We start from the raw sequence: 144,179 nt of genomic DNA, 5'->3' as shown, positions 1-144,179 counted from the left end.
AATAGTGATTGATGTAACAGAAGGATTATACATACCCACAAGAAAGATAATACAGATGGTTGCGTTGCAGCTTCCACATAAGTCACCTCCCAGCTACCTTGTGCGGGGAAAAAACTGCCTCTAAATGCCTCCTCAATGCTGTTGTAATCATGTTAGTCACATTTAAAGTGCAGGTAAACACCAGACATTGTGGGTCTCCTGGTTCGTTACGGGCTAGAAACCAATATAAATGGTTACCTACCTACTGTACAAGGATACTGTGATGAATTTGTTAGATACGGTTTGTAAAGTACTAATGCATGTAAATATTAAAGATTGTTAGGGCTGGCTGAAAATCTTCCATCAAAACATTTTTAGTGGAAAATTGGATTTTAAGTAAATGAAAATTTCTAGGTACTATATTGCCAAAAATTAAAGCAAAAGCTATTTGCTTTCCCCCAACCCCTAAAAAAGTCAACTTTTCTGTTGACCACTCATTTTGTGATTAGTTTATTGGGTACTGACTGGAAGGGATCCACTTTTGCTGGCTACAGGCATTGCGAGGTTTGCCTGGCTAGTATTAGTACTCACCTACTAACCTTGCTGTATCATTAACAGATAGCTATGAGTTAGACCCGACTCTGCCTTCCTTCCTTTTCCACCCTTCTTCTCCATACAACACACCCTGCATCTACTGAGGTCATCAAGTGCTTTTCTTCATCCCACCCAGGACACTCCTCACTCATGACTACAAATATAGCTCCCCACTTCTTTTTGGAATATATAAGTCAATTTGTTCACGTGCTTGAATCTGAATGACAAAGTTACAATTTCTGGGTAACAGGTGCCAAGTGCAGGTTCTTGTCCCTGGTTACTCTAGGCTCCCAATGGCATTCAGTCTTACATACTCCTCAATTTGTGTATCTGATTAAAGCCCTTCACAGTTTTTCCCTTGCCAATTCTTAATGAGAGGTGCTACCCTTTGGCTGGGGGTCATAGCCACGAGCCCTCTTCTGGAGTCAGGCTGACACAGCTTCGGTGTCTTTCTTAACAAAACCTGAGAAGCAAGCAGTGATGGTTCATTCCCTTTGCCAGGGGTCCCATGGCTAATGTACTCACCCACAATCTGGGAGACTCAGCTTCAAATCTCCACTCTGTCTGGTGAGGAGCCCCATTTTGAAACCAGGTTCCCCATCCTACACAAATGCTCTATCTACTGAGTTTGAAGATTGCCTTGACTACTGTGTGCCTCATATTTGCTGTGAATAGGCTTCTTACCAGAGGAAGTCAGAATAAGAACCTGTGGCTGGAAGCTAAAGCCAAATTCATATTATAAACAACACACACTCTTGGTAACTAAGGTGATTTGCTACTGGAACAAACCATCAAGGCAAATGATGGCTTCTCTGTCTCTTTAAATCAAGACTGCATATCTTTTCTGGAAGACCTGTTTTAGTCATCCACAAGTTTCTGGGGTCCACAGAATGCAAGAGGGTGAGATTCTATGGACTGTGGTCCCTTCTGGCCTTGGAATCTCACCAGTAGTCTCCTTACCCTTACTGATTACTCCACACAATGTAACAGTCCTGTTAATTCTCTGCTGGATTCCCATCTTGATGTACTAATATAGGATGAGATCATCTAATGTGTTAGTCAGGTCTCAATGAAGAGAAGCTTGAAGAAGAGAAGTGTTTTATGTGGTTCAAAACAAGAAGATCCAAGAAGCCATGTGTGGAAGTGAAAAATCTTGTCTACCCCATGGTGTCTGCTACTGTTCTGGTAAATGATGCCTCTTGAAAAAGTTAATAAGTTTCAGTAAATCGTTGATCAGAGTGTACACACCTGGAACGGGCTGCGAGAATCGCCTTATGTGCTGGTCTTGGGTGGCCATCTAACAGCAGAATGATATCACAAAAGTCTATTCCAGCTCCTTCTAGATAAGCCTTCATATCCTGAATCAAAGATGTACCTGACAGATGCAACACAGTGAAATGATTTAAGAGACATTTCAGGTAAACAGCTGCTATAAAGTTAACAGGATAGTTGAGCCACATCTACACACAGTTTTGGTTTGTTTTTAATTGGTGATACACATCTCCTAGAACTGGAAGGGACCTTGGGAGGTCATCTAGTCCAGTCCCCTGCCCCCTTAACAGGACCAAGCACCATCCCTGACATCGATTTGCCTCAATCCCTAAATGGCCTCCTCAAAGACTGAACTCACAACCCCAGATTTAGCAGGCCAATGCTCAAACTAAGCTATCCCTCCCCGCTTTTTCCCATGGGCTCCAAGAAGCTATTAATATGTAGGCACTTCATCACATTCTCAGGGAGACAGGAGGCCCCTTCTTGTATGCCATGGATAAGGCCAGGCCATGATCCCTGGAAATTTGTTGTGTGTGTAAGGCTGATGCCGTTAGTGAGGTTCTACATCCTTACCTCTGGTACCCTTCCCTCAAACTACCTCTACACCCATCTCTGCCCATCTCGTACCAACTCCACTATCTCACACCAATCCCCCTCCCTTCTGTCGCTGGGTCTGCAATGCCCTTTGCATATCTATGAGGAGTTCAGCCAGCCCTTCGTATCTTGCTCCCTCTGCAGCTGCCTTCTCTTATTGAGGCCTGACCCTCCTTTCCTGACAACCAGCCTGTTGCAGAAGTACAGGGCTTCTCCTCTCCCTCTCCTTCTGTCCAGTGCCACCCTTCTCTCCTGAATACCGAATCTGACCTCTCTTTTCTCCCCTTGATATTGCTGTCACATAACATCTGTCTAGCTCCCCACAGCAGCACTCCTCTCTGACTTGGACACTTGCTCTCTCTCTCTTCCTCTCCTCACAATCTCCCACACTCAGTATCAGAGACTTCAACTTCCACGGTAACACAGCCAACCCTTGGCTGATCACTTCCTTGTCCTACCCTATTTATTTAATCTGCAGCCCTTGGGCATTTCTCCCATTCACCAAAAAGAATGCTGATGAAATTTGGTTTCACTAAGCACTGCTTTCTCTGACCTCTCTTGCTTTGTTCCCTCCTTTTCCACATCCCCCATTTCCTCTCTCTCTACTCCCTCATGCCCTGTAACTTGGCTTTTCCACAACTCCCAAGCCCCTTCCACCTCCCCTTCTAGACCCCACCCTCCAACCCTGAGTTTTATCAGCCTAGCTCCAGCCCAAACCCTGCACCCAACTCCACCTCCAGATCTTTTCAATATCTTCATCAACGATTTTGATATTGGGAAGGGAGCATGCCTTGTAAGTTTGCAGACTATACCAAGCAACCCAGAGGTTGCTTTGGCAGATAGGGTTATAATTCAAAATGATCTGGACAAACTGAAGAAATGGTCTGAGGTAAACAAAAGTTTAACAAAAAAAATGCAAAGGAAGGAAGGAATAATCAGTTACACACATACAGAATAGGAAGTGACTGTCTAGCAAAGAGTATTGCAGAAAGGGATCTAGAGGTCATAGTGGACCACAGCCTAAGTGCGACACTGCTGCAAAAAAAAGCAAACATAATTCTGGGATTACTTTATAGGAGTGTTGTGAGCAAGACACGAGTAGTCATTTTACCACTCTATTCTGTGTTGATGAGGCCTCAAATGGAATATTGTGTCCAGTTTTGGGAACCACTTTTCAAGAAAGATGTGAAGCAACTGGAGAAGTTCCAGAGAAGAGCAACAAAAATGATTAAAGGTCTAGAGAACATGAGGTATGAGAGAAAAACTGAAAGAACTGGGCCTGTTTAGCTTAGAAAAGAGAAGACTGAAAGGGGAAAGGATAGTGGTTTATATGTACCTAAAAGAGTGTTACAACAATGAGGAGGAAAAACAATTGTTCTCATTGGCCTCCAAGGATAAGACAAAAAGCAATGGGCTTAAACTGAGGCAAGGGAGATTTAGGTTGGACATTAAGAAAAAACTTCCTGTCAGGGTGCTTAAACATTGGAATGAATTGCATAGGGAAGTTGTGGAGTCTCCATCACTGGAGATATTTAAGAGCAGGTTAGACAGACTTATAGCAGGGATGGTCTAGACAGTAATTGGTTCTGCTGTGAGGGCAGGATCAGGACTCTACGACCTCTCCAGGTCCCTTCCACTTCTACTGTTCTATAGGAGGGGTGGACATCAAGTAAGGAGAGGGAAAAATAAACAGACCCCTCAGGTGTAGCCCCCAGCTGAGAAGCAGAAAAAAGAAAGAGAAGACATTCACTTCGCTAACCTCAAGCTCCACCCCAGAGCATAGAGGAGCCAGGGCTGGTAGATTTTGTGGGCCCCCTCTAGGCTCTAGTGTGCAGCCAAAAACAAGAGAGTCAGTGTATGAGAGGGGGTTGCTGAGGAATAGGCTGGGGTGGAGATGTAGGGTCTGGGTGGGAGGTAGAGTGTTGAAGTGAGCTTAGGGTGAGGGGTCTGGGTGGGAAGTAAAGTGCAGGAATGGGCTGGGGGTGAGGTTCCCCACCCTGAGACACAGTGACTAGAAATAAATAATCCCAAAATCACAAATGTGAATCACTTATCAGCTCTGTTTCTGATAGTTTCAGGATTGTTTCTCCTCTAAGTCAAAGTAAATATTAGCATGCCCTTGTATGCACCAAAGAGGCAGTATGGGTGCCATTAGACTGACTAAGCAATCAGTGTTCAGTAAATCACCTAATCTTGAGTGTAGACAAAACCCAAGTTCTATTAACATCTCAAGAAAACAAGCAGTGATTATTAGTTCAGGAAGGAAGATACATTACCAATGTCCAGAGGCTGATCGGAATGTGTTCGAACAGGAGGCTGCTGTTTTCTTCGTACTATCTCTACTATCAGAGATGAGGAAAGATGCTCAAATTCCTTCATCATTATTACCTGATTAAAATGTGACTCTTTAACCACAAAGTTCAGGCAGTGTTCCTTAAAAAGTGAAGAAGAGTTTCATCTGAGAAAACTCTACAATTTTGTACAGAACAGAAGAAAAAATATTACAAATCATCCATCCAAAATGCTACTGAAGGATTCTGATGGTATTAACCATAAGAAGAGAACAAGATGAGTTTTACCAGAACCTGAAAAACCAAGTATCATGTGATAGCGAGATCTGTTATTACTTCTGATATTAAATGCAAAAAGCCACTGTCAATGCAACATAAACATAAAATTAAACACTCAAAATGGAATGCTAAAGTTAAGATTGAATGCACAAACTGGCCTCTATCCATGTAAGCTTGTGTGTTACGACATACTACACACATTCACGTAACTGCTCAAATAATGGTATATTTGACAATACAACTTTTTTCTAAACCTTTAAATGAGATGAGTAGCATCTTGCAATGTTTTCATTCGTGTATAAAAAAATCAACTGACAGTAACTGAAGTTTTAAAGATCCACTATCCCTCTAGATTTCCCTTCTGGGATACATGCATTTCACGTGTACAGTAAATACACACAATTTCGACACATGCTTAACTTGCGCTAATGCAAGTTGAAACCCTGGAGTTCCCAGGGGCTGGCAGGAGCACATCTCCTTCCCCAGCTCCCCCAGCTGAGCAAAGCTGAGGAAAAGTCACTCTGCCACAGCTGTCTGCCTACCTGGCTTCCCTGGCTGGGGGAAGCAGGGTGGGCAGACAGCCACTCTGCTGCACCTTTTCCCTGGCTGCCCTTTTGGGAGCCGGGAAATTGACCAGCACTCCCAGCTCCTGCAAGCCCAGGGTAGCCAGGAAACCAATGAGCACTAGTTTCCAGTTCCCCCCCGACTTGCGCATAATTTGAGTTACTTGAGGTTGCCCAGGAACACAATGCTCATTTAACTGGGGTGGGGGGGGGGGGGCATCTATTGTAATCAGATACTTTTTGGCTAACAGTATCCACTGGGGATGTGTGTGAACCCTGAAGGTACTTAAGAGCATTGCATCCTGAAAGCAGGGGGAAAAAATATCTGGCTGGAGTCTGGCTCAGCTGGACTCACTGAAGTGAACCTCAGAGAAAGAGAGGTGGAGTTGTAGAAGCCAGGGCCCTGCCCGTGGAAAACAGCTGATGTCCAAGGGGGCCAGCACACTAAAGATTTACTCCCAGGAGACTTGTTAAAGGCTAAGAAACAGATCAAACCCTGGGAATCCATGGCAGTTACTTAAGCACTGTGGAGGGACTTCAGGTAAAGAGAGGTGTTTAGGGCAGCAGCTGTTACAGCTCCTGCATTAGAGCACGTCTATCCTACAAAATTAAACTTACATATTGCCATTGCAGTAATCACAGTGGTGCTTCGTAAGAGGTGTACCTCTTCAACAGGAGCACTTCCACCGACTCAACTCTGTGAAGAATTGGGGTGGGGGGCGGCAATGATACTTGAAATAGCCTCTCCCAACCCCCACTCCCTTGGGCTGACAGCCAACAGGCAATGTAAGTAACGCAGTATTTACATGGAAACTGCATCACCCTAACTACGCTGACCTACACATCTCACAGAGGTGAAGTTATCAGGTCACTGTAGTGGGTGGGAGCTACATTTTACATTGCTGGGAGCTACATTTTAGGGTAGATGCTTACAGAGCTAGGTTAACAGAAGTTGTCCTAAGTCAACCAAACTCTGCAATGTAGACCAGGCCTTAAAAGCAGAAGAAGAGGGAGGAAAGGAATCCAATTCAATGCTGATGCTGAGCCTCAGGTGAAAGTTTAACTTGCTGTCTCCAGTTTCAAATTCAACTCCAAAGCCTTAAAACTGACAAAACAATGTGATAATGTTTACTCCATGAGTCAATATCTACATTGACCATTCTGAGCTCCAATCCTTACTGGTAATCTGGATAGTGAAATTCAGTGTTTACCTTAAGTTGATCTAGCTGAAGCTTGTTAGCATTTTCACACACAACGAGTACATTTTGTAGGTCTACAGATGCTTCAATATATTGGAGGCAAAGCTGTTCCAGTCGTGAAAGCTTGAAATTCAGGGCTAGTTTGTACACATCCATGATAAGTAGTACATCTTGCACATGACCTATACATCACAAAGGGAAACCAAGTTATTCCAAGCTCTAGAAAGTTTGCCAATATGAGGGTCTTTAAAGATATTCCATAAGGTCAGAAATTTTCTTAACCAACTTCTGAAGCCATATGGAGCAATTAAAGTAGCAGAACCAAGAGAGATTAGCAGTGTGATGATCTTGTTTGATCTCCTGTTTACCACACATCACAGAGCTTTCCCAGAGTAGTTCCCAAAGCAGATTTTTAGAAAAACATGCTATCTTGATTTTAAAATGGGCAGTGATGAATGCTTAATTACTCTTATGGATAAAAATGTATGACTTATTCCTGCCTCAGTTTGTGTAGCTTGAAATTCCAGCCATTGCATTATGTTTTATCTTTCGCTAGTAGACTGAAGAGCACATTATTAAATATTTTCCCTCTGTGGAATAGATTGTAATCAAGTCGCTTCTCAACCTTCTTTTTTGAGATAAAGAGGATGAGTGCCTTGAGTCCTTGACTACAAAACAAGTTTTCTAATCCTTTAGTAATTCTTTGGACTCTTCTCTGAGCCCCCCCGCACCTGTGCTTTTTTCAACATCCTTCTTTAACTCAGGACATCAGAATTGGACACACAATTCCAGCAGCTGTCACACAAGTAGAAAGTATAAAGATTTACTCACTAACTACTACTATTAAAAATTCATTTTTTTAAAAAGTCCCTCTTCTGGGCCACGTTTGGCTAGCATACTGCCCTATTTCCACTGTGCTACCTTTGCACACCACCCTCCTCCTGCCATCCTACCTTTGCGTGGGTATTTTATTTTGTCCGTGTACAGGAACTGCATGAGCACCTCAAATGGCTGAGCTTCAGCTTCTCGGATCGGCACTTCCAGCAGGGGTTGCACAGAGCACAGCTTGACAATGCTACCAATCCCCTCCTTGTTGGGCAATGTTGGTCCCTCTTCTTCATTCTCCTGCTTAGATTTCTAAAGGGACAGAAAACAGTAAACAAAGAAGCAACACTGCATGGGTGTGTCCCTGGGACTACAGTTGGGAAAGGGTGGTTTGCCAGGAACAAAAATGTGTTTGAGAGTGCACATTTGTACAACTGTGATATATGCAGCTAAAGGGCTTTGAACTGCACTGCCTGGGCTTGCGCTGTGCAGTTACATCCCTTCGTGCCCTGAACTGGCTTTGTCTGTGCTGAGCGAAAACTGCTGTCTTGCAGGGGACACAGTCCCACAGCAGCTATTGCTGAGAGGATGGCAAAAGTGCAGGAATTGTCTCCCAATACCTTGTTCAATGCTAAGTATTCCGTCTGAGACAGCTGTAAGTAGCAATTGTGCAGACAGCACTCCTGAGTGCAACCCCCTAGCAACACACCTGGTCTAAGACACCTTTTCACCTTTCTTTAATTCTGAGTCACCTGGGGAACCACTTCAGCTCCACCCAAGTTAAAGCAGCCTCAGGGATGTTCCCACTTGCACCAGAAGAAAAGTGTGGTAGGAACCACTGGGCCAGTACAGGACGAGTAAAGTGTACCACACACATTAGCTCATTCCCCTCATTCCCACTGACTGCCTAAACACCGCCCCCAGTGCTCTTAGTTGAGGGAATCCTGACTGGCCTGGTTAAGGCCAGTCTCACTCTGCTTCATTGGCCCTACAGATCTATAGCAGAGATTGAAAACAATGAGACTTCCTATTTGTTGACTGAATAAATATTTAAGTACCAACTCACCATAAGACTATTTCTGTGAAATACTTGCCTGTTTCAATCTCTCCCTTGCCTGTATAATTTTCTTCCTTAGCCACTTAGAGCGGGCTGTGACAATGGCTGCATGCCCCCGGACTCGGTCTTCCTTCTGTCAGCAATGAGTGTAAAAGCGCATGTTTCAGTGGACTCACAGATAGCATCATGCTAGCAAACAGTGGCAGTAGGGGGTCCTTAACCACTTCCAGGATTGGGTCCAAGATAGGATGATTTTACCATAGCCATTAGAAAATATGGTGAGAGCAAACAGAGGGTATACTGGTGTACACTATACACATCATGGGCAAAATTCCACCTTCTCTTCCTCCAAAACACTTACTACAATTTGTTGTGATTCTTTCGTCATAAGCCTTGAAGGGAAGGCTGATAACTAAGTTCAGAGACCATGAGATCTGTCACCTGTAGTTACAAGTGATGTCCAAACTTTTTCTTTTCAAAAGAAAAGTAACAGTTGTTTGTGGCTGTTCTTAATATTTTATAGAAATGCAGGCCGTGGTCTTTTCAAAAGCATATAGCTTTCTGAAAAGGTTAGCCACTGAGCTCAAATTTTCTCATGCTTGTTCTCAGCCAGAAAATGAGTATTCTTTTCTTTAATGTTTGGTCTTTGTTTGAATTGGAGGAGAAGAATCAAAGTTACTTTTTCCATAAGTTAAAATATTGTCTAGATTTTATTTCAATAATTTAAACATGGCTTTTAAGAAACTTGAGGTATGATATTACAAATATTGACAACTATCTTTCAAAAGAGTTATTTACTTGCTTGGAAGACAGAGTTCTTAAATATCACTTTGCACAAATATAGCTACAGTTATAAATCCATCTTCAAGTTTCATGTTGCACTTTCTCTCTCAAAATGGCTTAATGCAGAGATTGGCAACCAAAATAGCAAGACGAGCCATTTTTTTCAATTTGGTTAAAAAAAATGCCACAATGCATGCAACTGAGACAGTCCTTAATAAATAACATCAAACCACACTTTTTATAACCCATATTTTAAGAACAGTTCACACACAACGATTTGTAATGTGATACATGTTTACTGCAGGACATTCACAAACTTTTTACATATTCTACGTCCTCACACTTTACATGCGTGTTTGTACTACTGTCTTCCTGATTTTCACTCCGGAGCCTTTTCTCTCTCTGGGGCATGCCAGGGAAGTTATCCAATGTCTCAAGATCACATATCATTTGCTATTTAGATATGAGTTGTTCATTTTTGGGCTTTTAAACTTTTGTTTGTTGAAAATAATCAGGAGGGGTTTTTTTGCGTTTGTTTTGTTTTCTTTGTTTTTTTAATTTTGCAATTATAGTGTCAAGAGGCACAAAGAAGTCCTTAAAGAGCCACAGGTTGCAGACCCCTGGCTCACTGGCATTCTTCAGATTCTAAGTCTCCAGGGTCTCTTCCCCTGGCAGTCTACAAAAATTACCTAGAATACTGTACACTTGTAGATAGTCCATCATGTCTGATGATGTCTTGAGCTTGCAGAGGCTCATCGGCTGTGGACTCGCATGTGGCTGAGGAGACCAAGCTTTGAAGGGCATGGACGCTCACAGTGGGGGCAAGAGAACTGTCCTGGCTCTGTTGGTGCGGCTGCTACTGCTTCCTTCCCCTCACGAGCATCAATGAGGCGTACACGTTGCTGGTCTTCAAAGTGTCATATGCATGTCGTACAAGAGCACGCCAGTCCGTTCGGTCTTTTGCATGCTGCTTTAGCTGATCTGATTTTAAACCAGCACGAGCAATGCTGGCCTTCACACAGTCTTTATCTCTCTTCCAAGGCCTACCTTGATTCCTTTTGCCCTGGGAGAGTTTACCATAGAGAAGTTGCTTAGGGATTCTTGATTCCTCCATTCGTAAGATGTGCCCTGTCCAATGAAGCTGGGGTTTCAGAATCATGGCTTTGATGCTCATGGTTCCTACTCTGTCGAGGACTTCCAGGTTCATAACTCTGTCGCCATCAAATGTGCAGTATTGACCTCAGACTGCATGTGTGGAAGCACTCCAGCAGTTTTATGTCTTCTGTACGAGGTCCAGGTTTCACAGCCATACAGGAGACTGGTGAGGACTACAGCCTTGTACAATTTCAGTTTAGTGGACTTAACTGCAGTAGCAAAACACATTCCTCTCCAATGCTGGTCACTGTGGCTGTCTATATTGCACACAAGCTTCTGGCAGTGCATAGCGTATACCTACCTACATGTTGCAGTGAAAAGCATACTCCATTCACTCTGAGGTGTGTAGCTACACATATCAGTGAAAGGCTCTAGCAGAGGCAAGGCAGAGGGGTAAGACAGCCTCTTCCAACTCCTGCTCCTCTGTTGTGGAAAGGAGTCAAGAGCTTGCTGGGCCAAGACTCGGAGGTCAGAAGCCCAAAACAAACTGGAAATCTAAAAGCCAAGTCAGAAACCAGACTCAGCCTGAGTTGGGTAGATCCGAGGCAGGAGACTAACTGGAGGATAGGAATCTTAAGTCAGATGCCAGGAATCAAACCAGGTCAGGATACCAGGAATTCAAACCAGAGAAGCAGTATGGGATATAGCAGGCAGCTGGAATGGGAAGCAAGGAAGCAAGCACAAGGCACACAATCCAGAACAAAATGGAGCCCAGTTCTTCAGACAGCTCTTTGTTCCTGCTTCTGGCATGAGTAGAATCAATCATCCACTCTGGGATGCCACTAATTAGACCTCAAGGACAGAGCTGTCACACTGTGGCTGAGCTTTATGAATTCCAGCCCCAGAGTCAAAGTAGAGAGTTTTTACATATTCATAGAAGGGCCACTGAGAAATAATCACAGAACAAATACAGAGATACTTGCATTCTTGCTAAATATGGGCTGACAGCTGGAATTAGTGTTTCACATGTTTTACAGTAAACAAGTAAATATACAGTGATTATGCAAAAGAGACACTATCAGGAAAATACAGTGATGGGCAAACCCAGTATTGCTTATACATCAATAAGTATAGAGCATCCTGGCATTTTGACATGTTGATATAACCATGTCAGTGTAAGGGCTGGTACACGTAACAAAGGAAATAATGTTGATCCTCTAACTTGCAACTGTATTTTAAAAGAACTGGATAATTGTAGTGATGTAACAAAACAGAGCTAATTATCCTAGTTCTTGCTTTTCCAGGTTTCAGGGAGATATCTGTCACACTGGCTAGCCTGATTCAAATATCCAGGTACTCTGACAAAATCTCTCTGCTGTTTCTTGAAAGTGTTACTGAAATAATTGTCTTAGTGTTTAGCTGTGGGAACACTTAAAGTGGAAGATGGTTCACCTTCATCTTTACTGCCAAAAATGACAAACTGCTTCTCTCAAACTCACATTATAATTTTCACTGGAATATACACCCACCTCTCCTAGAACAAACTCCAAGTCGCTGAACTGCCTATTTTCCCACAGTCTTCCATAATCTTCATGCAAAGTACATTTTGGATAACAAGAAAACTGAAATAAGAAAAGATTTAAAATCTGTTATTGTTTATTTCAGTTTATTGGGGGATAAACCAATAGCTCCATGGATAAGGTCACCACTGGATTTCTACACTGGCAACACCTTAACTGCAGCTCCAAAACAAAAGCACAGAATGTCCTGATCAAACAAAGCAGTGCGATCATATTGTGCTTAATATAGCTGGAACGGTATGGAGATTTTAACAAAGTTGGGCATGTGAAAACAGTAATCTTTAGAATTTTATAGCCCAGCCAAACAATCTCCCTGCCAAATTTAAAGTGCCTAAAGCGTGGGGATGTTAGAGTTCATAGACGAAACAGTTGTAAAAAATATTTAATATTAGAAAATTGTCTGAACTGCTTTTGCTGAAACTTAAAACAAAAAGTTCAGCCTGTGGAAGAGATTAAGCACAGAAAATTTCAGCCTGAACAACTGACATTTAGGAACAATTAAGCAAATGAAAAAAGGGGTTTATAATGGAAAATATTAGGCCACCTTACCTTTGGGCACTGCTGCCTGCTTCATAACCCCATGAATCAGGTTAACAAATTACCTGGAATCTGTACATTTCTCCACTTCTAATATTATTGTCCACTGTCCCACCAAAGATGTACATGGCATCTGAGATGACAGCTGCAGCATGGAAGAGTCTCCCACTTGGCAGCTGGGAAAACAAACACAAAAAAGTTGGGAACTATTTAAAAAGGTACATTTTCAAACCATAATTTGTCCGAAAAAACAAATATCAAGAAAAACAATACAGGCTAAATGAATTAGCAGCAAATTGCTGAACTAGCTGATTAAGGTTCTAGGAGTGTCTTGTTACTGCTACAGCCTCCCTTTCTGTCTCTTCTGACACCTCTGTAGTTAAAACTTTTAAATTATTAAAAATTATGTATTTTACATATGTGCAGTACACATAGGCTGTATCTCGTCTGTAGGTAAGATTGCTCTGCAGAATTCTCCTGTTGCCAACAAACTGTACCTCAGAGCTGAGTTTCATTTTTAAAAAGTACATTTCTAGGCCTTACCAACACAGACAGATCTTCCAAGTGTGAACAAAATATGAACTGTTGATTCTGAAAAGTGACAGCTTCAAATATAGAAATAAACTGAACCATTTATGTAATTCAGAGTTAACACCTGACACCTAAAAGCAACAATTGAAATTTAAACATTAACTCTTTCAAGTTGGGTCATTGCAGAAGAGGAAGTTACTCACCTTGTGCAGTAAGAAGGTTCTTTGAGACGTGTGTCCCTGTGGGTGCACCACTCTGAGCATCAGCGCATCCTTGCGCCGGCACTCAGAGATTCTTCTATAGCTGTGGCTTTCCAGTGCTGCACAATGCAGCAGTGCCTCCTCATGCTATCTGGCATGCGTACAGCACAGACTCCTCCATTCCTCCTCTATCCCACAAAGGGTGCAGGATGCTCCAAAGCAGGGGAAGGAGGGAGGGAAGTGAAGCACCCATGGGGAGGACACATCTCGAAGAACCATCGTTATTGCACAAGGTGAGTAACTTCCTCTTCTTCGAGTACTGTCCCCATGCATGCTCCGCTTTGGGTGACTGTAAAGCAGTAGTCAGAGTGTGGAGGTGGGTTTGGAGCTCAGTAACTACCACAGTGGATAACTCTTGCTTGTCCCAGTTGAATGGAGAAGGCAATGGAAGATGAGAGCATAGTGCTGTGCAAACATGCTGCTGGAAAACTACAAGGGCTGCCTTGCATATGCTCATAAGGGGTACATTCCTGAGGGAAGTGGTAGTGGAGGACTCAGCCCATGTGGCGTGTGTAGTGACAGTGCCTAGGAGTTCCCGTTGATGATGTGTGTAACGTGTGGATGAATGAGGAGAGTCACAGACAGCCGCTGGGCTGAGAAAGGCAGGCCTTAGGCCCGTTCTGCAAAGGACAGGAACAGCCTTGGCGATTTCCGCCAAAGTTCTGTGTGGACGATGTAAAAGGCCAAACACCCAACAGATGTCCAGGGTGTGCCATGCTGCACTTGTGGGATCGGAGTGCAGCTTTGGGGAAAAACGTCTATAAGTGAATAAGTTCGTTAAGCTGAAATAGAGAGGGAATCTTGGGAAGAAACTTAAGATGAGGACAAAGGTTGACCCTATCCTTGGTAAACACAGTATAAGGAGGTTTGGCAGGAGGGCAGCAAGCACCCCTATTCTCCTGGCTGACATGATGGTGACTAAAAAGGAGACCTTCATTGACAGATGAACATGTCACCAGGGGTTCAAACAGTGGTTTCATGAGGCACTTGAGAATGCTGTGAAGGTCCCAGATAGGGACCAGAGGGCATACTAATGGAAAGGTGTTTTCAGGCCTGTCAAAAAATGTTTGGCAATAGGATGGGTGAGGAAGGCAATGGCAAAGAGGGATGATCCTCAGAAGCCCTGGACGGTGCCGATAGTGCATGAGAGCAGGGTGATCATGCTTGCTACGATGACCACAGCGGTGCCATACAGTGGTGACAGAAATAATGATGCATGAACAATGGTGGAGGTAGTTGCAGGTATGCCACAGTGGGGGGCATGTCTTGCCAAGTTGAGTGCATGGGGCTGGAGCGTTGAGAGGTAAATACACTCTGACAGTCAGAACCGCCCCTTCCCAGGGTTCGAGGTCTGGTTCCTGAGAGTCCTGATCTCTGGGATAGGCATGGGGACACAGGTGGTACCCGGGAGACTCAGTGCAGAGAGCTGAGTGGTGCCAGACCTGGTGTTGGGTGTAATTTTGGCGGCACCTTGGTTCATCACCGTTTCAGCAATGTGCCGCACTCAGGCACCAGCGATTCTAATGGCGTGGTCTCTTGGGGCCATCTCGGTGTCATTTCCGATGCTGAACAGGCATGGGGTGATGTGTTGGCCCCGGTGCTACACGGTGCCATATCCAGGGACCGTTGTGAGCAGTGCAGCAACTTGGAGCAATGTTGCTTACACTCCAGGTCCAGCATGGAGGCTGGGGTCTTGGTTTTATAAAATCTCTTGTGCCCTGGGGTTGAGGTGGCCAAACCTGGCAGTGCTGACAGCATCGAAGGCACTGAGTGCTTACAGTTCGGTTCCAACAGTGCTCTCTTCGGTGGTGCCAGCAAACACAGTGCCAGGGAGGCCATGGCAAGTTTTTCTCATGGTATGGCCTGCGGAGATGGATCCATCACTGAAAGAGCGGTACCTATTGAGGCAGAAGGACGTTTCTAGTCCATACCTTTCATCTCCCAAGCTGAGTCTTTAGCAGACGGTTGCTCTGGGGCCACTGCTTAGAGGGACTTCTCGTACAAATACATTTTGAGCCTGTTGGCTCGGTCCTTTTCAGCCCTCACTGTGAGGCTGGAGCAGCAGGCACAGGACTTTAATGCAGGAAGCATGGCCATCAAAGGCCTGCATGCACCACTTCAAACCTGGGTAACCTGGCATGGCAGTGACGCAGCAAAAAAGCAAGAAGAAAGAATCCTATAGAACACTCTCTGAGCGCCAGCACAAGGACGCACCGATAACCAGAGTGGAGCACCCACAGGGACAATACTTGAAGAATCATTCTGCTTATGTGTCTACTAAGTAATCCTGGGCACAAAGATGGATACTATAACTAGGATACATTGGAATATCTGGTTGCTTTGAAGAAGAGGAATGGGAGAAATAGCTCACCTTCCCCCTTCTCCACAGTGTCCAGTTATCACTACGTCCAAGAGAATGTCTTTATCCCTCACTAATTGTTGGCCAAACCACATACTGCCAGGAGCCTGTGCTCCTGGGTGTTAACACCTGGCTGGCTCCTAGACTTCTACACTTCATAGACTTTAAGGCCAGAAGTGACCACTATGGTCATCTGGTGAGTCTGATCATCTGCATAGGAAAGGCTACAGAATTATATCCAGTAATTTTTGCATTAAACCCAGAACTTCTAGAATGTAGCACTGAGAAACAGGAATCTAAGTGCTGGAGAACTTACCATATCCCTCAGTAAACTGTTCCATTGTTAATTCCTCTCACTGTTCCGTATTTGCATCTTGTTTCCAGTTTGAATTAACCCAACTTCAGCTACTCCAAACTGGATCTTATGTCTCTGTTAGATTAAAAATTCCTCTGCCATCAGAAAACTCCTCTTCACGTACATATTGACATACTGATTAAATCATTTCTGAGCCTTTTCTTTATTTAAAAAAATCCTAAATAGATTGAATTTAACTCTCTCACTGTAGGCAGTTTTTCACATGTATTTCTGTGGCTCTTTTCTCATCCCTTTCCAATTTCTCAACTTTCTTTTTGAAGTGCATACACCAGAACTGAGTAACTGAATACCAAAAATAATTCTACCCATCTACTGCTCTTGCTGTCTCCTACGCACACAATGAAGAACTGAATGAGTCCTTTCGCCCCAGAACTGCCCTGAGCGCTCACGTTGAGCTGCTTATTCACCATGATACCTAAATTCTTTTCACAGTAATGGCTATGGAAGATATTGTCTCTTATCCTCTAATTGTGACTTAAATTTTTATTTCCTAAGTGTACGATCTTGAATTTAGATGTATTAAAAAAGCAAGATGATTGTTCATGGCCTGCTTATCAATTGTTCCAGATCACTCTGCACATATGACCTATCCTCAAAATTATTTAATCACTCCACTAAACTCTGTTTTCTGCAAACATTGCTTGCAGTAATTTTAAATTTTCTTTTGGCCCATGGATGAATATCAATAAAACACACAATAAAAATAGTTCAGTAGCACTGGTCAAAGTCAAATTTTTGTAGGATCCTACTTGAAATACTTTCAATTAAAAGGCAAGGATTCTCCATTAACAATTTTGAGAGCTATATACAGACCAACCCAGGAACAGGAAGGGGCTTCTAGGATTTAACACCATACAATAAAGAAATTCCCAACCAGGGTCATTCATCAGAGGTTGGTCAGAATAAATATTGACAGGCAACTCTGGAGATCTGGAAAAAGGGTGGAATAGTTATGGAAAAATCTTCCATATTAGGCAAGATTTAAACAACTGGGACATTTGGCTCAGAAAAAGACGACCAAAGATGGACAGGCTAAAAGTCCATAAAATCATGAATTGTGTGGGGAAATTAAAATATGCCTGTCTTATTTACCCCTTCACATACATGAGAACCAAGGGTCACCCAATAAAACTAATAGGCTGCAGATTTTTAAACAAACATAAGCACGTACTTCTTCACACAATTCACAATGATCCTGGGGAATTCACTTCAAGGGGAAGTTAGAAAGACCAAAATTATAATTGTGTTACCAAACAATTAGCTAAATTCAAGGAAGATAAGTCCATCAATGACTATACACCAAGATAAGGGATGCAAACCCTTTTTTTATGGGAAGAAGGATTCTTTTGAAGATGGGGTTTACTTTCAAAAGAGCAGGATCTACACTGCTTTTCTTCTTTCAAAAGAAGAGTATGCAAATGAGGTGCCAGATACGTAAATCTGCACCTCATTTGCATTTTCAATTTCCCTCATTTGCATGCCTCTTTCAAAAGAGGAATGCAAGTGTAGACACACCCTGGGTGTCCTTAAGTCTCCAAACCCTATAACCTTAGACTGGACAACGGACAAGAGATCCCACAATAAGTTGCCCTATTCTACTCATTCCTTCTGAAGCATTTGACACCAACCACTATCAGAAGACAGGACACTGGGCTACATGGCCCCATTCATCTGTCCCATTACTATCATTCTTATTTTCTAACTCAGAAATTCTGATTTTTATATTCGACTGTCTAGCAAGTAGTTCTCTCACTAGATGAGCCTGGGGACTCATCTAATTTGCCCAGTACTGACATTAGACTTACCAGTCTGTAATTGCCAGAATCACCCCTAGAGCCCTTTTTAAATATTGGCGTCACATTAGCTATCTTCTGGGCATTAGGTACAGAAGTTGATTTAAAGGACAAGTTACAAACCACAGTTAATAATTCTGCAATTTCAGATTTGATTTCTTCCTGAATTCTTGGGTGAATGCCATCTGATCCTGGTAACATGTTACTGTTAAGTTTATCAATTTGTTCCAAAACCTCCTCTAGTGCTGCCCCAATATGAGACAATTCTTCAGATTTCTCACCCTAAAAGAATGGCTCAGGTTTGGGAATCTCTCTAACATCCTCAGCCGTAATGAAAGAAGCAAAGAATTAATTTAGTTTCTCCACAATGGTCTTAATGTCTTTGAATGTTCCCTTAGCATTTTGATCATCCAGTGGCCCCACTGGTTGTTTAGCAGGCTTCCTACTTCTGATGCAGTTAAAACATTTTGCTATTACTTTCTGAGTCTTTGACTAGCTGTTCTTCAAATTACTTTTTGGCTTTTCTTATTATGTTTATACACATAGCTTGACAGAGTTTATGCTCCTTTCTATTTTCCTTACTGAGATTTGACTTCCACGTTTTAAATTAAGCCTTTTGCCTCTCGCTGTTTTTTTAATCTGGCTGTTAAACCACTTTTTTGGTATTTGTGTTTTTAAATATGAGGTATACATGTAAGTTGAGCCTCTATTACAGTGTCGTTGAAAAAAGATTCCATGAAGATTGCAGGGATTTTATTTCTGGTACTGTACCTTTTAATTTCTGTTTAACTAACCTCCTCATTTTTGTGTAGTTCCTCTTTCTGAAATTAAACACCACAGTATTGGACTACTGAGGTGTTTTCCCCATCACAGGGATGTTAAATTTTATTACACCGTGGTCTTTCTTTCCAAGCAGCCCGGTTATGTCTACCTCTTGGACCAGATCCTGTGCTCTACTGAGGACTAAATCAAGAACTGCCCTCTCCCTTTGTTGGCTCCAGAACCTGCTGTTCCAAGAAACAATCATTTCAGGTATCTAGAAATTTCATCTGTGCATCCCATCCTGAGGTGATGTGTACCCAGTCAATAGGGGGACAGCTGAATCCCCCATTATTATTGATTTTTTTTAATTTTTTTATTTTGATAGCTTCTCCAATCTCCCTTAGCATTTCACTTTCCTGGTCAGGTGATTGGTAATATATCCCTACACCTGTATTCTTATTATTAGGACATGGAATTACTATCCATAAGATCGTATGGAATATTTGGGTTCATTTACTTCATTTGATTCTACATTTTCTTTCACGTATAGTGCCATTCTCCCACCAGCACAACCTGTTCTGTCCTTCTGATATATTTTATGCCCTGGTATGACTGTGTCCCATTGATTGTCCTCTTTCCACCAAGTTTCTATGATGACTATTCTATGAATATCCTTCTTAAATATGAAGCACTCTACTTCACCCATCTTATTGTTTAGACTCCTAATGTTTGTATATAAGCACTTTAAAAATTTGTCACTATTCATCAGTCTGCCATTTCCTGATGTCAGACTTTCATGTGATTGTTTCTCATCTAATCTTACCCATATTTTATCATCTTTGCTCCTCTCCACCTTACTAGAATATAGAGAATCCTTACTAATAGACACTCCCTTATGAGATGCCTCCGTCTGATCCATGTATGCTCTGCACCCATCAGCTCTCCCCCAAACCCTGATGTTAAAAAGGTCATACAGACGTTTTTAAACGGCCACAGTCTGGTTCCATTTTGGTATAGGTGCAGCCCATCTTCCTGTATAGGCTCCCCCTTTCCAAAAAGTTTTACCAGTTCCTAATGAATCCAAACCCCTCCTCCCTACACCATCGTCTCATTGAGACTCTGAAGTTCTGCTTGCCTACCTGGCCTTTCACATGGACATGGAAGCATTTCAGAGACCGCTACCATAGAGGTCCTGGATTTCAATCTCTTTCCTTGCAGCCTATATTCAGCCTCAAGAACCTCTCTGCTCCCCTTCTCTAATGTCATTGGTACCTACGCTCACTATGACCACCAGATTCTCCCCAGCACTACACATAAGTCTACCTAGATGTCTCAAGAGATCTGCAACCTATGCCAGTAAGTCACCATACGTGTCTCCCGGTCATCACAAACCCAGCTGTCTACGTTTCTAATGACTGAATCTCCCCATGTTAACACCAAACTTTTCCTACTAAAACACTAGAGTTCCATCTCCTGGAGAGAAATACTCAGTCTGAGAGGATAACCTCTCCCACAGGAAGGAGGGTCCCAACTACGGGATGGTTTCCCTCTGCTACAGTTGAATGTTCTCTTTCCCTGAGTCTTTCACCCTCCTCAAAATACACAGGGACTGTCTGAATGGAGGTGTGATAGTTCTACAGCGTCCCAGAAGCTTCATCTGTGTACCTCTCTGCCTCCCTTAGCTCCTCCAATTCAGCGTTCCAGGTCTCCAAAGCATGTACCTGGTCTCTCAAGGCCAGGAGCTCCTTGCCTCAAATTTGTATATGTGCCACCCGTCCACAGGGCAGGTAATGATACATGTGGCATTGGGTGCAACAAACAGGATAACCCCTGCTCTGCTGCTGGACTTCTGCCAGCATTTCTTCCTACAGATAACAAGATTCTTAATCGGGTTTTTACTTAAATCAGGTAGTTTTGGTTCTAGTTTAAAAGAGGTTTTAATGAATACCAAGTGTATCTAGCCCCCTTCAAATTCCCCCTCTAACTCCCACACAAAACTCCCTATTAGCTACTCCTGTTCATTTAACTCCCTGGTTGCTTAGTAGCAGGCTTTATATAGGCCCAGTCTTCCAGATAGCCCCACACGCTACTTAAGGGTTGACCGATGAACAGAGGGTTATAGATTTCAACTCCTCGACATGAAGCTCACAGCTTCCAACTGACGGCCTCAACAAAAAGTCCTTCAAACGAACAGCTCAGCATGTGGATCTCAAGGGTCCCATAAGAGCTCCTCCTCCACCTGAAGAACTCCCACACAAAAACCACTGTTTGCTAAGCTCTTTAAAACTTTTAAGTTCGGGACTAACCGGGAGCACTGTGCTGACGTTATAACACATGGGGCAAAGCAATGCTACTGTGAAAACAGCTTCTATCAGCAAAACCTTCATGCCAGCATAGCTTATTCCAGAGCACTCCCTAAGCGAAATGGGCTACACATGGAACAGTGCAGTTGCACTGGTATAACTATCTACACTCTTGGCTTTTAAAAAGTGCAGACCTGTTAGGCAAGAATCACTCCTCTTCACATCCTGACCAATACAGCTAAGCCAGCAAAAGTTTGTGTTGCAGACTTGGTCTAAAAGATACTTTTGCTGCTTGTAAAATGGGGCTACTTCTGTATATGCAACCCACTACTTAGGGTGGTAGGTGTTCTCCTGAAGCAGTTAGTCCACAAAAGATGACCGCTGTCTCCTTTGACCACTTAATACCTTTAGCTCAGTAGTCACCCAACTTCTGAGAGTCATGTCTCCCCTTATCCTTGTCCATAACTCCTTCCCCTCCTGGGGGAAGGGAAGCAAAACAGAGGTAAAGGGGCCACAGCTGGAAATGGCTCTGAAGCCAGAAGTGAAGCGGCAGTGCCAAGGCTGGGGACAAGACCAGAGTTCCCTCTAAGTTGCACGGTTGTGCATCCACCTAGATTTTAGAATTCTCTACAGGAGATGGTTGGTGGAATCCTTGCTCCATCCTTTGAAGCAGTTTTCCTACTTTCCTAATCAGATCTGCAACAAAGAGCTCCTTTAGGTCTTGTTTGTGACTTTGCCTTTTTACCTCCAGGATGGATCACTGATCAACTATACTGCTATAGTGAACACCATTCACATAATTCAGCTATGTAAAATACAGCAACACTTATTTTTGGGTATGTCTTGTGAACAGAACAAATTCTACATGTGCTGTTCAAAGTACATTAATTACCAATTCTCTCCAAGATGCTGATCAAGGTATTGATTTGATGCAAAGCCCAACACTGACCTGAGTTCTGCTTACATCCAATACGGCCTCTCTCTCCATGAAGCATCCAAGCAGTTGAGATTACAGTCATGTTGCAAACATTTAAAAGATGTTATAATAACCAATGACAACAAATGTATAAAAAAGAAACAAAATAACTAAATTTGTCTCAACTAAAAGGTCAAGTTAATAACAAACAGACTTTTTAAAAATTATGCTTACAAAAAAATCAAAGAAGGTAGACCTAGAAGATAATGAGCAAATATTGGCATACAAGATATTAGGGATAACTGATGGACAAAATAATTAGGGAAGGGCAGGGTGGTATTTAAATTTTTGTGTGGAGAAAGTGTGCGGGGGGGGGGGAAGAAAAAGGAGGGATAGTGAGGTGACTGGAGCAAGGTTCACACCATGGCTGCCACCCTCATTCTCCCCCAGAACCTCAGGCCTTCACCTTCCTGAATGTGAACAGTGTCCTAACCAGAAGAGGCCACAGAGAGAGAGGGACCCAGCTGACATCATCATCCCTACTTACTGCAGCTAAATCCTGAATACCTTCTACAATGACTTTTACCAGCTTTGACTGTCAAATGGGGTGGCAGGTGGTGGTGGGAATTCCTTTAAAAACAGTCTCCAGCTATAGGGAAAGGGAACAGCAGATATTGTTTAAATACAAGCTTGACTTAATATATTTCAAAGGCTTTGCATTTTTTTCTGCTTTTCTATAATTTTAATAAAAGGTTAAAAAGATGCTTAATAGTGCGCTTGCCAGGGGACTGAGGAGGCTCAAGTCCTGTATGCCAAATCCCAGACTTTTGTTCAACACTAATGTTAGACTGTAATTGGGTTAATACCTTTGGCCTATTTATTTAGTCTAACTTAAGATAACAATCCCTACAGTGGAACTTGATGGGTTGAAAAGTAGAGCATGCATATGTGCTAAAATCAATGTAGCTCAACCTGTGTACATCTCCAGGCAGAGGCACTTAATTTAATTTAGACCTGGTTTATATAATTTATCTGAAGTGAATGACTTCCATAATTAAATTGAACCAATATAAACCAGGTTTAAATTCAACTGAGAGCATCCATGCAGAAGTTTACACTGGTTTCATTAAACTGATGTAAATCATCAGAGAAAGGCCCTTTATTAAGATCTTAAATTTATGGTTTAGAAATAAGAAGCAAAATGGATGGAGTTAGTTTTCAAGGAAAGGAGGAGGAAGCTGAAAAGAGAAAATGGAAAGGCCTAGAATCGGAGTTCTCTGTACTGCAGTGGAATTTAGTTTTCAGTATTTTATTTTTCATGTACATTCTAGTTACCTCAGAGTCTGCTGTGGGCTGTTTAACTGTTGTTATGCCGAAATCTAAACCAAATACATCTCGAGATTTTTTTAAACCACGTTCTTCTGAAGAGAAGGAAGGAATTTCTTCTGGGGCTGCTACTCTCTCAGCAACTTCTGGATGGGCCACCTGGTTACAAGATTTAAAAATAACAATGTGTAAAAGTATAGATGGAGATGAGAAGTTGGACAAAGACCAGGAGTCCCTAAAACACTGGGAGCTGACATATTAGCCTCATACATACAAACTTTTAAAAATCAGCTCATGGACAATGATACAGTCGTGTTCCAGCTCTCTTAGCTTTTTATTAACAAATTTATTCTTCATTTGCTCTCTGAGATGCCAAAGCTACCCCATGATTAGAATTTCAGACATTTAAGGCCAGATCCACCAAGTTTTTTAGGTTCCTTTATGCCTCTTTAGGCACCATTTAGGAAACACAGTCTCAAAACCACTGTGCAGTTGCCAAACACCAAGGTGTCTAAAGGCTCATCTCAATTAAGATCAATGTAAATGTCTTGCTCATGGGTTTGAAAAAGCCACTCTGACGAGTGATGTAAATTGCATTGACTTAAAGGGTGTCCACATCAGATTATGTCAGAGGGAGATGCTCTCCCGCCAATGTAGCTTCTTCTGCCATTGTTGAACTTGAGTAACTACAGTGACATGAGGGCTCTCCTATTGGTATAGCACATCTTCACCAGGCAAACTACAATGGCACAGCTACATTGACGAGCAGCATCAAGGTAGCATGACAGTAAAAAACAAGACTAAATTTCTGCCAGGCAGCAGAGAACTCCAGCTGAAGGCCTTGGGGCTTCAAAGTAGGAGTATCCAACTAAGCAGGGGAGTGGTCATTCCCACAGGTTCCTCTGAACACACCAACAACCAAAGAAAAAGACAATTGTGTGTAAGAGGCCAAGCATTTTTCAACAGATGCATGTTTGAGTGTGTCCCTGGTTGGTAAGGAGCTCTTGCAGGACCTGGGAGGCCCAAGTTCAAAACCCCCTTTGCCTCATTTGGAGCAGCTCTCCAACATCAGTCTCTAAACACCATGCTGCTGGACATTCTGGTACCTGTGTGTCTCACTCTCTCGTTAAAGCTGCTACACTTTCTGTACATAACTAAATATGCATTGGGACAAAGAGAGAAAGAGACTGAGTCTGGAGAAGGAGTCTTCTCTCTGTTTGGTTTATCCAACACCCAACCAGTGATGCTCTGGTCCATGAGCAGGACTACACAGGCATGACAGTAATGCTACTAAAAACAACACAACATAATGAATAGGGCGCTCACCAACCATGCCAGTGAGCCAAGTTCAACTCTCTACACTATACAAGTTGAACAGCTTCAGGAGGTGCGATTGAGACACACCTGCCCATACTAGCCAGTGGCCTGGTGATTGCAGCACTCATCAGCAATGTAGACAAACTCCTGACGCATAAGACAGCGCAGGGACTTGAACTGGATCTCCAGTTCCATGTGCCCTACTGAGCAGGCTGTTGGCTGATCAGGGTAAACCTTTGTATGCGCTTCAATCTTCTCCCACCACTGGAAGACAAAGAGCTGGGTCCTGGAGGTCAGGACATTGGCTGCCTTAGCAGCTGATCTGGAGTTAGGTACATAAACCAGGAGAGGATTCACAGGGTTGGGAAGGCCTGGATCCTCAGAGGTGTTTAAATGCCTTACTGCATTGTAGCGCAAAATTAAGCAAAAAAGGTTTACATTTCATGTGGTTGAGATTTAAGGCCTGAGATGACAAAAAAAGAACCTAACATAATAATCAAAATAAGATAACCATGGCAGAGAATGCTGATGACCTCAGTCTGTTCTAGACAGAGCGAAACTTGGGATGTCATTCCACCCCTTATGTAAAAAGGGAATGATGATATTACCTCCTTTGTAAAGTACTTTGGACTCTAATTATGAAACACGTCTATCACTGCTATGTATCACCAATACAGTGATGCCAAGGGGGATAGGAGGGAACACGAAAAGACCACAACTTTCTGTTCCACTAGATAGTGGAATTATTTCATGTAGCAATGAAACTGCCCTCATGTGGACTGTAGCAACCATACAGCAACTGATCATAAGTGTTCAGAACCAGAAGGGAAAAATCCTGTACCTCAAAGAAACAGACAAGTTAGTGCTCCTGCATTCTCTTGCCTCATTCACTAAAGATCTTATAGTCAGTAAGAAGACTGGCATGCTGCAGTTTTCCATATATATTACTTCTACAGATGGTAATCCAGATTCTTTTGCCCTGGACCAGATCCTTTGAAGCTGTCATCTGGCTAAAGTCAGCCATCTGAGAACTTTATTGTTGGGGCTGCTAGAATATGTAGCTTCTCAGCTTGGTGCAGGGGCATAGTGGGAGCAGGAGAAAGCATGTTGGAGGCAGTGGGGGAGGGAAGATGTGCTCCACCAATACTTAGCTGGCAGTTTCTTGGGGACCAAACAAGTTTGGCAAAAGCAGCCTCTAAATTTTCTGCATAATGTTGGTCATCAGTGATTGGCCCACAGAGTCAGGGAGCTGTAACTGACTCCTGATGCCCCATCAACTCACTCCTACATGGTCTTGAATTCAACATAAAAAGAATCTGATTAGCTCTGTCTGGCACACTAATGCTTAGTACAAACATAAGACAAATACGTAACTAACTTTCTTAAAAACTGCAATAAATGGTATTTGAGACATGGCATGCAATCCTGTGATGGGCCAGCTTAGGGAACAGCAGGACAAGGACAGAAAGCTATTCCTGGCCTCCAGCAGAAATCAGAGAAGTCTTACACTCAGAAATACCTCCCTTCCACAAGGATATTCCTCAGGGGATGTTTCTGCACCTTTTATATCAGCATCCCAGTGTAAAGTGCAACAACCTTTGCGTCTGCAGGAAATTTCAAACTTAACGGCTACTAAAACCCAGCCACTATGCTGTATTCATTGAGGAAAAAAATGAAGTTCATTCCCAGAAGTTTCCGAAGACAAAGATTTGAAAATGTTCCCAAGTAAAAGATGATGCAACATCAAACAAGGGCTCTAATGAATCTCTTGAAGTTTTAATTTCTGTTTGGCACAATTCAATGGAGTATACTCTATGGAGGAAAACTCATGAGGCCTGAGCATAGTATAAAGGCATGAATTAAAATCAGGCCCTGCTGAGATAAATCAAAGTTAGCAAGAGTCAAACGATACACAAAATTCAGGCCCTTTACAACACAGGGCCACTTGCAAGTTCACAGAACCTGACAGAAAAGAGTTGATATTGGAAATAGCCCCACTCTCCTAGGCACTAAACAGTCTTGTAAAACACCTTCCAGAAGATTAGAGCCAGAACATCCTGGTACTAAGATCTGGTATAAGGTGGTATTGGGAAAGAAGGCCCTTCTTAAAGATAAGGTCAAGACACAAGTGTGATGGACAGAAAAGTTTCAATCACATGACCCTATACAAGGTAAAGGGCCGTAATTAACCATGTCAAAATGGCACTATGTAATTTGATGGCAAATCAAAGACTAATACAGTTATTAGGGCACAAGCTTTTGTGACATACAACTCATTTCCTTAATTCGGCTCCTTTACAGCATTCTAAAACTATTAAAAAAGCTAAACTGACAAAAACATAAAACTAAGATCTGTGTAATAATAACCCAAAGAAAAAACAAAAAAATTAAGGTGCTTTTCATATAAAAAAAAAATTAAACAACACAAAGCCACCTACTGAAACTAGCAAACTCAATTACTAAAACAAAAATAAAACTATAACACATTGCACATCAGAACACTAGCAAATTACTGCATTGATGTTAAGGGACAAAAGAGTTAGTGGTGTCATGAACTTTGGTATTGTCTGACACAAACAGTATTGCAAAGGGTTGGCGAACTGAGGATTTTGGTTTTTTTTTCAAGCAGTGATGGGTAAGGGGGCTTGGCAAAGAACATTCAAACATTTATTTCAGTATTGGGAGATTACGGATAAAATGAAAACAAGAAATTATAACAAGCATTTAACGGAAACTGAAATTGAGCATTATGTGAAACAAATCATTAAATTTAAATTTTCCGAGGTTAAAATCCCCCTCTCTCTCAACAACAATTCTTTGATGGAAAGGAAAGAGTTAAATTAACTCTCAGTCCTGTAGTATGAAGGGTATTCATTTCTTCTATTTGTAACAGACAGACAAAGTGGAAAAGAGGCAGCATAAAAAGGTAGGGGAAAATGCAGTTTTTTTGTTTACAATTGTGGAGCAATGGACTGTAGCTGCTTTAGTCTGGCAAGTCAGTGCTTGACAGTTGTATGGCCCTGGTTCAGCAAATTTTAAGATCTGATGATGTGAATGAGACACACAACAGAAGTTAAGCCTCCCCTAAGCCAAACCGTGGTCCTGCACATGTTCCAGCTCCTGCGATGGCAGATGGGAGCTCAGCTCTGCTGCAAGTCAGAAGCAGACACTGAAGCAAGCTCAGCACTAGGGGCTGATGCTGAGTCTGGCCAGTGTCTCATCACTGGTGCTGGCTGATAACCCAGAGTGGTTTGACCAGGGCGCCTCCGGCTGAGGCTGATGCACAAACCTCCAGAGGACAGGGGTAGTTGTAAACCTTGGGCAAAAGGGCCAGGAAGGAAGGGGAAGGTAGGCAGTGTCGCTCATCCCCTCGTTATTTTGTTTACTGATTTAGGCCTGATATTCATTTTACCAGTTTTGGTCTGTTCAATTTTAGATTGCCATTTTAACACAATCCTTGCATTGTATTAGTGTGCATTTTGTTTAGATTAATTTAATCTCTAGTTTAACTTTCCTGTTACTATGAATTTACATAGTTCTTTTTCACTCCTGCTAAAGTCCTGGTCTTCACAACTTCCTCTGACAAGGAGTTCCACAGGTTGAGTACATGCTGTGTGAAGAAAATCTTCCTTTTGTTTTAAATCTGCTACCTATTATTTTCATTTGGTGACCCCTAGTTCTTGTGTTTTGGGAACAAATGAGTAACTTTTCTTTATTCACTTTTTCCATACCTGTCACGGCTGTACAGGCCTCCAGCATATCTCCTTTTAGTCTCCTCTTTTCCAAACTGAAAAATCCCAGTCTTAATCTCTCTTCATATGGCACCCATTCCAACTCCCTAATCATTTTTGTTGACTTTTTCTCAACCTTTTCCAATGCCCAGTTCTCTCTTTGGAGATGAGGCAACCACATCTGTACACAGCATTTAGGATGTGGGCACACCACTGATTTATACAGAAGCAGTAAAATATTCTGTCTTATGCTCCGTCTCTTTTTTAATGATTCCTAATACCCTATTTGCTCTTTTGATTGCTGTTGTATACTGGGTGGATATTTTCAGAGAATTATCCACAATGAATCCAAGATCTATCTGTTGAGTAGTAATAGCTAAATTAGTCCCCATCATTTTATATATATAGTTGGGATTATTTTTCCCCCATGTGCATTACTTTGCATTTATCAAGATTAAAATTCATTTGCCATTTTGTTGCCCAATTGCCTAGTTCCATTAAAGCCTTTTCAAGTTCTTCAGTCAGCTCTGAACTTAACTAAACTAAGAAGTTTAGTACCATCTGCAAATTTTGCCACTTCACTGTTTACCCTTTTTGCCAAATTATTTATACATAGGTTGAATAGGACTGGAGTACTGATCCTTGAGGGACACCACGAGTTGTTACCACTCTCTATCCTGAAAACCAACCATTTATTCCTACATTTTGTTTTCTGTCTTTTAACCAGTTATCAATCCATGAGAGGACTTACCCTTTTATCCCATGACAATTTACTTTACTTAACAACAAGAAGTCCTGTGGCACCTTATAGTCTAATAGATAGTTTGGAGCATAAGCTCTCGTGTGCAAAGACCCACTTTGTCGTGCTCCAAAATATCTGTTAGTCTATAACGTGTCACAGGACTACTTCTTGTTTTTGAAGACACAGACTAAGGCAGCTACCTCGGTTACGTTACTTAAAAGCCTTTGCTGAGGGATCTTGTCAAAAGCTTTCTGGAAATCTAAAGTACACTATTTCTACTGGATTCCCCCTTTGTCCACATGGTTGTTGACCTTCTCAAAGAATTCTGTTGGATTAGTAAGGCATGATTTCCCTTTACAGAAACCATGCTGACTTTTCCCCAACAAATTATGTTCATCTATGGCTATGTCTGTCTAGTAGTAGGCATCCTTCAGTCTGCATAGACTATGGATTGCGCCCTTTAAAGTTTCAATTGAGGACTTCATTTACAGCGTCTATTGTGACTATAAAGACCCACACGAGAGTGATAGCCCTTGCTGCATCTCTTGCAGATGTCGTGGGTGTCTGGCAAGTCCTTATTGTGCTTTCTGTGCGCTCGCTTCTCCTCTGCTAGCTGTCTGATCTTCAACTCGCCCTTCTGAAGGCCCTTGTGTAACCCCTGCCTCCATCTGCTGCGGTTGTCTGCTAGTTCTTCCCAACCGTCCAGCTCGATGTCTACCTCTCTGAGGTCTCTCTTGCAGACATCTTTGTAACGCAGCTGGGGGCATCTGAGAGGTCTTTTGCCAGAGGCTAGCTCACCATACAGGATGTCTTTTGGAATCCTTCCATCATTCATCCTGTGGACGTGGCCAAGCCAGCGGAGTCGACGCTGCCTGAGGAGGGTGTGCATGGTTGGGATTCCAGCTTGCTCGAGAACGGCGGTGTTGGTCACTCTCTCCTTCCATGATATTCCAAGGATGCGCCTGAGGCAGCGCATGTGGAAGATGTTCAGCCTCTTTTCCTGGCGGGCATACAGGGTCCAAGTCTCGCTGCCATAAAGGAGGGTGCTGAGGATGCAGGCTCTGTAGACTTGCATTTTGGTGTGAGTGTACAGCTTGTTGTTATTCCACACTCTCTTGCTGAGTCTGGACAGAGTTGTGGCCGCTTTTCTGATCCTCCTATTTAGCTCAGTGTCCAACGACAGGGTGTCAGTGATGGTGGACCCGAGGTAAACAAACTCGTGGGCGACCTCTAACGTATAGTTGTCAGTGCTGATTGATGGGGATTCAGCAACATCCTGACCGAGTACGTTCGTCTTCTTTAGGCTGATGGTAAGCCCAAAGTCCTTGCACGCTTTGGAGAACTGATCCAGCAGTTTTTGAAGCTGGTCTTCTGTGTGAGACACTACAGCAGCATCGTCTGCGAACAGCATGTCTCTGATGAGGACTTCTCGCACCTTAGACTTAGCTTTCAGCCTTGCAAGGTTAAACAGTTTCCCATCAGATCTTGTGTGCAGCAAGATGCCCTCTGTTGAAGATCCAAAGGCATGCTTCAGGAGGAGTGCGAAGAAGATCCCGAACAATGTCGGAGCAAGCACGCATCCTTGTTTGACGCCGCTCCTGATTCTGAAAGCATCCGATAATGCGCCGTCATATTGGATGGTTCCTCTCATGTCTTCGTGGAACGACTGGATCATCTTGAGTAACCGTGGAGGACAGCCTATCTTGTGGAGCAGTTTGAACAGACCATCCCTGCTGACCAAGTCAAAAGCCTTGGTCAAGTCGATGAAGGCTATGTAGAGTCGCTTTCTCTGCTCCCTGCACTTCTCCTGCAGTTGCCTTAGAGAGAAGACCATGTCAATGGTAGACCTCTCTGCGCGGAATCCGCACTGCGATTCCAGGTACACCCTCTCAGCAACCTTCTGGAGTCTGCCAAGGATGACACGAGCAAACAGTTTACCAGTGATGCTCAGGAGGGAGATTCCACGGTAGTTGTTGCAGTCGCTTCTGTCTCCTTTGTTCTAACATTGTAATGTCTGTCTATGCAGCAGAGTTTTTCAACATTACCTCTTTTGAAGTTCTAATGTCTAAATAAGTAATGTTGGAAAACTGCACTCACACAGCCACAATATTGCAAAAGGGAGTGTTCTCATTTACAACTACTGTTAACAGCCTCAACTTTGCAAAAAGGAGCCTTCACAAGAGCCGATAACAGTTGTGCTTTGTTAACACACATTCCTCTTTGACCTTGAAGGGAAGGGGGATCAGCAAAAGTCATTTGCAGAGCTGGAGTAATTCTTTCAAAGGAAAAGCCCTCATCTCAAATTATACTGCTTGGCTGTGTGAATGCTTTGGGGGGTTTTTTTTGAAAAAGGGTTTGGGTTTTTTTTCCAAAAAACAAGCCCCAGTGTAGACAAACCCTAAGTGTCTCATAATTTTAGTTGAAACTACAGTAACAAATAATTTGCCCAGTACTGACATTAGACTTAGTGGTCTGTAATTGCCAGGATCACCCAGAGCCATTTTTAATATTGGCATCACATTAGCTATCTGCCAGTCATTAGGTACAGAAGCTGATGTAAAGCATAAGTTACAAAACTACCCGTAATAATTCCACAACTTCACAACTCTTGGGTGAATGTCATCTGGTCCCAGTGACCCATTACTATTAAATTTATCACTTTGTTCCAAAACCTTCTCTAATGCCACCTCAATCTGGGATGATTCCTCAGGTTTGTCACCTAAAATGAATGGCTTAGGTTTGAGAATCTCCCTAACATCCTCAGCTGTGAAGACATCTATGATGTGTGTGATGTAGAACATCAGACTGGATGATCACTTTGGACACTTCTGGCCTTAGAATCTATGAAAATTGGTAATAACAAATATGGAAACTGGTGTCTTATATGGTAGATTTTGTTCCACTATTTGTTCACGTTGATAACTGTATGACTGCGTAAGTAAGGTGCTAAATAATATGAGTACTGCTCTAGGTCAGGGATGAGCAAATATTTTAGGTCATGCCCCCCCTTTTTGGCTGCCCCCCTCCAACCTGTGGGAGGGCCACAGGAAGGGCTGCAAGGGGGAGTGCTCAGAAAGAAGGTGGGATGCTCAGAAAGGCAGTGCCCTGAAGTGGAAGAGGTGCTTGCGGGGAGGACCCCAGGAGGGAACCTCATCAAGCTGGGAACTTGCCGGCTGCCTTATGGTCTCTGTGCACTCTGATTGGCCCAATGGTGAGGGGGGAGGGGAAGGCAGGGGTACAGGGGCTCTCTCTTGGCAACGCAGCGGTGGAGGACATGTGGCAGAAATCAGAGGGCTCTGGAGACAGCGGAAACTGTGAGGGGGAAGCCAATCACGTTGCATCCCCTTACAAAATATCACACCCCATACTTTGCACACCCCTGCTCTACACTAATATTTTTACAATGAAATTTAGTTATCAAATGACCTATCGTATACCTTTAAGTACTGCCACAATATAATTTGGCTCATTGTCTGCAAACATATCACCATTTAATTGATAAAACCAGTATGTATTAACAACACATACTAATCATACAATTCAAAATAAAAATTATGTGGAAATCTACAGGTTTAAAATATTAAATGAAATTTTGCAATTTTTTATATTGCATTCTACTACTGAACCCTTTCTGTTCTGTGATCAGCTTATACAAATACTACATAAATGATACTGCACCAACTGAAACATTACACATCATTCAAGGCAAAACCTACACAGAAAGATGAACTAACATGTGTAATGATACCACCAGGAAATAAATGAAACATAACATGATGGGAGATCACCGATATTTTCCGTATTCTGAGCACAAAATGATCAAGGGTCACTGAAACCTCAGCTAAAAAACACCATGTCATATACAATTTCTTGAAACCGTGCAATACAAGTTTGTCTTAGACACAGGTGTATCTAAGATTGCATTACATAATGAGAAATGATATATAATCATGTAATTATTGTACCATAATGCCTACAAACAAGAGGTAAGGTAACAAGAGGTAATTTGTTTTCAATCATTTTTATGTTTTCTGATTATTTAATTGGACACCTTTAAAATTCTAACGATGTTGCTTTTTGCCTGTGTACAGATAGCTCATAACAGTTCTTCACCAATGCTTTTATAAATCCACATTATTCAACGGTAACTACTCTTTCCAAGGTCCTCTATTATTCTCATATTTACAACCAGATCTTTTTTTGGGAGGGGAAGAAAGTACTGCACATAGGAACATAAACAAAGGAACTGCCTTCCAATAAACGCATAGGGCTTCTTAGAATCAGACTAGTCAGCCATCTAGTCCAGCATCTCAGCTGAGAAAGTCCTGCACCAGATGATTCAGATCATCATAAAAACAAACCCATTTGCTAATCATGGAATAACATCCCCACAGAGGATATTTCCAATCCTTGTCAGTTGATGGTTGGCTCATGCCTTGGAACATGAGTATTTATGATTTTAAATAGCAAGTCTTAGTTCCTATAAACTCCTTTTTTTAGGCTTTAAAAATAGTACCAATGAAGAAAATTTAAGTTTCACATGTATCAACAGTGAAAGTGCTTTCTAAGTAAATTTTGTTCACTCTGTACTAACAATATAATAATTTGTTGGGTAAGGCACTATAAAAGTATAAATAAAATTAATGTTAGTTTAAATAAAGATTCTCTGTTCTATATTATGGACGCAAAAGGTAAATTAAAAGGAAAAACAGGCGTAATCAAACATTGCACTTTTTACCTCACTATCCGGACTAGGCTGGATAACTTCCCAGGTCTGAGAATCCACATCATAGCAGTGAAGTTCATTTGGCAATGTGTTATCTGCAGCACCACCAAACACATAGAGGTGGCGATCAAAAGCAACCATGGTGTGACCATATCTTCGCTGCGGAGGAGGAGGGGAACCTCGAAGTAAGTGTTCAGTAGGAATTCGTGTCCAACTGAGACACAAAACATGAAACAAAGAATAAATCTTTTACAACTCCTTCCTTCAAAATGAATTCTGAAAATCAACTCTCTCAAAACCCCCAATGTACTCTATTAGAGATGGAAAATATACCCTAATTAAATCCTAAATAAATCATTTAAATAAAATTAGTGTTTTGGGAAGGGATCACAGTTTCTTAACATAGTATGTTAATTACTATTTTGAGCCATCAATTCAGCTGTTTATTACACTTGCAGTCAGCCAGATGTCTGGCAGACATCAGGACAAGACATATGATTTGCACACTTTATTTTATGCTGAATAATGACAGAAAGATAGACATGTTAAGTTGTTTTGATAGAATACAGACTAAGTATCTGATTTTCAAAAATGCCGAGCATCTACAGGTTGAAACTCTCTAAACCAGAACTCTTTTGCCCGGCAACATCCGTAATCCAGCATAATTTTAGTTAGCTGAATGACCACTTTTGGATGAGGTCACGTTTCCCATAGTCCCATGAAGTTTATTTAAAGCCACCAGTCCTTGCTCTCAGTGTTTTGTGCTGTTATTTAGCTGTAATTTACCCTTAAATGTCTTCTCTGAGCCCAGTAAGCAGAAGACATGCTAGTAACATTCTAGACAACAATTGACCTCCCCGGGTCCAGAAAATCCTCTCATCTGTCACAGGTTAGATCCCGAAGGTACTGGATGAGAGAGGTACAACCTGTACAGCTCCCATTCATTTCAATGAGAACTGAGGCTGCTAAGCACCTCTGGAATATCAGGCCCCTTCTATTTTGGACACCTATATATGGACTAAGGAGTCTACCATTACACACCCAGATCTGAAAATTGTGCCAGCTGGCTATTATTTCAAATTAATCTATATAGGTTTCTGTTCTTATGTGTAAAACTGTATCTAGCCAAAGCATATTGTTAAGCTACTGTATTATTGCTAACATTTTACCCAAATACTAGCCGGAGCTCCCACTAAATAACCAAATAAATCAGACATGAGAAAGAACTGCCCTTCTTAGTTATGAAATACAATCTGCTTCTTCTTCAATATCTTTCATCATGTACTTCAGACTTACTACATATATTTCACTTAAATCAAATGTTGGAACTTACATTTTTTCCTTGAATTCAAACTGAAAGAGATTATTTGTGATCTTTGCTCCACTCTGGCCAGAAAAAACAAACATCTTGTCTTGGCAAACAGCCACAGGAAAATTACAGCAGGAAGGAGGGATCTCACCACTCTGTTCAATCTAAAAAAGTAGCAAAAGCCACACTAAGTTATGTATTTCTGAACTGTACCTGCACACGGAAGGACTGAGACAACACTTGCTGATCTCCATTAGTTGAAGAGCAATCATGTAGTGTGTGAACACAAACAATTTTTCCAGCCCACAATGACACCTAGAGATTATAAATTTAGTTGGTGTTTAGATGGAAACTTACTCACTTAATAGTGTAACACTGATGTAAACAAAGCATCAAATAACAGCTAAACTTGCTAAAAACAATTCAAGAAAAGATCAAATCACCACAGAATCTTAGGGTGAGTCAAGAATGGAGGCAACACAGAAAGGAACAGTGGAGTGGACTAGAAGGAAAAAGGGAAGATCTTGTTCAGCACACACAGCTTCTCATAGTCCCCCACACCTTTGCCATAGAAATACTGTCATGGCATCTGGGTGTAAGAGACAGCCTATTGGGAATATGTGCCAAATGGAAGCAGTGCAAGGAGATACAGGACTTAGCAGCAAGAATGAAACATCATAAGGAAAACTGCTTATTGGGATAATATAATGTAGGTGAAGATGCAGAAAGGGCTGAGTGGATCAACTGGTTAGTAACTTAAATAATTCACTTTGTAATGAATCATTCTTAACTACTCTCTCTGTGACTTTTAGTGTAAGTGTGATTTGACAAGTAAATTCCCAAGATGTTTGCTCTATTGGATATTGCTGAAAAGAAAAAAAAAGTTTGCCTGCTAATACTTATGGTTTGTTTAATAAACTACATTTAGAATCTAAACACATCCATGTTTGATTTAAAGACTTGCAGGTGAAAGAATCCATGACATCCTTAAGAAATTCTAAATGAATTCTTTCAGATCACTGACAAAAAAGTTAAATATAGGGCAATGTACTTATTAATGATGTTTCCCTATTTACAATTACACTTTGAGACCTACTGATTACCTATTTTATAATGCACTTAATGTGTGCCATGTTAATTTTGTATCTTTCTAATTCTGTAATGAAAATGTTGAGAAATATTAAAACAAAAGTATCACTTGATGATTACCTGTTCTGCTCATTCCCTCTGAAGGCATTGGCCACTATCAAATGACAGGATACAAAGTCAGATGGACCTGTGGTTTGACACAGGATGGCTATTCTCATTCCTGATAGGAATAAGGGGATTTCGATGTTTGCAGGGTCCTTTCAAAAAGGACCCTGTGTAGACGAGCCATGCATGATCGAAACAGGGCACTTTTGAAGTGCTGTGGCCAGTGGCATGCTAATGAGGGGATGAATATTCATTTCAGCCCCTCATTAGTATCGTCTGATTTGGCCATTAGCATGGCCCTTTCAAAATTTTGACAAAGTGTAGACATGGCCCTGAAGTTTTAAAAAAATTAGGACAGGATGGGATGTCTCACAGAATTTCACCAAGTGATTTGTGCATATCATTGAGAAAACCTGACCTAGGTTCAAACAGAAGTTACAAGCTAGATGCAGAAATCATTTGGTGAAATTCTCTGGTCTGTGCCATGCAGGTGATCAGACTAGGTGATCAAAAAGGTTCATTCTGCCTTCAGTGTCTGCAAAATGTATACAAAGGTTCAAACCATACTTGATTTTCACATCTGACATGAAAAGCTGAAGCTGATTTCAAATATGTACACAGCACAAACAAAAAAAAAAAAAATCTGTTTCCTGTTAAATATGCATGAAATTATACTCTCCAGAAGCAGTGAAATCTGAAATAGAAAATGTTAACTGAATTATATAAAAATATCAAGAGGAAGTGCTGTATTGTTGTGATTCAAGCTTACCTCTTCCCAGAACGTTAGTTCTCTGTCCTGCAGGCCAATCGTCCACATATCATTTAACCTAGATTACATGAAAACAATATCAGATTCACAATCTTTTAGGCTGGTCATTTTTAGCTTGTGCTGTTGTAATGAACAAAGACATCAGTCAGCAGTAACAGTCCAAACCTCAGAAGCATTCCCTATTCTCACATGCAACAGGAATTTCCTAAAGCACTGTTTCCCAAACAGTGTTCCGCGGAACTGCAGGATTTCACAAAGTGAAAATTAGGGTTCTGCGAGAAAATTCCATTACAACAGCTGACTCCTCTGTGGCTCCCTGCCCTATTGCTGCTGAAACAGTAGAACTAAATTTAATTGGTTTAATGGCCAGCAGGAGGGATGCGTCTGTTAAACCAACTGAATTTAGTTCCTTGAATGCAGCGGCGGCAGAGAACTCCTCACTCGCTGCGCTACCTGAGTGGCCACAACCCTCCGATGGGCATGACTCGGCTCATCCCCACCAGCGGAACACGTCCACGCCAGCCTTCCTTCCATTGGGCACACATGGCTGCCCAGCATAGGCTCCTCAGCCAGCGCCACTGATAGGTTAGTGCCGGGGGACTGGTTTGGGGCTAAGGTGGGTTAATCCTGAGGATGGGGGGGACAGGTTTGAGGTTGAGGCAGGTAAAGCCTGGAGATGGAGGGTGCATTTGAGGGCTGAGGTGGGTAAAGCCTGGAGATGCGGGGCAGATTTGGGGCTGAGGTGGGCAAAGCCTGGATACGGGGACCAGGTTCGGGGGCTGAGAGGAGTAGAGCCTGGGAACGGGGTTCCACAAAATTCTTTCCAGTTTAAAAGGGTTCCATGGCCAAATAATATTGGAAACACTGTCCTAAAGACTTAGCTATGCCACAAAAGCTACTAAGAGATTTTAGCAACTTCCATGATCATCACATGTAAATGCAAACTCTTGTACAGCACTAATCTCGTTGCTTTTGTGAAACAATGAACAATTCTTCACAACAGCTCTGCCCAGAGCTAGAGGATTTGGGCTGCTAACCCATAAAATTTTAGTTGAAATCCTCCTTTTTCTATTCTGCTCCATCCTTCCTTTCCATCCTCCGTACCAACTCCAGAGATTAGTGATGCGGCTAAACCTTACTACAAGCACATTTTGAGTGAGGAACTCACTACTCACATCACACTGCTGCTGAATGCAATCTGACTCTCCTACTCTCAATACCAGTAAAGCTCCAGCTACTCAGGAATGTTCCCTTCCCTGGTGTATGTATTCAGAGATTCACGTTCCTAAACAAGATGCTACCAACATGGCCACATTTTGCTGGGAGGGACCTCTCACTCCTGGTTCTTACACCCAGGCTATCTTCTTCCAGCCATCTTGCAAACTCCTAAATAGACTTCACACCTAGGAATTGAGTAACTCCGCAAAACGGTCTGTTCTGCTCACTTGCTCAAACAGAAAAAAAGGTTCCATTAGGAGTTAAGAAAACTTCCAGAGAGACCTCCTCCTTCACATGACCTGCCTCCCAGGGACTCTGACTCAGATTTTCAACAGAGGACTTAAATGAGCTCATAAGTAAGATAAGTAAGGGCTGGAGATTCAGATGAGAAGAACCTATGGTCTCCAATTCTTCTGCTAAGGCTCTCACTAAGAAAAATGAAAACCATCCTCAACTATACTATACTACAGTTAAACCCCAGTGGATTGCCTGTATCAGCTGACTCAGGCTCACTGGGCTGTAAACTTGTAGTGTAGATATCTGGGCTCAGGCTGGAGCCATTCCCCTTTAGGAGTAGAGGGGGGACCCTGAGTTTCGGCAAGCCAAAACAAGAAAATGAAAGGCGTTCTAATTCCTGACAAGTTCAGCTGCATACCCATCACACACAAACAAAATAATATGGTTTTAAAGCTATATTTGGAATTTTTTTTATTCATAGAAGTGTCAGATTTGATTTTTTTTAATTAAATCACAAGACCCCCCAACATACACTCACACACGAATCCTAGCACACTATAACATCCACATAGACCCAGGAGTCCTCCAAGGTGTTTCACACTGTCTGCTGAAGACTGTTTCAGTTTACCATTGTCTGCTGTGCACAGATCTGCTGCAACCTTAAACAACCCCAATGCCCCCTTAGAACTGCTTTAATCTTTACTTTCTGTTCAGGAAAGATTGCTCAAAGTTGCTCATTTGCTAGTTTGAGACATCTTCTTTCCTCCCTAGTTATGGTACTGAGGGCTGGATCAAGACTCTCTGAATAACTGCTTTTCCTTAAAAACAAAAAACCAAGGAGTTCTGTAGCACTTTAAAGACTAACAATTTTATTTATTTATTAGCTTTCCCTTAACTACTGTGGGCTCAACTGATTCAGCTATTTGTTTTTAAATAGGAACATCCCATCCAAACAGATACCCATAACAAAATGGGGTGCAGCTTGGAAAGAGGGTATCACCATGCCCCTTCAACTATCTAGCCTTGGCTGGCTTTCACAATGCTTTGCTACTGACAGGAAGCAAATCCCACCCAGTGTTGCAATCACTCAGCACAACAGCATGCAGAGCTGCATACCCGGCTAGCTTGCATAAATGCTCCCAGAGCCACTCAATCAATCACATGGAGAAAGGAATCGGCCAAACCCCCACAACTCCCCAGCCTTATATCCCTGAACTGTACTATCTTACCCTCGGCCTGGGCTGTGTGACTTGATTACCCAGTCCATCCCTCCCTCAGTGTGATGCACTAGGTTTTATAACCAGAACTGAGATTTCCCAAGCACTTTACATAAAACAATACTTCTTGGTTGAAGTATAAAACAGATCAATTACCTACAGAAAGACAGATTTACATTCTTATAAATGGTAGGAATAAAATATCAGGAGATAGTTACCAAAGATTACAAAGATAACTACTTGATCTAAAACTTAAACATTAAAACCATGAAACTGTATTTAGATCAAGCAATTTTCTCACCCACTGAAAATTACAGCTCTTAATACAACGGCCTCTCCCTTAACCCTGGGCCAGTCTCCTCACGAAGTTGTCATTGCCTCAGTGTTCTTGTTTGCTTCCAGCATATGTAGGAGGAGAAAGGCAAAAGCATAATATTATTGTCCCCTACTTTATATCTTTATACCATGTGCCTGCAAGACGCCTGTCCAGATGTCCAAGTGTACCTTTGCTGAGTTACTTGATCGAGCAATCCCTCTGGCATAGTCTCGTACAACTGAGTCATGGGGTTGAGTAGTCCCCATTACGTGCTACTTGCACAGCTATCATTGAACTGTATATCCCTTGATTACGACTCCTCTGCTGATTACAAACACCGTCCTGGATGGGCATCACCTCCTCTGTATGTCACTAGCAGATCCACAGCATACTTCAGTAACAACCATACAGCAAAACTGCATATATTAATACACATTATTGATAAACATATTTGGATAGAACAAGACGTTTCAGAAGATTCTGACTGTTCATGTAGTGTGTTACATAATATGCTTTTTATGAAATATCACAATCACATATAATTGCTGAATGCGGGGTTTACAGAGAGCTCTTCCGAGGCACTGAGTGCCACATTCAAGCCTAGTGAAAGCGTGGACTGAACTCCAGGTGGTTCTCCTGCACAGCTTTACCCAGGCAGGCTTCTTCTGCTCTCACAATCCAGGAGAAAGCTACGGTCCTGACATAATTGAGATGAAGCAGAGAAGGCTGCTGGACCAGGAACACGAGATGCAAAAATCAATAGGAAAGCATAGGCAAGTAGGCTCTAAGCCATTCACAGGGACTTTTTAATAGGACGACGTAGCAAATGGATTATTAGCAGACAGCGTTTGTCTAAGCATTCTACTCTGACAGCAATTTTGCTGGCAAAGTGGATTCTGTTGCCTCATTAAGACAAGCTACTTATTACCTCATCTAGATACAGGGACTGCAAGTAGTTCTCTGGGAAGAGGGGCCTCAGGAGTGGGCTCAGCAGATCAACTTCCAGCCATTGGCTCTTGTTATACCCCGCTGGCTGGAGTGAGGACCCTTCTACTTTCAAACTTTTTCCCTATATCTCAACGTCTCTTTTCTCAATATAAGCATACAGTGTTCCGTCACATTTTTTAATTTTTTAATCATTCTCATGGGGTTTTCCCTGAACCATCCCCAATTTATGAAAATTCTTCATCAACTGTAAACACTACAACTGGACACAATATTCCTGTAACCAGTGTCAAAGTTTAATCTCCCTACTCCTGCTCAATATTCTAATGTTTATACCTCCAAGGACTACATTAGCTCTTCTGGCCACAAGCATCATGTTTAACTGATTATGCACCACGAACCTCAAGTATTTTTTAATAATTGCCTCAAAACACATTCAACCACCCTGCAACCATGATCTAAATTCTTTAATCCTAAATGCATGACTTTATGCACCACTATATTAAAGGAAATACTGTTTATTAACTGTGTATTTGCAATACTGTTTATTATTTATTTACCAAACATTCCAGATTATCATCAGAGATCTGCCTCATTTTTCATTTGGCACAAAGATTGCAGTAGTAGTATTTGCTCTCTTATCAGTGAATTTTTTCTTCCAAGTCACTGATAAAAATGTTAAACAACATAGGGTCTAGAACTGAACCCTACTTGTGGGATACACTGGACCTCACTATATATATTGCTATTGCATATGAATATGACATTTTGCTATCTGGTTATTACTGAAACATGTTGGGAGCTTTATACATGCCCACTGCTAATTTTCCAATGTTTAAAAATAAAGAGTGGTGACCCACATATAGGTGGGCATTAAATGACTGATGAGCAGGAGAATTGTAATTTCACCTATCCCCCAAACCTTCCACTGGCAATATACAGCCTGTCACAAGCATATTGTCATATATCAGTTTAAACTTTTTAACATTTATCTATTTGAACGAGGTATTAATGAATGAAAACACGTTTACTTGAGAGAAACAAAGGCCACATATAGGGAAGCTCACATTACTATTCAGATCCCTCACAGTGAGAAAGGATTTCTATAGAGATCCAACATAATGATTGGAAGGATATTACGAAGGAATTAGTGAAGCAATATTGCTACATACCGTGCATTTCCATCATATCCGGCGAAGATCCACAGTTTGTCACTATATACTGTTGCACCATGAGCTGACCTTGCAACTGGCAATCTACAATAGGAAGATAATACTTAGCATCTAGCCTGCACAAGTGCTATTACAGAGCCTGTTTAGTACAGAGCTGAATTTCAGACCGTTACCCTCATAACAGAGATGAGACCTCTTGAAAGCTGAATTTCAGAAAATCTGTGAACGCAACAGAACCTCAGATTTATGAACATCTTCAGAATGGAGGATGTTCATAATGCTGAAATATTCACAACTTCACAAAATGTTATATTCTTGTTTCAAACATTTGCAGCTGCACGTTGATTTAATACAGATTTGAATCTTTACTATGCAGAAGAAAATGCTGCTTTTAAATATAATTTAATAGAAACAAGCACAGAAACAGTTCCCTTATCTTATCACTTCTTTTTTAACCTTCCTTTTATTTATAAGCAATTTATGTTTAAACACAATTCTGTACTAAATTGGCGTTTTGTTTTGTGCTTATTTGTTTTTGTCTCTGATACTGCCTGACTGAGTATTCCTCTGACACATTAAGTGCATGGTTGGCTGCCAGTTTGTAACTAGTGTTTTGACTTCAATTCTACTGCAATTTCTTTTAAAAGCATCAAATTTTCCCATAGCCCATTTTTGGTGACATGGTTACATAAATATCTGTACAGCAATAGAATTGCAGAAGAAATATTAAATTTTCATATTCCAGCTTCTGGAGTACTATACAGACTTATTAGAAGGTTTACCTGGTGCTGTTCGGGTCTTTAACTCAATTTTTGTTTTGGGAAAATAAAATGAAAATGTACTTGCTTCATAGAAATCATTTCTCTGGTGTGAGGCTGGGAACGAGTGCTTCAGTATGCAGACTGTCCCAGTGGAGAGGAATAAGACGACTAAATAGCACTTTTTGTCTGAGTCAGTTTTTCAAACTGCTGTAAAACCCATGTGTTTATTCTAGAAATTGTTTAGAAAATAATTAGGTCTCACTGAGCCTCAAGATTAAACATGTATTTGTTCAGGGAGCAAGGTCCAAAATGGGATGGCGAACCCCTCTGTGATGGGGTTCAGAGGTCCCCATGCACTGCACCCCATCCACAGGCAGGAGTGACTCTCACTGAACAGGTAGAACAGGAAGTTTATTAGGCGACAGCAGCACAGTTTCCCACAGAAGAGTCAGTGCAGCAGTCAGAGACAGTCATTCTAACCCGTCCTGGGGAGAGGAGCCTGAGGGGTGCCCCTCTGGGGTGTAGCTTCCCCCCCTCACCAGGCTGGCTACCTTCCAGCTCCCTCTCCCCACAGCCTCTAACTGCTGCCTCCAATTCAAAAAAACTCCCTTTTGACTCCTCCCTCCTCTTTGTTCAGGGCAGAGGTGTTACCTGCCAGCCTAGGTTATAGCGCCAGGGTCATCCTTAGCTGCTGGGAGCTGCTCTGCTTGTCTCATACACATCCAGCCTGAGTCTCACACATGCACCCCCCGCTCCATCACACCCTCCTCCCCTATTTCTTCACCTTAGACGCACCATGTGGCCCGTGCACATGTGGGTCAATAGACACCACTATGAATACAAGGTACACATGCACATCCATATTTGGAATCCACACAGGAACCAGCACTTGAGGAATATGTGATTGCTAAATCATTTTCATACTTGTAAGTCTATATTACCTTGACATTATGTAAGCAAATATTCTCAGTTGGCATTAGATCAAAAGGCACATATTTACCATTTTGGTGTGAATTTACTTAATGGAGACTTGCTTGGCTATCACTTGTTATTTATAAGATTGAAGCCTTCAAACAAGTGACACTGGGACCTGTCACAGATTCAAGTGTGCGTTTCTTGTGAAGACATTTTGCTCTCTGTTTGGTAAAGCCACAAACATGGATTCATGATACTGATCCAACATCTCTGATCTGCTGAATTCTAATGAGGGAGTTTGAGCCATTGAATGACATCCCCAAAAGCTATTTTGGGACTTCTGAAAGATTCATGGAAGGAATCTCAGAGACCTACAAAGAATCAGCAGACTTCATAACTGTAACAATTAAACTCATACTGCAGATCAGTCTAAACGCACTCTCTCTGTTTTGACCTTAACTCATTTCTCTTCTTAGCTAATAATTTATAGATTAATTACTAGGGAATCTGATTACCATGTTGTTTTTGGTGAGATCCTGAACATGCAGTGACCTATCTCAAAAAAGATACATTAGAACTGGACAAAGTCTTGAGAAAGGTTAACAACAATCATTAGGGTTACAAACTTCCATACAAGCGAAGATTAAAAGACTATAGGATAGATGAGAAAGGCTACAATTTAGCCAAGCTGGTCACAGCAATCACACCCTGGTGACAAAGCAACTCTATTTAGGGACAGCACTGCTTTTTAAAAAAAAAGAAGGGAGAGAAAACAATCTCCCTAAACACAGCTTGTTCCAAGTAACTCCTCTCAGTTAACCACAACCAACCAGGTATCCAATTTTGCAATCACAAGAGTAAATTAGAGACTAAACAGAAACTATGCTTCTGCAACCTGGAATATGTACACACTCCTTGACAGCAAGGATCACCATGAATACAACTCAGCAAACACTGGTAGAGAACTTGCATGTTATAACAAAGATGTCCCAGCTTTAAGTAAAACACACATCTCTGGTACCAGTCAAGTTCACAGAAGCTGGAGCAGGCTATTCATATTATTGCATGGGCCATTCTGAACAGCCATTCAAGACAAGCAGGAGTTGGTTTTGCCATCAGGATGTCACAAGCTCCCCAACTTTAATTCCAACCACACACACTATCAGGCCTCATCTCATGACTGCAAAGCTTAGACTGAAGCCTGGACAGTGGCTTGTACTTGTTAGTGCATATCCACCCACATTACTGCAGACGATGAAAAAGAGACGATGAAAGCCTGAATTCAATGATCTCTTCAGTATCTTTTAATTCTAATGTAAGTTCTGTTCAAGATTCCACCACCTGGCAAAAGGTACTTGGACGTCATGGTATTGGAAGCAAGAACTCAAACGACATTCCTCAAATTTGTGCACAGCATGAGCATTGCAAGCACATTCTTCCAACTGGCAAACAAATATGAAGTGACGTGGACACACCTTTGGTCTAAGCAATGGCATATAACTTAGTATTTCATTATAAGACAAACCCTTGCGCTGGGGTACTACAGCATTTAGGAGTGTCCTCAGGATGGCAGACTGAGGAAGCCATCTGTGGAGTGATTTCAAGGGGCTGCGCCCAAGAATACAGAATAAGGTGCCATGGTCCACTAGTTCCTTTGAGAAGGGAAACTCTGATTTCAAACTGGCACAAACAGAGCTCACTAAGCCTTTTTAGGCACATCAGTCTAGGAGAAGGAAACTCTGATCTCAAACCTGTGCTCTTTCCCTCCAGGGCACATGTCAACAGTTTTGAGCCTGTGCATTATGGTCAGTGTGACAAGAAAGTCCGGGGTTGCAACTCACAAGCCAGTATCGCTTAAAGCTATTCATATGTGAAAGGACATCTCTTGGCACCAAAGATTTCTCTCTTGATGAAAGCCCAATGGCAATGGGCAAGCGACATTCGATGCAGGTGGAGGATACCACTGGAAGCACTTACCCACAAACGTGCACGTAGGCAGCCCAGGTGTGATGGTCATCTGTCTGCTGCACTGAAACAGCGACTCTGGTATCATGCCTAGCTGACAAAGCAGCCCTATTTAGGGACAGCATTGCTTTCTCCAAAAGATGGGGGAGATAAAACAATCCCTACATGCAGTTTGTTCCAACTGATTTCTGTCAGCTAACTGCGAGCGACCGAATATCCAATTTTGTGGTCACAAGGGAAAATTAATGACTAAACAGAAGCTATGCTTTGCATTCTGGAATTTATGCACACTTCTTGATAGTGATGATCGCCATGAATGTTGCAGCTTTAAGCGAAACATATTTCTGGTACCAGTCAGTTCACAAAGTTTGGAGCAGACCATTCGTATTAATGTGTGGGCTATCCTGAGGATGATCTGAGGCAAGCAGAGTTGGCTTTGCCATGAAGACTCCACTAGTTCCAAAGCTTGAATCCCAGCCAGACGCCAACAGTCCTTCCCTCATCACGTCACCGGAACCAGATGGCTTTGACATAAGAGTTCTGAAAGAACTCAACTGTGAAACTGCAGAACGATTAACTGTTGTTTGTAACCTATCCTTTAAATCAGCTTCTGTACCCAATGACTGGAAGATAACTAACATAATGCCGATATTTAAAAAAGGCTCTAGAGGGGATCCTGGCAATTACAGGCAAGTAAGTAACGTTGATACCAGACAACTCAATTGAAAACATAGTAAAGAATAAAATGGTCAGACACACAGAAGAACATAATTTGTTGGGCAAAAGTCAAAACAGTTTCTGTAAAGGGAAATCATGTCTCACTAATCCATTTGAGTTCTTTGAAGGGGTCAACAAACGTGGACAAGGGGGATCCAGTAGATGGAGTGTACTTAGATTTCCAGAAAGGCTTTGACAGGGTGTCTCACCAAGGCTCATATGCAAATTAAGTTGTCATGGGATAAAAGGAATGATCCTTTCATGGATTGAGAATTGGTTGAAAGACAGGAAACAAAGGGTAAGAATAAATAGCAAATTTTCAGAATGGAGAGGGGCTACTAAGTGGCATTCCCCAAGGGTCAGTCCTAGGACCAATCCTTTTTAACTTATTCATAAATGATCTGGAAAAGGGATAAACTGTGAGGTGTGGACGATACTAAACTTCTCAAGATAGTTAAGACCAAAGCCCAGACTCCAGTCCTTACCTTCCTTCAGTCTTCCACTCTGTCCACTGGCCAGTTGCAAACTTATATTCAAAAAGATCGTTTTTATTCTTCAAATTGGAATTGGAATAAATATCTCCAGTGTAGCCACCTGGATAACAAATTTCAATGGACAAAGTTTCACACTTATCATGTGTATTTTGTTATTATAAACATTAAAAAAATAGCTGATTGAAAGAGGGCATAACTCAACTCATTATAAAGAATAATAGGTTATATTAAAGTTATCTTCTGTATCTTCACATTACAAAAACAAGAGGCAAAACAAAAATTAAAAGCACAAGCCCTTTCTGGAAGTGTTAAAATCCTAGACTTCAACCTCCAAGCACCCAGAAAGCCAAGCGTGTGTCCTACATTATATGCACAGAAGAGATCATTGTGATCATCTAGTCTGACCTACTGTACAGAAAAGGCCATACTGAACATGCTGTCTACCCTCTTCATCTTATAGACTCTCGTCAGCAGAGCAGCATTGTGAGCTACCATATCATGATGAATAGCAAGCTCCTGCAGCCCAACTCCTTATGGGATAGACAGGTCTTTTGATAATTCAAGCCCTTTTATCATGGTCCTTTATTTTTAGGCATCCTCTCAGGTGTTTTGCGTTCTGCTAGTACAGGTTCTTGTACTTGATACTTAGTGTTGCAGCTGATGTTCCTAGACAGCTTTGCATATAGTGCTCACCTCACAAAAATACAAAGGTAGAAATACTGGCAGTGCTTCCAGTGGCAACACATGCAATATCACTAAACAAAAATATTCTTCTCTCTGAAAAGGGCTGGCAGGTTAGTTCCACAAAGCTACTCAAAAGTGCTAGAGGGCAGTGGACTGCAGAGGGGAGCTCACAAAAGTCACATATATAGTGACTTGTATGCTGCAAGACAGCAATTGGAAGTCTATCTGCACCAACTGCAGTACCAAAGTGGTCAGGTACATCTATACTGGCAACCTGTTCACTGAATTAACATTGATCAATTAACACTTATCCCCCATGAGGAATCAGAATAACAAACCAACAGAGAGCCCACAAAGAATTGCCATTAGGCAAGTTTCTGTGTGTGCAGAACACCACTTTTCAATGATGAAAGGACACAGCCACAAGTTTCTCTGTCTAGAAAGCCTGTACCTCCAACACTACAGTTCCCTGGGCACGGTACTTATGGGTCAGAGGGGAAAATTTCACCTACTGAATCATTAGCATACCCTTTGTCCCAGGAGAATCCAAATGTTTGAGGTAAGGTCACAATGCTTCGACTGTTTGTCAGACAAAAGACCTAGTGTTTCTTCTCCTAAGAGCATTAGCACTGGAAGGAGGCCAATAACCGACCTGCTAACCACAGCTAAAAATCATGCTAAAACAGAGCTTGTGATGTTTGGTGGATAGTTAGGGCAACAGGAGCTATAGCATCAGGCAGCTCCCTCATTACTCTTGGAAGCATTTCATCCATTAAGGGTCCCACATCTTCCCTGGCCCGCTTTATATGGGTAAAATGCTGGTAGAAATCTTTCTTGTTCCCTTTCCCATCCCTTACTAGCTGCAACCCCAATTGTGCTTTGGTCTTCATGACTACTTCCTTGCATGATTGACCAACATATTTATACTCTTATAGAATCATAGGTCTGGAAGGGACTTCTGGAGGTCATTGAGTCCAAACCCCTGCCTGAAGCAGGATCAACCCTAATTAAATCATCCCAGCCAGGACTTTGCAAGCCAAGGCTTAAAAACCTCTAGGGATGGAGAATCCACCACCACTCTAGGCAACACATTCCAGTGCTTCCACACTCTCCTGGTGAAATAGTTTTTCCTTAATATCCAATCTATACCTCCTGCTTGGTAACTTTAGACCATTGCTCTTTGTTGTGCCATGTGTCACTACTAAGAACAGCCTCACTCCATCCTCTTTAGAGCCCCCAATCAGGAAGTTGAAGGCTGCTATCAAATCACCCCTCACTCTTCTCTTCTGCAAACTACATAAACTGAAATCCCTCAGCTTCTTCTCATAGGTCATGTGCTCCACCCCCTTAATCATTTTCATTTCCCTTCACTGGACCCATTCCAATGCAGACACACCCTTTCTATACTGATGGCAGAGGGGCCAGACCTGGACGCAATACTCCAGATGTGGCCTCACTAGTGTTTAATAAAGGGGAATAACAACTTCTCTAGATCTGCTGGAAATGCTCCTCCTAATGCACCTCAATATACCATTAGTCTTCTTGGTTACAAGGGCACACTGTTGACTCGTGTCCAGCCTCTCATCCACCACATTCCCCAGGTCCTTTTCTGCTGCACTGCTACTTTGCCAGTCAGCCCCCAGCCTGTAAACAATGCTTGGGATTCCATCCCCAATGCAGGACTCTATACTCCTCCATGCTGAACCTCATCAGATTTCTTTTGGCCCAATCATCTAATTTATCTAGGTCACTCTGGACCCTATCCCTACCCCTACCCTCCAATGTATCTACGTCTCCCCCTAGCTTAGTATCATCCACAGATTTGCTGAAAGGTAAAGAATTTTTTTCAACTAGTTTTATGGCAGCCACAGTTGTAACTGAAGACACACACTTGAGAGAGAATCTTTGACACATTTAAAGATGTGTTTTGACCATTTGGGGTCTTCCTTCCATGAGCTGTCTTCTCCTCTGCTAAGCTGAACTGCTTGGCCTCGTAATTTTGAGGACTTTTGACAAAGGCTGCAGTCCTGATTGTGATCTTCACTATTACCCACATCCATGTACATTTCTTTGACATCTCACTTGAATACATCATTGAAATGCAATTTTGGGCACCCTTAGGGTCTTTTTCCAGATGCCAGGTCACCATAGAGGATATCCTATGGGATGCATTCATGATTCATTCAGGCACGTGTTCAAGACAGCGGAGGTGTGTCTGAGGAGTATCTGCATGCTGATTATACTGGCCTTTTGTTGCACCTCTTTATTAGTGACGCTTTTCCACTAGGTGACGCCAAAGACTTGACAAAGACATTGTACAAAGAAACTATTGAACTTCTTTTCCTGGTCAGAGTATAAGTTCTATGTCTCGCTCCCACATAAAAGAGTATGCTAATAAATAATTGCACAAGAAACACAGGTCTTTGAGTGCTGTGTCGGTTTGTTGTTTTGCCATACCCTCTTGCTAAATCTAGACATTGTTGTGGATGCTTTTCCAATGCAGATGTGCTCTGTTTCAAGTGAAAAGCTGACTGTGATCACAGACATCAGGTATTTGTACTCAAGCACTACTTCAAGTTCACATATGTTGATCTTGATGGAGGGTATTACTTCAACTCCTTGGCTATTATGTTCTTTTTTTTTGGGCTTATGGTAAGCCCAAAGTTTTGGTAGTCTTTGGAAGACTTGTCCATGAGATTTTGGAGATGGACTTCTCTGGGGCTTCTCACAACTGCATAGCTCATGAAGAGGCATTAAATGAGGGCCTTTCAAGTCTTGGATTTACATTTGAGTTTTGCAAGATTTTGAACAGCTTTCCATCAGATCTTGTGTGCAAGTATATTCCTTCGGTTTAGCAATCAAAAGTCTGTTTCGGTAGCAAGGAAGAAAAGATCCCAAAAAGAGCTAAGGCACATACATAGCCTTGCTTGACCCCGCTATAAAAATGGCGAAGCTTTAGTGACTGAGCTAGCCTTTTAGGCTGTGCCATATATGTTCTCATGAAATGACCTAATCATGTTTAAGAGGTTGGGGAGGGGGGACACATTCAGTCTCTTCTAGAAGCACAAATAGTTCACTTCTACTTACAACACCAAAACCCTTTGCCGAGATTGCTGAGACCATGTAAAGGAGATTTTTTTTGTTTTGTTTTCTGCATTTCCCTTGTAGTTGTCTGAGGGCCAAGATCACATCAACAGACCTTTCAGCTCTGAATCCACAATCTGATGCAGAATAGAACCTGTATGCAACAGTCAGATATATGGTCAGAACAACTCAGGCAAAGGCTTTTGTTATGACAGTAAGAAGGGAAGTGCCATAATAGTTTACAGTCATTCCTGTCACTCCCTTTTTTTAAATAAGTCATGATGTTGGTGTCTCATTTCTTGTGATACTGTGCCTTCTTTCCATCACATACAGAGCATCTCCTGAAGTGTTGCAGTAGGATAAGTCTTCTGCATTTTATGACCTCTGATGGCACGCAGTCTTTTCTGGGGGCAAAAGAAAGGAAACCAACCTGACATCCTGGCTGAGAGAGAGAAAGAGTCAGAGGCTATATCATTTACTGAATTGGAGATCTTTGATTCATTACTACATATCTTCTGAAGTTAATACTTTATTTTTAAAATATTGCCCAATAAGTTCTCACAACAGTCAACATTCATAGTACACAAGTCAGTGGCTTACCAAACACAAACATGCTGCTCCCGTAGACTACAGCTGAATGGTGATATCGGGGTGCTGGAGGGGTACCTGTGGTAAAAGCCCTAGGGGAAAAATTCAAAGTTATGGTTGACTGCTGCTTCCTTTGTGTGTTTCAAATGTACAAATACACAACTTAAGTTGGGTATGAAGATATTTGTTTTGGGAAGTCAATTAACTGAAGTAGTTTTTTCATTTTCAAACAAGCATTTTCATTTGTTCTATATTTTCTAACCAATGGGGACCACAATTTTCTGGTGAGCTAAGTTTTATATCACGCAAAGTTGATTAACAAATGTTGAAACAAATTCTGCAACACTGGTTACTATACAGTAATGTGGTAAGACAGTGCACAACTTACGACACTGGCTGGAGGAGTGGGGCTTAGGTGGTTTTAATGCTTTCCCAATCCTCTCCTGATCTGGGAGTTGAATGATTTCCCTCTGTTGTGAAGACAGTCTTCAGAGGCTGCCTGAGGTACAGCAGCCTGCCTGAGCTAGTCTATGGGTAGAAGTGCAGCCCTGAAACTCAGCAGCACTGACAGATCCTGGCATGCTCCCTACACCAGGAACTGTGAAGGTGTTCTTGGAAGTCAGCCATACAACTGTCTACGACAGTTCTTGCACGGGGGGAAATCCTCACCAGCTGAAACGGTGGCTCTTGAAGTCATCACATAACTACCATCTGTTTATCTTGGGTCAAAGGACTGAAGCAGGCATGAGGATTTCACCCAGTCAACAAATACACGAGTGAGGTGGAAATTAAAACAACACCAACTCAAGAAAAAAAAAATCTAACTCTCAAAAGAAGTTTTTATTTAAGTTAACCCATTTTGGACAGCTGTCATTTCCAGTATATTTCTATTGCAGGAATTAAATCAGTAACAAACAAGAGAAATATTTTCATACCTGCACCAAGAGCAATCCTTTACATCAAATCTCAATAGGTCATTCAACATTGTTTTTCTGTAATGGAAAGGGATAGAAAAGTAGTAATCATTGTTTTGCTACATGTGTAGAAAAAAAAAGTACAATAGCACTTCAATTTTGTAAGATGATTGCAAGAGCAGATCACAGCTCATTCCATATGATGTCTCTCACCATAGCCAGTACCAAAACGTCTAGAGGAAGGTGTAAGGAACATCACTGTTGGCTGAATACCCTGCCGATAAGAAAGTTCTCTTATCCCTGTCAGGAGAGTTTATAGCCTTGAAAAAACATTATTTCTTCTATCCAGAACCTCTGTGAATTTTCTTGTTACCCACATAAATGGAAAATTAATTTTAGTATCCCAAGTGCTTAGCATCTGGGATGCACTGTGGCAGGAATTTCCACAGCAAGTTATGTCCCACAAGGAAAAGTGTCCCTTTTTGGAAGTTTTGTCTTATCTATGTTATGATGCCTCTCTTACTTCACCTAATTTGCCATCTCTGAGCAATTTATTTATATAACTCAATCACATTCTTTTTCTTCTTTATCTCCTTAAATAGCCCCAGTCTTTTTAACTTCTTCTCATGCAGCAGTCTTTCTGCTTGCCTCTATTCATTGCTGACACCCAATACTAACTCTCCACTATTTCTGATCTTGTTTTTGAAACGAGGGGCATGGACTCTGCAAATCTGAGCACCAAGTGGCTGACTCTCTCAGAGGCAGAGCTACTAAGGCAAAGAGCTATAGCGCCAGTATAAGTCCTCTGTATGAAGAGAAGAGCAATCAGACAAAAACACTTCTAAGGTCTGGGCGAACGTTGTGTGTTGTGAGCAAGACATGAGAAATCATTCTTCCACTCTACTCTGTACTAATGAGGCCTTAATTGGAGTATTGCGCCCAGTTCTGGGGGCCACATTTTAATAAAGATGTGGAGAAACTGGAGACGGTCCAGAGAAGAGCAACAAGAATGATTAAAGCTCTGGAGCACATGAGCTATGAGGGAAGGCTGAATGAACTGGGCTTGACCCCTTGACCTTGCCACTGGGGTGACCCTGTTGGGAGTATGAGACTCCCTACGGCGTCGTTCTCTGGTTCATTGGAACATACGAGACCACTCATGACAAGGTGACAATCTGAACAGTGAGACCGGCCACTCTATACAAATCACCACACAATAAAACCTTGAGAAGTGCAATTTCAATGTGCGCTTAACTCACATTAACACGAGTTAAGTGCAACCCAAAACACCATCCCCTCTCTATCCCCCAGCTCAGAGAGCCCAGTGGGCACACAGCTGCTTGTGGCGCAGTTTCTCTCAGCTGGGAGAAACCATGCCACAAGCCACTGTCTGCGAGCTCTTCCATGGTGCTGAGGTCTGCAGCTGATCTGACTGGAGCATTCCGAGCCTGGCGCTGAAGGTGGGGTCCTGGTGACCAAAAACCATTCATGTCCTGCTAACAGTGCAGTCAGGGTCAGAGGAACTGATAGCGTCACAGGTGCCGAATGCTTGCGGCTTGGCTGCAAAAGTGCTCTTAGGCAGTGCCAGTGAAGCTGATGTCAATTTCTCTGCTGGCACAGCCTGGGACGACAGCGCAGGAGGCCAGGAGCGTGCTGGGGATAGATCTGGCACAAGAGAGGTGCTAACCGAATCAGAGGAATGGTTACAGTCCCTACATTTAGGTTTTGGCACCAAATCCTTAGCGGGTGTTTGCTCAGAGGCTGCCAGCTGGAGAGATGTCTCATATAAGTAAGTTTAGAGTCTATTTGCTCCATCTTTTCAAGCCCTAGCACTCAAGCTGGAGCAGTGGACATAGGATTGACTCTAATGACCCTTGCCCAGGCACTTAATGGAGGAAGCATGGACATTGGAGATCAGCATAGCTTTCCTGTCAGTCTCACACCACTGGCAGCCCGGGAAGCCCAGCATGGCAGTGACACAGCAACAAAACCTTAATAAACTACCTAACTCTATAAAAGATTTAACAAAACAAAACAAGTCAAGCAAACTGGGAAAAGTAACTTGGGGAAAGAGATCCTATCGGAAAAAAACACATTAACTCAATTTAATTCTTGTTTTCGCAGAGAGGATGAAGCTCTGTCTACAGCTGAGGACAGTAGAGAAGGGACTGAGGAACCTATGCCACATGTGCGCCAGAGAGCATGGGGAGGTGCTACTGCACATGCAACCACGTTTGTAGAAGAATCTCCTAGCAACTGCTGGAGGACACACCAACACCCAGCATGGAGCACCTACGGGGACACTACACAAAGAAGAATTTGCCAGGCCACAGAAGGTCAGCATTGTCTAGTAGTATTACCAACACTTTAATTCCTCACTAGGCTCTTCGAGGACATTCAGGGGTAAATTATAGCTAAACAACAGCACAGAACACCAAGAGCCAGGACTGGTGGCTGGAAACAAACTTTATGGGTCCACAGGAAACTTGGCCATGCCCATGATAAGTAGTCATCTGGCTAACTAAAATCATGATGGATTATGGATGTTGCCAGACAAGAGAGTTCCAGATTAGAGAGGTTCAACTTATATCATGTAAGACTAAGACTCAAATGTTCCCTACCTTGCTTTCTCTTAACACCTGATATAATGAAATTGTTCCTATTTAGTAACAGAGCGGTAGCTGTGTTAGTCTGTACTCTAACATAACAAAACGTCAGAAATGTAGCATTTTAAAGACTAACAAAATGATTTACTGGTGATGAGCTTTTGTGGGACAGACCCACTTAATCAGAAATGACTGGAATGAGACTGATCTGATGAAATGGGTTGGTCCCATGAAAGCTCATCACCAAATAAATCATTTTGTTAGTCTTTAAAGTGCTACATTTCTGGTGTTTTGTTTTATTCCTCTTTAAATTGTTAAAATATAGCTAGCCAAGGCTCAAGAAACCCAAGCACACAATAATGCAAATTAACCTCAAGTATTTAAATGACAAATTCAACAAGAACTCAACAAACTATTTACAGAAACTCTTTCCTGCCTTTTCCTAGGTGTGGGGAAAACACTCTTCAGCACTCTCCAAAAACCCAACAGAGCAGACATTTTGCAGCATGCCCAAAAAAGATCATTACATTTATTCTATTTCAGACCAAAGGTAGGAAAACAAGAGTTTCAGACTCTTCACTGAGAATTCGCTGCTAGCTTCTGCCATTGCTTTTATAAGAGGGCTTCAGCTCTGGTGACCTGCTGACCCCAGCTACGGCAGTCTGAGCCACGGAGAGAATCACTCTCTCAGGTAAGCTATATAAATCATGATTACAACAAGAAGTCCTGTGACACCATATAGGCTAACAGATATTTTGGAGCCTAAGCTTTCATGGGCAAAGACCCACTTCGTTGTCTGCTCCAAAATATCTGTTAGTCTATAAGGTGCCACAAGACTTCTTGTTGTTCTCAAAGATACAGACTAACGAGGTGACCCCTCTGATATAAATCATAATTAACTCTTGAGCTCCACCTAGAGACCAACAGATGAAGAGAAGTGACCTGTTCTGTAAGCACACTGCTGCAGACTGCACAAGCATCAAGATCTGACTGACAAAGTGCAGCACCTTTGACATCTAATCTAGGTGACAAGGGACTGGCTAAGAGTGCCTTAACTAACTGAAAGGGCTCCCTAGCCGGATGATGACAGTAAAGAATTGACAAGGATGCTGCTGTAAGTGTCAAACAGCTACCACAGACATAGAACAACCTCAAAAGTCCCAAGACCTGGTAATCAACAGAGCAATGGGTTGTCAACACAAACCCCCTGTCTACACTATAGCATAATAAATCTAGAGTTGGTTGGATGCACAGCCTACCTCTAATATTAACAGGCATGACAGATACAAAAACAGCTGGGAAGCTGCCTGGCACCACCACTGGTGGGCCAGCCCAAGCAGCCACTTACCCATTATCACCGCCAAACACGTAGATAGCATCCCGGTAGGCCACCACCGTGTGTTTGCTGCGCCTGCGAGAGAGAAAGTTTGTCAGACACGGGCATGTGCCGTCCTGGTCCTGCCTATAGCCTTGACCCAGCCGCAGCCTCCTCCCACCAGTGTTCCCAGTACGCCGCGCACTAGGGCGGCTGCGCAGGAGAGCGCCCACGGCGGGGCTGTTTGTGTTAGTGGTGGGGCCCATTCACTCACGCCTCAGCGCCCACGGAACGCACCGTGCCCCCTCCGCCAGAGCCCGTCCCAGGATCGGGCTCCTCGGCCCCGTCTCAGCCACCCTGCCCCCCCGCCCGGCGCCTCACCTGGCCCCCACGAACTCGTCGCAGGGGGGCAGGCGGCGCCAGCGGTGCACGGTCTCGAAAGGCCCGAAGTTGAGGGTCAGGTACTCCACGCTGTCCGAGCAGCTATGATCGAAATCCACGCTGGGCGCCACCTTCGAGCTCCCGCCCGCCCCGCCCAACGCGGCGCCGGCCGCCGCCATCGCCGACGGAGAACCCGAGCCCCGCAGCCCAGCGCATGCGCACCGCCGCTGGGCTCGAACCCCTCCCGGCGAGTCCCGCGCAGCCGCCTTCCGTGGCGGTCCGGAGCACGCGCGCTCCAAAGCGGGCGGCGGGGCTGGGGGCGCGTGGCCAGGCTTCAGCCGCGCTCCGCTTGCCGCGTTGGTATCTCCGAGGTGAGACCGTTAGGCAGCCGCGCGGTGCCGCGCGCTGCCGCGCAACCGTCCCCCCCCCGGCTCGTGGCTGTACGCTCCGAGCGCCTCTTCCCCTGCCCCGGCTACGCCAGGAGCTGGAGGGGAACAGGAAGCTGAGGTGGCGGGGAGGGGAGGGCTCTGAGTAGTCCCCGGCCCGGGTCGTGTCCCGGCCCCCTCGCAGGTGGCGCGTCCGCAGCAGCTCGCAGTCGGACCGACTCAAGCATACAGCCGGAGCCTGCACCTGCCCTGGGCAGGAGCCTGAGAGCTAGTCTTTTCTCTCCCCACCCGCAGGCAGGTGCAGGGTGTGTGACCAGCTGGAGGTAGGTGATTGTGGGAGAATCTCAGCTGTCTTTGAAACAAATTGCTTGTTATCTCAACAAGCCAGCAGCCCTGTAGCCCCTTAAAAGCCGTTATTTACTAGGTCAGAGTGTGCAAAGTGGGGGGCATTAAGTTTCCTGAGGGCACAGCAGAATAGGCTGCTGGGCCTGAGGCTTATCTAAAAATATTGACATCTGTTACTGTTTTTACATCCATAGTCACATTTGTATGATAAAATTTTTACAGCCTACATCCTTATTTTCTTAGATATACCAGAAGCGGCAAAGGAATAGCTCAGGCGTTTGAGCATTGGCCTACTAAACCCAGTTGAGTTCAAGCCTTGAGGGCATAACTTAAGGCTCTAGCAAATACATTAAAAAAAAAAATGGCAGATGGTGGTATGTCCTGCTGTGAATGCAGGCCAGTTGACCAGATAACTCCAAAGGTCCCTTCCAGGTCTGCACCATAGGTCTAGTTCAAGGGTTTATATGAACACAACCAAAATTGTCATCAGTTTACAGCGACAAAGTGGGGCCTGACCTAAAAAGTTCATTCACCTCTGTATTAGTGAGATTTCATGGGGGAAAAACACTCAGCATCAATAAGAGTATTGTGAAGAGTCACAACTTAATGCTTTCCAGTTCCTCTACCTAAACAAATTTGGGAACTTACTGGAAATCTCATGTCTGGAATCTAAGTGACTTCCACATAGAGGCATGTCTCCTAACGACTGCAACCCCATGGCTAAGCCTGGCATGTGGGAGGTTAGAAAAATATAGGAGTGAAGTGGAACTTTAAAGCTCTACTACACAGGCAAAAATAAATCCAAACACTTTAGACAGTTGAAGGTAACATTCATGAACCAACCTATGTACCAGTTAAGCAGTTCTGAAATCCAGTGCAATTAGGCAGTCATTTTTGTGATTAAAAACATGAAATGAGTTTTGTGGAGAAGAGATTTGTTTTCTAAATAGACTCCAAATAACTCCAGGGAGCAGTAACTGCAGGTTTGCAACAGCAGCCTCCACAGCCCAGCTAGGGCAGGAAAAGATAAAGTCAAGTGTGTGTGTGTTTTTTTTTTTTTTTAAACCAGTCAGCTACCCAGACATGTGCCATCCCCAGACTGAGGTGGAGTAGCCACCCCAAGTCTCGTGCTCTTGGGAGCCTGGGACACCTGCCCCAGCCATCCCATAGGAAAAGCTAGGCAGCACTTGCAGTGACACTGCCCCAAGGATGCTTGGCTCTCATTCAAGATTTGTGACATTGGTCAAAGAAAAGAATCTAGCCATAAGTTAGATTCACTGTGTCATGCACAGACAACCCTTGGGTGCTAAGACCCTTCCAGATGACCTGTGTAATTTGCTGAATTTGGCAAAGTTGTCAGTTTTGTAAAGAGGAGCGCTTTGTGCAGATTTGGGAGTTGATCATAAAGTTCTTGTGTCACACACAAGTCTGCTGTCTCTTGAAAGGAAATATGAGCCAACTCAAACTCAAGCAAGAAGTGGAAATTTTTCCTCCAAGGTCAGAAAAAAGAAGAATTGTATGGTACTTTTGCAGACAATGTTTCAGCTTTTGCAGGTGTAAGTTGTGGACATTTTTGAAACTATCAGCGGTCTCAGTTTCAAATTGCAAGGAAGAAACAAACATCATTGTCTATTCAACACTGCGACTCCACAGTCTTGATATCATGGAGCTCCATGCAGTGCACGGATGACATGTTTGCTGCTTTTTCTCCCATAGCCCTTCACACCAGCTGAAGTGCTTTTGCTGAAGCACACAAGTACCTCACACTGAACATCAAAAAGACGAAGGTGCTCCACCAACCTTTGCTGACAAGACAATCTCATGTACCTTCTAGTGAAACAAAACAGAGAACTGCTGGAAAATGTGGAACACTTCCCATACCTTGGAAGCCATCATTCTGCTAAAGTCAACATTGATGGGGAAATCCAGCATTGTCTGAGCGTACAAGTTCTGCTTTCTCCTGCTTGAGACAAAGGGACATCTATCCCAAGACAAAACTCCTTGCATACCATGCCATCATTGTTCCAGTGCTACTGTATGCCTGTGAAAACTCAACAACACACAAGCCTCATTTGAAGACAGACGATAAACTGTTCAAGATCATTAAGACCAAAGCACACTGTGAAGAACTTCAAAAAGATCTCACAAAACTGAGTGACTGGGCAACAAAATGGCAAATGAAATTTAACGTGGATAAATATAAAGTAATGGACACTGGAGAAAACACCCCCCCTCATACATAAATATGATGGGGGCTAATTTCGCTACAACTAATCAGGAATTAGGTTTTAAGAATTATCAAGGGTAGTTCTCTGAAAATATCCATGCAGCAGCAGTCGGAAAAGCAAACAGGGTGTTAGGAATCATTAAAAAGAGAATAAGGTGGAGAATATCTTATTGCCCTTATATAAAACCATGGCACGCCCAAATCTTGAATACCGTGTACAGATGTGGTCCCATCTTCTCAAAAAAAAACCATTAGAAAAGGTTCAGAAAAGAGCAACTAAAATGATTATGAATTGTAACAGAGAGGGAGCCATGCTGGTCTATATGCTATCAAAACAAAAAAGCAGTCAAGTAGCACTTTAAAGACTGAAAAAATAATTTATTAGGTGAGCTTTTGTGGGACAGACCCACTTCTTCAGACCATAGCCATACCAGAACAGACTGTGTGCCTTAAATATTCAGTCTGTTCTGGTATGGCTATGGTCTGAAGAAGTGGATCTGTCCCATGAAAGCTCACCTAATAAATTATTTTGTTAGTCTTTAAAGTGCTACTTGACTGCTTTTTTGTTTTGATAAAATGATTATAGGTTTGGAACAGGTGCCATATGAAGAGAGAGTAAAGAGACTAGGACTTTTCAGCTTAGAAAAGAGGAGACAAGGGGGATGGTATAGAGGTGTATAAAATCATGAGCAGCAAGGAAAAATTGTTTCCATAAGAATGAGGGGACACCAAATGAAATTAATGGGCAGCAGGCTTAAAACAAATAAAAGGAAGTTATTAACAGTGCACAGTCAACCTAAGGAACTCCTTGCCAGAGGAGGCTGTGCAGGCTAGGACAATAACAGGGTTTAAAAAAGAGCTAGAACAATTCATGTATGTTAGGTCCATTAATGACTATTAGTCAAGATGGTGTCCGTAGCCTCTCTTTGTCAGATGCTGGAGATGGATGGCAGGAGAGAGATGGATTGATCATAATCTGTTTGGCTCACTCCCACTGGAGCACCTGGCATTGGCCACTGTTGGCAGACAGAATGCTGGGATGGATGGACCTTTGGTCTGACCCACTATGGCCATTCTTATATCATCCATGCTGCCTGAGAATCCTAAATAGGATAGGTGCACAAACACTAGTGTCCTGGAAGAGATGAATATGACCAGCATTGAAGCCATTACCATTCATCAACTACTTTGGACTGGTCACATGGTTCAGATTTTCTGAGTTGGAGGAAGGACAAAGGAGCATTGGGTGCCAGTGGAAGCGATACAAGAACATGCTGAAGGAACACATGAAAATGCAGGGTCAGAGTTCACACTTGGGAGAACCTTGCCCAAGATGGTGCCCAGTGGAGAACAGTAATAGATGAGGGGGTGGTGCAATTTAAAAACTAAACTGGCTGGAAATGTACAGTTACAGGTGCTTTGCATTTGCATCCTTCACACCTATCCTTTTTGAGCTTGTGCGGGGAAAAAAGTGTCTAATTTAATTGACTCAGACTGCTTTTATTTGCCTAAATTTCTGTTTTTCAAATTTGTTTTAGCTTCAGAAGTAAATTACTGGAAGAAAATAGTTTTATTAAACATTAACTATGGATATTTTGCTGTCTCATTCTGCTAACTGCAGTTTAGGCAAACCCTGTCTCCCAAAGGTAAATCCTCAGTATCAGCTGCACACTGGGCACAATACCGAAGTTCTTCAGCAGTGAGGATATCCTCATCACTACTGATGCAGGGGTGCGGCGCCACCTCCATTAGGATAATCTCAAGGTGTGATTGTCTTGCACTTAGGCCAGGGCTTAAAGGCCCTGCAAATTTTGCAGGCCTCAGACAAGTGAGCCTCACCCAGACACTTGAGACAAGCTGAGCGTGGATCACTATAGGGCATAAGCCTCTGGCAATTCCTACAGAGTTGGAAGCCCTGGGAGTGAGGCATGCCCCCCTGCACACACCAAGCACACAGTGCAAGGACCACTAGAGTCGCAGCTGAACTAATAAAACTTAACGGGAACTTAAGAACTGTGAATGCAACAAGACTGCTAAAGGGTGCTTGCTATCTAGAGCAAGAGCATGTTTCAATAACTGTCATGGGTGGCAAGAAGGAACTGATGGGTGAGGAGCCGAAAGAGGTATATATGGGCTGATATGCCAACACCGCTTCATGGGGCGCCCTGCTGGCTTAACAGGTACTGCTAAGGGGAAAATTTCTGACTTACCTGTGCACGCATACCTACATGAAATGGACATACACACTCAAAGAACTTTGCCTTTTATATACTATACAAGCATATAGCCACTCATACTTTCTACCTGCTAGTTTGTACAAAACTACCAGCCACTTGTAAAATAAGGAAGGGATGACGGAATAATCGCAGAAGACATTTTATTCAATCTCTTAGGAATTTGTTTACAAAACAAAATATAAGTTGCTTTATAACTGCAAAAGTGCATATGCTGAACTTGTGAGCTGGGGGAAGGCAGCTTTGGTTCACCAAGTATGTCTATTTAAACCCTATTAGACCCTCTTCTGGAATCTTCCACATCTTATGAAGCAGGTCTTTGCCCACAAAAACTTATGCTCTAAAACATTTGTTTATAAGGTGCCAGAGGACTTTGTTATTTTTGCAGATAGACTAATACAGCTACCTTCTGATATTAAAACTGAATGAGTCATTGTAGAACAAAAACATTGACTGCTGTGACCACCCATGAAGACACTACATGCAGAAGCACTCTTCACAGTTTTGAGCTGTGGGGGAAAGTCACAAGAAGAAATAGTTCTTTGCTGTTTGGAGACACACACAAAGGCTGGAGCTAAGAAACAAAAGCAGACACCTGCAGGGTCAACCTGGGTTGGCCCCAAAACATTCAGATTACTACATTTGTCATATTTTGGTAATCAACTAATTTTGTATGTTGCCTGCTTTAATAAAAATGTTTTTAGCTAAAATGTTTTGTTTACTATAAGACTGGGTACCAGCATTGTGTTTGATCAGAGAATAATGAGCTAATCTTTAGTGTGACCATTTAAACACTAAGTTTATCTTGCCTGGGTGGGAAGAAAGATGAGTGCCCAATAGTGCTGTTTGACACTCCATCGTAAGACGGGCACATTTGTTACTGGACTGGTGAAATTGCATTACAGACCATGAGCCCCATATGGGGTGTCTGCCCTGAAGTAGGCACTTCTGCTCATAGCTCACTCCAGAGAGTGTGAAAACCTCCTTTGTCTACTACTTCAAAACAGGGTTCTTAAGAAGATTAAGAATCATGATACTATGAAAGGGAAGTTTAACATCAGTGCCAACTTGGCTGAATCACTTTGACAGGGATTTTGGACTACTGCTGACAACTAACTTATTCAAATTGCTCCCTTTGTTGAGCACTGTAGTCCTTCCTGTCTTGAGTTAATTTTCATGGGGTAAGCTCCAGGCACAAGAACTTTTATTAGCAGGAAACAATTTCTAACAGTGGCCTTGTGTTATTAAAATGAAGGAGAATGTCACAGGGCATCTAAGCTGTTCCTATCCATATCTGCAGAAGACCACAAACTTTTAGGTACACCCACCTAAGGTGGAGGAGTTGGGTCAGCCTCCATGGGGGCAAAGAGGGAGCACATTCCAGTCCTGTTCCCAGCCCTGTCCACCCCTACCACCTAGAGCTTCCATGCCTAGCCCTGCCCACTTACATCCCCGCCACCCAGCAGTGGTAATATTCTTGGCCCCAGGTAGGGCTCTGGATGGGCTGGAGAGGGATTACAACCCTGAAGAACTTAGGAACCACTCATCTACTGCACTGACAGATATCTGAGCAAAGGAAGCACTAATTTACTGCAGGGCTGTATCTTCCCAGCCTTCAGTTTTGTGCAATGTCATTGTATGCAGCAGCAGGAGCTCTTATTGAAAAGTAAATGAATGTCTGATGCAAATCTACTAACAGACTAACCAACAAAATGAAGGACACTTAAGTGAGCTCCAGAAGAAGCTGCCCCTACTTAATTCATACATAGAAGCCTGGGCTATACCGGAGAAATCCCAACACAAAATAAGGAACAGCCACAATGTTAGTAACAAAGCATCTCCAGGTTTCATGCTCTTATTTAAATCTACAATTCTTTAATCTGTTTTAAGAATCAAAATATAAGCAAAATTCACATGCACATTGCTTAAGATCTGATTTCAGAGGGCCTCTTGCAGAGAACATACCAGCATCCATAGAAGTCCCTACCAACTCTTCAGTCAGTTGGCCAGACTTCATTCTGCCCAGTTTCCATACCACAAAACACACTGCTACCCTCAAATGTCTGGTCCTTTACTTACCTGGAAGTGTGCATGATTCTATTTTAGAGCCCTATTTCCAATGTATGGGCCATAAAGTGATTAACATTTGATGGCTCTTCCCTGCATTCTGCAGTATCCTCTGTGGTTTAACTCTACCCTTCACTCTTCTGTTATTCATTTTTGCACCATGGTACCAGTGTTTCACAAACATTCACCATGGAGAACAGGTCCTCTGCAATGTTCAGAAGCAAAACTTCATCAGCTATCACGCCAAAGAAACACCAGTGTTATGTAGCCTTCCTTTACTCATTTTGGGTGATAAGCTGACACTTTACCACAGCTACCTCAAGATTTCAGCCATTCATTTCTTGTTAAACTCTCAGGCTATAGCCTGTAGCCATAGCCTCACGGTAGCCATAATTCAAAATAACTTACACAATTTGCACAACACAAATTGCGTAATTAATTTTGAGTTAACTCGTGTCAAATTTGGTGTCGTCCACATGGCACCAAAGTTTAAAATAAGTGGCTATTTCAAAGTTTCCACTACCCCTCGTATAACAAGGGGTATGGGAACAGGAATACCGTGCTGAAAATAGCACTGCTATTTCAAGTGCGGCATTCAGCCATGGAGTTACTATTCTGGGATACAATAGCATCTCCAGCTTAGTCATAGCCTCAGAAAGTAAGCTTGGCACACAAGTCAGAGACCATAGAAGACTTGTTACTGCAGCTTGCAGCATTCACCCCTTCACGCCAATTTACACACAGCAACAGAAAGTATTGGCGCTCCTCTTTCTATCACCGCATCAGGAAGTTGGGGACAGTCTTGTTGCCTTTTTAAATGTTATGCTAGCAAACGGACTGACGGCAGGAGTTTTCCTTGCATTACTGAAAAGGAGAACTACAGCCTTGTATAAGGCTCCTTTATCTCCCCCCCAACACCCCCAACTTGAAAGACCAATGCTGGCACACGTACAGTGAGCTATTTAGCAAGCTTGCTTGTAAGGAAGGATTGCAATTACAGTTTGAAAGCACATTACTCCCTGAAGAGAGTTACTAGATGGATATTACAGGAAAAGGGGCTTTAACTAGGGGACCAAGTCAAATCATCTGTAGGTGATAGCTAAAGGAGACATTTGTTATTTTATTCTATAAATCTGTTGATACCAGGATATATTTTAGTGGTTTTATTTTCATTTTCCCTAACAGGGAACAAAAGGCAAAGAGGTATTGTCAGATACACCACTCTGTAACTATGGATAAATAAGTTCATAATGTTATTTTACCAACCTATAAAAATACACATGCTAATCTGTGGACTATAGCTTACTCACTTCATACACATCTCAGGCATGTGAAGGAAGAATGGTATTTCAGAGAACCAGTTTTATGGAGTAAAGAAGTTAAAAAAAAATTATGGCTGATTGTATTCAGAAAATCCAGTCTTCAGTAACCGCATTCCACCAGAGACTGAAATTGTAGCTTCCTTTCAGCATGCGCATGCAAAAGCTTTAGCAAAGAACTGATGCAATGTTAAAGAAACTAGATGGAAGCTCCCACCCACAACATAAGAAACAAGATGTTCGTTTAATTTTATTTCAGCTTCCCATCCAAACGCTTGTAAACAGACTCCATACCAGTTAGGCATCTTTTTGATAAAAGTGTCTATAGTTCTATAGAAAAGTCACATGGTAAGATCAAGATATTTACCCTGTATGTGTTATGCAAGTATGAAGAGAGACAAAACTTCCAAGTCTCAAAACACATCCAAGCAACCTACAAAAGACCCGATTCTTTCATCATTCTGTCCAGCTGTGTTTTGTGAAACTCAGTTATGTACCTCTTCAGAGGCACATATAACGTTTATTTTAAAAAAATATTTAAGGACACATTATTTTAAGGACCTCCTGGAAAGGTGGTTTTTTGTTTTGTTTTGTGGAAAACGTGTTCCCTTCGTGACAGCAGAGTGCAAAGCGCAGTCTTCAGTGTTTTCTCAATAATCTTTCCCTTAGCAGAGTTAAGGTAAGACAAGGTTCAGTACTTCAAGATGAGGAAGATCATATCCATTACAACAGGTGAACACTGGAAAAAGTTTCATGTTTAATCACAAAACATGGAATAAGCTAGAAAAATATTGTCCAGATATGATCAGTATGGCCTCTACACAGTTCATATGCCAATAGCTTGAAGCACTCTTCTCTCATTCTCATTGAGATGGTCCGAGAACATTGCATAGCAAGGCTGCTGTGCAAACTGACACAGGAAATCAGTGAGATAGGCCTAGAAGGAAGATTAAAGGACAAAGTTAACATGTTTCAATACATCTATCATTGCTTAGCTTTAACTCCCAAAGTTTGTAGAATGTGAGAGAAGACAAAGTGAATGACCACTAATGTAGACTGTAAGGGAAGGTGCACTGTGCTTGGCCAACAACAGCCCATGCTACATAGACTTCAAAGTACATGTCAAACAGGCCAAGTAAAGAAGCCTCCAGGCCAAATCGGGTTCCAGACCTCTTACCAAGGTGAGAGCACAGGGCCAGTCAGATTATTTGCTCATGACCAAGTACTGTGTCATCTCCATAGGTATGCTCAGGAGCAATGTGTTGTTACAAATCTGTTCCATACTCACTCCATCTCCAACCCATCCCAGGACTTCCCTAGTAGGATGTATATTGTCAGAGATAGTTCTAAAAGTTAAAAATTAGTTTGTTGTTCCCTAATTATAACACTATATTGCAGTCCAGCAGTTTTCCTCTTAAATACTCGCCTAGTGTAAAACTCAAACGAAAAATTCAAATTGTTCTTCATCCTATCACTAGAAGTGAGGAGAAAGCAGGCTGATGCAGAGGGCTGAGAAACAGGAGGCCATAGGCTAAAAGGGGGGTTACAGGAGACAGTGAATGGAGAAAAAAGCAGAAGCGAAGAGCACAATAGCTGGGAGGGGAAATACTATGGATTTAGGACCTAGTGTGGGAGGCAGCAGAAGAGAAAGGGGACAATATGTGCACAGCCTCAGTTGAGAGTTGCATGTACTAGAACGTATTTGCTCTTTTAAACTAGGAAATGTCATTAAAAAGGAACTGTAAAAAGAATATTAAGAGGCAAAGTCAAGCACGCCAAAAAAAAAAAAAAGCCTAAAACTTAGGTCTCCATTACAGCTTGAATTTTGAGGCCTTTCACATGTACATTGCAACAAGGCATTAAGAGGGTTGTGAGATTGCTTCACTTTTTTACAATGGGAACTGACCATCATTCAGTGCACAGGGTAGAGGATGCCCAGAGAATGATGCTTCTAGTGTGTGGGATGAGTCTATGGGTATCTTCACTAGGTGTCAATCTCACCTCTGTTCCTGGTAAACTGATTGAAGTGATAATTAAAAATAGAATAAATCATTTGAAATATCAGGGTAGTGAGTGTCTATTCAGCACAGTTTTTGCAAAGGAAGATTGTGTGTCACTAATTTATTAGAATTCCCTAAACATGTCACTAGATTAATGGATAAAAGAAATACTTGACTCGAGGAACAGAAAATTGATGATAAAGAACTCTCCAATTCAGTAGACAAAGGTTTAACTACATTCAGTAGCTAAGAGTTGAAGCTGGACAAATTCAGACTAGGAATAAGGAACAAATCTTTGACAGTGAGAGTAGTTATCCACTAAAATAACTTAGCCAGGGTTGTGGTCAGAATGTAATTTGTGGGAGGGCTTTTCTAGTGCTCAGCCCTCGCATTCCTTTACATGCTGGTGCACAGCCCTTGCCCTTCTCTGGAAGTAGATGCAAGGCATCACCTGACGTGTATAATACTTGTGAGGTTGTGCTTTGCAGAAGACAGCAATTTTACTACTTGAGCCCAGGCAGTCATATTATATATATTTAAATTTAAACTGAGTAAACCATTGTTGTGGTGGATCCTCCATTACAAAAAAAAAAACCACAAAAAAAAACTCAACACCACATGTTTAAATATACTTCTAAAAGCCATACCATAGTTCAAACAAGAATTAATTCTGGGAAGTACTGTGACATGTAATAATGGTCAAACTAGACCACAAAGATCCCTTTGGATTTTAGAATCTATTAATCAGTTTATTTAAACTTTTGACAGGTCTCTGATAAGGTGTCTCACAATATACTATTAAAGAATCTAAGCAGTCAGGGCAAGAGGCAAAGTATTGAATCAAACAAAAAGGATGATAGCAGTGTATCTGAAAGTTACAAAGGAGGCACAGTGTTTAACACCTCACATTAGAAGAGGAGGGGAGCAGCTGAAGCTGACAGAATTTTGCAGATTATAGTTTAGGATAATTAAGTCGGAAAAAGCCGAGGAACTGCAGAGGAACACGGCCAAGCTTCCCAGGCACAAGCTATGCAGTCATTCTAGTGTTTTGTTTTTTTTGTTTGAAATCTTGAGTATTTGACTTTGCACACTTAGAAATAATTTTTAACATAGGTTTAAATCCACAGTACAGCTTGTTGTTTAGGCTTTGGTTATTCTCCACGCATTTTTCAAGTTAGTTGCTGGCCCTTAACAAGTTGCCAATTCAGTACTTTTAATGTAACATGATACCAACCAACTTCACATTTCATCTGCTTGTTCCTCTTCCAAAAGCCTCAGCCTATTACTGAACACGAGCAGAACCTACTAGCATACATGCACCTTACATGCTACCAGGGTTAGTTTCTCAAATTCAATTTTTATCTTCCATATTAAAAAATACATTTCTAAGTTGTCAGTCATTCCCACAGCAGAGATAAGTCACAAAAAGCACCTCTTCTTCCTAGCTTGTTGCTTGGATAATGTCACCCTCTGACTCTCTCCTGGCTCCCACTTTTCTGCTACATCAAATCTTAACTGCCTGTCTTTACTTTCAAGGACTTTATTTCCACCATCCTCAATTACTATCAAGCTGTATTTGCTTGCTGCCAGTCTCCACAGCTCACTGGTTAAATTTTCAAACAAGCCTCTTGGTGTTTTCTTCAATGCTGCCTTCTCATCTGTGTGGCACTTCCCATAAGCATGTGCAAAGCTACCTCAGCCTCCTTCAAATATCTCCTAAACACTCTTCTTTGTCCTGATGACAAAAAATAATTGTTATGTAACGTAAGCACTGTCCACCATGCTGGCCATGTTTCCTCATGGTCCCCTGTCTGCCTGTACATCCATCTGTTGTCTCTTCGCCATTTGTTGGAAGCTCTTCAGGGCACAGGCTCTCTCTGTTTTATTTGCACAAGACCTAAAACAGTGGGATTCTGGTCCATGCCTGGGTGCTTCAGTAATACAAATAATGATAATATGCTTCCTTCTTCATTTCCAGAGCCGTTCCAATAAACAGAATAAAAATACAGAATGAACTCTCCTTACAGTGTTCAGTGCTGCACTTTTATATAATGAATAACTGGAGACAGACAGACAGACAGGCATCAGACTGCAAAACTCATTTTAATACATCACCTGTAGATCTATTTGATAAAGAGGGTCCTTTAATGCATCTGGATCATCTTCTTCATCATCATCATAGTAATCCTCATCTGTCAACACAAAACATGGGTGTTTGCATTGAGGGAGGAAGCAGCTATTGTTTTATAAGTGCATCCCACTAGGCCTCTGGCTATCTCACGACATGCACAGATTTCAGCACAGCTCACAAATGTCATTTTGGATAAAACTTCCACTTAAAAGAAACTAGCAACCTTTATTTTAAATGGACCCAGGGCAGTGAGGAATGGTAGAACAAAGAGGGGCAGGAACCTTTAGCCATTTACAGCTGCGATGAGAGTTCAAGTAGCACACAGATGTTTGTCATTCGTTATATGCACTAACATGCACACATTAGTGATCCTGTATTGTGGCATTAACTGTTCCAAACTGAGTGTGTCTTGGCTGACCTCTTCCACACCTAACACAAATATGTCCTTTATTAGCTATACATCATGCATTAGTTACAAAAAATGCATTTCCATATGATAAGGTTGAATTATTCCTTAGGCAAAAAAAGCATACATTGAGTAAGTTTTCCTTTCATTAAAGCTACCTAAATGAATGTGTATTGCTATGTTCTCTGCAGGTCAAGGCTAAGATGAACAAACTCCAGAGCCCAAAGATTAGCAGTGAGAAGACGGGATCAGCCTGGCAAGACACTGTCAAGTGTTGGTGTGGGAGGCAGAGCATGCTGAGAAGTCAGAATCAGATCTGCCCATGACAAAGACCCTGGAGTGTTAACAGTTCAGAGGTGAAGACCAGGAGTACAATCAGCACTGCTACTGAGACCAGCAATTGTGCAGATGGCTGTGCTGGGACTCAAATCATAAACAGTCAAGTGGTGATGCCTGAACAGGTGCCACTAGAAGAGCAGGCTTACCCCTAGAGACTCACAGAGGGGCAGGGGCTTAAGCACAGGCTGGGGAGCTCTCATCTCTGTGAATCCCTATACTGCCCAGTACATACCAGGCATTAAGGAAGGCTCAACCAGCACCAGATCACCTTTGAGCAAGTCCACGAGAATAGGGCTTGGTGTGACACAGGGGCATCCAGATCTTAGGTCATGGGAGCATCTGGTACCTTCTGTGCCAGTGAGGCTGCTGTCAAACGTATTAGTGACATCAATTTGGGCATCTTGGAGGTGAACACCAGAGAGTGGGAGCAGTGCTGCATCAGAGATTTCAGGTGAGTTGAGCCCAGTCTCGGCACCAACCTCAGAGCCAAGGACAGTGTGCAGTGCACTGAGGATGGGAAGTGCAGAGCCTTGCCATGGAGGCTGAAGTGCCAACTCCATGAGCTGCTGCAGGAACCAAAAGTCACGCTCCTTACAGATACAGGGCTTGAAACTCCTGTAGATGTGGCACTTGTTTGTTTGAGCTTCACCCAAGCAAAAGCAGGAGTTCTGAAGGTGGCTCCTTGGCATGGACTTTAAGCAGTCACAGCACTGCTTAAATCCTTGGGACTTTCTCATTACCTTAACCCGCAGAGGGGAAAATGGCAGGAGGAGAAAGACCTTCCTTACTGGATGACTAACAGTAACTGAACTGAAACAATGAATATGCTAAATACACCTATTTACAACTTACGTACACAGGAGAGCTAGGGCACTCTAGTGTAGCACCAGGAACTTCAGCCACAATAGGAACAGCCCCATGGGCAGCAAATGAACTGTGGGGGTGCCAGGTCACCGGGGTCATATATGGGCTTCCCATAGTTGACAATCCAGGGGGCTCCCCAGCCGACCTGACTGCTAGCTACACTCAGGAAAAGCTTTCTGACAGCTGTGCTAGCAGGTGTGCACACACCTAACTTGAATAGATATGAGCGAGCAAGCACTCAAAGAAGAACCATTGCATCATGAGAGTTTTCAATTTCCTAAGCTACTGCCAGTGCAACAAAACAATTCTTTTATGTTGCCGTAGTTGTGCTAAGTAAGATTCTCTCTTCAAATTATACTCCCACCTCTGCTTCGTAGCCCTCCAGATCACATACCCAGAGCGGCCCTTTCCCATGACACATCTATTGCTTCAGGACCACACAGGACTTCTTTCTACAAGAACACAAGATTTGATTGGACGTATGGGCTCCTGTAAGTTCTGAGACTGTCATTTTGTGACTTTAGGAAGTATCAACCTCTGCACCACCATGTAACCCATATTTATACCTACCTCATGACAGTATTGTGAAGACAAATTAGTACTTGAGATTCACTTAGGCCTGGTCTACATGAGAAAATTAAGTCAGCAAAACTACATTGTTCAGGGGTGTGAAAAATCCACTTAAGTCTTTGGGTAAAAAGTGCTAGGTTGATGGAAAAGTGTTTTTGTTGATCTTGTTATAGCCGCTTAGGGTGACAGATTACCTATATCAGTGGAACTATCCCTTGTGTAAGCATAGGGAGTGTCCACGCTGAGGCAGTGCAGCGTAGTATTTTAAGTGTAGAAAACCCTGAAAAGCAAATGGTGCTGTATTGTTTGATAGCTTCTAGTCTATGAACTGTCTATTTACAAGATGTATTATGTGCTCTTCCCCCTAGACTTCAATTCCACATTATTTCCCTGCCCTCCATATTATACAAGTGATTATCAGAAAAAAATGCAACTTTCACATTTGCATACCCTTTATCAATCTGATCTTCTAAAACAGTGAATTTAACAGTTGTGTTTACCATATTTGTGCGTGGCAAGAATATCCGATAAAAGTTGTCCAGCTAAACCTTCATCTTCATCCTCTTCATCTTCCCGATCTTCCCACATATCATTGGAGTCATCTGTGGATGAAAAAGGTTTCTTAAAGATCAATTTGACACAGAACCAGCACCCAGAGAATCTGCAGCCCCTTACGGGAAGTGCAAGAGCAGAAATCACTTATGCCCACGTATTTGGATCAAGGAAGCAACATTCTTGTACCTTTACAATCAACGGATAAGGTTATAAATATAAACTGCTTCCAAAAAGTCAGACCACTCGCAGACCACAAAGTATTTAAAGGAGTGTTTAACAACCAAGAAAAACAATGGTTACAACAGTGACAGAGAAATAGCTGTGTTAGTCTGTATTCTATCAAAACAAAAAAGCAGTTAAGTAGCACTTTAAAGACTAACAAAATAATTTATTAGGTGATGAGCTTTCATGGGACAGACCCACTTCTTCGGATCATAGCCATACCAGAACTGACTCAATATATAAAGCACAGAGGTCCAAAAATTGTTATCAAAGTTGACAAATCAGGAAAAATTGTTATCAAGGTTGGTAAATCAGAAGAGCAGAGGGGCAGCAGGAGTGGAGTGTGGAAGTTAAGAGTTAGATAAAACGAAGTATGTAAAAGAGTCCTTATAATGGACCAGGTAAGTGCTGTCCCAGTTCAAACCACAAGTTAATGTGCTGAATTTGAACTTGAATCCAGAATTTGAATTCAGAACCATCACATATTCGTTATTAGATAATGAGATTTTTAATAAACTTGTGTATCAGACTGAAGAATATAATCTTGTAATGTAGAGTGGCAATCAAGGGATGTGTCAGATAATAAAGTCCCAGGATGTTTTCAGACTCCAGCAGCAGGGAGGAAAAGAGAAGCCATCAGCTCTTTAGTGGGGACAGGAGGAGCTCAGCCAACCACCCTATAGCTTCCTCCCTCCTGGGCTGCAGGGATACAGAGTACAACTCCCAGTGAGAGCCAGTGCCTCTTCACCACTGAGAATCCCCACCAGTAGTGTCCCAAGCAACTGGGGATGTGTCACATGAGTTTTTCATTTATGCATGTTTAACTTGCCTATCCAAACTAATTTCCTTCATATGACCCTGCCAGGGACTCTCCATAGCATTTGATCAGCAGATTCAGTTCTTCAAGTACTTGCTCATGTCAGTTGCATTCCAGGTCCATGCATGCGGCTGTCAGGTTTCTTGCCTTAGCAGTATCCATAGGGCTGGCTGTGGTACGCTCTGGAGTGCTGCACTCATGCCACCCATGGTGATCAGCTGGAGCACCTTTCTTCCTTTACACAAGCTAGTGGTTTCTCCCTTTGGAACTTAATGCTTTAAGGCCTTCATACAGAGTTTGTATTTGGTGGTGTTAAATAAAGTATTAGTTTGAAGTTAAGCGTCCCAGTGAGGCCTTTGCCCTTGGTAGGGCATGCTCCAATCTGCGAAGTGAAGCTCTGCTTCGACTGCAGCACGCCTGTGCGTTTGATCCCAAAGCAGCTGTCTTAATTGCTTGGGGAAAGAGCATGTTAAGGAGCAGTACAGTATCTGCAAAAACTTTCGGCCCCACACCCAGAAAGGGCAGAATATCTGCCTCAGAGCTCTCCTGATGGTGTCTGCCCTCTGACCGGTTTCCAAGCTGTCCAAGCAGGTTGCATCAAACGTCCAGGTGCAGCATGCTACTAGAACTCTGCTTCTCCCAGCAATGTTCACCATTGCCAGCACTGAAGAAGGAGGCTGAGAAGAATTCACCACCACCCATGAAAGGCTGAAGGGCCATCTACTAAGGGACCCCGGCCTGGCTGCCAGGTTACTCTGAAGCCATGCTATGGTGCCTACTCAGCTGGGGTTTCATTCAGCATTTCATAACTTTGACCTTATCTCTAGTGCACAGCTAGTGACAGTCATGTCTGTGTCCTGCAAACATCTTCTGGCTGAGTGCATCTTAAGAAGTGAGTTAACTCATGAAAGCTCATGCTCTAAACTTTTCTGTTAGTCTATAAGGTGCCACAGGACCCTTCGTGGCTGAGTGAGAGTCTCATACATATTTTGCCACCTCACTTGTTCTCCCTCTTTTCCAGGTCTATTAAAAATAAGTCTTAGCACACAACCTTGAAGCATGCTGCTGTTCACTTTGTGCCATGATGAAAGCAGTCCACATATTAGAAATCAAACCGATTGTCTTTGGGTTAGACCCTATCATTTTGTGATCTTCCAGATGTACTACTCTATTTTCAACTGCCACTTAGACTATTTATCAGAAACACGTGAAGTTAACAAGGATGTAATTTTGTGAAACTCCCTAGAGTTCTTTCAATATAGTTAAAACATTTATTTATCCAATTCTCTAGTACAGTAGCTGTTTTAATGAGATTGCTCATTTTTGCTAGCAGCTCAGCCTCTCAATTTATTCTTCACCATCTGAAAGAAAAGAGCCTTGAAATCATCATACCTTGGCTCCACTCTGCAGCTGTCTGGCGAGATGCATTGGCTTCCATTGCATTCGAAAGTTCATTTATTATTAATTTCAAGATTTTTACTAACAGTGGAATGTTAGTCCAACGTTCAGGATCTGTAAGATCAGAGGAAGGAAGATATAAGAATTCATTTTAACAAACTATGTTAAAATCTGCAAAGCTACTACAACGATCTAGTTTCAATACATGCTGGAAATATTCACTGAATAGAACCACACGTGTCTGAAGTTGATGAAACACCTGGAGGACAAAACCTATCAACCAAATCTGAATGTCAACTCCATTATCTGCCTAACATCAGTAAAAAATGTAAGGGCACATACAGAAGAGTCAGGAGAGAGAGAAAGACAGAGGGAAACTTTAATGATGTAACAAATACATCTCAGGTCTCCAACTGTATAATGGAGATAGAGGGTTGGGTAGCAGGATTATTGTATTTTCTATATTTATATTGTAAGCTACTTGAGGCAGGTTGTGACTCTTCCTATATGTTTGTGCATGGTCTACTATATAACTGGGCTCCAATCTCAGCTGGTGTCTTCAAGGTGCTACCATAATATACATGTGTAACCTCTTGTTTCATTTAAATACTCTTTAGGACATTAGTTTCAGATTAATAAAACTCAGATACAAGAAACTGAGCAGGACCAACACATTACATCAAAATTTAACAATTGTGCACATCTAATTCTTACACAGACACCTTCCTCATCATGGTTATGCAACATGAAGGGAAAAAAGGTAGAGGAAGGACCCAAAATACCTACTAATTCAGTACCCACCCCCCAAAAACAAAAATAACTGGGAAATGGTTTAAGTAATAATCAGATTTTCAGAAGTTCTGTTTAAAAAAAGAGAAAAAAGCTTTTGATCAACGCGAAGTACATAAAATTAAAAGTTTCACAGAATGATGAGTCAAGGCCTCACTCAGGCTGTGTATAAACAAGAGGGATTTGTCGGCAACATAGCCATTTTGCCAACTTAAACCAGGGAGAGACCAGATTCCTAAGGACATTCTGTCAATAGGAAGTCGACAGCTGTACTCCACTCACCACTGTCACTGGTCTGGATGTTTCACGGGGGCCTTCTGTTGACAGAAAAGGCCTCTGGGACACCAGACAACCCTGTCTGCTGTGCTGCTAGTGGCCATTTTGCCGACAGAATGGCTGGGCAGTTCAGCTGCTCTCTGTCAAACATAGGGGATTTTTCTTTCAATCCACTTTATGGTCTGGCATAAATCAGTCGACAGAAGTTTTGTTGCAAGGTATCTTCCAAACAATACTTCTGCCAACAAATCCTTGTAGTCTAGACATAACCTCAGAAAACGGGGTCCAATGAACATGTGTGACTCTCACACAGCTATGCTGAACATTTGCTTTAGTCTGGCAGTATAGAATGATGCTAGCGATCAGCATTTGGGTCTCAAACCTGAACCTCAATGTCATTGGCCGCCCCTCCCCCCCCCCCCCCCGCATTCATACATACTACAAAAATTCACTTATAAATGTGCATATGCATAACTTTAAGGCACTGCAGGCAAAAGAGGTCATGCAACATTTTAAAGTTATAATCTGCTGATTGTGTATATTCTGTGCATTCTTGAATGTGAAGTAAGAAATATTAAGTGGAAACCTGTTTCGTTCATATTGGTCTTCTAGTGAAAGCCATTAGTAGTACTTCAGGAACCCTATAAAACAGTGATCAAGATAATAATCTGAAAATGGCTTTGTTTCTCCTATAAGCCCAAACTGTGGTTGCCCCTACAACGACAAATCACCTGGTGCTGCCATCCATCTTGAATCTGCTTTTTTTTCCCATGGGGATGGGGAGATAAAATGAAGGATTCCTGCCCTGGGGAAAGTCTATTTACGATACGGAAAGCAATTAGCCTTTTGTCTCAGTGGGCCTTTGAAATGGCCTCCTCAACTTGGGAGAATACACATGAAGAAACCTGAAAACAGAATTCTAAGGATACTATAAGTTGTAGGCTGAAGCCAGAGACAAAAATCATCTCTGTCTTGAAGGATTTTACCTGGAATAACAACTAGTGAAAGAATTATGTTCTGTAACAATTGCTCTTACTTCAATTGTCTTATTTGGTGTGGTTTGTTTATTTTGGCTTAGTAACTTTGATCTGTTTATTTTCACTTGCAATCACTTAAACAAAAGCACTTCTGTTCATTATCAAACCCAGTGTAAGTAACTTACCTGGGGGGAGCAACCACTGTGCATATCTCTGTCATTGATAATAGGGGAAAACTTCTTCATGCGTGTTCTCTGTGTAAAATTTTTACACAGCGCAAGATGGATTTACCTGGGGTTTTGGTCCCCTTTGGGGCTGTGATCCTAGGTGCTGTCAAATCCCCACATCTGAGCCCTCTTAGAACTCAGCTATTTCAGCCTGTGTTATTCAGCTGGGGGGGGGCTGCAACCCCAACTTTGTGTTGTGGCTGGGGGAGACCAGTGCTTCTGGCCCAGCAAAACAGAGTGGTGGAACACCCTGGAGTACAGCAGAGTGGTATGATCAGCACCACCAGCTGACAGTGCCAAGGGTACCCCTGTGATAGAACCCATCACACTCAGTTTAGAGACAATCCAACCTTTATTTAAATGAGTAAGGATTTTGCCATTGACTCCCCTGGGGGCCAGAGCTGGCATCATGTCAGCCAAATGAACACAGCATAACCACCCTGAAGCAATAGCCCTTAATCACTAAAACACAGGGAGTCCTTTAGAGAGAGCATGACCATACTGCAAGTTACTACTAAACTGCTCCCCACACCCATGGGTCATTCCCCTGATGTTAAGTATCTTCTAATACAATGGAGGGGGATAATTTTCACAAGAAGGCCATTCCAGGAATTTTACAAGTAGTCTTGTGGAACCTTATAAAACTAACAGATCTATTGTTAGTCTATAAGATGCCAAAGGACTTCTCATTATTTTTGTGGATACAAACTACAGTAGCTACCCCTCAGATACTTTTTTCCAGGAATTTGGTTAATTCTTCACAGGCCAGCTCCAAATCCCTGTAAGAGGTGGGGTTGAGGGCAAGAGAGAGTGAGTGAGTGTGTGTGTGAGATGGGGTTGAGGGCAAGAGAGTGAGTGAGTGTGTGTGTGAGAGAGAGAGACTGGATGTGTGACAAGCTAGGTGTGACATGCTGTGTGGATATTTAACATTGGCTGGGTAAATTTCTGAGACACCCCATCATGCACAGCTGTTCATTTGTCTCCTCCTCTCCCCAGCTCTGCAGAGATGGAGAATATGTGGGATGAAGAGTGCATGTCAGAGAGTGAGTGTTCAACTGCAACCCAACCTGGCCTTCCACATTAATCAGAATGTATTCCTCCCAGTGCTTTCTCCCCAGTCACACGCCACTAGTGAGGGAGGGAAGATGCACATCCTGGATGTCAGATATGCCTTGGCATACCAGACAGAAATGCTGGGTGGGTCAGATCTGATATTTTGCCCACTGCTACTCTAACACCCAGTGGAGGTAACTTCAACCTCATCAGGCAAGTTAGTCCTTCATCTTCTGTACTGTAATTATCAACGGTATCCACTGAAATCTCATTGCAGACAGAGAAAGCACCCCAATGGCATCAACTGGCAGCCCTTCAGCTAAGAGAGAACTCAGTGTCATGACATGATAGTGCGAGACTCCCTATCCCTAATTTCCCTTAAAGTGTACCAGCAGTGTTCCCAAACCCACACAAGAGTTTGGTAAACATCTAGTAAATATGTTAAATTTGTTAACTTTGGACAAGTTCCAGTAAAAAAAAGGCCTGATTTCTACACAGCAACAAACAGGAGACGTAGAAAATCTTTTAGGAGGTGCTCCAAGTATTCTACAGGGTAACATGTATGGACCTAACCATGTTAGAGCAATCTGATTACTTACTTTTGGCTGATTTGGATCGTGTGCGTATTCCCTCATCCATATTGAATATTTCTTCACCTTTCACTCTGATGTCCTGAAGGCGTTTGTCATCACTGTTGATACCATACTGGAGGAGCTTACACAATGCTACAGAGCTGAGGAGGAAAAGCATAGTGCATAACATATACATAATCCAAAATGTGACTCAAATACTAGCTGTGACTCAAATACAACTTTATTCCATTTGCAAGCTCTCTCTCAAAAGGTCTCTTCATGATAGTTGCACAAGAACTCAAAAATGAAAAAACTGTTCCACACCCACCCTCTTATTCTACATTTGCACTTGCAGCTACAGATATTCAGAGACATAAGCCTCTCCTTCCTGTTTCATCTGTTGCAAAGGATTCACATTACTGATCAACACCATCATCAACCACCACCACCACGGGCTGATGCTTTACCCAAATTTCAAGAATCAATCCCTTCTCTCAAAAATCATGGAAGACCAACAATGTGTTTAAGATAGTATGAGGAAGATGCCTCTCAGTTATCAATTTAGGGGTAAAACAATTATTGTTAAGGTTCCCCAATCCTTTTCATAGCAGTTATCCCAAACTGACTCCATCTACTCATTCAAAAGCCCCATTATTATACACCTTGGGCCCAAAACATGTGACATGCTTATACGCAAGACAGGCCCAGTTCAGAAGAGTTTGCAGTCGATAATCAGTCTTGATGCTTGATAGAAAAAACAACAAAAAGGAACACTGAGGAGAAAGAGGAGCAAGGCTATAAAGTAGATGTGGCTGATGGCTGTGCACACAGCTTGTGTGATGGGCTGTGCCAGTGGCTAACAGGTCTGGATGCAGGAGATGATCCAGTTGGAAATCCTCTGTGAGGACACCAAAAAGACCTTCATCCATCCCAAAGTCACAGTGAACAGCTGCGTCAACCAGTGGAAAGGCTTGACATGCTCTAGGTAAAATGCCAAGGCACACCTGACATCCAGGATGTGCATCCTCCCTCTCTCACAAGTGGTGTGCGACTTGGGAGAAAACACTGGGAAGAATACATCCTGATTAATGTGGAAGGCCAGATTGGGTTGCAGTTGAACTTTGTCTTTGTACAACACCACCTATGGCAGTTCAATGTCAGGGTTTTAATATCCAACACTCGCCTTGCCAACTGTTACTACTACAAGGAAAGCACCCTTCCATGAAAGGTAGGAAGGGGGCAGGTGCCCACAAGCTCAAAGCGGGGGCCTGGGAGACTAGAAATAACTAAGTTAAGATCCCACTGTGGGACAGGAGCTAGGACCAGTGTGTAGTCTGTTTCAAGTAGAGAGACACTAGCAAATTCTGAGTCCCAAACCTGTCCCCAGAACGTGCACCTTGTACTGCGCAGCTCTTTGCTTATGTGCAATACAAGCTCTTAGAAAGTCCATCATTTCATTAACATAAAAAACAATAAGCACAAATCTTCTCAGATAACACACACACTGTCTCAGGTAAATAAAGCAAGCTTATTATAACAGAGATTTTAAATAGATACAAGTAATAAGGTGTAAGAGTCAGAACTGTTTACCAGGAAATAAAAAGATAAAATGCAACTTGGCACCTAACTGAGCAAGCTAAATGAATTCAAGACAAAGCTTTTGTCACCACCATGGTTTTACTGATTCAACTCCTTTAAATCAGGACTACCCCTAGTTCAACAGTTGCTTCCTTTGTCTTTCAAAAATTTTTGATGCTGTGAGGAGAGAGGTGATTTGTGTTCTCTGTTCTCCTTTCTTATTGCAATTCTCTTCGAGAAGCATTTCCAGCTGAGGCTTAGACAACCACAGATCTGTCTGACAAGAGGTAAATTTCTTGATCACTCCCTTCTTGTTGCCAAAGAATTCATTCTGAGGGGTAGCCGAGTTAGTCTATCTTTAAAAACAACAAGAAGTCTTGTGGCACTTTATAGACTAACAGATCTTTTGGAGCATAAGCTTTCGTGGGCAAAGACCTGCTTTGTCAGATGCATGGGGGGGCGTGTTCCAGAGGAGGGTTCAAAGAGGGAGTCTCAGTCAAGGAGAGGGCCAGAGTTGACAAGGTCTGGTCAGTCAGAGGATGTGGCTCATCATCAGCAGTTAATGTGAAGCTGTGAATATCAAGAGAGGACAAACTGCTTTTTTAATTGGTCAACCACGCCCAGCCTCTGTTCAATCCTTGGTTGATACTGTCAAATTTGCAAATGAATTACAGCTCTGTAGTTTCTCTTTGGAGTTTTTTTGTTGTAGGACTGCTACTTTTAAATCTGCTACTGAGCATCCATGGAGATTGAAGTGTTCTACAGGATTTTGTATGTTACTGTTCCTAATGTCTGATTTATGTCCATTTGTTCTTTTATGTAGAGACTGTCTAGTTTGGCCAATGTAAATTGTAGTGGGGCATTGCTGGCATTTGATGGCATATATTATGTTAGATGTGCAGGTGAAAGAGCCTCTAATGGTGTGGTTGATGTGGTTAGGCCCTGTGATGATATTGCTGGTGCAGATATGTGAGCAGAGTTAGCACCGAGCTCTCTTGCAAGGACTGGTTCCAGGTTTAGAGTTACTGTGGTGTGGTCTATAGTTGCTGGTGATAGTTCACTTGCTGGTGTTGACTCCTAACTGAGATGCTGGCTCAACTTTTGACTCTGAGGAAGTAGTTTGGACTGCAGTCAGAAATAGGCATTCAGAGAACCTTCAATGAAACTGTAACCAGTTATTACTGATGGTATCATTGTGGAATGTGTTCCACTACCTTGGCACTGAATTTCCACTGGGGAATTCGAGGGTTCTCCAATTACATGGTTGGGGATATACTGCTTTAGGAGCTGGTGTTCTCCATTCATTCAAGGTTTCCACAACATGGTGTGGTAACTTGTAATCAATGAATACTGGGGTCTGTTATATTGGGGATTTCATCCTCATTACTGCCAGCAGCCACCCAGAGATCCTGAAATTTTTTTCTGTATTAGCCAATGCAGTATTTTGAATTGTTTCATCTCTGGACTGTGTGAATCTATAGACTTGTCTTGCCAGTCTTGTTAGTCCCAATCCACCATTTCTGATTCTGGCATAGATAAAGCTGTTGCAGGTTTCAGCTTGTAAATGGAGCTATTTCTTGACAGCTCTCCTAATGTTGTCATCAAGAGAAGATGACTTTTTCTGCAGTCAATATTAGTGAGGTAGATGATGCTTGGTATGGGAAGGCATTGAGAATTACAAGCTTGTGTGATGGTTTCAGAGGAGCATTTTTGTTTTTTTTTAAAGCCAGGTTTCAACCCTGTCTGACAATGCCAGTTTGGTGAAAATCCAGTCCATGGGTCAAGTCCCAAGTATTTTTCAGACTTATCAGGCATGGTCACATTCACCTCCTTGGTTGATTTTCCAGGCTTTGCATTTGTTAATTGTGTGAGTCATGAGTTGGACTTATGTATGATACATAGCATTTTTAGCTTGAACCTTGAGCCCTGACAATTTGCAGAAGGCTTCAGGTATTTTGATGTTGGCATTCATGCCTTCCCATGCATCACTCAACATCACAAGATAGTTGGAAAAGACTAGTGTCATGGTTTTCTGTGATCTAGGTGAGACTCTCGGGCTATTGTATGCAGGTTAAACATCAGTGGGGACACTGTCTTCCTGTTTGATGCCCACTTTTACATTATAGACTGGGGAGAGCTTTCATTATAGTTGAGATCTCCCAGAAAAACCATTTCAAATACAAGCACAAAGCCAATACTTAACTTTGAATGTAAAAATGATACATGCATATGAGCAGTAAAACAGAATCAGTGTATTATAAGCTTTTAATAGACCCATCACTTGGCTCACTTGGCACAAGATTTGGTACATACATAGAACAATGGTTGCAACAATGTTGCATGTTCATTTCAAAATCCAATAACATCACAGCTTCTTACAGCATAGCGTGTGCGCACTGCTCCAGGGTGTGCCAGAGCCACTATCCTGTACATACTCTGAGGGAAAAAACTTCCAGCACCACTGCCTGTGGCAAACACACACATAATATGGAATGAACATGAGCAAGCACTTGAAAAATAGCACAACTTAAATATAAGCTGTAAGCACTTCAGGTTCATGGATGCTATATCAGTCACTAAAAACCCAGGCTCCACTGGGGAAACGGATGTAGAGACTGAAGTTTTCTGCAAAGCCAATTCTAGATAAACTATCACATTTCTGCTGATATTCCTCCTGTCCTGACTGATAATATGAATTCTAAAGACACCCAATATCTTGTGAGAAACCCTGAACAGTGCTTTGACAAAAATATAATTGATCACTTCCATGAACTAGACTCTCACTTCTCACATTTTACATCTCTCCCCACTTCTTCCCCATGCATTCCTTCAAACACACACTACAAGTCAGGTGAGCTTCTGCTCTGGCATAATAAACAGCAAGCAGTAAGAGGAAAACTACAGAGATGTTTCCTGTTCTGAAATTTTCCTCCCTCTCCACCTACAGAGCTGCCATGTAGAACAGCAGCCAGAAAAGCAGAGAGAGATTTCTGTCCAGCATTGGTGCACAGTAAGTATCTTGTTCCAGATGGCTTACAATTTATATTATTAGATGAGCAGGTGAAAGAGCCCCTAATAGTGTGGTTGATGTGGTTAGGTCCTGTGATATTGCTGGTGCAGCTACGTGAGCAGAGTTAGCACAGAGGTCTCCCAGTGCATCTAAGCTATAAAACATAACAGGGCAAGCAGCTAGCATGCTGACAACAGTTTGTAAGCCAAATGCTTATACTATTTTACCTGACTTTGCCTTCATACTGTCCATAGAACAAATGCTGCCGACTCATCCATTCAGCCATTACAAATTCCAAAGCAGGTTTGCCAGTTGGCCCAGGGAGACTACTCAGGAATTCTAACAAAGGCTCCAGCTGGGAGTGAACCAGGTGAGCAAATACCATAATCAAGGACTACAAAAGAAAAAGGAACACTAGCTATACATTATACATATGTAATAATCCAACAATTGTTTTATTTTTTTCTTTACCAAAGCTTGTTTCTTTTCCCCCAGTCCCCTGCGTGTTTCATGCACCTGCTAATACTAAATGTCTTGCAACTACTCCATGCCACCCCAGGGCTCTCACTTCTGTCATGCAGCAGAGTGGTGTAGGAAGCTGTATCTGGGAAGCACTAATCCAGAGAAAGTAGCCAGAGCCAGTAAGTGGCATCAATGGCCTGGGAGCAATCATAACCCAATTGCTGGGCTAGAGGGATCAGCTGGAGGTGCTGAGTGGCAGGACAGAGGTGGGAAAGTGAGAGCAATGTATCTGGATGGCAGATGGCTGAGAGGGTTGAGAAGCGGAGGAACAGGAATAATGGTGGATCCTCCCAAAAAGGACAATGTAGTTGGTGGGATGTCTTAATAGAAAGCTGGGAAATACCGAAATCAGGAGATAGCTTGCAACATGTTTGATGAGAGGCTTTAAATTTCTACTCCTCTGCTCCCTCAAGGCAAGTACTATAGGCACACAACAGCCATTTTGTAGCATACCTAGAATCTGCAATTGCATAGGCAGCAGATACACCGACATGTAACATAACCATATACTCCAGTGACAGTGTTTCTCTTCCTGACACTTACGATCATAGTTTACAGTGGGCCTCCACCTCCTCACCTGCATTACACTGAGCGTCTCTGCTTGTTGCATTTTGCTCAAGATTGCTCTCAGAATCTGGTCCAGGTTCTCTCCCAGTTCACTTCCTGCTTTGGAAATCAGTGTGGAGACTAGTCTGCCCACAAAGGCAGCTGTGAACTCTGAGGTTCGTGGATCCAGGAGTTGGCTCACCACCTGCATGACATACCACAGCCCATTGTGGCCTTCTTCATCATGCCATTGTGCAATCTGTTCCAGTGCTACTGAGACATACGCACGCAGACACTCACCACCATTCTGAATACAAGAGAGAATTACTGTGTTAGAACTGTCAATCTCAAAACCAACAATCTCTCCCATTCCCTCCCGCCCCCGCCCCCCGCAAGTGAAGCAAGGAGACCACCAATTCACCACAGCAGAACACACCTGAAATAGGAAGAAAGAGTTAGTAGACTAGGTGACCATTATAGGTAAAATAGTGTCAATTGTGAGAAATCCAATGCTCAGAAGGCCTGGAGTGTGAGTATCTGTAATTCCGTTTCAATCAATCTAGTGGGCAGACACATTTCAGGAGACCAACTAGAGTTCTGGGTAGCTAAAGTGCAACACAAGGGACAAACGCATCCCAGACTTCCACAGTAGAACTTGCCCTTGCTCTCTCTGTTTCAAAGGCTGTAGTGCAGCAGTCCAGCACACCATAGTCACCTTATTCTCACAGGAGCACTGTTCTCGTGGGCCACACCCACATGAGAAATAACTGGCATTGCAAAGTTGCTTCTCTCTGTTCAAAGATCAGAGAGGTAGAACACAAAAGGTTGTTGCTGGTACCCCTTCCATTCTCACTTGCAGAAGCTGTGGGAATGTGGTGGAGGAGAAAAGAAGAAAATATGGTGAGGCAGCAGCTGGCCATGATGGATTATACTTTGTAGGAAACCACCAGAAAAACAACCATTACTCAGAGAAAGTTAGGCTGTGACAAAATCAGCTGGCAGTGAAGCCCACCCTGAGCGTTCTCACTTCAGCCTTTTCCCTTTGAAAAATGCTGAAACCGGCAAAAGGGGAACAGGAATCAAATGCAGCTTTTCCCCTTCCCTCCTGTTTTTCCCTATTTGAATTAACTGCCAGCGTGTCTTCTGGTAGGGGTCAGACTGATCCCCCACAAGGCAAAATAACAGTCTAAACAGAGCGTGTCAAATGACTGACTTGTCTCACCCACTGTTTTGGGTTGACAAGACCCTGCAGTCCCTCCCCATTTCCTATAGGCCTTACCTGCATGGTAGCATTATCATCCGTGTGCAGGCTGCACTGAGCCACCGCAGGGAATGCTTGGCAGATCAAGAGCTGTGAAAGAGGAGGTTTCGTATTCCTCACAACAGTGGTTAATATATCAATAGAAGTCTGAAAGGGGAAGGCACAAAGAAAAGGAGAATAAAAATATAGTGCTTTCAAACAGGTCTCACAGCACAGCAACTCATTTTCGCAAAGCCTGGGAGGCAAAGGTGCAAGATGCAAAGGGCTATTTTTCAATGGGGAAAGGACAGCCAGCAGTGACAGATGCAGACTCTCCTGTGCTGCCTTGATCAAATGGGGCCCAGGGAAGAGAGCAAGAGCTTGATTTACTGCTCAGCTCACTATTCAGAAGTTTGAGAAATGTTCTGGTTAGTACTAAGAACAGGAGATGCCACTCATTACACACACCACAGACTGAACAGGAGTCTTATAAGACTGATTTCCTAACAGAGCCTCATTTCACTACTGAGCCCATGTCAAACCTCTGATGCCAGTCACCAGCACCCCATAGATATGGGACAGGAAGCTGAATGACAACAGACAGAGCATTCAAAAGCAACTCTGTCTCTGTACAGCAGTGGTGGGCAACCTGCAGCCCACTGAAGTTCAAACTGCAGCCCATGCAACCCCCAACATCTTTCCCTCCCCTCCAGGTGCCTCTTGTGCACATATTTTCTACTACTCCCCCAACCTCCCTGTATTTTCAGAGCACCATGAATCCCGATTTGTGCTCTGTCCCCACTTCTGCCCCTCCCTCCCAGAGCTTGAATGATGCAAATCAGCTATTTGCAGCAGTTTAAACTCTGGGAGGAAGGAGGAGGAATAGGAAGTGTGGGACTAGTGCACAAGAGGCACAAGCAGGAAGCAGCAAAGAAGGGGTTTGCAGGCTGCAGGTGGAACCCGAGTGGGGTTCAAGAGATCCTAAGGAAAGGATTTGGGAGGATGGAGAAGGAGAAAAGAAAACAGGGTGAGGCAGGAGCTGCCTCACATTATTTCAGAAACATTGGTTAGGCCTCAACTGGAGTACTGTGGCTACTTCTGGGGCCCACATTTTAGGAAAGATGTGGAGAAATGGGAAAGGGTCCAGAGAAGAGCAATGAAAATGATTCAACGTCTAGAAAATATGACTTATGACAGAACATTAAAATAATTTGTTTCATTTGTTTATTTAGTTTGGAAAAAGGCAAGGCTGAGAGCAAACACACAACAGCAGCTTTGAAGTACCTGAAAGGATGTTACAAGGAGGGAGAAAAATTCTTCTCCTTAGCCTCTGATGATATAACAAGAAACAATGGGTTTAAATTGCATCAAGAAAAGGTTAGACTAGACATTAGGAAAAAATTGATACTCTGGGTGGTTAAGCACTAGAAGCACTGAAAAATTGCCTAGGGTGGTTGTAGAATCTCCATCATTGGAGATACCTAAGAACTGGTGAGATAAATATCTAACAGGGATGACACAGATGGTGCTTGGTCTTGTCAGAAGGGCAGGGAACTGGACTTGACCTCCTGAGCTCCCCTCCAGTTCTAGTGTTCTATGATTATTTCAACAGCAAGTAGTTTTTATTAGCCCCCCACCCCCTTTCTCATCAGTTTTGTGTTTCCAAGTGGCTGTAATCACTTGCACTTCAGAGTTCCATAAAACAGATTATACTTTGTAGGAAAACAAAGTAGTTTTGTTTCAGCTTTTACCTCCGTAAAACACCTCAGACACGCAAGTATCAGGGAGGTTAGAAGATAGCAGGTAGCCTACAGCAAAGATAATTTCGAAGTCACCCTTAAAATGCTGTTCTGCTGGAACAGAACTGTACCTGATGTAGTTTTAAATATGTTTGTATGGAGAAAAGTGTTGATTAATCTGATTCAGCTAAAGGATTCAAGGACTAACCATAAAGGACATATATAAATCCTGCAGGAGGACTTCCTATCTTCAACTGTGCACCCTTGAAATATAAGTATAGGGCTCATTAGCAAGAGAACCACTTCCAACAGCAGAAAGCTGAAAGGGGAAATTAAACTAAAGTCAGCTATGGCAAAAAGTGCTTCTCATCATGCAAGCAAGTTCTCAAAAGCCTGGACTGAGCACCATGGGGATTGTGGCCAAGTGTGCTCTTTGTCTCTTTCTGCTGTTGCTAACATGTAGTGGTCTGAAGGGGAGAGGACATTTCTTGCAGGGCAGTGTCTGTAATGAGGCATCCACGCGTGCCAGTATCCTGGGGAAGACATGAGGGGTGACATCTCTCTGACCTCAGCAACTCTGGTTGAGTGTCTGCCGAAACAACGGATGGATAATATATACTCAGCTGATAATGTAAATATTTTAATGATGTATTAATACATTATAAATGGAATCAATACAAAGCATGAGCCTATGTATTTCTAATGTACACAGTTACACATATGGTGTTTCACTGTTTACAGAAAGGTGCAAACTTACATGGGAGAGAATGCACAGCTTGGGTTCTAAAAAGCTATGCATGTACCATGTCCAATGACAAGCCACGTGCATTACTGGAGAATGTCCTATTGTGAGAAATCTAACTTCCAGAGGTTGTACTACTCCATATGGTTAAAAAAAAGCTAAAGACTGTTGGGCTATGTTTACACCGATCACCAGTGGATCAATCAATCACAGAGCATCAGTCCTGGCTGCAGTATAGATCTGACCTTGGTAAAGACTGGAATAAGGCAAACAGACCACTGAGAAATAGAAGACTGACGAGCATCTCTTCCAAACCTGTGGGTCTCTGTCCCCAAAGGAAGATCTCAGTCACTTAAGACATTGCTGAAGAGTTTTGAGCATCCTTTGTTCTTTTCATACCAAAATAGGTTGATGGAGTAGGAATGGCATAAAGCCAATGTTTTCACTTGCTGCAGTGAAAATCCAACCTGCAGCTAAAACCATCTTTCGCCATAGTACTTACTGCACAAAGCCCCGCTGGAATCTTATCAGCAGGAGCCTGCATGATGCTGACAAGAGTTGGGATTAGTCTCATCTGCATTGGACCCTGGCAGGCTTCTATCTGTGCTAGCTCCTTAAAGATATCTTGGGCGAGAGAGGCAACAACAGGATCTAGAGTGAGAAAGCACCAGTTACTAAGACAAACTAATGAGCATTGATCTAAAGTTTTGTTGCTTTTGTTCCACACGGTAATCTGCAAATTTCAGCAACTAGTAGTAATGGGAAGAAAAGTCAATCAGTTTCTATATGGCTTTTCGGCATTTACTAGACAATTCCATGATGAAGGTAGACTTTCAATATACCCGTGTATGTTGTCAAAGAACCAAATACCATGCTGTATAACAAATGTGATACAACAGGGAATTGAAACTAATGTACCAGTTCACACCAATTACCTTTACTCTTTATTGTTCACCAAACCAGTTAGGTAGATAAAATGTTTAGCACAAATTATTTCAGTATTAAATTCAATGTTCATCATCCACAAAGTTTCAGACTTCAGTCTGGAGCAGAATTTTCCAGCGACGAAGTTTAACTGCACCACAAAATTGTCAGGGGAGAGCTGGAAGCTTGACACCTGGGAAGGGAACCCTAGCACTGGCTTCTACAAACACATGGAAAAACAGAGAGCTTTTGGTATACAGGAAGCAGTTTAGGCCTATATTACGAGGAGGATTCCCTTCAGAAAGGCAAGGAGTTATTTTAACATTGGTGGTAGTCAGTGTTCCCTGTAATTTTTCTATCCATGAGCAGAATAAATTTTGTTATGTGCACCAAAGCATGTGAAGATGTGCATCACCATAGAACACAAACGCTGTCATCTGTGGGCACTCTACTAACCAGCTGTGCAGCACTTGGTTAGCTGCCCAAACACTCAGCTTACAGCGAACACTGGTGGTGGTGCATTTGAATTCCTCATTCTGGCAACCTGAACAACTAACACAGTGGTAACTAAGTGCTGGACAGCTATCCTGTATCAACAATGATAACTAAGCAGAACAAATTGATATTTGTGTTAATACAGTCTGAAGTAAAATGGTTGAAATTTCCTATAGCTAACAAACCTAAGGATGAGTTAAACTTACACAGCTACACTGATTAAGGGTGTCTGGAGACTCAGGCTGGCATAACTGCATGAAAAAGTTCATATTTTAAGCATTTTTTGTTGCAACTATAACAGCTAAAGATGTAAACTCATGGATTTTTAAGGTGTGACGGATGATCAAGATCTAGTCTGACCTCCTTCAGAACAGACCATGTAATTTGATTCCATGATTTCTGCCCTCAAGTCTACAACTCTGTCATTCAATCTCAATTTAAAGATTCCAGGAGGTTTAAAGTCCTCTATGTCCCAAAAAAGGTTGTTCCAATAGTCACCCTCACTGAAACAACTTAGCCGTTATCTTCAGTTCAAATGTGTTTAGTTTCAGCTTCCAGCTACTGGATCATGTCCTGTCTTTGCTAAGTTAAATGCATGGCTGGCAAGGTTACATAAAGGAACAATCCTGCCACTCAGTTTCTCTATTTTCACACATCAGAGATACATATCTTGCTCTGGGTTGAAGACCCTGACTTTGCACAATTTCTGACTTGACTAAAATAATCAATTTTGTTAGTTTTAGTGCAATCAATTTTTTTTACAATCTCTTTCTGTAGATTTTATGCTCTATTTTAAAAAACTGACCTCATGTCATTTTTGCCTGGTGATGGCATGGCCAATTCTAGCCATAAGGAAGAGAGATATTTAAACAGTGCACCTCTTACCCCACTGTCTTTCCAATCTCTGATACCTCCATCATAGGCATCCTTTATCTTGGAGACAGGCACTTTCCTGAGGGTTGCCAGCTGTATCAAAGCCTTTACCCTGGGGCTTTAAAAAACATCTGGTCCACCACTAGACCTTCCCGATGCACTGAGCCCTTCGAGAAGGTGCCTTGAAATGGGCAACTCACAGCTGCAGTATGGTCCACAAATCACAAGAGGCCTTGAGTCCTGAGACCTACTGCCATTGACAAATGGAAGTCTACAGTGTTGTCCATGGTTCCCAAATCTGGTTCCAAGCTGAAAGCAGTCCAACCTAGGAACCACCCTATAACCTACAAAACAGGTTTTTACCATAAAAATGTATGCACAGAATGGAAAAAAATCCTTCGTACGGACCCTGATAATCTGCAGTCTGAGTCTGGACAATATTTTCTCTTCTGAAATTGCATCTGTACCTTCACTCCTCTTGGTCATTTCCTCTATGAAGGGGATAGTTTGTGATGTTACTTTGTCAGATACATCAGCTTATCACAGCATTCAGATTCTGCATAATGACTTAATATCTTCAATTCAGGACAATAAGAACATAAGAACATAAGAATGGCCATACTGGGTCAGACCAAAGGTCCATCAAGCCCAGCATCCCATCTGCCGACGGTGGCCAATGCCAGGCGCCCCAGAGAAGGAGAACAGAAGACAAGTGATTTATCTCCTGCCATCCATCTCCTGCCCTTGTTATGAAGGCTAGGGCACCATACTTTATCCCTGGCTAATAGCCATTTATGGACCTGACCTGCAAAAATTTATCAAGCTCTTTTTTAAACCCTAATAGAGTCCTGGCCTTCACAGCCGCCTCGGGCAAGGAGTTCCACAGGTTGACTGTGCGCTGTGTGAAGAAAAATTTCCTTTTATTAGTTTTGAACCCACTACCCATCAATTTCATTTGGTGTCCCCTAGTTCTTGTATTATGGGAAAAGGTAAATAATTTTTCTATATTCACTTTCTCCACACCATTCATGATTTTATATACCTCTATCATATCGCCCCTCAATCGCCTCTTTTCCAAACTGAAAAGTCCCAGTCTCTCTAGCCTCTCCCCATATGGGACCCTTTCCAAGCCCCTAATCATCTTAGTCGCCCTTTTCTGAACCTTTTCTAATGCCAATATATCTTTTTTGAGGTGAGGAGACCACATCTGCACGCAGTACTCGAGATGTGGGCGTACCATAGTTTTATATAGGGGAAGTATGATATCTTTTGTCTTATTATCGATCCCTTTTTTAATAATTCCTAACATCCTATTTGCCTTACTAACTGCCGCTGCACACTGCGTGGATGTCTTCAGAGAACTATCCACTATAACTCCAAGATCCCTTTCCTGATCTTTTATATACAAAATGCCTTCTTGTAACCGATGAGTCAGCCTGCCTTATAGGAAGAAAGTTCTCTTTCTTCCACAACTGCATATCATACTAGCCCTTTTACGTCACAAATAGTGCAGAAAGTTATTGCAAAGTCTTTATCAAACAGAAGTTAGAAGAACTTGATGAGGGTCTAAAAGATTTCAATGGTAAAATATTCTAATGTAGCAAAGGCAGAAGCACATCCAATGGCTGGAAGCTGAAATTAGAAAAATATATCTTAGAAATGAGTGTACGTTTTTGGAACTAATCAAAGATGTAATGCATCCTTCTTCATTTACAAGTCTTATACCAAAATTGGATGCCTTCACATAAAAAAAGTAGGTGAACCAGAGCATAAAATATGGGTTAGATACAGGAATCAATGGGTGCAATTCTCTGGCCTATGCCATATAGGGTATCAATCTAGATGATAATCATCCCACCTAGCCTTAAAATCTAGGAATAGTGTATTTTCAGAATGTCATTCGTACATTCTAAATACACTCCTTACATGTCAACTTTACAGATAGACTGCAGAAGATTAAACTTGACCAGACTCCATTAGCAAAGACAAAGCTATGTTTAAGAGACACACTTGGGCACATACCATTACTGTACTTGAGGAAGATTGCTATGGTGAAGGGGCAGATTTTGTTCTCCACACTTGCTGTGAAAGCCGGATCTACTGTGCAGACAATACAAAGTGTTTCCATCACAAGATTGAGGACCTCTGAACTGAACTGAGCTGCCAAGTGGATCAGTCCATCCAGGATACTGGGAAGGAAAGGCTGCAATACATGGGTGCTTTCAGAGATCTTCAGCTGGTCACAGTAACTAGATAAGGAATTCATGGTACAAAACACACAAGTGTAATATTTACAATGGCACTAGCAGACGTCGGATGCACAGATCAAAGTATCCTTGCAGTGGTTCTTCCCTCTTTCCTTTCTCTTTTCCTCCCAACTATATAGTTTTTGTTTTAACTGCCTGATTCCTGTATTTTCTACTCTAAGTCTCTGTCTCCCACTTTCCAATGTATACCTCCAGTCTCCCTGTCCTCACCTTTTCAGGCTGCTGAAAACTGCAATGGTCTCAGGCCACTGGGCTCCATACCCCATCCCTTCCATTCATAAGTTCATCACCATAGAAGGGTGTCATTATTCTAAAAAAGGTAACGCCTCCTGTATAGCTAAGAGGAGTAAGTTACTTAATCAGTATCCAGAGTTTAATTTAGTATGACAGAGACATGGTGGGGCTTGCTATGCAATTGGTAAGTAGCAATGATCATCTCGTATTTAGTTCTGAATACAATGGACCCAGTGACACATCAATGCCTTCTGGCATGTTCCAGGCCCTGGTCCAGCTCGTATGAAAGTTCTACTTCCTGAGCCTACTTGTCTCACTCTCCTAGTAAAATCCTACAACTCCAAGACACTTGTAATCCCTGGATCACCTTCTAGAGAAAAGAAGAGCATGAGCTCCACGACTGTTCTGGTATCTATTTCTCCCAATATGGAAGGACTTCCCTGGACATCTGTTCCATAACTACCTACCGGTACCCCTCGCCTCTCTGGGGGAACTATATTTCAAATCCAGGCAAGAAAAAATTCTCACACATCTTGGCCCTTGAGCTCCCAGGCAATGGGAGCGGCAAGGATGGTGCCTGTATAGGGGCAGTGCATGGAGCTCCCTGATTGTCCCTACACATAGATGCCAGATGGGGGACATACTGCTTCTTCCAGAAGCCATGCAGAACGATGGCATCTGTGGAGAAGGACAAGCCCCACACCCAGGTCTCCAGCAGAAGCTGAAGGGCCAAGAGGTGACCCACAAAAGCCCTAGTTTGCCTCTCTCTGGTCTATACAGTGCTCTGTCCAGTGTGTGCAGGGGACTGGACTTGATCATTTCTTGATGATTCCACTCCTACGACTATGATCCACTTACCCCCAGATGGCTCTGACTGCAGAGATTCGGACCGAAGGAGGTTGAGTCTCATGTAGACCACTGACTGTGGCCTGCAGAAACTGCTGGATTAATTCTGGAGACATAGCAACTGTAAAGCGACTGGCAGCCCAAAGAGCACGACCAAGCAGAAAGGGAGACACTGAAAGAAGAAAGATTTCTTAAAATTCACACTTATTCTAAAACTTATTTCCTCCACTCAACACACAAAGCTCTGCCATCCTAAAACGCAATATTTGTTCGACACCATGGCTACATCTACACTTGGACAAAACTTCAAAATGGGCATGCTAATGGCCAAATTGGAGAATACTAATGGTGTTGAAATGAATATTCAGCACCTCATTAGCATGCTGCAGGCCTCAGCATTTGAAAGTGCCGCATTTTGCTCACGTGGCTCTTCTACATAGGAAGATATGGGTTACTTCAACTACCCCCATATTGACTGGATATGTCACCTCAGAATGGGAAGCAGAAATAAAGTTTAAATGACTGCTTTTCGGAGCAGCTAGCTTTAGAATCCACAGGAGAATAAGCAGTTCCTGATACTGTCCTAAGTGCAGCACAAGATCTGGTCCAAGAGGTGAGTATAGCTGAACCACTGGGTAACAGTGACCATGATATAATTAGATTTCACATCCTTTTGGTGAGGAAAACACCACAGCAGCCCACCACCATAACATTTAATTTGAGAAAGGGAGACTATACTCAATACTGAGGAAGTTAGTTAAACAAATTACAAGCCTTACTGCCAAAAGTGAAATCCCTGCAAGCTGCATGGAAAGTTTTTAAAAATACAATAATAGAGGATCAACTGAAATGTATACTCCAAACTAAAGAATATCATAAGAGTCCAAAAAAAAAAAAAAAGTGTCACTACAGCTAAACAAAGTAAAAGTATGGATATGGGGGGAAAAAGGCATTGTTTAAAAAGCAGAAGTTAAATCCTAGCAGGGAAAATAGAAAGGAGCATAAACTCTGGTACACAAAGTATAAAAATATAATTAGGAAGGCCAAAAAAGAACATGTGAAGTACAGATTCAAAAATAGCAATTTTTAAAGCACATCAGAAGCAGGAAGCCTGGTAAACATCCAGTGGAGAAACTTTTGAATTTTTTGTATCAGTCTTCATATCCAAGAATGGAAGGTGACTCTCGAACCTTAGCCGTTCCTGTCAGGTGCAAATCTGAGGAACTGTCCCAGACTGAAGTGTCAGTAGAAGAGGTTTTGGAACAAACCGATAGAACTAAATAGTAGTAAGTCACCAGAATCAGATGCCATTCACATAAGATTTCTGAAAGAATTCAAATGTGAAATCACAGTACTACCATCTCTGGTTTGTAACATATTTAAAATCAGCCACTATACCAAATGACTGGAGGACAGCTAATGTGACACCAATTTTAAAAAAAGATTCCAGAGGTAACCCTAGAAATTACAGACAAGTGTAACTTCAGTACCAGGCAAACTAGTTGAAACTATAGTAAAGAACAGAATTGTCAAACACATAGATGACTGTAATTTGTTGGGGAAGAGTTACCATGGTTTCCGTAAAGGAAAATCATGCCCCTCCAATCTAACAGAATTCTTTGAGATCCAACAAGCATGCGGACAAGATGGATCCAGTGGATACAATATAGATTTTCAGAAAGCCTTCAACAAGCTTCTTCACTAAAGACTCAAAGTAAGTGGTCATGGGATAAGAGAGAAGGTCCTCTCATGGACTGACAACTGGTTAAAATATAGGAAACAAAGACTAGGAATAAAATTGTTCTTTTCAGATGGAGAGAGGTAATTAGTGGCATTCCTCAGTGGTCTGTACTGGGACCACTCCTGTTCAACATATTCACAAATGATCTTAAAAAAAGGGCTCAGTAAGGTGGTGGGGTGATCAATAAGGTAACAAAATTTGCTGATGATACAACGCAGAAGCAAATAATTCTTCTCAACAACCACCCCACACAAGTTTCTCTTCCCAGTGTGAATGATATTCTGAATCAGATTCATTGAAAAGCAATCACTTCCTATAAAATATTTAAAGAATACACCACCAAGAGTCCAGACCTGAAGGAAGCCAGTGAAGACCAGGAATTGTCCTTCCCTTTATTTGCCCTGGATTTGAGAGGTATGTTTACCCCAGAATCTGATCAAGCTAATTGCAACCATAATATGTTTTCAGCCACCCTAATTCGTAAAACAGAATACAAAATAGCACAGAGTTAATATGAAAGCAGGATTTTAGAGGAAAGGCCAAAACTATCAAGTAGTTTCTGCTAATCAGAATAGGAGGAGAGGAAAGTCAAGAAATGAGACTGAAATCTTGAGGTGGGGGGGAAGGTTAGAATCCTGAATTTGGATGCCTTTGATATATAAGTATTATAATTAAGATTGTTGGGAATCCATAAGGATAAGAAGTTTACGGATCAGGAAAAGTGATGATTTAGTGAGGGGACAAGTATGCATAACTGGCTCTCACAGACACCACCATTATTGATTTGAACAGACACCAAGAGAGGACATGAGAAATGAATTTAAAACAAGACAGGATTATTCCTTGAATTATTTTCCAAGTATTCAAAGGATGATACTGACTTTAACTGATAATCAGCTCTCCGAGAGGGTTTCTCTTCCTACATCAGAGAGTCCTACAAGTTCAAAGCCATCCATGTACACAAGAAATTTCAACTGAAAGAAGACTAACTTACTGGTTTACGATTTGTGTGAAATGTGAGAGGGCATGCAAATACAATGATGCCTCTTTGCCTGTACAGCTTCCCCCGAATAGTTCTATGCAATAGAATTCTACCTTGTCAACTGCATGAGTTTCCTCTACATACATGGAGCACTAATATTTGGAAACACTTTTCAACATTTCTGGGCTTCCAGATGATCAGCAATTATCACTACTCAAAGCAGTTTTTCTAACATACCTGACAGATTGAGGTCTGCAAGAACAACACTTGTCAGGAATCCTTGCATATCAAAATGAATTCTACCATTCTTCACGCTATCTGTAATAATAGATTTCACAGAGCCCAGTGCCAGCATACAGGCTTCATGTATCTTCCACCTACAAAAGAATACATATGCCATTAGTTTTCCCATGTTTATTCTGAAATGATGAGCATACTATTAAGGACATTTTGGTCCTAAAAATACTTCCATCATTTCACTCCTCTCCAAACAAAAATCTGGCCCCATTTACACTAGTCCTGCTTATATCCTGAACTTCTGACCTGGAATGTCTTTTCGGTTACACTGTATACTAACAACAAAACTTTAAGAGACTAACGTGCTAGTCAATGCACTAATATATTTAATGTTGACTTAACCATATTTATAGTTCATATGCTAAAATGGGAAGTAGTCTTGTAAGATTAACTTCAGCTACATCCTTTTCCCTAGCTACAGAATTCTTGTAACTTAAGTACGGAGTTATGCTCTCAAGGAAGTTATCATGTAACAGTGTTTTAGTTCTGGGAATTTCATTCATAGATTATAAAGCCTGATCATTTAATCTGACTTTCTGGATAGAATCAAAAGTGTAACATTAGAGGGACCTGAAGAGGTCATCTAGTTCAATCCCTGCACTCAGGGAGGACCAAGTACCATTTCCATCACTCCTGGAAGGTGTTTGTCTAATCTAGGGGTGACCACCCAGTTAGAGACTAAGTCAAAATAGCTGTGGATAGAGTGCAAAGAGCCACATATTATATATTTATTTTTATTTATCCAGATATATATTTTATTTGTATATATCTACAGATATGGAAATAGAGATACATAAAAATTCTATAAAACATGCTCAATACGTTCCCCATCCCCTCTTCCAGAGGGATGCACCCCTAGTCCCTCATTGTGACCCAGTCCCTCTCCTCTCCCCCAGAGCGAGTCACCCCCAATTTCCCTGCTCTAACCCAATCCCCCACTCCCCCTCCAGAGCCAGGCACCCCCAGATATCCTCCCCTCCCACAGAGCCAGGTACTCCCACACTCTAACCCAATGTCTGGGACTCATTGGAGCCACTGCCACGCATCTGCCTCCAAGCACTGAGGTGTGTGCGCAGAGCAGCAGACCACACTCCTGATGCACACTGAGGTGTGTGTACAGAGCGGCAGACGGCACTCATGCACGGCTCCAAGGAGGATCCACATTTCAGTGCTCAAAGAGCCACGTGCAGCTCAAGAGCCACAGGTTCACCATTCCTGGTCTAATCTAATCAATCTCCAATGATTGAGACTCCACAGCCTCCATAAGCAACTTATTCCATTGCTTAACAGCCCTGACACTTAGGAAGTTTTTCCTAATGTCCAACCTAAACTATTCTTGCTTCAATTTAAGCCCATTGCTTCTTGTCCCATCCTCAGAGGTGAAGGAGAACCCTTCCCCCTTGTAATAATCTTTAAGATGCTTGAAATTTATGTCCCCTCTGTCTTCTCTTCTCCACATTAAACACACCCAATTTTTTTTTCAGTCTTCTCTCATAGGTTATATTTGCTAGATCATTAAATCATTTTTGTTTCTCTTCTCTGGAATTTGTCCAATTTGTGGACACAACACTCCAGTTGAGGCCTAATCAGCACAGAATAGAGTGGAAGAATTAGTTCTCATGTCTTGCTTATGACTCTTGTTAATACATACCTGACTGACATTTGTTTTTTTTTTGAAACACCGTCCAACTGTTGACTTAAATTTAGTATGATCCCCATCTTAGTACTCCTTTCTAGGCAGTCATTTCCCATGTTGTGTGCGCAAATGACTGTTCCTTCCTAGACTGGAGTATTCTGCATTTGACTATCGAATTTCGTCTTATTTTCTTCAGACTATTTCTCTGGTTTGTCAAGATCATGTTGAATTTTAATCCTATCCTTCCAATTTGCTTCAGTCCTCAAACGTAATAAGCACGTACTGTGCCATTGCCTAAATCTTTGATGAAGGCACTGATCCGATCTGGATACTTCTATGGTTAACACACGCCTACGTTTTAAAAATAAGCCTAATATGTGACAGGTAAGTGCGTCAACTTCCAGTGAGCCTTATGAAGCTCCTTATGATCATCGTGACTATCATCCCCTATCAGCTTCAGGAGATATGCTGGGTCTCCCACCATCCTCAGAAGGGAATGGACCCCCTCCTCCAAAGACTGAATCCCCATGATGAACCACAGAAGGCTCTTGTCCTCCCCACTAATCTAAACACACTAATTAAAAGCCTCCTGTTGCCTGAGTCTTACAGTGCTAGTTGGAGTTTCCACACACATCCTCAAAGCCTCAGTATGTTCAAGAGCCAGCCAAACTACCTCCACCAACAAGCTGCACTAAGGCAGTTTGTTCCCCAATGAGCCCTTAAAGCAGAGGTGGGCAATAATTTTCACATGGAGGCCACTCCAAACTTTTGATAAGTTGCCATGGGATGGCTCTCTGCCCCAGGAAGGGGAGGAGCTAGAATGAAGAGAATGAGTGTACACACGAGAGAGACACTGACATGGATTTTGGGACTTGACGTGTTAGGCACAAAGACTTGGAAAGTGTCTGGCAGTAGGTGCAGCACAGACACTGTGGCACAGTTTATGACACAGTCTACATGTGCAACAGACTGGAGCAGGGAGAGACTGTGCTGACTGCCGGGTAAATTTCTCAGAGACTACACGCACTGTCTCTTTAAGAGACGGAAAGCCATTCTACTCCATTGTGTGCCCTCCTCTACTCTGGAGAGATGGGGTATAGGTGGAGGGTGGGGGGAGCAAGCCAGTGCTGGCTACTGGAGAAATCTTAATGCACCAGTGCACTGCCTCTTAAAATAAGGACTCATCTCTGTCACTCACCATCCCTACTTCAGACAGGAGCAGCTCTGCTGTGTGTTCCCCTTTTCCTGACCCCTGCTCTGCAAAGACAGGGTAAAGAGGCGGATGGGGGAATACCCTGACTTCAGCAGTCCTCTTCTCCCCCACTCACCCTTGCCCACTGCCCTGGCTCTGCACAGCGAACAGGAGAGTTCCGGTGTTCTGGGAGCAGCTCAGCTTCTAGACAGTACAAGGCAGGAGAAGGGCAGATGAACACTACTGAGTCTAAAAAGGCTCCTTGGATCTTAGGAGTGATTATGAGTAATCCCAATGAGCCTGCCCACCTAGTTTCCAAGTGGAGCTGTCCAACAGATTTGCACTTCAGACAAACCTTAACCCGGAAGATGCTACTGTGGAACAAATTTGGGAAGACACCAAAACAGCCTGGAAAGAGACCTGCGATAAAACATTGGGAAAAAAGGACAAGATGTTACAATGAATGGATCATAACAGAAACTCTGAGAAAAGTGAAGGAACGAAAGAATAGAAAAGCAGCAAACAGCAAAACAAGAGCAGCCAAGGAAGAAGCTCAGAGACTGAATTCAGAAGCCAACAGAGAAGTCAAAAAGCCTGAAAATGGGATAAGAAAAACTTTGTGGAAAATACTGCACAACAAGCTGCAGAATGGAGAAACCTCCAAGATCTGTGTGACATCACACAGAAGCTAGCTGGATCACAGCATACAGAGGATCAGCCAGTACAGGATAAGGAGGGGAGCGTGCTAAGGAACCCAAGGGAGCTATTTAGTACATGGAAGAAACACTTTGATGAGGAACTGAACCGCCCTGCCCACATAGAACCTCTGGAATTATCTCCTGCAAATATACCTCTGCAAAGGAACAGCTGCAGACCTACAAAAGAAGAAAATAGCAAAGCCACTGCCCATCTGAAAAGTAGAAAAGCACCTGATCCAGGCAATAGCCCTGCAGAAGCAATCAAGACAGGTAGTGAGACATCAGTCAACAAGATCTATTTGGGACACTAAGGACAACCCACAAGACTAGAAACACAACTGCTTTTCTTTGGAAGCTTTATAAAGGTAACCTGAATGAATGCAAGAACTGGAGAGGCATCACGTTACTGCCAGTTCAAAGAAAAGAAGACAGAAATTGATAGTTCAGGGAAGAACAGGCCAGATTCTGAAGCAAGACATCTCATACTGATCAAACAGCAACTCCCAAAATGATCACAGAACAGTTGCTTGAGTAGAACTCCCCCATGTGCACAACCTTCATAACCTTTGAAAAAGCCTCGGACAGCATTGATAGAGACACTTTGTAGAAACTGCTGCAACACTGTGGCATCCCATCCAAAATTAGTAACATACAAACCTTGGACATGCCAAGCTGTTCACAAAGATGTCTTGACAGAATCCTTCAGCATACTCTCAGGAGTGCGACAAGGGTGCCTACTGTCCTGTTTCCTGTTCTTGATCACAACGGACTGAATTATGAACAGGACAACAGATGGCCATCAATGGGACATTCAGAGGACACTTTTCAAAGAGCTAGAGAACATTGATTTTGCCAACTGTGTCGCCCTCCTTTCACACCAACAGGAAAGCATGGAAGAAAAGTTCGTAACACTAGACAAAACTCCCTCAATGACTGGACTGAGCATTAACAAGGACAAGACCAAGACAATGAGAATCAACCAGTCCCACAACACCACCACCACACTGGGAGGGGAAGACCTGGAAATTGTGGAGCAGTTTACCTACTTGGGGAGTATTATGGGCAGACATGGAAGAAGAGACAAGGATATCAACGACAGCACAGGGAAAGCAACAGCTACATTCCAGACTCTTCGTACCATATGGAGTCCACAAATAATATCTGCAAAGACGAAACTGTGGATCTCCTACATAAGCATGAAGAGTACGGATGTGAGACCTGGCATACTATAAAGTCTTCAAATCACAAGCTACAGACATAAAAAAGATGCCTGAGGTACAGACTTTGCATCAAATGGCAAGACTTGGCCACAAATGAGGAGCTTTGGAACAGAGCAGAACAACCACTTGACATTCAAATCAAGAGAAGAAAGTGGGTCACACTCAGAAAACCATCATCCAGCATAATCCGTCAAGGTCTCACATGGAACTCCCAAGGAAAATGCAAAAGAGGTAGACTTCGGACAATGCGGGATCTATTGAGACTGAAGGACAACAACTTTGGTACTCCTGAAGTCAGCTAGAAGTTTTGTCTCGAGTGAAGTGAAGACTTGTAGATGACCTATGATTTACTTGGAGTACAAGGGTTTAATCATGTTAAGTTAATGAGCTACAAAGAGTTGCAGGCAGTGAGGTTATTTTTCTTTCTATGCTTCAGAGACAAGCCTCTTACTGTATGCAGCAGGGTCAAATACCCTGCTATATTGCCTCTTCATGTCCTCTTTGCCCATCTCTCTGTTCTCCACCACTTATTGTCTTACACTCCTCCTTCTTGTTTGCCATTTTAGGCCCCTCCTTCCCAAACACAAGCACCACTCTTTTGAGCCCCAGGCAAACTCCACCCGAACACTCTTCTGGTTTTCCTCTTACGTCCATAAGAAATGAGCACTTGAAGAGATATGCAGGGATGATGGTACTAAGTCTGCTGGGGGTTGCAGGGCAGGGACATTCATATATACCTTTAAAAGATTAATTTAAAAAACCACATGAATGCTTGCACTACCACTAGTACTCATGTTAGGGGACAGCAAAAAACAGAAGAATTATCTGAGGAACTTCACAGCCATCTCTATGTAATAGGTTTATATTTGAAGTTACTTTTCCCTTTACCAAAACTGTTTCATTTAAAAATACAAAGTCCTGGATGTTCTTGGCTTTTTTATTTTTAAATGAAGCTTAAGTTTTCAGTATTTGCTTGCTGGCTTACTTTAAGCTCAGAGTCAATGAGACATGTGTATGTTACTATTTCAACTCCCAACTTTTAAAACTGAATTTTAAACTTTCTGGACTGAGGTGAACCTCCAGTTTTGAGACAGGAATTGTTCTGCTGTGGGGGAGAAGTAGAGAAACAGATGAGAATATCAAGCCTACCAGAGAAAAATCAGCTGAAAGTTTAATTATGGAGTGGTTATTCCTTCTCCCACCCCCACATCCACTAAAAAACCACTGAGCTAACACTGCCTACACAATGCAGGATCCTTAGGCAATAGTAAGTAGATGCCCATTAGAGATACCTTTTCTTTCCTTTATCCCATCTAATACTGGCCACAGAAACAATTCTAAATCAAGTCACAAATATGGTCACATTGATTAGAGTATAATGAAAAATCCACATATACAAACGCATGAGGGGATATCGAATCTGATGTTAGAGAATTCAGTACCATGAGTACAATAAAGAAACCAACCCAAATTTATTTTTATAACATCTGCAATTGTTGTAACTAAAAACACCCCCCTTCTCATAGTTTTCAATGAAAACAATTTCATAGCTCAAGTGCTGGCAACTACTACTTTACTCTAGGGAGAGCAAACACTACTGCTATAATCTATAGGTGACTTTTTACATAAGTCAGAAATTTTCCCACGTTTCTGGCTTCTAATACACACAACTAACATTTAGTTTTATCCACGTGCCATCACTGTAAAGAAATTATTATTCATGTGCATTATGTGACTAATGCTGTGAGATAGCCCACAACTTATTCTATCATCATTGGTACCCACGTTGCCTGCCTCCTTACCAATGCTCGGCACCACTGTTTTTAGTCTGCTCAGCTTCCTGCAAGTGTCTCGTAGCTGCGGCAGCCAAAGCAGTTGCACTCTCATTCTGGAAATCAGCAGCTACAGCCTGGGTAAAAGTAATAATGTCTGTCACTGTTTACTTGTACAAGTGCATTTTAAACACTCGTTTTGCAACTGCTCTCCTTCAAGCTAGCTAGCTGCCGGAGGGATTCCCATGGTAAACGAGAACAGTGCACTCACTCCTCCTCTCTGCCCAGCTCAGTTGCTCCCCTCTGAGCTTGAGACTTAAGCTTCTGACTGATGGCAGGATGCAGTCAACATACCACAGCTCCTGCTCCTCTCCCTGACCTGCCCACTCCTTTCTCAGCCTCAGAGAAGGCTGCCTACCAGCAGTGGCAGGACTGAGTTCCAGGGGCCCCATCTCCTGCCTCTCCCCGCACCTTGGATACTCTGTCATCAGCCTTGGAGGCTGCCTCTCAGGGGTGGCAGGGTCGTGTCCAAGAAGAGATACTCTCTGTAAGCTGACTATACATTTTTGTAACAATCCAGTTGTAATTCGGTATCATTTGGGTCCATTAGACACAATACATTTCTTACCAGCAATAAGTCTTGTGCAGCAATCCTGACTGTATAGGAAAAAGTATCGTCATCTTCATCCTCCACAAACTGCTGTGGATTTGCAGTCCAGACTTTGATCTGAAATAGAAGCAGGCGGGGAGGGGGGGAGAGAATCAGAGACATCCTAAACATTACTTCCATCTCATCTGATAACCAAACCTGCATGACAACTGAGTTGTGCAGGAAGGTTTATTTCGCTAGAATTAGTCTGAATTTCTAAACTCAATATATATTTAGGTATCTGCACTTTTTTAGAAAATCATCTCTGAGTAAGGACAAAGATGCCAATATTCACTGCAGGCAGATTAAAAGACTTGCTAGTCCATTAAGCAGGCACAGAAGTTTAATCAAAGGAGTTGGGATGAGTCTGTGGACAGTTTTACTCAGTAAGGATTCAAAACAGACAGTGTCCTTCTGCTTTTCTCCGATTTGCCTGTGGACTCAAGCAGCTTCTCTATTCACCCATGCTACAAAGACAGCCTAGGCAGAAACAGAAGGTACTTGATTATCCTGCAACACCCAGATGGTAATCCTATTTCAGTAGCAGTTACCTCTCCATTCTGGGAGAGAACTAAGGAACTCTGTTACTGTGTAATATCCAGGAGCTGAATCAATATAACATTTAATATACAAATGAAAATATTATCTAGATGTACAAGATGACTAAGGACCTGATTTGAGAGATGCTACTATCTGCACTGTTCCCATGGATTTGGAGTTTCAAGGGAGCACTCCACTTTTATAGTCTAGCCTCAAATGTTTAAAAACATATATACACTCTTGCTTTTTATACTGATGCTTCTCTACATTTCTAACCTTGATATTAATATCATCCTGGACATCTTGATACTCAATATAATATGTTTTCATACAAGAATGCAAGTAATCTGAGGAACTGAAAGCATTTCTGAACTGTAGAATTTACAGGGATTTTAAAAATCAGACGTTTACTGATCTTGGCCAGCTCTTCCCAACGTGGGCAAAAAAAAAAAGCCAAAATATTCCCAATAACAACACACACAACAGTTCAGAAATTTGTCATGCTCACTTACTAAAGCCTAACAAGGGCCAAAAGACCATTCTACCAATTTAAGAGGAGAGATGAGAACAGCAGTCTGTTCAATGCACCCAATTTGGATATGCTGTAGAATTCCTGACTATATTTTCACTAATATGTTCCAACTGCTCTTTTATTTATTCTGCTCTTAGTTTAAAACTATAGCTTTTCCTTTGTACTAGCAACCTTGAAAACACTGAGCACGTCTCAAAAGAAAAACAAGACACCTGAATGCAATTACTTTAAGCCCCAAATGAGAATCACAGCATACCCTGGTTTAAAGGCAAGTGAACAGATTCACTGCTGCAGAATGCACTCCCTTTCCAGGCACAGGAAAGTACATCTGACTCTTGCTAAACTGTCGGACAAACATCATACTGCTCAAAGAAGGCTGTGGCGTGGAGGGAGCATGACAGCCTGAAAAGTGGGAGAAAACTGGGAATGGATGGATGAAGCAAGAACTTACTGGTCAGGGTATGAGACCACAAAAGTAGAGAACAGGACTAACCAGGAGAAGAGAAAGGGACTAGAGCAGGGATGGGAAACCTGCGGCCCACCGGCCAGATTTGCTGCCCCAGCTTCCCATGATCCAGTCTGTGAGGCATGAGGCTCAGGGCTCCCTCCCTCTCCACCTTCCTCCCCCTCAGCAGGGAGCTGGCAATAAAGCATCTGCATGGCCAGCTCTGCCCGGTGGGGAAAGGACGTGACTCTGTGCACTGTCACTCCCGCCCCACAGCTATGGGGAACAGCAACCCAGGGAGGCTCTTGCTTCCAGGCTTTTCTCTCTTGCAGTAAATGGGAAGAGCGAGGGGAGGTGCCTACAAGGGTCGGGTGGTGCATAGCCACCTGTAGGCCTCCCCTGGGAGCTCCATCATGTAAGCTCCCCAGTCTCCTACCCCTTCCCACTCAGACCCCACACCCGCAAGCCTACTCCTGCATCCTTCCTCCTTTCCAGACTCCACACTCCCTCTCCCCAAGAGACCCTCCAGGACACTGAACCCCTCATTTCTGACCCCCAGAAGACTTAATGTGGCACTTGGGGGAAGCCCACTAGTGGCCCACAACTGCCTTATGTACTCTCACATCTTCCCTGACCAGTCTTATTGCTAACATACCTGTAGAAGTCTCTCTTGTTCCCTCTCATACCCCTTGCAAGCTGTAAGCCCAACTGCACTTCAACCTTCCTGATTACACCCTGCTTGCTTGAGCAATATATTTATACTCTTCCCTAGTCATCTTTCCAAGTTTCCACTTCTTGTGAGCTCCTTTTTGCATTTAAGATCAAAGCTTTCTCTGTTCAGCCAGCCTGTTCACCTACCCTAGTTGCTTTTTTTTTTTACTGCACATTGGGATGGTACATTTCTGTGCCTTTAGTATTTCTTTAAAATTTTGTAATTTTCTTTTCTTTTTTCAGTCAGGATCCTGAAATTGATTGTGTCAGAATCCCTGCTGCCCAAGTTGCCACCCACACCTATTTCCCTTATCAATTCCTCCCTGTTTGTGAGCAGCAGGTCAAGCTGAGCATGGCCCCTGCCTGGTTCCTTCAGCACTTGCACCAGGAAGTTGTCCAGCATTCTCCAAAAACTTCCTGGGGCATCAGTGTGCTGCTGTATTGGTCTCCCAGCAGATGTCCTGGTGCTTGAAGTCTCCTATGAGAATTAGGGTCTGTGATCTGGAAGCTTTTGTCAGTCAAAGAAAGCTTGATCTACCTCATCCACCTGATCTGGTGATCTATAGCAGATGCCCACCATAACATCACCCTTGTTGCTCTCACCTTTAAACTTAAGCCAGAAATTGTCAACAGGCTTTGCTCCCATTTCATACTAGACTTCTGAGCAGTCATCCCATTCTCTTACACACAGTTCAACTCCTCTACCTTTTCTCCCCAGCCTATCCTTCCTGCACAGTTTATACTCTTCCATGACAATGCTCCAATCACATGAGACATTCCACTAAGTCTTCTTTATTCCAATCACATCATAGTTCCTTGACTGTACCAAGACTTTCAATTCTTCTGCTTGTTTCTCAAACTTCTTGCATTTGTGTACACACACCTAACATAACTAGGAGATTGCCCTAATTTCACAGTCTCATTTCTGTTGGGTTTATTGTGTGATCCTGGGTGGTACTGGTGGCCTGAGATATACAAGAGCTCAGACAAGATGATCTAGCACTCACTTCTGGTCTTAAAATGCTATGACTCTAGGAACTGTAGGAAATAGATTCCTATACAATTATCATGACTGCTTCTCACCCAAATAATGTCTAGTGCTTCATTCTCCTACTTTCAATCTCTCAAGTGTTCAGGCTTCCATTGTTTGCATCTTTTGCTTTCTAACTATTCACTTACCTGTTCCTCTGTGATCTGCATGTAGAGAATGATATAATATATCAGCTCTGGCAAAGCTTTCTTCACTGTGCTTTTAAATTTGTGATTTTCCAACAAGGCATGTACAAACTCAAATATGCTGAACACTAGGTTTTCAAAACCCAATACTTCACCTGAACAAAAACAAAGGAAAATTCGCGCAAGAAATTGTTGAATTACGTACCAGCATAAATGACTAGCAAATAATATTAAAATCTGTTAACAGGTCAGTGAGGATAACCTTTGGTCACTCCTTGGCTACTGAGAGCTGGTACTACTGCAGAAGCAACACTGTTCCATCTTAGGAAAACCCTGCTGCCCTTTGCACTACATAGCAACTGCTTGGAATGAATAAGGAGCAACACTATCTGGTTCTAACAAAAGTCCTGTGTTCATCACCAAGGAGCTAAAAAATCCCTGCCATAGGTGTAATTTGTAACAGACTGCATTTTTAAAAGATTTTAACTAATGTCCCTTTAACAATAGCTTTACTCTTCAGTGGAAGCTGGAAAAAAAATAGAACAAAACTACCATCCTTTGGTGTATAGCACAGAATGTTATAACCCTGGCCACTCTCCATTCCCTCCCCCCACCACCCACAAACTCCACCACCACCACTGCATATGAATGAACAGGAACACAAGTATGTTTAGGTCACTATGCTGAAATCAGTATTTGTTTAGATGTGTTTCCCTAATCTCTCCCTACAGAGCACAAAAGTGTATCATGACTATCACTTACCATCAGAATCCACAGGGTCCTCTACCTCTTCTGTATAATTCACTTCTGTTCTCACATAAGTATAGCAAATAGTTAAATAAATAAGATCAAACTTTTAGCTTCCACATTACTCGAGAATTGCTTCTAGTCCAGAACAAACCCACTCAAATTAAGTCTTTATACATTTCCTAACGCATATTAGTTTTCACTTTACAGCAAAGTCATCATTGTATTGTACTTCAAGCAGAATAATACAACACACACATGAACACAAGTAACCTGTAATAAGTTTTCCAAGTAGATTTGCTAAAGACAGACAATATAATTAAGTTCATTGACAGATTTTTATGACAACTTGATTCATTTTAAAAATCCACTGAAGACAAACTGTGGATGTAGAAAGGTCTGATCATAATGGTCCATTTGGCTTTTAAAAAAAAAATCTATGAACTGATTGACAAAACAGTAAGAGCAATAAGGTATTTGAGGCTTAGTTCTGTTATTTCTTGTCTTGTCATGGCAAACAGATTTGCTCTCCTGTTTGCCTTTAGCCATGTATAAGACATGCACACATTTGCTTTCCTCCTCAAGACATCTCAAGAGATTTTATTCTATTTTAAACCATACACCATAAGGAAAAAGGATATAAGGCTGCACTTTCTGTCAGTGTATTCCAAACAATCGGCAAGATCTGCTGCATGGAGGAAACCATGTGTTTAGGATAGTTTTTCACCAGGGCTGTCACAGCCTAGAAAACAAAAACACCAATGGAACAATTCATTAATAAATTCACATGTAAATTAAAGAATAGTTAGAATAAACCACCTTGGCAAAATACAATTCCCAATCATCTCAGAATAATAATCATCTGTTCACATCTGCTCATTTGTAAGGATTGAGAGGCTCAGAGGAGAATGGATTTTTAATAGTACACTAGCAAAGTGAAACTGTGGTAAATAAGCACTATAAAAAGCCCTTTGATGCAAAGAAGCTAAAATATTATCACATTTAGATTACTGTTTAGAACATGCTTCAAGTCACTGGTTACTATCTGATGACTGTGTAGTCAACTACCACTGTTAGCTGGTCATCCTTGTTGTCAGTTTCAGAGAACCTGAGCTCCTGAAACCCTCAGGGATTTGCTCCCTCTTGGTGTGCAGGCAAGGATAAACATATCAGGTACACTGAGCATGTACAAGTGAAAGATAAGTATTATTTAATGTGGTGATACAAGACCTACATGCCTCTGACCAGCAAGGGATTTGGTTTAGCCAACAAAGATCTCAGATCTAAAGACTTGTTAGCTAATCACATCAACATGTGCGTGACTGTCACCAGATAAGACAGTCACAGGAACAGATCTATTAACTGCTGATATTTAAGAAATATATGCAGTTATCTGCCAGTTAAGTATTTTGGAGACTTTTGCAGATATGGCATTTATCTCTCGCAGACAGAAGATGAGATGTGTGGGAATGATGAAAATGTTACTAAAATCCCCACTTTCATCAAACCTCTCTCCCACCGAGTTCTCACTCTGTAAATGTTCCCACTCTTGCATCTTGTTCACCCGCCTCTAACAAATAACTGTGTCTTCAGGTTAATATTCAGCCACGAGGGATAGATACAAATCTTGTTATATGAAAGCTTGGATTCTTGAGTAGCCACCTAATAAATCCTACATACCAATGAATGCTGCAGCGCAACTGGAAATGGTAACAACTAAAAGGTCAAAAATGAAGACAATAAACCTTAAAGGTATCCAAATGCCTTATATGTACTCCTAGTGATTATTAGAAACCTACTAACTTCAGAGTCATGGACTGTGAAATAAGCCCTTCCCCACAATATCCCATGACCCCTTGTTCCTAGGAGCATCCCAGCAAATGAGGGTCCTAGCACCAGCTGTACCGTGGAGGGACATTACTTCTGGTTAACTGGTAGGGCTGGAGCAGCCTCCTGTCCAGAGCAGGCAAGCAGTTGCTCCAACTCCATGGGGCCCCACCACTGGTGGGAAGAGCTCCAGTGCAGCCAGAGCAGCTCCCCTTTGCAGTGGCTGGGGAGGGGGAGTGATGCTGGAGACGTTTCACAGCAAATGGCAAGGACTTGGTCACAAAAAAGGAGCTTTGGAACAGAACAGGACAAGAACCACTTGACATTCAAATCAAGAGAGGAAAGTGGGGATGTCTAGGCAACACGCTCAGAAAACTATCAAATGAAGCCTGCAAAGAAAACACAAAAGAGGAAGACCTTGAACAACGTGGAGAAGATCTAGAGATTGAAAGACAGCAACTGAGGTACTCCTGGGATCAGGTAGGAGTTTTGTCTCCAGGAGACTGAAATGGAGGAGACTAGTAGATGGCCTATGCGCCACCCGGAGTACAAGGGTTTAGGTCAAGTCACAGTGCTGCCAAAATTATCACAATTAATGGGGGAAGTACCAATCGGGTGAAATGTGATGCAAACTTAAAAATGTTTTCAAAATTGTGAGCTGTTGATTAAAATAAAAATCATGGTGGAAAACTGATATTACAGGAGCCACAGTTTCAGCAATATTGAAATAGGGCCTATTGTGATTTAAACAGATCACTCCTGGAAGGCACTCGGATACCATATGGCTCAATCTTCCATTTCTGTTTCCCACATGTAATATTGCACAGGGTAACGTGCTTAATCCACAATTAAAAAAAAATCATCTCCACACATTTGTAGGTGCCAAAAATCAATAACCACTCCACTCAAACTACCATAACTTCCAGTCCTCCATTCACTTCCCCCAAATTTCTACAGCTGCTACACTGTTAGCACAAATATCAGAGGGGTAGCCTTGTTAGGCTGTATTCGCAAAAACAACAAGTCGAGTGGCTCCTTATAGACTAACAGATTTTTTTGGAGCATAAGCTTTCGTGGGCAAAGACCCCGTTTGTCAGATGACCCTGCGCAGAGCCAACATCCCCAGGCAGCCACATGCGGAGCCCAGTGCAGCAAATCAGTGGGGGTAGCCTGGTCCAGGAAGATCCCTCACCCAGCACTACTGAGGTCCCACAGAGGCCGAACAAGGAAGGTGCAACCTGTACAGGCACGTTCCCTGCTATCTGTCAGTGCTTTGCGTATTCAGTAGCAAGCCGAGACCTTTGTTCAGTGGCAGGCTCTTCGGTTTATTGGTTTGTTTGAATCAGGGTTGCACGTTTAAGCTCTACCTAAAGAGCTGGATTCTTGCTTTAGCTCTCTTATCCAAACCTGCTTGGTTCCATGGAACAGCGCAAAATGGATTGCAATGCATTCTCTTAAAGGCTTCTCACGAGGAAACAGATCAGAAGGAGGCCACTGCCCTGATTTAGGCATTAATGCAATATTATTAGTAGTATCAATATCATTAATAGCTAATAATAAGATACAGGCATGCCCAGGCAGGGCTGAGACACATTATGATCAATGTTCAAAACAGCAAAACTGCAACTCCCAAAGCATCTTGGAAAGATGCCAGTTTATTCAGACAATGACCCACAGGATCCATGCAACTGTGACTGAAAAGACTGAGGCAGGTCAGACTTCTAGGAAGTAGTGGATCCAAGCTATCTGCAAATTCAGGAAGAAAACACCATCGGTTTAACTAACCTGCGCATTGACACTGTTCTCTTTGTAGCCATTAAGGACTAGATTTTTTTTAAAAAATTTGTAGTCTAATTCTGCGGTAAGAAATAAATAGCAGTATCTTGGAATCACGGTGTAACCAAAAAGCTGTCACTATATACTGGCAAACATTTATGAAGATTCAAGTCAACTTAATAAAAAATAGATGTTCCCAGTCAGAATTAATGTACCACATACCAACAAGCAAAACCAGGATCCTACCATCTATTTGTATGCCATCACGAAGACAAGCTACAGGTCTCTCTCATGTGCATGCAGCTGTCTTGGTTCTAATCAGATGAATCTACAAATCATTCAGACAAAATGGCTCTCACTAACTTAGCAAGATATTGGGAGCCCCAGTCCCTGCAACTCAAAATGTGTAATGCTAACAAGGGCGACATTAGCCTTGCTTTTCTTTCTCAGTGTTAAGATGACATATACATGTGAGTATGAATTATTATTGTGCAAGAATATGTACTTACCTTTAAGACCTCCATCTTAAACCCACTGTCAGATGTAGGGCCATTAGGCATCTGCAGGGCTTGAACAAAGGCCTCTGTGAATTGCTGCACTACAGGAAATATCAGGATTTTGGCTGCACCCTAATCACAACAAAAAACAAGTAGTATTGATTCTATATATTAGAATGAGCACAATACTCAGGTGTCAGAGTTCTGGTAACTATACAATCAGAACAAAAGAACAGTCCACAGTAACAGGTAATTTCACACATACACTATTCAAAGCTGAAGCACTCAAATGGTAATGGAAATCATACTGTTACATTGCTCCAAAACAAAACAGAGGCTGATGACAACTGCCGTCAATTGAGAAGTCTCATGCAGCTTCTGGGGGGGTGCCTCTTCACAAGGACTATAACTGACCAGCTGCCCAGAGTTTGCAAGCCAGTAATAATTGCAAAGCACAAGCACGTTTTCAAAACCTGTCTTAATAGTAATAGCTGACATGATAATTGCTGTGTTGACTTCTCTGATTGAACTGAAAATGGAGCTAGTGCATTATAAAAGCACTGAATGAGACTTCATATGTAAGACAGTTATATTCCACACTTAAGGCAGTATTCAATATCCTTGTTGTTAGTTCCATAGTCAAAGAGTAAGTGTTGAACAATAAAGTATATCACACCCAAAATTTCATGTACAGAGAATGAAACCTACACTACATTCAAGGGCAAAATTTAAGTCAACCTTAACTACTGAGCCAATTTGACACTCATGGAGCAGCTATGTATCCATCTATTAACTATATGTAATAATTACAGGAATATTTTAAGTGACAATGTGATAAAGTTTCTCTAAGTTTTGCTCTGGATCACTGGAATTTCTTGTATGACTAATGTTCTAATTTAAGGAAGATATAGGTAGAACAAACAAGCAAGCAGCAAAACCTATCTAGACAAGAATACTCCAGCACACTTCCTAAAAGACAATGGGACAAGGAATCTGTGTCCAGGATCCACACAAACTTGTTTTTGTCAGGCGAGAGTCTCAAAGTCAAACACCACCAAAAAAACCCTAAAAGGACTTCTTGAAAGAAGGGGGTGCTGCTTGTTAGAAACTCTCTCAGGAGACAGGCTGACAGAGAGGGAGCGACTCTGCTGAAGGTACCTGAAGACACTGGTTTTGCCAGAGCCTGGGAATAGTAAGACTCTGGGAAAATCTAGGTATATGTAGTCTGTTTTACTGTTTTTAGGACAAATATTTCAGAGAAAATCCTGGCTCTAAGTAAATAAGACTTTGCCTTAAGGAAGCCATCTTAGTCACTGCTACTGCTCTGAGCACAGACCTGCAAGGTCAGAATCCAAGTCCAAACATGCTGAGTAAATAACAATTAGATGTAGGAGACTGTAACCCAGGGCCTAGTCTGATGATGGAAGAATAGAATGATTCCATTCTGACTCAAATAACTGTCAAGACCCAACACCTAAAGAAAGGTGCACTGAAAGAAATCTCAAGAAAGAGGAGATGCAATTTGTTCAGTAACCATCACAGCCATGATGAAAACTACAGATTAGACTGTATGGTGCCTTTTTCCCCCAGACTACAGCACTTAATCGGTGTTCTGAAATTTTTTTTTAAATAAGCACAAGTGCCAAGTAAATCCATTAATATTAACTCCTAAATTAATCAAATGTAAAAAGGCTGGTTATGCTGAATTGTACACTTAAAACAGACATTCTCACCACTATGCATAGAAGAGTAAAAAGTTTAGTTACCTTTTGTAAATGTCCAAGATGTATTATGCTCATTCCAACGTGTGTACATGGCCACTGTGTGCATGTTCATCATGGTACCCATCGAGTTGGCTGTGGAGTCTCCTCAAGAAAGGCCTCCATGGCACAGTACATAGGGCTCAGCTGACCCTCCACCCCCTCGCTTTCCTTCTTACAAATACATCTAACAGAGGAGAGGAGGATGGGACTTGGAATGTACACGAGCAACACATCTCAAAAAACAACAGCTACAAAAGGTAAAAAGCTGTTTTTTTTCTTTGAGCGATAGCTCACATGGATTCCAACATGTGACAAGCAAGGAGGAGCGGCTGGAGATCAACACCTTATGATCTGAAGAATTGCTCTCCCAAATGCAACACCTTCCCAGGCTTGCTGGGTGATGTTGTAGTCTTCTGCTAACATGTGGATAGAGGACCACAGCACCACCATGCAAATATCCTTTACATTAGAAATGCCGCCAAGAAAGCCCACACCCTTGTGGAACCAGCTGTCAGGGCTGGAGCTGGGACTTTGGCCAGGTCATAGCAGATCCTGATGGAGAATGGAATCCATGATGAGACATGCTAGTCCTCTCATCCATTCTGCCACTGCAATAAAAGGCAGTGGATTTATGAAATAGCTTGGTGCAATCAGTATAAAAGGCCAGGGCATGCCTGACGTCCAGGCAATGTAGCTCCTGCTCCCTAGAAGTGGCATATAGTTTTGGTAAGAACACAGTCAGAAAAATGTCCTGGTTAACATGGAAGTGGGAGACCACCTCAGGCAGAAAGGCTGGGTAGAGGTGGAGCTGCACCTTGTCCTTGTAAAAGAAAAAAAAAATACAGTGGTTCAGAGATGAGGGCATGGAGCTCGAAAACTCACATGGCCAAAGTTATGGCCACTAAAAAAGCAGCCTTCCAAGAGAGATAGGACAATGGACAGACAACCAGAGGCTCAAAGGAAGGCCCCATGAGCAAGGATAAGACCATGCTGAGGTCCCAATGAGGGACAGGGTACTTAACCTCAGGGTACAACCTTTCTACCTCTTTGATGAAGTCCCTTTGGAAAATGGAGAATGCAATTTCTATCCTGAGGGACCACCTATAGGTGTCAAAGGAGTGGTTGCAGTGGTTGGCCGTGGTGCTCTGGGCCACCAGCAGGTGGGAGGATTGCAGATTAATATTGTGTTTGATGCAAAAGTTCCAAAGGTGAAGGGCTTCAAGACAGAGGGGAGAGGAGCGAACACTGACCTGGTTTTTTTACGTAGTACATAGCAGATATGTTGTCCACACATGGATGCAATAGCCCCGTAGATGATGCAGAAAGGTTGAAAGTATAAGACAAAATCACCCTGAGTTTCCTGAGATTGATGTGCAAGAAGAGTGGCAACTGAGACCATAACCCCTGGGCAACGAATTCACCCAGGTGCAACCTCCTACCCATCTCCTATGCATCTGTGAACAAAGACATGAGGGTTGAGGGCTGGTGAAGGGAATTCACACACACACCTCCCAGGGTTGCAGACACCAGTGTAGGGAGCAAAGAACCACAGGTGAAGAGTGACCAGACTATCCAACTTGTCCCTGTTGGGTCTGTGCATTGTGGTAAACCAGTCAGAAAAAGCCAGAGGCAAAGCCTGGCATGCCAGACCAAGAACACGCCAAGAGTGTAGATGGTGCCACTAACCATTACTGGAGCCAGCGTTGAATAACGTCCCCCATGCTCCATGCTAGCACCTGTGCCAGTACCACCATTGGGCCTAGACAAGACACAGTGATGGCACATCAGCCAGTGGCAGAGCCGGTGCTGTGCACTCCATCATTTGGATGGAGTCCCTTGCTGACTCAGAACTGATGGGAATAGAAGGAAAGTCCAAGCCCTCTGCCTGCCTTAGGGAGCCTGATAAACGGGACTCAATGTTACCAGACATGCTACCCTGTCCATAAGGTGTCCTCACCAAGGGATGCACTGAGGAATGGTGGCTGCTCACCTTCTTGGCTGGAAACGACCTTGATTGGCCTTGCCTTCTTGTGCTGCACCAGAGAAACGCAGTGGTGCTAAGCCAAGGAGCTCGCCTTTCAATCTGGACAGCAACGTCAGAGCTCCTTAGAGCATTCTTAACAAGATGCTGATGCTCTACAAACTGAAGCCAGCAGACTCTGCACCTCAACTCCTACAAATAAACATTTGAGGCAAGCCATATGCAGGCCCCCTCTGGGCACAGGCCTGCCACAAATGGTGCATTTCTTAAATCCCTGCTACATGCCCCAAGGAGAGACTTGAACAGGGAACAAAGAATCTGAACAAAAGGTGGGAGAGACTCCTCTACTAAAATCACTCACTACCTAACACTTAACAATAACAGCTAACTATAAAAGCAAGAAAAAATGGGAAGAAACATAACAAGGGTTGTCTTGCAGAGCAAGAAGATAAGTGCTCCAATGACTGTCACTGGCATTAAGAAGGAACTGAGGCAGTGGAGGGTCAGCTGAGACCTACATACCATGCCATGCAGGCACCATTCCAGGGGCTCCAAAGCCGACCCGATGTGCACCACTAGGGAAAAAGCCTTCCAACAATCACGCACACAGCAAGCATGTACAGACCTACTGGAATGCACATGAGCGATCACTGGAAGAAGAAACACCATTTTTCTCCCTAAAATTACAGTAGTATAGAATGGATATTCTAAAGTTTCCAAATAGATGTTAATTTTACACCTGTTCAGGATCATCTCCTGCAATATAAAATGAACTCTCAAACTGAAAATCAGACTTGCCTTCTCCAGCTCCTCCATATTACATATCATATGGGCACATGTGGTAAAGATCTCCACTGCACGTGACCTGGTGCGAATGCCATACACCTTAAAAAAACACACATGTATTAAGCGTGACAAGAGAAATGCTGGTGATGTCAAGGAAGTGAAAGTGTATTTAATTATTATCTATCAATCATGCTCACATGTCAACCTTAACACACTTATTTCAGAGATTTCTCTTTCTTCAGTACAGTAAATATATTGGAACATGCCACTAGCTAACTTCCTAACATTGAAGAGTTAACTTGGAAACTCCTAAGCAATACTGTAGCATCCTAAGTTGCAGAAAAAGGAGAGAAGGATCTCAGAATCCAACACAGTCTCATTCTCACTTACCTAAAATACCCATTCAGTAGGTCACAGTATTTATAATTATTTCAAATACATTACATTAGGCAACTGAACAGTTCTTCAGCAGGAACACCTCACTAATCTACTAACCAGCAATAAGTCATGCCATTTACTTAGTACCAATAACAGTGACAGAAAATAGTTCTTTTCCATACCTCTGACATCGTGAAAATTTTATACATCTCTGGAAGAATAACAGGGGCAACAAGTGGCATCTGTGTGTCTGTCACTTCCCGGGTAAACTCTATAAAGAGAATTTGTATTTCAACAAAATGGTTTGTTGAGTTCCAAATCAAAGATACCACATAAACCTAGTGGAAACAATGAGACTGCACTGCTGCTGCTGAGGGGAGATTCCAGCACATAGAATCATTATCACTGTTGATAACGTATATAAAGGAAAAAACCACAGGACTCTTAGATCCAAGGTGAATTTGTGGAACTGGCCATCAGAAATATTTATAATTATAAAACTGAGCACATTCAACATTCATGTTGACATAAATACAGACCACACTTCCACAGTTTTACTCTGAAAAGCAAAAGTTGCCATGACAGTTTTTGTGTTTGATTTTCTCTAACAATACTCAGTATCTAGTACTTGAAACCTCATCGAAAAGTTTACAACGTTCCACATTCTTGCAGGGAATCCATGGCTCAGTTAAAGAGCAAACAGTGAGATGTGTGAGAAGAGCTTCTAAAAATCCCCTAAGTTTGCGAATGTCATCTTTCTTCAAACAGATTTTAGTATAACTGGAAAGTCTGAGAAAAAGTGTCAGATTAAAGTTATAAGCACATGAAAATACGACCTTATACTGGAAGTTCTTTCCTAAGACATATACTATTAGCACAGCATACTTTCCTCTATGCCTTCATGATACCTCCAGAGCAAGAAAGTTTGCCAATGACTGAGAAGGTGTTTCTAATCCCTGCAGCATACAAGCACCCCACTTCTGTTCCAGTTTCTTTACTTCACTCAGGAAATGGGAAAATGGCACAGTAACACCAAAGTATTACAAGGAGGAGGTAGAAAAATTATTCTCCTTAGCCTCTGACAATAGGAATGGGCTTAAATTGCAATAAGGAAGGTTTAGGTTGGACATTAGGAAAAATCTGCTAACTGTCAGGGTGGTTAATTATTGGAATAAACCATCCTGGGTGACTGCAGAATTTCAATCATTGAAGGATATTCAAATGTGGGTTAAACAAATGTCTGTCAGGGATTGTACAGAATGCTGGCGCTTGGTCCTGCCAGGAGTGCAGGGGACTTGGATTGATGACCTCTTGATAACACAGATGGGGCTTGGTCCTGCTGTGAGGGTAGGAAACTGAACATGATGACCTTCTGAGGTCCCTTCCAGTTCTAGTACACTGAGTGTTCTAAAATTTCTCAGTTGCCTTCTGCAGTTACTTTCCGTATGACATAGTCAATGACAAGTTCAAACAGTTGTGACATAACACACACTTGACGAAAAAGTCAAGGAAAAACCAGCATGATTGCTCAGGTCTTGACGTGCACACACACATACCTGTAAGTACTCTCATAGCTCCATGCACAGCATTCAGATCTCCACTAACCAGCATCTCCATCAACAAGTTGAAAAGCTGGGGCCAAGCTTCGGGCCAATCCCAGTGGGCTATGGCTGAAACTGCATAGGCAACACTTGAGCGCACTTTACTAATTGATTCTCTCAGTCCACTGGGTAACAATTCCCGTATGGCAACTTTTGCCTGCAGAGAATAATCATATTTAGCAAGAAAGATCACTTATCACATACAACAATATAGGACTTTCAAGCTGCTCTCCTCATCATGGTCTCATATGAATAGCAGATTCTTTTGCTCTTAGCATCACGCTTATAGGCAATAGCTGTATGATTTCAAAACATGCACATCTGGATTCCTTTGAATTTGTGACGTAGAGCACAACATAAAGAAATGTATTACTCTGCCCATATAAGTCACCCAAATACACAAGTTTTTCCAAAATACACGGTGATTAAAGGGTTAGTTTACTCCTTACACAGTTTTAACCTCCAAGCCTTCAAAGGGAAGGCATGAGAGCATCAGCTAATCCAAGATAAAAAGCTCTAGCCTTTCCTTAGAGTTATAAAATTTAGTGGAGAATATACTCAGGATCTCTGCTGATGTTGAATTCAAGTCCTAGCACCTTTCATTTCTCCAGTTAGTACTTCCCTTCCAGTAAGCCCCAATATATATGTGCTTGACTTTGCACTGCTGAAAATGGTTAGTCACCTTTGTAACTGTTGTTGTTTGAGACATCTTGTTCACATCTTCTGTAATTAGGTGTGCAGGCACAAAGTGCATGGCTGCTGGAAAGCTTTTCCCTAGCCACTACCCATTGGTTTGGCTGTGGAAATCCCTGGAGTAGCGCAGGTGTGGTGCATGACATATGACCCTGCCAACCCAACTGCCCTTCATTTCCTTCTTGACGGCTACTTCAACACTGGTGAAAGACAATGGGCATGGAAAGGATACCAGCAGCACCTCTCAAAGAGCAACAGTTACAAAGGTCAGTAACCATTTTTATTTCTTTGTATGCTTGCTAATATCAATTCCAATCATATGTTTCACAGTTCTTACCTAGGAGGAGGAGTTGTCATTGTGTAGCTGACTCGAGTATTGAGGTATGAAAGGCAGTGCCATGTCTGAACTGTTGAACAGTGGCATAGGGTGACATGAAAGTATGCACCAAAGACCACATTGAAGCTTTACAAATCTCCTGGAGAGGAAAAGCCAGGAAAGTAGATGAAGAGGGCTGGAAAGCCTAAACAGGTGTGGGAGACCACTTGGCTGTTCTGAAGGCAGGCATCAAATTCACTCCACAACTCCTGAGACAGCAACTCCTTGAATTTTAAGCACGAGGACCAAGAGCTGTAGTTGTAGCAACTCAGGATGGTTAGCTGGTTTCCCATCCTGTAGCAGGCCCCATGTGGAATAAGCCTTGCAGACAAATAAACAAAGACATTTAGCATCCTTTGACTTGGGTGCTGGCGCCTGGTGACTCAGGTGCTCCTTTTCATTCACAGCCTGCACTACCAGAGAGCGTGAGGTTCTGGGTGTGGTTAATAAGTATCCAAAACACTTAAAAGTATATTTTTCCAGTCCTTTAGATGACAGGGATTCACCAAATAGTCTTGGCCACTGGCCAGCACCGGTATGGTTTAGTTAATAGAGAGGGCCACCCTTTGAAGGACCCTCAGGAGCAGGAATATCAACCACAGGGTGGTCCTGTCCCTATCCAACCACCTCCTCCACTTGGAGGTAGATACTAAGAACCACCTTGCAGAAGAGGAAGGACCTACAGTCCATTGGGGATGGAAGGGAACAGGACAGAGATTCCCACTACTGCCTTTTCCAGGTAGGAACTTGAAGAAACCCCTGGGGGAGAGTGGGAGGCACATCTTGTGTATCCCCAACCACTCCTGGGTATGGACTGGGGTGCCTGGCTGAGCCTCAGAAGGTGGTATCATGAATGGCCCAGATTGTCTGGCAGAGGACAGCCAACTGCCACCTCTGGTACCCAGGACTTGGAAGAAGCTGACTGCGAAGAAGCAGACAACGTGCGCTGGGCCTGATGGAACACCCCTGGTGTCCAAAACTGCTCCTGGAGCAGCTACTGGGGGCCTCCAGGTCCCTGGGCAGGCAAGGACCTGCAGGCATTTACAGCCAGAGACCACAAATGAGGGAGGCTTTAAACAAGGTCATGGTGGAGCTGAACTGGTCTGTATGGGTGGAGCGTCCAGTGCCAAGACTCGACACTGATGCAGTACTGGACAACATACTGTAGAAATAGGGGCAGGACCATGACCAGTGTCGAAATGCCAAACTGCCCGGACTGAGACAAAGACTGTGACCAACATGACAACTGGGATCAGTGCCAAAATAAACCAGCATACTCTGAGTGGCACCAAGGCGAGAATCCACACTACAAAGAGTGGTGCCACTCTGAAGGGCAATGGCAAAGTGAGCCCTTACAGTCCAAAGAGTGGTGCCAAGCCAGAAACTGAGTGGTACTGGGACCTCAGGTGCCAGCAGACCCCTCAGTGCCAGTCCCTTTGAAGACATGGGAGCATTCGACAACCCTGAACCCAACTAGGACCTGCTTGTTATGGACACCCACAAGCAAGAACAGCTCCAAGAGGACAGCTGCAAGTGCAACCAACACCATGAGTCAGACCATCAGGGCTTCATACATCAGGGCCAGGACTCAGAGTGGGGAGATGCTGAGGCTGGAACAAGTAAGCCCAACATAGGCAGCTTCCCCTCTGAAGGCTGGCTGAAGGCAGGGTCCCTGTTCCAGGACAGGGACAGAGTCATCTGGATGAGACCCACAGCAGCCTCGGTGGCTGGCATGGAGGATGGGCCAACTACCAACTCACCTTGGAGAGTCCAAGTGAACAGAACTCAGTGAGCAGGAAGAGCTCGGTATCTCAGTGCCAACGGCCATTAGGGTTTGTAGATGTGGAAGGCGTGAACGAAGTAGGAGATGAGGTCTGCACCAATGCTGAGGTCTGGGCCACTTCTGAAGACTGCTGAGGAGTGAAACCAGTGCCACGTAGAAGACTTCAGAGATGTCTGGCGCCAAGAGGAATCCTCCTTCACTGCCAGTCCTGGGACCAAACATTCAGTGCCAGTTCTTGTCCCTGGGCCCAAAATGCAGATTCCAAAAGCAGCTGCTTCAGGTGAAAGTCCCACTCCATCCTGGTGCATAGGTTGAAGGCCTTTCAGGTATTGTACTTGTCAAGCTGATGGGTTTTCCCACTCACAGAAGATGCGAGTTGTGGGGGTTGCTCACTGACAGACTTGAGTCAAGACCTGTAGGGTTTGAAGCCCTGGGGCTTTGGCATGCCCCAAGTCCTGAAGGGGACATGGGCAGTAAAGGGAAATCCCTTTACCTCCTCCTAACTAACAACTAAGAACTACTAAGTTACAACTATTTACAAAACACCACTAGACACACATGACATTTGCAATGCAAAAGAACCACAATTCCAACAGCCATCGCTGGTGGTAAAAGGAACTGAGGCGTGGTTGAGTCGGCAGGGTCACAGATAGTGCCACCCTAGGGAGCTCCACAGTCCACCCAATGAGCAGCAGCTAGGGAAAAAACTTTGACAGCTGTGTGCGCACACACACACCTACTTAGAATATAGGTGAGCAAGCATTCAAAGAAAATTATTTTAGTAGTTTTTTAATCTTCTGGGTTTTTTAGTTTGCTTTAAACAACATTTCACATGCAGCATACTGACACATATGGTTGTCAACTGGTTGAAACCTTTAGCTTCAGTGCACAGACCTCTGCCACTTGAGCTAAAGGAGCAGCTGAGAGCAGTGACAGACTGTTGTCCTCAATATGGGTCAGCACTTGAGAAATGAGAATTTACCATTGGGTTCAGCAAATATTCGCAGACGAATGAAAAGATTTAGAAATAGCAGATTCTATTCCAGTCTCTGGAGGTGAGCGCACTTTGGATGGAACAGACTTCGGCCTGCTTCCCAAAAATTCTCTTCTCCACTCCCTTCCCACCTGTTGGCGTCCCATTCCTGTCTCTTCCCTCACTTCTGGCTCTTCAGGCCAGTTACAGTGTTCTTGTCCAGGCAGTTCTAGTCTCCTCTCCAGAGTTGCCTGAGTCAGTCTCTTTCACCACCGCTCTTTCCCAGTCTTCCTACCCAGTCAAACCCAGATCTCTCTGCATGCAGCTTCTTGTCTGATCTCAGTATGGTGCCCCCCAGGCCACCAAGCTTCCAGTCCATTTATTTCTTCTCTCTCAGCCTGTCTCTCCAGACATCTTGTCCCATTCTACTCAATTCCAACCCATGTGTCCCCTCTGAACTTGAGTTCAAGTGGCTTCATCCTCTGTGCTGCCCACAAACAGCAGGAGAACTGCTGAGAGCACAGAAGAGAATCTCCCTGCTCTCAGTCTGCTGCCTGGCTCCACCCCAGCTCAAAGCAGATAACGCATGGAAAGTCCAGTTTTGTCTGTGTAGCCCAGAACTAAAGTAGCACTGTCAGCTGCTAAGCATGGATAGCATACACACAGTATGGTCAGAGTGAATGACTTGGGCATGCTTATTGAGGATAGAGATTTTAGCTATTAAACTCTACGTAGCCTCTTATGAATTTTATAAACATTTAAAAAAAAAAATCTATAAACTTTGCCAATATGGGGCAGAATTTCAAAGAAACAGCAAAATGCACCTGAAGACTGCCCCTCTATCAAATTTTAATTAAAAAGTAAAAATGACAGGACAGCTAAGATCATCTCAGAGAAAAAGCAACTAGAATTATTTTAACATCACAACACTTTTTTCATAGGCTCATTCTCAGAAACATTTCAATGGATGTAACTGATGTTGTTCAAAAATAATTTAGTCCAAAGAGTTAAAACTTGGGAAAATTATAAGCAACTGACAACCAGGAATACTCAGAAGTATTAGCCAATCTAAATGATAGGAAGTTTTACTTACTGTAATAAAGCAATACCATCTTCCAACCGTAAAGAAGCCAACCAGGAACCTTAGCTTTCCACAGTGATAAAAATTCATTACAGCAGATGAGGAATATGCAAACAATTCAGTAGCAAGCAGGAATCTTACCCTTTCTGTAGTCTCTGGCGGCCTAAACTTGTCTGACTGTGAACACCAGTGAGTCTCCACGTATTGTTTCAAAATGACAGATGCTAACTGTAAAGGAGAGAAAGGGCATGAAGCAGAACTAAATGGAATGGGTCAGCATTCACAAATATTGCAAATGGCCCTCCCCATCCCCTTAAATGAGGCAGGCCAAAATGTGAAATTCCACATGAAATAAACAAGGAAACTTCATTCAGAGAAAAGTCTGTAGTTCTGTGGGCTCTAAAGCTTGTCCCTCCTTAAGCTGGAGCCCACAAGGAAAAAGGAAAAGAGGGTGCCCAAAAAGATACCTAACAGAGACCTGAAGGCAGACACTAAAAAGACAGGATACATCCAGTCAGAACTGGAAAAGATCACCCAGGACAGGGGACGCTGGTGAATGGTCATCAATGGTGTATGCTCCAAAATACACCATTGTGTTTTCTGAGAGCATGTTGGTTGGTTTTCTGAGGGTATATCCAATCTATCGCCATCTTTTCTTCCTGGTTTCTTCTTTGGCAGGAAGTTGGTGAGCCACTTGCCACAGGTCTTGGTTGCTGATGGCTGGTGGATCCAGAGGATTTTACAGAGGCAGTTATTGAAAAGTGTCTGGATTATTTTATTTTGACAGTCCTCTTTATCGTTCTCCAAGTTTCTGCTCCTTACCTTAGGACTGATTTGGCAATGGAGTTGAATATTCTGATCTTAGTCTGAATTCTGATCTGCCTAGAATGCCATATGTTTTTCATGAGAAAAGCTGTTCTTGCTTTCCCAATCCTCGCTCGCATGAGCATCGGTTCATGCAGTATGCTTGAAAAGCATTATTGTGATCGTTTGTCAAATATGGATAATTGTTCATGTGATTTTTGACAAGAAAATGGAGTAATGCTAGCTGGAAAACAGTACCTATGACTTTTCACCTGCACACACAAATAGCAAGAACACTCTTCGACAGAGCATGCCAACAATGTTTCCTATATCCACCTCTCCACACTAGTTGCGCAGTCCTCATATATTAGTTACAGAAAAAAAGCTATTACTTAGCTTGGTTTATTATACACATAGTGACTGAGTCCTGACTACAAGAACATTCGCACTGTTACATGCTCATAAATTAGGTTTATAGAAAAATGGTATTTAAGTTTACTTTTTTCATAAAAAGGAAACATGAAAGGGTAGTTTATAAACCAGAAAAGTTATCCAACTCTTTTCTACAATCTGCTTGGGAAGACTCACCTGACGAATCGCAAGTACTCCCTGGGGATCTACAGTCAGTTCTGCTAAATGAACACCAAATTCTGCAAGAAAGAATATTTAAATGAGACTAAGAATAAAATGTCAAAATGACACTAAGAATAGAAATATTAGCATCAAGAGAGTTAAGCCAACATCACAGCACAGATCACAAAAAGGATTTTGCCCTGCATCTTTTGGAAGGCACAATGTCTTCCAAAATGAGAGATATGCATGAAGGAGAAGACAGACCCAGACAGTAAATTCTCAGCTCAATTACATGCATCCAACTGACACCTCATATTCCACTCCTCCTCACAGTAACCTATTTCCCTCTGTTAGAGGTTTTTTGCAACTGCTTTTTTATAAAAAGTGAAAGACTGTATTGACAAAAGAAGGTGTCAAGTTACTAGAGACCTGTGTGCAACCAAATGTTATTAGGCACAGAAACCATGAAACACATACAAAAATGAAGCTATGGCAAGTTCTGTAGAGAACAGTCCATAAAGAAGTTCCTCCAGTGGTCCACAGACAGCAGTATGATCACAGTATTCCATTTTTCCTCATTTCCAGATGCTGCAATCTACTAAAAGACAGCATTTAACAATATTTTCCTATTACTATGGTATGTAAAGTTACCATAGTCGCCATGAGCACATCATGTAGTCAGAAGCAGATTGTGTGCATTTGTGAATGGAATGTGAGGCATACACTGGAAATTACAGCCCTAGCTAATCTATGATGAGATTGGGAAGAATAAGATCCAATTCAACAGATGTGTACAAATGAACAAGAGGCCCAGGAAAGGCTCTGATGCCAGTTAATCTGAATTGCCAAGTAAATATGTTTACTATTTTATATTGGGTGCTTTGTATGACTAATTTCAGTTTAAATTTCTACCTCCGACAATTCTTAAATGGTGATGTGCAAAGAAAAAAATGGATTTTGTGGAGTCTGTGCTATTTTGCTTCTCTAATGCAGTATTTCTGAAAAGCTGAGACCTTGGAACACTAAAATACTATTTTTATGCAGAACACCTATGAACATTTTCTTCAGAAAAACTGTTGTCAGACCAAAAAAAACCAAACAGCAACATATGTAGCAAAACCAAAATGAAGTAATTTAATCAGATATCACACCAATGAAGTAACACTGTATCTGGTTTTCATGAAGAAAATATATATCACTATTTTTCTAAACACTTGCAGCACATTCGAGAGCTTCTTCACAGACCACAGTTTAAGAAACACTGCTCTTCCCCCAGCCCCATCTCTAAAGCACAGGTTCTTTTGCCCTTCTCTACCTATTTTCCCTTTTCTGCCTTTGTCTCCCTCTAGCTCGGTCTCTCAGTCCTCCACACATTCACATTAAAACTACTTCCTCCTATTCCTACTAGTTGGGCACCAGCAGGAGTGATAACTGACAGCACAGGAGAGAGATTCTCTGATCTCAGTTTCAGAGCTGAACACCACAGTGGCCCCCAGGAACAACTGCAGCTCTGGGATGGACAGACTCGACACAGACCAAGTTTTTGGAGAATTAAACTGTCAACCTTTAACAAACCTCTGCTGCACATATGCCAAGAGCTAGTTTCAGAGAGTAATAACCAAGTTGGGTAAATGTTTATGGAAAGAGCTCTGGTGCAACCACCCAGACAGAAACACTTGGGTTTCTCAGTGAAAAGGCCATAAGAGTTACAATGGGCAAAACAACATATTTTATTCTGAGAAAATGCGTGAATTAGTTTTTGCTTAAATTGTTTTTTATTAAAAAAGTCAACCTGGGATGTTGAAATACATTAAAGAGTTACCACTCTGGCCAGACCCCTTTTTAGATTGTTCGTGGCTTGTGGGCAGTCCAGGAGCAGTCCCAATGAAACTAATCCTGAAGATTTCCCCGTTTGTTTCATCCTAGGATTTCATTAGTTCCTCTGGCCACAGTGGCACACTGGCTGCTCAGGTTTAGCCCATTATCAATCACTGTCCCCAAATGTTTTTCAGAGTCCCTTCCTCCTAGGATAGAGTCCCTAATCCCATAAACAGAACCTGCAGTCTGTGTTCCAAGATGTATATATTCACATTTAACCGCACTAAAACGCATCTAGTTTAATTGCACACAGCATTTAATAAGCGATCCAGGTCACGCTATATCAGTGACATTTCTTATTTATCACTCCTCCAGTTTATGTCTCATCTGCAAATTTTATTAGTAAGGATTTTATATTTTCTTCCAAGTCATTGATAAAAATGTTCAACTGCAGTAGGCCAACACCAATCCCTGGAAGACCCCACTGGAAACACACCTGCTCACTGACACTGTTTACAATTACATTTTGAGACCTGTCTATTAGTCAAATTGGAATCCATTCAATCTGTTCCATGTTCATTTTACATTATGATTAAGAAGAAGAAGAACAATCTCAAAGTACTAAATCACAACCTAGCGTCACGGCTCCTTTTTGGCACCATAAATTCCCTTTGGAGAATAATATCTGTTTCCCTCTTCCACAATCAAGGAGCCCAGCAGGCACGGAGGTTCTCCTCCAAAAGCTCCACTAAGATCAGGGAGCAAGAGGAAAAGAAAAAAAAAATAAAATAACGACCACAGGGAGCTAGACTCCAATGAGGAGAAGCAAAACTCAAGGAACCTATACCACTTGCAAGATCACATTTAACAACGGAGCAATCTGTTTTGAGTTCCCCATGATGTGAGAGATGCTTATTTTATAGGCAGTTTGAAAGCATACCATTATTTTTCCCCCCCAAAACGGCATGTGGCCCTTTAAAGGCTGACTAGAGAAATAATAACTTTGAGGATAAATCAGATAAGGGCAACCTCAGAGAGACCCTTAGAAAATAATTTGCAAAAGCAAGATTCTTGACCGTACTCAGAAACCTACAAACTTATACTAAGAATTTTTTTCAAACAGCTATGGGCGAGATGTTTTTGCATGTGAGTATTATGAGATTTTTCAAGACCAACGGAACAGTAAAAAAAATGCAAGAATTCAAGAGAGATGCTTTGCTCTGCCAAGGAATAGTAAGAAGATAACAATGTAGGTCATGTTCTGACTTGGCCTTTGTAGCCTACATCAGCTTTGTCAAATACACCAGACTGTTAAAAAAGAGGAAAAAGGGAACATGGGCTGACCACCAAAGAGCACCCCCTCAAATCTTGTCAACACAAACCCTGTAACTGTTTCCCCAAAGTCCTATCTTGGAAGACTGTGGGATACCCTGAATGACCCAGAATAAAGCTATCAGAACATTGTAAGTGAAACTACCTCTACTTAACTGTGACCTGGAAAAATCAAACATTGCTACTGCTGGGCTAAGTTGGAGAAAGCAGTCTTTACAAAAATGCCAAGATTAAAATAAACATAAGACTTTTATACATCTAGTCCTTTTACCCTAGTGGTGACTTGGTTTTTTTAAATGCTTCTTAGAAAATACATACCTGAGCTGCAGTCCAGTAAGTAACTTAAGTATGCAACATACAAGCACCTAAAATATTGAACTGCAGTTTATGAAGAATGCTAAGTCAATAAGCAAGTGAAAGATGAGGCAGCAAATATTGCATTACAACAGCTTAGCCTACCAGTATGAGAAACAAACTGCTTACACCACAGGACAGTTCTCAGTTTAAACAACCCTGAAGTGACACACTTTGGGGGTGAAAAGAAACTGACAGCTTCTCAAAGAAGAAAGGGAAAAACTGGACTAGATGTTATCCTAAAGAGCTTTACCACAGTTTGAAGAGTTGGTCAAAAAGGCATATAAACTTACAGTCACTGGTGAATTTATATAAATAGATTCCAGAATTGTAACTCTAAAACCTTGAATGTCTGAGTCAGTGTGAATCAACAGAAACAGATGCAAGCAAGTATGGCTGAAAGCTCTTTTACTTCAGAATATCACCAGGTTCATTCAGCACAGGTATGCTACACATAGCCTTCTATTTCTCCAGTTGCTGGACACATCCCTCACCTTTTCCCACACCAATACATCACTGTTGAACACACCTACTCCTCAAGAGCCTTCTCTCAACCCATCCCAAACCCTGGTAATTCCTAGTCATCCCAACAGCATCCCACTCTCATCAATCCTTTTATCCAGTCTGTCCCTAAACATTCAGCTACATCCAATTTTATAATTTCTTTACAACTAAGATAGAAATTTCAGAATGTCATACCCCAGAAGTTTATAGATTCCCCCTCCCAATTAAAATATAAAAAAGTTACCCCATCCCAGTTAACAATTTGTAGTTGATTTATAAGTAAATTCTTCAGTTTGCTGCAAATACTTTGCACTGTTTCAGTCATGCAAAGACCACATAGCATAACAGGAAATCTGGCTCGAAGTTTTTAAAATAAAAATTAGTATTTTTTACATCTTCAACTCACTGGATAGATCACAGGGCAGACATCATTGGGACATGTTTGTATGAGGCTTTAAATAATCAGGGAAAGTTCTAGACAAAAAACTGATAATCTGGTGTTAATGTTGACAGTATATATTGTAACAGGGTCAGGTCAGCAGAATCCAGGTGGAAGGCAGCTCATGACCCAACCTGGGCTAGGGAAAGAGCGGAAAGAACTAATTAAGCTCCAGGTTGAGGCAGCAGAGTGTGGCAGCAGCAATCAATTAACAAGGGCCAGCTGATCTGACTGAAGGCAGGCAGCAGAGGCAAACAGAGCTGGGAAGAGAACAAGAAAGCTGGTGGTGGAGTTGAGAGACTTTATGCAGAAGGTAAGAAGTTAAAAGCAGATCAGAAATCAGGAGAGTGCCCGTATGAGAGCTGGGGAGGGAAGAGTGTCAGGGCTTCCCAGCCAGGCCAACAGCACTGGCAGCAAGAGGAGGAAGGAAGGAGACCAGACATCAACCAGAACAGCAGGGGTAGACACAGCCCAGACCCTTCAGTCGGGGATCAGAGGTGAGGGTCTGGAACCAAGGCAAAGAGGCACCTTGCCACAATATGAATAGTTTAAAGGGGGAAAACCCCTCCAAGACTGTTGTAATTATCCCAGACATTAGTATTACCAATGTCTGAATGCAGAGTCTGGGGGGGGGGCGGTGTGCGTGTGCGCGTATTTTAAAGTTTAATCTTAGGTTAAACAACTTCAATTCTGCCCTGAATTGCTATTGTGCAATAAGATGATTGTGCTTACAGCATTTTATTATATGTAATTCACTAAAGTAAATTAAACTGGTTTTAAAAGGTTCTCTCCTATGGCATCATTACAGAACAGAGCTGAGGTTCTTTAATGCCTCACTTGTCCACCTTCACATATTTGTATTTCTTTTAACTGTAACTTTGAATTTCCATACCTAATAAACCTTGTTTGGGGGCATAACTATAAAACTGCAGTAATATTATAATGGTAAAATGTATGTAATCTCAACCTTAACTCCACCTTAACAGCTTTTCTTCTTGTTGTTAGGAACACGTAGAGAGAGAATTTGGAAAAAATTTAAATGAAGTTATTTGATTTTTTGAATTTTAAGTGTTCTAGGTCTCTTCCCCACACTCTACTTTAAAGTGATTAGCAAACAATAACAATTGTCTCTTGTGGCACCCCACAAGTCAAAGCCATGCCTTCCATAGACATCTAATAATATTTGCATTCTAGGAATGAGTGTTCCAATTATAATGTAAAACTTTCTGGTTGCACAACAAACTTCTACTTAAAACAATTAAACTAACTATGCAACTATCACCAATTCTTCTATGAAATGCAAAGCTTAAATCCTTGTTCCAACTTAGAGTGTAACACCACCATACAGGTGTCTCATTTTAAATCTGTTAGCCTTCACATTTCTTGCTATTTTAATCACAAGCACCTGAACCTCCTATCATCCCACTCCTTGCAAGCCTTTTTATTTGAAGCACACACTACATAAAAAGAAGAAACAAAATTTGATGACTAGTATAAATTAGTATAGCCAACCTATGCCTCTTCCAAGGAATCTGTTATTGCACTACTTTGACTGGGTGTTTGTTTAGCACTTAAGAGATCCTCAGCAGCGGAGGGGCTTCCCACCCACAGGATGCTGACATGTTCCATGGGAGTTCTTAGCAGAATTATGGAGCCATGTGGGCTAGTGGCATACACCTTAGACACGCAACTGCAAGGTGTTTACAAGAGTATTTGTGGAACCAAACACGTGGCTAATAGGAAAAAAAAACTGCACAACTGGCCTTTATCCAAGCGCAGGCTCCATCAGTTAGGCTCAGTGAACACCACATGCCCAGGAGCGAGTCTTGATCCTCCGAGGGCTCTCCTTTGCAGAAGGCCAATGTTTACACTATACTGGAAGAGATCCAGAAAACCTCAGATGAGAACCAGAAAGAAACTTCTGCTTTTGACTCCAAGTTAAGGGGATTGTACCACTACTTGCACTTGAGCACACGAAGAAATATAATTAAATGTAATGCGTCCAGGAACAACCAATCATCATAGGAAGTCAGCAAACAATTTTTCCTTGGGCAAAGCAGTAGGGAAACATAGATGCACGAAGAACCTATTTCACCTTCCTCTGAAGGATCAGCTATTGAACAATTCTGTGGGCAGAATGGCAGACTAAATCCAAACTAAAAAGCAGTCCTCTGGCATTTTATAAAGTCAAACAAAATGATTTATTAGGTGATGAGCTTTCGTGGGACAGACCCACTTCTTCAGATCTGGAAATTCTGACAAATTCCTGTCATTCTAATTTACTTTTAACAGAAAGATAGGAAAAAATGAAATGAAAATTGACAAATCAGCTACATAAGACAGGACCGACGACTAAGGGGTGGGAGAGGAGGGGGAAGAAAATTGCTTACTGAAAGTTTCTATTAAGTTAAATAAGTTGCCCACGGTCACTATGACTATCAAAGGCATGGAAACTGTCCTGTCTCTTTGTTTTAGGATGCAGGATGTTTAGAGAGACTAACAGATTACAAAGGGAGACATCTGAATTGGAGTTTACTCTCAAGTTCAGCACTTTACACCTGGGTCTCAATCACGATAGCAATTACCTTACACATTACAAGGACAGCTTCCCAATTCTCTGATATTTGTAGTGACTCAGGCAACTCACTTAATAGACACTCACAGTAAGTAATTTTCTCCCCCCGCTTTTCCATTAGCTGCCCTCCTTCTGTCCTAGGTGGGAGATTTGTCAGTTTTCATTTCATTTTGTTCTATCTTTGTTTAATTCTCCTTGTGCCAATTTACTTTTATCAGAATTTCCAGACATGAAGAAGTGGGTCTGTCCCACAAAAGCTCGTCACCTATTAAATCATTTTGTTAAGTCTTTAAAGTGCTAGAGAACATCTTTGTTTTGTGAAGATACAGACTAACACATTTACCTCTCTGTGACTAAATCCGAACTAGTATAGCAAAGCCTATGTAAGAAGTGAAAATTACTACACATCAAGGTAAATATTACCAAATTAACAGCCCAACCAGAGGCTCACAAGGCCCAGAAGAACTGGATGGAAGGCAAAGATCCAAAACTGCTAATACAATTGTATAAACAGCAACAAAAATGGGAGGAAAAACTGAAATGCTCAAAAAACCAATACATTTAAGTAAGCCCACCAAACCCTGGTTATCAACACATTTTTGAAGCCTAATTTTTGCCTTCTATGGAAAACATCTGCCAAGAACATTATTCCCAAGTACAAGTAAACCCTTCAACACTAACAAGCCAAACCATCTAACAGATACTAAATGAAACGTTGGAAATTTAAATGTCCTCCACTGAACACAGATCAAATTCTCTCCATATGGCACAATAAGACTGAACATAAAAAACATTATTCATGTTCTCCAAAAGGGAGACTTTATCTGACAAGTAAAAACGGTACCACTGCTTCAACTGAAGGAAACCAACACTCTACATAGGACAGAAAAATAAAATTATTCAGGGCTACTGTTTTTGCCAAAAACTCAACATATGCTGCCCTGACAAAAGTAACGAGTTCTCTCAAATAAATGAATAGTGCAGAGGTGGTCAATAAGCAGACCACAGGCCAGGCACAGTTTGCCAAGGTTAGCCCCAGCAGGCCGTCAAACACTTTATTTACCTGAGCACCTGCTGAATCTAATGACCCTATGATACACCCTGGAAGTTGCTTTTTCAAATAAATCCCTTGTATCAACTTGCTCGTCTTCCACCTCTTTTCAATAAAAATAGAGTGCTTTTTGGACAGTACCGTCCTGGTTACTATAGACTGAAGACGTGTACTGAGAGATATCAGAAATGCCAGTTAATAGAGCTTTCCAGTTGAAGCAGTGCTGGATAACACAGCTTTTACTGCAATAGCAAACTGATCAAAGATGGTTACCTAAGAAATAAATGAAACTTCAATTTAAGTCTTATATACTAGACAAGATTTGAGTGTCTCATCCCGTTAGATAGCACATGCACTTTGTAGATGTTTTATACACAGGCAACAATTCCTTCTTGCCTGCAGGGGAAAAGTGCTTCCCCCAGTTTCAAGTCTTTGTTCTTCCAGATGTATTTCCAGGTGTTGAGTTGTGGGGAAAGCGAAGCCCACTGGCTCCCTTTTACAACTTCTTTCATGTGGTCGGATCCCCTTTACCCTAGCCCAGTTGGTGCAAAAACAGAGGCACTAAAATGCAGGTCAGGATCATGTGGGTTAGTCATATGCCCTCCCCTGCTTTGGTGATCACAACAGCCATTTCCCATAAGCTGACTGAAGTGTCCAGTGCACAGTTCATCAGGTAAAGATAAGAATTCCCTATAACCCACTGTTTTTGTTGACGGGCCATTCAACTTGAAGAGGTCATTCACAGTGTGCTGGCAGACCATATATAAAACTTTGTATTACTGAGGTGCAAGTACATTTGAAACACAAAACACAACATTCACATTCATAATACTCAAAAATAAAAATATTTGACAAACCATAACTTTTCTATGGACATTTTATATTACATATCTTGTACAAAATGCATCACAATTATGTCATAATCGTATTCCTATGGTGAATATGGGGTACAGAGTCACAAACAGATTTACCACTGAGTTTTATGCTGCTGCTGCCCTTCACATTATAGAAGTGCCTTCCATGCAAATTTGATGCATAGAGTTTGATCAATATCTACATTCTTCCAAGTGGGTACATATTTTTGTGCTATTGCCTCCCAGTGTTCAGCCAGGCAAAAAACAATTGCTAAGTTTTTGAGATGAGAAATTTTCTCCCACTAGTTCAGTAGCCAAAATAAATCAAATCTAGTTTCCCGACTCCACCCCAGAGTCCATTCCTTGTCATGGTAAGGTGGCTTGTGTGTCTTAGTGACCTGGAGAACTATACCAGCGGGAGCTACAGCTCCTGGAAGGGTCACCAAAACGGGACAGATCAAAGGAGAGAGACCAGACAAATCTGGATCACCAGTCACCAAGGTAGAAGGAGTTGGCTTAGGGTTAACAACCCTATCCACAAAAAACAAACAAAAATTACAGAAACACTTACAAAGAAACTACAACTACACAAGTCTTGGGAGGAGTTAGCAATTCACACAGAATGAGTATGAAGTGTGGTACAGAAAACTGCAAGGAAGCTGCCCAGAAAATGACCCTTCTCTGACCCAGGACAACTACCCAGTTTGGTACGTGGAATGTTCGAACTACATATCAAGTGAGGAAGACAGCACAGATTGCAGCAGAGATCTTGCAAGCTTGCAATTCTGGCCTTGCGTGAGACAAGATAGAAACTACTTGGGCAGCGACACCTGACAACAAGTGAAACACTTACCTACTCAGGACATGGAAAAGAGGGTGCACCACACACAGAAGGCATGAGTTGGATGTTATCAATAGAGGTATCTTCTGCTTTAATGGAATGGACAGCAGTATCATCATGCATCATCACAGCCAGATTCTATATCAAAGTGAGGAAGGTACTGATGGTGCAATGTTATGCACCAACCAATGAAGCAGCTGATGAATGTAAAACAGACTTCTATGAGAAACTACAAAGCACTGTGAACCAGAAAGCAAAGAAGGATATCTTGATTTTGGTGGGCAGCTTCAATGCAAGAATTGGAAGCATAAATAAAGGCAGAGAACAGAGCATGGGAAAAGATGGCCGAGGTAACATGAATGAAAATGGAGAGTGCTTCAGTGACTTTTGTTTCTTCAATGGACTGGTGATAGGTGGTAGTGTTTTTCCACAAAGGATTCATAAGTTCACTTGGGTTTCACTGGACCATCAGTAAAAAAACCAGATCGACCACATCTGCATCAGCAGTTTTCAGAAGATCAATGCAGGACGTCCACACTAGAAGAGGAGCAGATGTTGGTTCAGACCACCATCTGGTCACAATAAAACAAGTTCAAGCTCAAGAAGTACACCACAAAAGTGACCAAAATGGGACTGACATTCAAATCAAGAGAAGAAAGGGGAATGGCTAGGCCATGCTCTCCGAAAACTATCATCCAGCATAGTCTGTGAAGCTCTCACATGGAACCAGCAAGTAAAACACAAAAGAGGAAGACCTTGGACGATGTGGAGATCTACTGAGATTGAACAACAACTGGGGTACTCCTGCAGTCAGCTAGAAGTTTTGTCTTGAGACAGAGTGAATTGGAAAAGACTTGTAGATAACCTATGCTCTACTTGGAATACAAGTGTTTAAGGAAATGAGCTTCCCCGCACATGAAATGGCAAGAGTTTTCCTGTGCCAACAGCACTGAGAGATGGAATAGTCTTCCCAACTTATTAAAAAAATGGTAGGCAAAGCATAATCTCACATTTGTAAAAGTAAGGCTGTATCTAAACCCCATGCTATTGTAAAACAAAGTTAACACAGGCAATTTACTCACCAAAATAAACACCAGACAACCATAAATTTGTATCAACTACCCCGTGCCCTTTGAGTTCACTAAAATTCTAATGAAAACCAGCTAACACGAGCTTAGCTTTGCACTCTGAAACTAGCCATAACCAGTCTGGTTATATTCAAACACTCCAACTGCACTCACTATTAGCTCTAGTTATAGTCTGAGTGATGAAGGGATTAGCTGGAGAGCTTTTCAAGCTATGATTGTGGTATCAGGCACTAGTAGGAGGGGAGAACAGGGAAATGTGAGCCCTACCTTCTCCATGTGCAATCAAAGGCAACAGTGCATGTGTACCTTGAGAGAAGCAGTACGCCTCATTTAAGTGCTGCATTGTGTAAGTTGCCTGGCTGCCAGGCACCAGGATCTTCTTACAAGGGTGACTGTCTGCAGTTAGGTGCAATATGAGTGGCCTTTGACCTTAATGAACGGTAAATGAAAGTATAGCCTTAGATGACATTGTGTACATAATGGTTATGAAGTTGTAAAATTAAACAGATGAGATGGTTACAGATACACTACAGCCTGAGGTGCAAACACTCAGGACTGATTAGGCAGAGCTAGTGAAGCCCCGGAAATCAACCTCTGATCACTCTCCAGTTGACCCTAGTACTGTACCCACAATGAGACGAGTAAGGTAAGTCAATGAGAGAGTCTTCCATTGACTCAGTGCTATGTAGACAGTGTAGTAAATCATAATATAACAAGAATGGCCAAACTGGGTCAGACCAAAGTTCTATCTAGTACAGTTTCCTGTCTTTCAAGAGACCAATGACTGATGTCCCACAGGGAGTGAACAGAACAAGTAATCACAAAAGTGATTACTCATGACATCCCATTTCCAAACTCTGAGAAAGAGAGGCTAGGAACACCACTCCTCCCTATGCTGGCTAATATCTGATGGACCTAACTCCATGAATTTATCTACTTCTCTTTTGAGCCCTGTTAAAGTCTTGGTCTTCACAACCTCATCTAACAAGGAGTTCCACATGCTTACTATGCACTGTGTGAAGAAAAACTCTCTTTTGTTAGTTTTAAACCTGCTACCCATTAATTTCATTTGGTGACCCCTAGTTCTTTTGATATGGGAACAAGTAAACATCTTTTCCTTATTTACTTTTTTCATATCACTCATGATTATTGGGAGGGGTGGTATGTATGTAGATGTAGTCTAAGCATAGTGCAGTTTTTGTGTATTGTATGAGTGGGCAGCTACTGCTCCATACAATACAAAAGTAGAGCATAAGTTTATATATAAATGTGCATGCTAGGGAATCACTCTAAGCAGGAAGAGCAAAGGTTGAATGGACGTGTACCTTGACTGTACTGTCTGGTGTTCAGAAATTTGAATTTTGAATTCAGCATTCTAAAACACTACAAAGTATGTCAGTGAATTTCCTGATTTTCTGAACAGAAAGAAAAATCATGTTGGTAGGAATTAGTGGTCATTTAGGTAATTGTAGTTATTGTCTAGGTTTGCAGCTGAGCCATTACACCTAGCTCTTAATCAGCAGGTCTCAAAGCACCTTAACAGTCACAGAATCAACACCACAGGACAACTGAGGCAGAGAAAGCCGAAGTGACTTAAAAGGGTCCCTCCCAAATCCAGGCACACATGTGACTGACAGTCCCAGAGCAGCAGGAAAACTCAGATTACAGTGCACATGAGGGAGGCAGGGAGAGGGAAGCAGACAGGTCATTCCTGAGATCTGGGAACACGCACAAGGAAGAAAATGAGGCTCACAAGTGCATTTTGACTCCAATTCTCCAGTTGCCCTGCAACCTGCCTCTGTGTCACATAATGCCTCTCCTCTCCTACCAGCCATCCCATTCATTCCCCACCCCTCCCAATAATCATTTGTACGAGTAAATTGTTCTTCTCAAAAACAGTCAGAGCACCTACTGAATGTTCCATTGTATTCAGACTACACTTGCTCCCAGCAAAAAAATCTCTGACCAAGGCAGCTGGTAGTAACATGACTGCATGTTAATGTTCAGGTTTCTATCAATGGTCTGTTCCATCCTAGAGTGCCCGAGTAAGCTTCAAATTCCACACATAGCACATATCCTTGAACCACCCACATCCTCTGAAAACAGGCTGGCTGGAAACCCTCTCTCTGCACATACAGAGTATAATTTGTTTGATGCATGAATGTTAGGGTTGAACATACCCATAGAGCTTAAATCTCCACTCAGTAACGTTTACAATATTGCTTGCCTAAAGCAGTAATGGCTACCAAACACCGCCTGTGATGTCAAGCAGCTAAGACGTTCTGGGGCTGATGAGAACCGTGGTTTCCCCAGCGGTGCGTACCAACTATTTCTGGTAGGATGGGACAGGCGGAGTCTTAGATGAACCCTTCCCAAATGACCCCACATTAGTATTACTAACCCTATCTTGCATCTCTGTTAAGCACACCAAATTCGAGGATCATTCCAAGTACGCATGCAGATTTTTGAGCACTTAAAATAATCACCCTTTTAACAGAAAACAAAACCTTAATGAAACTGAAGCAGTGGCCTCTAGCTGTAATATCATAACTTGAATCTAGATTACCTATATTAAAAAGAGACTTGGCTTTGAATAAAGAGTGAAGTGCATTAAAATTAAAAGCTCTTGCAGGCAACACACTTGCAGAGAATTTAGTTTTTCACCTCTACCCAACAGTGAGCAAATGAGGCTTGGGTTCTTAGTTACATAAAAATTACTGCTCACTAAGTCACAGTTAGGTCAGCTTTGCTTATGGGCAATAATTCCAAAACTTAAACATTATTTACAAATACCTTAGGCTTATATGGAAAAAAAGAATGATTATGTAAGGGCTTTCTTCTTTCCCTGAAAGAGTTAAAGCAACAATTTAAAGTGAAATTTAAATAAGAACTACATGGAAACTCAGTTAAAATAGAGTATGCTGAAAACATGAAGTGTCATTGTGGGTGTGATAGTGTTCATATAGCAGGGTAAGAAGAAAATCATTAGCATTATTCCACATAACACCCTCTACGTTATTTAAGCTACCATCCCTTAGTAGCTGAAATTTTATAAACATTAGTTCCCATAGGACCCACTGGAGCAACTACCGTGTGGTATTTTCCTACAAACCCACCAAAGAACTTCTCAATGCCTATATCTACACATTCCCCCTACTTTGAAGGGGGCATGGTAATCAGGCTGATTGGAGAATACCAATGAAGTACAGCAATGAATATGCATCACTTCATTAGGCTATTTCTCCCCACAGCAACTTCAAAGTGTCAGATTTCGAAGTGCCAGTATGCCGTGTAGCCACAGGCACTTTGAAGTAGCGTGGTCACTTCAAAAGTGCCCATGGCTACACGGCATGCCAGCACTTCAAAGTTGCTGCAGGGAGAATTAGCCTAGTGAAGCACTGCTTATTCATCGCAGCACTTCATCAGTATTCTCAGATCAGCCTGATTCCTATGCCCCCTTCAAAGGAGGGGGCAAGTGTAGACATAGCCCTTAGAGGCATTTATTTGGATAAGCTCAGAAACTTAACTCTTGGCTATAATGAACAGCCTCTCCAGTAAAGCAAGACAATCCTCAGGCTCAGCATATTCATGTCCTGAGCACAAAAGGAGATTTGGCACACCAGAAATGTTTTTTAATACTCCCTGTGTCCTCAGGCAGTCCTCAGTGGAGGTCAGTTTCACCCAATGAGCTTCACATCCTTTGAAGATTTCTCTCTCAAGGGCATATATACAGTATTTGCTGCAAAGAAGGCGGGTGTACAACTCCCACAAGGGCACCTTATCTATTCTACAGAGAGAAGTATCAATTTAAAGCCATGGTTTCTTGTCAAAGAACTAATTGCAGTCAGCCATTTGAACAGCAGAGAACAAGTCCATAATCTCTGATTTCAGCGAACTGGAGCCAATTACTAATGGCTTCTCCCACTGTTAAGAAACACAAACATGAAAGAGGTTTAAGTGCTGCTCATTCTACTGCATTTCAAAGTTAATTTCCTTAAATTTGCAAATTGTCTATAATCTCAACTCTAGAACAGGGGTGAGCAAAAAGCGGCTCAGACAGGCTGAGCCCTGACAAGCCACCAGACGCTTTATCTATCTGTGGGTCTGCAGGTACAGCCATTCACAACTCCCGTTGGCTGCAGTTCACTATTCCCAGTCTATGGGAAGTGCAGGAAGTGGTGACCTGGTCTGGGCTGCTTTCTGCAGCTCTCATGGGCTGGGAACAGCGAACAACCACTCACCTTGTCTCTGGCTTTCCGTATGAAATCATGGAAAGAGTCAGACTGGGAGGAGACGAATGACAGCTGCTCGCAGATTAGGGGCAGGAATAGGTAACAGGGACCTTGCTCTAGCTAAAATGACAATCCTTTCTTTGAGGTGGAGCAGGACTTTGCAAGGGAGAGCAGCCACAATGCCTGCTTAAGAGGAGATAAAGAGGAATAATGCTTTGGAAGAGAGTGTGAATGTGACGCAGACCTAGTCACTCCATCCTCTTTACATGCACCCTACAGGAATAAACCCTAAGTTCCACTGCTTTCTCATTAATTCCATACATTGTCTATAAGCATACATACACAGAACTTGCCATCGGGGTGGTTTTAAAATAAAGCACCGCACAGTAGAACAGAAGTCACTGCTAAAAGATACTCAAGGTGTGCAAAGTGAAAATAAATGAAGCTCTATTTAATATGATGCACCAGTTTCATTTATCTCATTCCATCTCCTTTTGGAGCAATGTAGCATTATTTGAGCCTTATGAGAACTGTAACAATTTTCACAAGACTAGCCGTTGATTTTCCTAAGGGCAAGTGTCTGAAGCACAACAGAAACACACAGAATTTCAAAAAGGAACAGTGTCTTAAAAGAACTTTTTTAAAAAAATACTGATTCCTTGCTTTACAGTAACGTAGTTGAGGTTTGTTTGTTTGGTTTTTTTGGTCCACATGGATATAGTTAAAGCATACAAACACATCACATGTGAAGCTTTGGAACTCATCTTCATCCTGAATAGTCTTGCATCTGTTCTATCCTGCCTCCTCTATATCCCCAAATGGTATATAAGTTAGAGCAGTCCCAAAAACATCAGTTCCATCATTCAGACACTACAGCAGCACAGGTATGGCAATGCAGCTTTACCACTGTAGAGTAGATACCTCCTAAGTTGAGAGAAGGGTTCTTCTGTCAGTGAAGATAGTCCATCTCTTGAAAAAGTGATAGCTAGATCAACAACATAATTTTTCTGTCAACATAACCACATTTACACTAGGGTTGGATCATACTGTGCATGGCATGACATTTTGCACAGCCCTAAGCAACAAAACTAGAATGATGTAAGCACAGGTCTAATTCAAATTCCCTGCATGCATTAGCTCTGAATAATTGGCAATAGTAGGAGCACACTGGGATCCATACAGACAAAATACATTGAAGAAAAAACTACAATGTCTAGAAATTAGCTAACCATTCTTTCACCTTTGAGTCTTTGGCTGTATGATTCCCTCTATGACTAGCTAGCAATTCCCAGATTAATACAAGGGTCTCAGGAATCCTATCTAGCTATATCTTGCTAAATAAAGATTGAAAAATAAAAGTCTCAGATTCAGCATCTAATCTAGACATCAAATCGAGAGCACAAACTAAAGTTAAAGTAAAGACTAAGTTTTCTCCTTTGCCTTCAACATTCACAGGGAATTTTGCAGGCAAATTCTCCGGTTATAAAGTCAACCATGGAAAAAAATGGATTTTCAGTGTATTATTCTGTTGAAAAAATGGTGTTCATATTTGACGTTATTTGCACCTATAAGAGCATTTAATTCTAACACACATACCAAAGCTGATCTGAAGCCTAAAACCTTTGGTACTACAGACACAAAGTTTTTATACTGCTTCATTTTTAAAGATTACACGAATGTCCCAAGTGCTAAGGCTAACCTTTACAGAAAAGTCAATCTAGTAAGAGAAGTACAAGGAAAATCATAACAACTACACGTTCCTGTTCTTAATATTGATTTTTCACACAATGGAAAACCAAGAGGCCTCATTAATTACACCACTTAAATATTAAAGACTTAATTCTCTTTCGTCAAATTATACACATCTACATCTTTTGAAGCTCGCTCTTGAATTAGTGCTTGAAGACAATTAACCCTTTCTTCCTTTTGGCTCCCAAGCCAGACTGAGTTACATAAATGAAAAACCACGTGCACTAGTAAAGGAGAAGGAGGAGGGGGGCAGAAACACGGCTTGAAACAAACTCCTCAAAGCAGCTCAGGGAGAAAGGGAAAAGCAGCAGAACGCCCCGTTCTCACAGGAGAGAAGAGACGGGAAACCCCTTTTCCCTCCGGAAGCAGAGCCTCGGACGCAGACTAGCCAGAGCGCTGTACAACAGGAAAGGCCGAGGGGAGACGCGCTATGAGGCGGCAGCTAGTGTGTACCGGGGCTCGGTGCTGAGGCCCCCGCCAGCCGGGGGCGGGCGCACCCCAGACTAGGAGCAGCCCGGGCGAGGCGAGCGGAAGGGTCTCCCGGCGTGGCCCGGCCGGCCTCGCAGAGCGATTGGGTACGGCACTGGCAAGCTGGGCGGTGACCAGGGGCCCGGCTGTCCCCGCGCGTAGGGAACCGCCCGCGGCCGAGCCCCGGGGGTCCGCGCTGGAGGAAAGGGCCCGGCCCTGCACTCACCCTCAGTCACCTCCAGTACCTTCACCTGCTCCTCGGCGGCCGCGCGCACGGCCTGCACCGGGCACAGGATACCGGTCAGCGTCTCCACCAGCGCCTCCTTCAGGCCCTGCGCCACCGGCCCAGCGCCCGCCATCCCGCCGCCGCGCGAGCCAGCGGGCTCCAGCGCCAGCCGCCGCGCGCCAAACGCACGCACGCACGTGACGCAATGACGGCACGCGAGCCTGCGCTCCCACACGTAGCGCGGCGTCTGCGGGGGGAGCGGGGGAAAAACGGGAGCATGCGTGTGGACAGCGCCCCCACGGCCCGGCGAGGAACTGCACGCGTGGGGCCAGGCGAGGCCGGCGGGGGAGGTGCCGTGTGCAGACGGCCCGGCGCGCCTGCGCACGACGCGCCGGCTGAGCGCCGCCTGCGGGAGCCGAGCGAAGGCGTCGCTTCGCCGCGCAGCGCGCGCTTTGCCGAGACGCGGGCCGGGCGGTTCCCGCTAGGCGCCTGCCCCCCTCAGCGACGGGAGCGCGGCGGAGCGAGCTGGTCCCCTCTGGGTAACGACCCCCCGTCCCGTTTTTACCGGGACGCCCGTACTAAGCTGTCCCTCTGAAGGAAACGGGCAAATCGCCCCGTAGTTGGCGGAGCTCCTGGCACCCCGCGTCTGGGGGTGGCAGCCCCCGCGGCCCGGGAGCCCCTCTAGGGGTCGGCTGCCCCATTCCCCGGCCTCCCACGCCTCAGGGAGGCAGCTCCTGCTTCATGGCCTGGTCCCCTTGCTGGGAGGCTTTGAACCCCCCCCCACAGGGGTTTCTGAAGCCCCACCCTCCACTCCCTTGTTGCCTCCCCCTTGGAGGCTGCAAAACCCCCATCCTCGCTGCCTCACCCTGGAGCAGCCGCCCCAGCGCCAAGGAGCCCTGACATGGGACAGCAGCCCCGCTCCATGCCCGGAGACCAGGGCCCCGTGTTTGCCACAGGGCAATGTGGTCGCCCCAGCGCGGGAGGGGGGGTGGGCCCCTTCCCCCCTTCCCCCCTCCCCTTCCCAAGCAGGGGTCAAAGTACCTCGCTGGCAGCCATGGCATGTTGTGGCCCCCACCAACTCTGCGCTGCCTCACTGAAATGAGTGGCAGGTTCTTTTAACGGGGGCAAAACAATGGCTTTTCCCTACTCTGTCAGAAGCAGATCGTTCAGAAGACTGACTGAAAATTTCAGCCCAATCTGTTAATGATTGATAAAGTTATGGAAAAACAAAACTCTAATGCTCTCCTGCCCTCTGAACCCCTCACCCCTGGGTCCACCCTCACCCCTGCATCCACACACTGGTGCTCACACTCACCGCTTTTTTTCGCCCCAGAATGGCCCCCATCTTTAAAACAGTGAAGAGCACTGGGCTGAGGTACAGTCTGCAGGATTCCTCCTACAAGCTGGACCCCCTATCCTTCAATCCCCTCCACCACCCACACTTCCTCCCAGCTTCAGCAGAGCCTCCCATTTCTATGTTCTCACTTTCACAGACCAGGTTGTTTCTATAACCAGGCTTGGGAGGGCACAGTGTTCACTCAGAGCTAGGGCTCTCATCACAGCTATTTTGATGGGTTAGCACCCCACAGATAGTCGCTCTGGCTCACTGGCAGCTTGGTGGCTGGGAACTCAAACCTCCACATGATGACTAAGATTACCATATTTGAACTTTCAAGAAAAGGGACACTCCAGAGGGGAGGGGAAGAGGTGTCACATTCCCCCTCTGGGGCTTCTGCACTGCAAAGAGATTGATGCCTTTGTACTAGTCTCCCAAATCAAAGGAAGCAATGATGGTGGAGGAAGATGATGCGGAAAGAACAGTTACTTCCCTGTAACTGTTGTTCTGATGTTACTTAAGTCCATTCCATGTGTTACTCAAGTCCATTTGTGTGCACACATGCTACATTCATAGTTGCCAGAAGGCTGTGCCCCTAGCCGTACCAGTTGAATTGATTGTAGCACCGTTTGTGGCCATGCCTCTCAGCTGTGTATATATACTCAACACACATATTGAAATGCAAGAGAGCAGCCATCTGA

General features: G+C 42.6%; 2 protein-coding genes across 4 annotated transcripts in view; both read right to left on the bottom strand.

The window, feature by feature from the left end:
* The window catches only part of LZTR1 (leucine zipper like post translational regulator 1), a 63,765-nt gene extending 6,987 nt beyond the window's left edge, over positions 1–56,778 (bottom strand). The window contains exons 1-17 of one of the 3 annotated variants that reach the window (XM_074977510.1): positions 56,592–56,778; positions 56,244–56,306; positions 52,311–52,367; positions 51,388–51,467; positions 47,011–47,119; positions 42,168–42,251; positions 37,063–37,120; positions 35,124–35,263; positions 33,803–34,004; positions 23,284–23,433; positions 12,714–12,824; positions 12,061–12,153; positions 8,691–8,786; positions 7,725–7,908; positions 6,784–6,953; positions 4,716–4,872; positions 1,822–1,948 (exon numbers count right to left, since the gene is read on the bottom strand). In XM_074977510.1, coding sequence (XP_074833611.1) covers positions 1,822–1,948; positions 4,716–4,872; positions 6,784–6,953; positions 7,725–7,908; positions 8,691–8,786; positions 12,061–12,153; positions 12,714–12,824; positions 23,284–23,433; positions 33,803–34,004; positions 35,124–35,263; positions 37,063–37,120; positions 42,168–42,251; positions 47,011–47,119; positions 51,388–51,467; positions 52,311–52,367; positions 56,244–56,306; positions 56,592–56,770 — 2,060 coding nt within the window. In that variant the 5' untranslated portion in view covers positions 56,771–56,778. The remainder of the gene's footprint in view (positions 1–1,821; positions 1,949–4,715; positions 4,873–6,783; positions 6,954–7,724; positions 7,909–8,690; positions 8,787–12,060; positions 12,154–12,713; positions 12,825–23,283; positions 23,434–33,802; positions 34,005–35,123; positions 35,264–37,062; positions 37,121–42,167; positions 42,252–47,010; positions 47,120–51,387; positions 51,468–52,310; positions 52,368–56,243; positions 56,307–56,591) is intronic. The other 2 variants (XM_074977511.1, XM_074977512.1) reach the window with 2 other exon arrangements.
* Positions 56,779–65,406: 8,628 nt separating this feature from the next.
* Positions 65,407–142,323, bottom strand: IPO9 (importin 9). Its single transcript, XM_074977837.1, has 24 exons — positions 142,143–142,323; positions 124,627–124,688; positions 123,376–123,462; positions 118,284–118,485; positions 116,910–116,998; positions 116,362–116,448; positions 111,832–111,951; positions 108,361–108,461; positions 107,735–107,793; positions 106,976–107,127; positions 103,548–103,646; positions 102,950–103,056; positions 96,342–96,481; positions 93,394–93,553; positions 92,057–92,283; positions 88,245–88,393; positions 85,301–85,429; positions 84,053–84,328; positions 83,181–83,347; positions 78,393–78,526; positions 74,466–74,585; positions 71,980–72,081; positions 69,285–69,361; positions 65,407–66,106 (listed from the first exon to the last, which is right to left on the bottom strand). Exons 1-24 carry the CDS (start codon positions 142,273–142,275, stop codon positions 65,996–65,998), a joined length of 3,090 nt encoding a protein of 1,029 aa, XP_074833938.1. The 5' UTR covers positions 142,276–142,323; the 3' UTR covers positions 65,407–65,995.
* Positions 142,324–144,179: the final 1,856 nt, after the last annotated feature.

This window comes from Carettochelys insculpta, chromosome 26, assembly GCF_033958435.1.
Source record: "Carettochelys insculpta isolate YL-2023 chromosome 26, ASM3395843v1, whole genome shotgun sequence".
Lineage (NCBI taxonomy): Eukaryota > Metazoa > Chordata > Testudines > Carettochelyidae > Carettochelys > Carettochelys insculpta.
Note: the sequence above shows the minus strand (reverse complement) of the source record. Positions and strands in the feature narration are given on the sequence as shown.

Coding starts and splice junctions, on each gene's coding strand:
- IPO9 (XM_074977837.1), bottom strand. CDS start 142,275: ATGGCGGGCGCTGGGCCGGTGGCGCAGGGCCTGAAGGAGGCGCTGGTG. Junction 118,486..123,375: donor CGCCAGAGACTACAGAAAGG/GTAAGATTCCTG, acceptor TATTCTCTGCAG/GCAAAAGTTGCCATACGGGA. Junction 111,952..116,361: donor ATATGGAGGAGCTGGAGAAG/GCAAGTCTGATT, acceptor TGTTGTGATTAG/GGTGCAGCCAAAATCCTGAT.